The 106,666-nt window shown below is 35.2% G+C and overlaps 7 protein-coding genes and 2 pseudogenes across 8 annotated transcripts; 5 read left to right on the forward strand and 4 right to left on the reverse strand.

Annotated features, from left to right (window-relative positions):
* Positions 1-6,918: 6,918 nt before the first annotated feature.
* Positions 6,919-8,306, forward strand: LOC129950526 (uncharacterized). Its single transcript, XM_056062459.1, has 4 exons — positions 6,919-7,101; positions 7,155-7,517; positions 7,624-7,786; positions 7,897-8,306. Exons 1-4 carry the CDS (start codon positions 7,036-7,038, stop codon positions 8,304-8,306), a joined length of 1,002 nt encoding a protein of 333 aa, XP_055918434.1. The 5' UTR covers positions 6,919-7,035.
* Positions 8,307-8,537: 231 nt separating this feature from the next.
* On the forward strand, positions 8,538-14,924 carry LOC129952854 (uncharacterized). The gene is made up of 3 exons (XM_056065730.1): positions 8,538-8,898; positions 8,983-9,145; positions 13,231-14,924. The coding sequence occupies exons 1-3, from the start codon at positions 8,725-8,727 to the stop codon at positions 13,299-13,301; spliced, it is 408 nt and encodes a 135-aa protein (XP_055921705.1). The 5' UTR covers positions 8,538-8,724; the 3' UTR covers positions 13,302-14,924.
* A 35,138-nt stretch (positions 14,925-50,062) lies between these two features.
* Positions 50,063-51,864, forward strand: LOC129949284 (uncharacterized). The gene has a single exon (XM_056060647.1). The coding sequence runs from the start codon at positions 50,155-50,157 to the stop codon at positions 50,797-50,799; it is 645 nt and encodes a 214-aa protein (XP_055916622.1). The 5' UTR covers positions 50,063-50,154; the 3' UTR covers positions 50,800-51,864.
* An 8,367-nt stretch (positions 51,865-60,231) lies between these two features.
* On the forward strand, positions 60,232-61,177 carry LOC129950527 (uncharacterized). The gene is made up of 3 exons (XM_056062460.1): positions 60,232-60,316; positions 60,378-60,513; positions 60,572-61,177. Exons 1-3 carry the CDS (start codon positions 60,306-60,308, stop codon positions 61,175-61,177), a joined length of 753 nt encoding a protein of 250 aa, XP_055918435.1. The 5' UTR covers positions 60,232-60,305.
* An 874-nt stretch (positions 61,178-62,051) lies between these two features.
* On the reverse strand, positions 62,052-63,436 carry LOC129949282 (uncharacterized; annotated as a pseudogene).
* A 19,681-nt stretch (positions 63,437-83,117) lies between these two features.
* On the forward strand, positions 83,118-84,246 carry LOC129950528 (uncharacterized; annotated as a pseudogene).
* LOC129949283 (DNA repair protein complementing XP-A cells homolog) lies at positions 84,244-97,242 on the reverse strand. 2 transcript variants are annotated; one of them, XM_056060646.1, is made up of 4 exons: positions 96,917-97,242; positions 96,433-96,856; positions 96,129-96,369; positions 84,244-84,358 (listed from the first exon to the last, which is right to left on the reverse strand). In XM_056060646.1, coding segments are annotated over exons 1-4 (813 nt in total). In that variant the 5' UTR covers positions 97,063-97,242; the 3' UTR covers positions 84,244-84,356. The 2 variants fall into 2 exon arrangements, with proteins under 2 accessions (XP_055916621.1, XP_055916620.1); XM_056060645.1 differs by lacking the exon at positions 84,244-84,358 and having other exon boundaries at positions 95,682-96,369.
* Positions 97,243-99,018: 1,776 nt separating this feature from the next.
* On the reverse strand, positions 99,019-99,822 carry LOC129950529 (uncharacterized protein K02A2.6-like). Its single transcript, XM_056062461.1, has one exon. The coding sequence runs from the start codon at positions 99,820-99,822 to the stop codon at positions 99,019-99,021; it is 804 nt and encodes a 267-aa protein (XP_055918436.1).
* Positions 99,823-101,875: 2,053 nt separating this feature from the next.
* LOC129950530 (uncharacterized) lies at positions 101,876-102,547 on the reverse strand. Its single transcript, XM_056062462.1, has one exon. It carries the CDS (start codon positions 102,545-102,547, stop codon positions 101,876-101,878), a length of 672 nt encoding a protein of 223 aa, XP_055918437.1.
* Positions 102,548-106,666: the final 4,119 nt, after the last annotated feature.

Consider the following 106,666-nt stretch of genomic DNA (forward strand, 5'->3'; position numbering starts at 1 on the left):
ATTCTCCATAAATGGAGGAAAATATGAGTTTACTAGACTCCCTTTTGGGCTGAAAAATGCCCCATCGATATTTCAACGTGCAGTTGACGATATATTACACAAATATATCGGCAAAATATGTTATGTCTACATCGACGACATAATTATATTTAGCGAAAATGAACAAGACCACGCGTTGCATGTAGACAAAATCCTACAAACCCTTTGTGAAGCAAACATGAAGATACAAATTGATAAATGCCACTTCTTTAAAAAAGAAGTAGAGTTTTTAGGCTTTATTGTATCACACAACGGTTTAACAACAAATCCAAATAAAGTTCAAGCTATAGTAGACTTTCCCATTCCCAAAACACTTAAAGAGCTAAGGTCATTTTTAGGACTGTCTGGATACTACAGACGGTTTGTAAGAGACTATGCGAAATTGGCGAAGCCATTAACAACAATGCTTCGTGGTGAAGAAGGTCGTATTTCTAAGAATAAGTCAAACAAGACCCCAATTTCCTTATCAACTGAAGCAATAGAAGCTTTCAACAAGCTCAAGAAATCCCTTATATCCAAAGACTTACTCCTCGCTTATCCCGATTTCAAAAAAAGTTTTGAACTCACGACCGATGCATCGGAATATGCAATCGGTGCAGTGCTTTCTCAAAACGAGAGACCCGTCATGTTCATCTCACGAGCCTTAAGCAAGTCAGAAGAACACTTCGCGGTAAACGAAAAAGAGATGCTCGCCATAATCTGGGCACTCAACAGCTTTAGGAATTATTTATATGGGACAGCCCACGTTAAAATATTTACAGATCACCAGCCCCTCACATATGCAATGAGCAACAAAAATAATAACGCGAAGATGAAGCGTTGGAAATCCATTCTCGAGGAGTACGATTACGAAATTAAATACAAGCCAGGTAAAAGCAACGTCGTTGCTGACGCACTTTCCCGCGTTCCACAAGCTTCTCAAATTAACTCTCTAACGCCTCCCAACACAGTGATCAAAGCTCAGCTCACAATCTTATTACAAGCGTGGAAAGTCCTATCAACGTTTTCAAAAACCAAATCCTACTTCTTATCGGCGAAAATACAAAATATGAATTCAAGATTCCGTTTCCAACCTACCATCGGCATATTTTCACTCAACCAAGTTACTCGACGGACCAATTAATCTCAATATTTAAAAAGGTCCTAAACCCAAGTGTTATCAACGGACTTTATACCCAAGAATCTATTATGGGAAAAGTTCAAGAATTTTACCCACTCCATTATCAGTCTTTCAGAATACGGTTCACCCAAACCAAGGTCACCGATCTCACAAACCTTACCGATCAATGTGAAGAAATTCTGAAAGAACACAACAGGGCTCACAGGAGCTGCAAAGAAAATAAAATCCAGCTTTTATATAAATTTTACTTCCCAAAAATGAACGCTCGTATTTTTGAAATAATTAAACAATGTAGGATTTGCAAGGAACAGAAATACGAACGCCATCCGAATAAACCCAAAATTCAAGAAACCCCAATCCCACAGTTTCCCGGTCAAATAGTCCATTTCGACATCTACTCAACAGACTCAAAACTAATCCTTACCGGAATAGACAAATTTTCAAAATATGCGCAAACACAAATCATAAAGTCTAGAGCAATTCATGATGTAATGGAACCATTGAGGAAGCTCATATTTTCCTTCGGCGTTCCAAAACAAGTAATCTTTGATAACGAAAAATCGTTTCACTCAGCAACAATTTGCTTCATGTTGAAAGATCAATTGGGAATCGAAATTTTTACAACCCCCCCATATAGCAGTTCAGTTAACGGTCAAGTGGAAAGATTCCACTCGACACTATCAGAAATTATGAGATGCTTAAAGGCTACACGCCACCGCATGACATTCGACCAACTTCTAGACTGCGCAGTATATGAATACAATTACTCTATTCACTCAGTAACAAATAAAAGGCCAATAGAAACCTTCTTCGGCAGAATCGTCAGCACAAATCCAGATCAATATGAAGCAGCTAGACAGGAAAATATTGAGAAATTAAGAATTAAACAGCATAAAGACGTGGAAAATCATAACAAATCCAGACAAGAAGTAAAGGAATATTCACCTGGTGAAACTATTTACGTCAAAATCAATAGAAGGTTAGGAACTAAACTTTCCCCTAGGTTTAAGAAAGAAACTGTCGAAGAAAATAGATCAACTACAATTCTTACAAAATCAGGAAAAATAATACATACAAATAACATAAGAAATTAACCTCTTACAGATTTCCCATCCTACAAGGATTCGGAGAAGTTCAAATATTGGACTACTCCAATGCAAAAATCATTACAACCCACATGGGCACGGCAAAAATCCAAATTGGTACATTTAAGATTATACATGTTATAGATTTAAACATGTATCAGGAATTATTAAACAACATCCAAACCGACATCAAACGTCACATTGACGAAACCGATACAAATCTCCCATATATATCCCATCAGATATCCCAAATTTCCAAAATCCTCGTTACCCTCAAGCCAAAAACCAGAAATCCCAGATCCCTTAACTTTATCGGAACCGCATGGAAATGGCTCGCCGGAAGCCCAGACCACGACGACTTCCAAATCCTTAAAGCCCATACCCACAAAATTCTAAAGAACAATGAGAAACAAATTATAATAAACAATGCCTTGGCCAAAAGAGTAAATGAAATAAGCAACATAACAAATAATTTAATAGAAATTGCTAAAATAAACCAAATTCCAAAAAATGAACTTATCTTAGATGTAAAATATAAATTAGATATCATAAAAGAAGAATTACTTAATATAGAATACGCCCTACTTTGGGCCAAAAACAAAATTGTAAACTCTTTCATCCTTTCTAACACAGAAATAAAAATTGTAAAAGAACGATTCGAAAATAATAAAATTCCATTCATAAATTTAGAAAAGGCATTAGAATTCTCAGACATAAGAATCGCCTCGAATAAGTCAATTTTACTTTATATTATAACAATTCCTACAACAGGAACTGATATTTGCAAAAAGATATTAATAAAACCAATTAAGTATATGAAAAAAGCAATTAAACTTCCATTCGAAAATGTACTTTATTGTAATGATCAAATATTTGGAATAAAAAACTATTGTAATACATATAATGAATTAACTATTTGTAAGAAAAGTGAAATTATAAACTTAAACTCAGATAATTGTATACAGAATCTTATTAAAAGTAACCCATCAAGTTGTGAAGAAGTCAACAATCAACATATCCCATCCATAGAGGAAATCAACCCTGGAACTATTCTTCTAAATCAGTTCAACGGAACCATACTGGTAGAAAACAACAACATAAATTTAACTGGCTCATTCATTCTCCAATACCACAATACTTCGATCTTCATAGACGGTCAAGAATACTACTCTAAGGAAATTCCCATAGCAAAACCCTTACCAGCGATTCTATACTCAAGTTCATCAGTCAAAACCTACAAGGAACTCTTAACGATGGAAATGCTTAAGGAACTTCATATAAACAATACAGAACAAATAACAGAAATTGAGGAACAAGTAAAGGTGCATAAAATAGCAAACTACAGCCTCTCATCCATGCTAATACTCATAATAATAGCGATCATAGTAAAAGTAATGATTCCCACAAGAAAAGAAATAGTCATAAAAAGCAAAACTCTAGATGAATTATCACCAAAACTTCCGGACTTAAATCAAGATGAACCAACAACATCATCACCAATTCCGATATTTTACCTGTCGAGTGAGGACACTCGAATTTGAGGAGGGAAGTGTTAACACAACGAATATTGAAATATTCAATAACACCACATGCCCAGGCCAACAAACGAAATCAAGGCCAAACAATAAATGTTCCCATAAGCTGCACTTGCTTAATGCTGACTTGCACTCCCACGGTCGTCGTTCTGTTCAGCATTATATTTCCAGAAATATGAAAATACAATTTCCACCAGCATTATATTTCCAGGAATATGGAAATACAAGTTCCACACTGACAACTTGAATGGGTATGCTTAGGAAGACTTTATATCATTATAAATATCAGTGTAAGATAATTTTAAGTTGAGTCTTCTTTGATCAATAAACGCGACACGTCGCACTAGAAATTGAAATTGTGTTTTTTTTTATTTCTAAAGCGAGAAATAACATAACTTGTATAAGCTTGTTCAAGATATTATTTCTCTAGAAGTTGAAGGAATTGAGCTGACTCTTAATGGACAAAAAACAACAGTTTGTTTAATATTGGGCATAATGCTAGGAGATAATTTGGGACTGAACCAGATTCTCGAATTTAGTAAATCTTTCTCTTCTAACTACTTTTGCAGATTCTGCACAGCACCAAATGCATTGACAAAAGTAATGTGCAAGGAAGATTCAACATTGATTAGAACTGAAGAAAATTATAATGAGAATTTATGTTGCAATGAAGACTCTCTATCTCAAGGAGTTTATGAAAACTCAATTTTAAATAAAATTCCTTCTTTTCATGTTGTAACAAACTTTCCTGTTGATCTTATGCATGATATTTTTGAGGGTGTAGCGCATTATAATCTTTCACATATAATACAACATTACATAAAAAGCAAAGTATTTACATTAGCTGAACTTAATCAATACAAATTAACATTTTCCTATGGAGATACTGAGAAAGGAAATGTCTTTAAAGACATTACTGTTCAACATTTGAAAAGAAAAAGACTAAATGCTTCAGCAAGAGAAATGTGGACTTTTATTCACTATTTTCCTTTGATGATTGGTCACTTGATCCCAGTAAACGATAAAGTTTGGGAGTTCGTTGTTGTTTTTATAAAACTTATTGATATATTGCTTTTACCACAGTGTACTGACTGTATATTACATGCACTTGAACATCTTATTGAAAAACACAATGAGTTATATCAAAATTTATTTGGCGATACTTTAAAACCTAAACATCACAATCTTATCCATTATCCACGAATTATACGGTTTTCAGGACTTCCAAGATTTTATTGGTCGTTTTTATTTGAATCAAAACATCAAGAACTAAAATCATACAGTAGAGTTACGACCAGCCGCAAAAATATTTCACTTTCATTTGCAACGAAATTCCAATTCAAGTTTGCTTACCAAATAATTAGTGCAAGGAATGATTTTCTTCAAGTCTCACAGTATGATGAAATGTCTTCTGATATTAAAAATATAAACCACTTGAATTCCGACATATTAAATCTGAGTTCTAAACATTTCGAAAAAATTGAATACTTTGGAACAGTCTATAAAAAGGGCTCTTACTTATCAATAACCAATGACTTAAATGTGACGTTCTACGAATTAAATCGAACCGAGGCCAGAGAATAAACTGACCAAGCAACTTTCAGTGGAATCGTGGGTTGACACCTTAAGTAGCTCATCGCCAACAAGCATTTCGTCGGAGTCTGATGTAAGTGCTTGTATATATAATCAACGATAATAAATAACTACATTTAATAACCTTTAGATTTAAGTTTAAGTATTCAATAAATAGGCTATTCAAATTATGGTACTAAACTTTTTTCAAATCTTAAGTTTAAAAGAGCCGTTAGTTAACAAAAATATATTTTTGGGGTTTGAAGGATTTTATTAATAGACTGAGAGCCGACAGCAAATTTTAAGAGTGAACATATAGTCATAGGCAGAAAAATAGGAACGAATTACTTTGTTTGGGATAACATCAGATCAGATCAGATTGGAATTAGTTTAAGTTCTGCCAAGAAAAAACAATGTTTTCATGCTATATTCAATGCGCCTGACAATTCTTAGTCACTTAAACTTAATGCTCATTGCATTGAAATTCTGAATATTTTTGTTTTCATTTAATTTTTGTTCTGCTAACTTTATTTGCAATTTTGGCCACTTTTTTCCAATTTTATTTTTTTGTCCATATTTTAAAATTCGATTTTTCTTGTCCAAAAAAATTTAACAAAGTTTCCGAAATGGACTTTAAAATAAAAAAACTTCCTATGAATTTAGCAGAACATAAATTTAATAAAATAAGAAAAAAAAATCGAGTAGGTAATGTTTAAAAACGCAACGAATAACAAAACCCGGGACACTTGTTCGTCCCGGGTTTCTTAAAAAAAAATAACCGGGATGGGTTATTGAAATATGAAACAGTCCCGGAAAATACGGGATGGATGGTAAGCGTACCTATAGTACGTAGGTACATATATAGTGTCGTAAGTAAAAAAAACTGTATATTGGCTATGTTACTTGTTACATGGATTGCTGCCTCCATCATCGCATTAGTTCAAAGGCAAGTTCAAGAAATTTACAATCGAGGACTCCAGGCAATCATTCACCACTGAAGTTGAAAATGCAAGCCACATTGATCAGGTCCTTAAACAAAAACAAGAAGAATGTGCAAAATCCGGCACGAAACTTCAACCCGTTATATTTGTTATTGGTGAGAAATTTAAATACAAACAATTTGTCGTTTCCTTGGACAACATTAAATTTAAATTGGATACGTACTTGCATTGTATTATTTTTTATTTAAAGCTTGCATACGTTTTAAATATTGAATACTCTACTCAATGCCTTTTAGTTTTTTTAATATTCACGATGGCAAAAAAATTCCTTCTGTTTCAACATTAATTACCGATATCAATGCATTAATTACTTAAAGTATATGAATTTTATTAATTTGTATTCAAAGCTTGCATACGTTTGATATTTGAATACGTATGCAAGCTAAGTAGAATGTAGTAACGTTTTTACACATTTAAAATCCAAGACCCTTGCATTTGGCTGGCTATCCTGCAAAGGCAAAGAATAAATATTTTCTCATACGATAAGAGTCTTAAGGTACTTATCACAATGAGTGAAAAATCGTTTATTTAATTTTAGGTAACTGTACTAGACATTTTGAATAAAACAGAGCAAGGGAGATCAATTTTAGAATCCTATCGCCTCAAAAATTGTTTGACTCCAGAAAATCGAACAACTTTAGTCCACAAGATTGTACAATATTATCTAGAAAATAAAAAAAAAAATGACGGTACAAAAATGCGAACTCTTGGCAGGGGAAATTGTAAAAAATTTTCCTAGGGAAAACATGGTTGGTTTATGGAATTTAAATACAAGCTTTAAAAAACATTGTTTACATTACAGAGCTCATACTTTGTTAGAGGTTGTAACAAAATGCCCCCTAAGGGTAAGCTGTACGATCGATATAGAGGACAGCGCAGGTCGCTCAAGAAGCTCTATAACAGTCCCACAACATCGAAGAAGGCAAAAGTCGTAGAAGTGGAAGATCATTCCAATGAAGATCGTATTGTGGAACCACTAAATTCTAACGAGATGCAAAAAATTTGCGATGAGCTAAAACAAAACCGCGACTGGGACACCGTTATTAAGCAATGGAAGCAAACAATGTCAATGAGGAGGGATATGATAAGCCAGAGTAATGACAACGACATTCAGACAGTCCTCCAGGAATGGCCGCTTTACAAATTTTCACGAGCGCCAGAACTGGTAACAATATTCGTTTTTTTTAACTTATTTATTCACCTTTCTTAAAACAAATAATACATTAAATTTTAACCTAACATTCAATGTGTTTTCTTCTTTTTATAAACAGATTGCCATGGATTTTGATTTTTTAAGGCCAAACAACGGGTTTGACTTTTCGAAGTGGGAGCAATTTTCAAAAATTGCCATCAAATTCTTCAGTGAGAGGGTGAAGTGTAGCGGGCTTAAATCATACCTCAATGCGGTCAAAGGAATGGCTGACCTTGACATAGGTAAAATGACTCTATTTTAACACTTTGTTTAATTAAATACTTTTCTTTCAATTGTGTTTTTAATACTATGTTTATTCTATTTTTCTTATGAGGCTTTAATTTATTTTCAGATAATGTTAACATTGCTTATGCAACTTTGTTACATGGATTGCTGCCGCCATCATCGCAGCAGTTCAAAGGCAAGTTCAAGAAATTTACAATCGAGGACTCCAGGCAATCATTCACCACTGAAGTTGAAAATGCAAGCCACATTGATCAGGTCCTTAAACAAAAACAAGAAGAATGTGCAAAATCCGGCACGAAACTTCAACCCGTTATATTTGTTATTGGTGAGAAATTTAAATACAAACAATTTGTCGTTTCCTTGGACAACATTAAATTTAAATTGGATACGTACTTGCATTGTATTATTTTTTATTTAAAGCTTGCATACGTTTTAAATATTGAATACTCTACTCAATGCCTTTTAGTTTTTTTAATATTCACGATGGCAAAAAAATTCCTTCTGTTTCAACATTAATTACCGATATCAATGCATTAATTACTTAAAGTATATGAATTTTATTATTTTGTATTCAAAGCTTGCATACGTTTGATATTTGAATACGTATGCAAGCTAAGTAGAATGTAGTAACGTTTTTACACATTTAAAATCCAAGACCCTTGCATTTGGCTGGCTATCCTGCAAAGGCAAAGAATAAATATTTTCTCATACGATAAGAGTCTTAAGGTACTTATCACAATGAGTGAAAAATCGTTCATTTAATTTTAGGTAACTGTACTAGACATTTTGAATAAAACAGAGCAAGGGAGATCAATTTTAGAATCCTATCGCCTCAAAAATTGTTTGACTCAGAACAGAACAGAAGGCAAAAGTCGTAGAAGTGGAAGATCATTCCAATGAAGATCGTATTGTGGAACCACTAAATTCTAACGAGATGCAAAAAATTTGCGATGAGCTAAAACAAAACCGCGACTGGGACACCGTTATTAAGCAATGGAAGCAAACAATGTCAATGAGGAGGGATATGATAAGCCAGAGTAATGACAACGACATTCAGACAGTCCTCCAGGAATGGCCGCTTTACAAATTTTCACGAGCGCCAGAACTGGTAACAATATTCGTTTTTCTTAAAACAAATAATACATTAAATTTTAACCTAACATTCAATGTGTTTTCTTCTTTTTATAAACAGATTGCCATGGATTTTGATTTTTTAAGGCCAAACAACGGGTTTGACTTTTCGAAGTGGGAGCAATTTTCAAAAATTGCCATCAAATTCTTCAGTGAGAGGGTGAAGTGTAGCGGGCTTAAATCATACCTCAATGAGGTCAAAGGAATGGCTGACCTTGACATAGGTAAAATGACTCTAAAATCCCCACCTATTAGAAAAATGTCATTTACACTAATTAATTTTCTTAAGTCATTGTTTAAGTCGTAAAATGACTCTAAAATCCCCACCTATTAGAAAAATGTCATTTACACTAATTAATTTTCTTAAGTCATTGTTTAAGTCGTATCTATTTTGAGGCGTTGTAGCAGTACTACCCGGAAAGTATGCAGCAAATATTTTTAATGTTGAACCATTAGAAAATGGAATTTCAATACCTATATTTTGAATTAATTTAGTATTTATAATTGGAATTATTTTATGCCGAATACTTTTTTTTACTACAATGGCAACACCACCACCCCTTCTCTCATCTCTATCTAATCTATAACAAAAATAATCAGGATTTGATAATCTAACATTAGAATTAAGCCAAGTTTCGGATATTAATCCTATATCTACTTTGTGCTTGCTTAGAAAAGCAAAAAATTCGATTGATTTACATCGAATGCTTTTAGCATTCCAACAAATTATTTTCATAGATGTGCTACTCATTATTTGGATTTATATAAATACTTAATAGCTAATTGCGCAATGATATTAAACTGATCAGCTTTATTATTACATTTACCAAGAAGAGTAATCATCTCAGCGGTCAATGCATTAATCTCTTCCATGGAGAAGAGTTCGTTCGTTGGTCCAGCGTTGCTGTTGAAGTTGATGTCGTTGTTAATGTTGTTAGTTTTCCAAGCATTGCAATCAATAACATTTGCATTTGTTATCGGCATGTCATGGTTAGGGTTCTGACGACGAGGAGGCAAGGGAGGGAAGTCACTCATTACCGGTGCAAAAGAATGATGTGATGCTTTCATTGGGATGATCGTTGATTGTTTATTTTTTTTTGAGGATAGTTTTTCTCTCATTTCAAAAAAGTTTTTTCGACTAGGGCAATCTAGATCAGTTGAGATATGTGTCTCATTGCAGTTGTCACACTTTATATTTTTCGAGGTACACTTGTTGGTTTCATGGTTCTCAGAGCAAATAGCACAGTGTGTTTTTATATTGCAATTTTTTTCTCCATGACCAAACATTTGACAATTCTCACATTGAGTAACTTTTTTTGTTTGCCGCCGTGCAAAGTCCCATTTAATTTGGGTCTTAAACAATGATTTGATATTTTTTTTTAAGATCGGCAAGTCTCACTGTACCACTTTCAAGAAAAACAATATAAAACATATCAGTAAAATGTTTATACTGCTTTTTGATCATTTTCAGATTTTAGTTTTTCATTTGGAATCTTGTCGAGTCCAAAGAGCACAACTTTAAAAGACCTGGTCGACGGAAGGTCATGGGTAAAGAATTGCCACATTTTTGATTTTAAAATAGAGCACAGTTTTGAGTGATCTTCACAAGTTTCACAGTTGATTTTAATGCCAATTGACATTTTTTTAATAGAGTAATCTTTTATAAATGCTTCATTGAGCAAAGAATGAACATTTTCACATGATTTTTGCAAAACACAGATAGATGGTATTGTAGCAAAAAGAAAAAATGTATTTATCCAAGAGCTGCCGGTAGGAGAAATGTATTCTATTCAATGTATTTAATTCAATGTATTAGTATTATTTATTCTATTCTATGTATTACTATGTATTAGTAAATTCAAATAAAGCCGTTGCTGTTTATCGTTGAGTTGACCGAGTCAGTCAATGGTTAGCCTCAGTCGAAGTAAGACATATTAAATAAACTGTGCTCCGCATAATCCGAAAAAGTATAATAATTGGTGTTTTCTTTTTAAACGTTTGACAAAAAACAGAGATTTGTTTGCTGAATTATAATCGGTTACAGTATCTTAATTTTTTTTTTGGGAGGAGGGAGTATAACCTCTTCAACTTCGCAATCATTGGTATTGACAGAATCAGAAAGACACTGTAAGAGGGTAAACCGCCCATATCTTTGATCATCCGAATTCATTTTTCGGTTTTTAACGCTCAGAGAAAGAGACAATTGAATGCCTCCAACAGGGGAGGGAGATCGATTTCTTTTGTTAATTTTGCTTTGTATATGTACCGCACAGAGAAAAGTATCCGATCAGATCAGACTGCGGATTAGTACGTTTGGATATCCGACATTGCGAGAAAACCACCTTTTCTTTAAACTTACTCATTATTAATATCTTCGATTAATAATATCACTATATGAATTGTGATCGTGAAATCAATTGTTTAAATCTGATCGTATCAAATTTAAATAAGCTTGTTGAGGCAAAACTTTCAAGTCGAGATCAGACCGACAAAATCTTTATTATTTTAATAATTATATTGATCATTTTGACACCATGGCGAGGAATAACAGACGCTATAGAAAAAATGCTCCATCGTCAAAGAAGGCACTACGTAAACGTAGAGCAAGAGCTACAACAAGTAGAAGTACACCAATCGACTTTATAGTTCGAGGTGCTCGTACTCTTATTGGTTTACTGCCCGGCCAAGCAATATTAAAACCAATATCTGATTTCATTTTTGGAGAAACAAGAGTTTCCCAACTGTCACACTTTGATCTAATTCATGGTACAATAGTTCAAGACTCAAAAGCCGTTATTGGATTACAAGTTAGCATGGACCTTAGTCCAACTGCAGCGATTGCTTACAAGAAGTATATTCCAAATATTTCTCTAACAGCAAGACTTTCAAACTTATCCGTTGCATTCACATACTAACAGATATAACAGACAACGATGAACAAGACAAAACTATTACTGATTACCACAATAATAATAACCATAGAGGAATCAATGAAACACTCCTACACTTAAAAAGACAATATTTTTTTCCATATATGAAGACAAAAATTACAACAATAATTAATAATTGTGAAACCTGTCAACTAATGAAATATGACCGGAACCCCCCAAAAATAAAACATGAAATCCCGCCAATTCCAAAGAAACCAATCGATATAATCCACATTGACGTCTATAGTATAAATAACAGAAAAATCCTAACAATAATCGACAAATTTTCAAAATTTGCAGCTGCATATACACTTGCTGTGCAGAATAGCCTAAATATAATAAAATCCTTCAAGCATTTTATTAGCCTTCACGGCACACCCAATCATTTAGTATCCGATCAAGGATCGGAATTCACGGCCATAATCTTTAAAGATTTCTGTACACAATATAGCATTAACTTGCATATTACATCTTTTCAACAGTCCAGTAGCAATAGCGCCGTTGAGCGATTACACTCAACACTCACTGAAATTTATAGAATAATCTACAATAAAAGGAAAGAAAGAGACCATAGCTCTATTTTAAGTGAAACTATAATTACTTATAACAATTCCATTCACACATCTACAAATTACACACCATATGAATTATTTTACGGCAGGACTTATAAGTTTAACAAAGAAGTAAATTTTAATAATGAACATGAATATCTTCAAAAACTTAATGAATTAAACAAAAATATAAAAAGGAGTGCAAGGAAGAGAAAAGGCTCTTAACGGATTGAGAGAACAACTATAACAATTCTGCTGATTTGAAAGAAGGTTTAATTTTATTTAAATGTTTAATTTATTATTTTTAATATAACATATTATTATTTTTTGTATTGCTAATTTTCGTGAATATTAAAAAAAGGTTTTAAATAACATTCTATCTATATAATAAAATGTCTAAAGTGGAGACTGATCAAATCTTAACACATGTAGAAAACGCCACACGAAGAACTGATCAGATTTCAAATATAGTAGGACATTTTTTTTTCAAACTAAATGAGTTTTGAAAACCATCTTACTTTAAAGATTGATCCTCTTAAGTATATCTCCAAAACTACCTGACTCTAATGGAGACTTTAAGGATCTTCAAAATTTTGTAGATCTAATCGATAAGATGGATCATCCAAATAAAATGAAAAAGTGATAACAGTGATTTTATATACCCCCTTTAAGTGTTAGAATATAATAATTTATAGTTGCAAAAGTGTTCTTTTAATAAATAAAAAACTGAATTATTCACAAAATTTCACAAATATACAGTTTGTCAAGTTTTTATCTTTAACTTTTTAAAAAACTTGTGTTAAAGTCAATATTTTCTTCTATTTTTAGGTAGTGCACTTCAATCAAGGAGGAAGAAAGATGGAAAAAAATGGTTACCTCTTCCACTTGGAGAGGAATAGAGGAGAAAAAAGCTTGTGGTGCTGTGCTGAAAGAGAGTCTTTGCGATACACTGCAAGACTTCACACAGTAGATGTTGGTGACGTGGTGGTGGTTTCCAAAAAGCTGAACGACCATACCCACGCTCCTATGGCTTTCCAAAAGGAAGTCCATAAAGCCAACCACCAAATTAAGCTTAAAGCCAAAGAGGCACTGCCCCCTAGCGTTATAATCAAGGATACAATTACAATGGTCGAGCCCGCTTGTCGACCAAGCCTCCCTCAAAGGCAGCTCAAAAGATGAGAATTCATCGAGTCCGAGAAAGCCATATTAAAGAGTCATTTACGCTGGAGGAGATTTTCATTCCGGAACACATTAAATATACCGACGGAGAGCTCTTTGTACTTTTCGAGGATTCATACCCGGGCGGCAAGAACATTTTGTTACTCACAAGGCAAATCATTCAGCTTTTGTCGGAGGCAAAATTCTGGCTGGTGGATGTTACATTTGCAGACGTGCCAACAATAATGGGACAATTGTTTTCCGTCCATGGCCATATTGATGGAATTGTTGTCCCCCTTGTCTATTGCCTAATGAGCCAGAAGTCTAAGAAGGCGTATGAAGAGTTTTGGCTTCAACTTCTCAAATGAGCCTGCGAATTTAATATCTCGCTTAATCCAGAAAGGATAACTTCGCCCAAACATTTTTTCCAAACACCCAGACCAACGGGTGTCTATTTGTTAAAGTTTACGTAAAAGTAAAAAAATATCGTTTGTTTGTTTCGCATGATTTTTTTTTTTTTAATCCTTCACCCTTCAAGTGGTCACCAACCGAAATTAAAGGCCTCATTATGTTTCTGTGGATTATAAAATAAATTTGTATTGATAAGCGGATTTCTATTCATTTCTATTCATTTCTATTCTATTCTGTTTATTAATTCCATTCTGGATATTCTAGATCAATTATTTTATTTCGCCAGTCTATTCCATTTCATATCCGGAATATATATATAAATAAAAACACTCATTATGTTTGGCCCTTCAACACAAAAATAAATCCGAGATATAAAAAGGTTTCACCCTGTGCAACATTGTGTTTAAATTTCGTCGTCTCGTTCTGTGTTTCGATTTCGGTTTCCTCCATCTAATTGGAGCACTAAAAAACTTAATAGTATTATTAGACATCCTTATGCGAAACCAGACAAATCCTGCTGGGAAGCTAGGCCTTGTGTGTCGACAAAAATATCACTGAAGCTGATGCCGATGCCGATGCAGACGATGATTCAGAGGAACCATTCAACCAACCGACAACCAAACGCAATACAATCCAATTTTCAAGATCGCCACAGGCCGATTTTAATGTGCTCCTGGATCAGAATTTGTTGGAAGTACAAGGAGGGAACAGTGATATTCTATTTAATGACCTTGAACTAGAAATAAACCCACAAGTTTCAAATTATGATATTTCTTCTGCTGTCACCCCAACACCTGATGGCTAAAGTAAAGTTCTTGCAAATCAAGCTAAAATAATCAACGAATTAGAGGTGATCAAGGAAATTGTTACGACAGGAATAGGAAAACTTCTGACACAGGTCGACCAACGAGTCATAGATGAAATCGTATGGAGACGGCGTTCAAATGCGAAATGGTAATAAAACAATATTTTAATTCAAATAAAATAATATATTAAAAGAAATAAATAATTATATTCAATAGGTCCGTAAAACATCGTTTTTCATTGGCATAATGGTGGCCAAGGGTGGACATGTTGCTATGAACTAGTGGATGCAATTGTCTGTTCGGCTTCTCGTTACTAAAAGTAAAATTTTCAAATATAAGTTTACTAAATGATGCGTCACTGTTTTGGTTTTTTAAAACGGGATAAATTATTTTCGATTCTTCATAGTGTTCAGTTTTTGACAGTTCGCTTATTCGTTTTGCGGCTTGAGCAAGAAGATTAGAACCAGTGTGAAGTAAATGTTTTAAAGATGATAAAATATTTTCGAAAGGGTAGGAACTCAATATTTCAAAAACACCAAATTTTTTAACTTCATCAACAAGATGACAAAGATTATGTATATTGCTTGTAATCGATCGCCTATGGTAAAGTTCTTGATATTTTTGTATAAAAAAACTAACAATTCATTTTCTAAATATCCGGCGCAGCCATTTTGCTTTTGCATAGACAAATAAAATGTGCAATAACCTCACTTGAGAAGAAACGTTTAACGAGACGGAGCAAATTTCCGCAATTATATACCTACTTGATATTCCTATTGTAATTATTAGTTTAAAGAAGATTGTAAGAAAAAACTAAATGTTAGTTCAAAACTAAATAAGTATATTAAGAAAACAAACTATACAATGTTATATATCTACAGGAAATAAAAGTCACTTGAATTGAAGTAAAAATCTATTTGGTCTAAGTGGCTTAGTTTCCAATTTTAAAACAACCTTTAGCGAACAAAAACAAAAATATAAAAAGGAGTGCAAGAAAGAGAAAAGGCGCTGAACGGACTGAGAAAACAACTATAACAATTCTGCTGATTTTGTGTATTTTATTAAAATTTGTCCTTTATTATTTTTAGTATTACATTTTATTATTTTTTTTATATAGAAAACGCCAGACAAGGAAATGAGTTTCGCAAACCCTCTTACTTTAAAGATTGATCCTCTTAAGTATATCTCCAAACTACCTGGCTCTAATGGAGGCTTCAAGGATCCTCAAAATTTTGTAGATCTAATCGATAAGATCTTATAAAATACGATGGGCTAGCCCAGTATTTTTTCATACTACTTAAAGTCCAAACTCAAAGGTAAAGCAAGAGAGGCGATAGAGATAAATGCACATATTACTTCATGGCCAGAAATAAAAGCCAGACTTGTTAGCAACTTCGGAGATAGACTGACTCTTGAAGAGTTGTTCGACGAATTATGGTCATATAAACTTAAAACAAATAGTGTAGACTTCTACAACTTCTATTTTTGAGAACTCAGAAAATGCAGAACATATAAAATTTTATGTTGCAGGAACGATCAAGTAATTCAAATACATCATGGCAATCTAGACAATCTAATAAAAATAATAATAATCCAAATAATATCAACACCCAGAACTACAACAGTGGAGTTAACACGACCAGGCATAAAAACCTTGAAAAAGGCAACTCAAGGGTGGACGATTTCTACGCGACAGTAAACCACCAATTTCTCGCTTAAAATAAATAAGATAGGATGTGAAGCATATTCATGTGAAACCGCTGATGCCCTCGTGGGAACGTACCATAATAGGGCATTAGACGTTTTCATAAGGGGACTGAGTGGAGATCTTTCACGACGTCTGATTATGCAGAAGCCTGAAAATCTTCCAGAAGCTTATTCGGCAGGTCTTGAGATGCAAAATTTAAATTTCAGAAATAGTTCAGTTCACGTAAAAGCAACAAACATGATTTCCGCCCCTGTACATTATAATTGTAACTCGTGATAATGTACCCTCTCCCACAGGAAGCAACTTAAACAAATACTCTAATAACAAGAGTAGGTACCGCGAACAACGTTATGTAAATGCTTAATGTACGTGCGTCTAATGTAAATGCTCACTTATTGTGAACTAGCATATCTGTAATGTAAATGCTTATTTAATTTCAACTACAAAACTAATGCAAATGCTCACTAATTGTGAACTAGAATATCTATCCATCAACTTGCGTGTATGTAGGTATGAAAAGAAAACGTCAAACCAGTTGAGCTTCAACCTCGTTACCAATAACAGCACTATCTTAAGTAGAAGATTGATAGCTAATTTTAATAAAAACATTGCAACGAAAATAATATTGTGAAGTGTTTTTATTTCATAGACAATGTTTTAACGTGTGGATGACACACGTTACAAACAACAACTAACTAAGTATCCTAACAACAGAAGTGCGTATGGCCAGCAGCTAAATCTGTCGTGGATTCCAAGCTTTAGGAGCAGACTGTCCCATTCACCACCCAGACCAAATTGACCTAAACCTCCAGTTAAAATGAAGCTGGGCTCCGTGCAAACAGGAAATGTGAATTTTATTAACAGGCCAAATGACCCGTTCAAACGCAAGGCTTCAGATGCTAATAACTATCGTTGGAAGCAACAAAGACTGATGCCCCAGCAAATTTCGATGAACCAGACACATCCGGTTCGATTGGTGCTGAGCAAGAGGAAAATTTTATGTCAGGTGCCTTATTTCAAAGGACACGGGATCAAACAAGAATTTTAATAAACAAATCTAGCACCCGTAAATCAGTCTGTAAAAAAAACAGTTTTATGTAAATAGCCCCGCCGGTAAAATCTGTGTTGATAAAATTCTTTTTTTTCCTTGGGTGCAATTTGGATGCTACCTTCTTTGTCTTACCCAACTTGGATTCGTTCGATGGAATAATCGGCGTTGACACACTTAAACAGTTGAAAGCAATAATTGATAGAGACAAAAATGAATTAACCCTGCCCAGGTATAAAGATTCCTTTATTGAACATACGCTCTAGTTTAGTAAGTTCTTTAGTTGTACTTAATGAAAATATAAGCGAACCCTCAAAAAATAAAACTTAAATCTATAGTCAATAGATTGCATCACTTTTTTCGTCCGGTTACAAATGAAGAAGTGAAAACTAATATAAGAGCTGAAATACGGACCCTAACTGATGAGCCGATTTAAACCAAGAGTTATGCATACGCCGCTTGCATGCGAGAAGAGGTTGAGAGGCAGGTCAATGAGCTTCTTGTCGAAAACATAATCCGTCCGTCAAAAAGCCCATACAACTCACCCTTGTGGGTTTTTCCCAAAAAACCTAAGCCCAACGGGGAAACGTTGAACTCCGTAACCATTTCCGACACTTATTATATCCCAGTTATAAATAGCACCCTCGCGAGCCTTGGTTATTCTTCATTCTTTATAACACTTGATCTCACTTCAGTCGTAGCTATCATCTTTCTACCCTGGAGAACAATCTATGGGAAAGCCAACATCCCAGAGCTTCGCTTGTCGTTCCGTGGAAAACCAATACCAGGACTTCAACCTACCCGAGGGACCAATCACATCAAGGAAGGAAAAGGTTGTTGCCCTCAATGTTCAACGAGTGATTTGCTGGACGCAGATATTTGAAGGGCGGTATTTAACATATGTTGGATATAAAATAAAATAAAACATTTTATAATTATTTAAAGTTAGTGTTTAATGACAAAGTAATTTATATTTGATATGACTACTAAAAGACGAGGTAATTTAGGTAAAAGAACCCGAACCGCTACAAAACGAGCTAATTCCCTATCTAATCGTACTGCACAAGAACATGAAGGCCAAATTGAACATTCAACTAATGATCGCTCAAGTTTGAATCGAGCTGCTTTCAGTTACGATGTGTCGTGTAATAAGAAAGTATACACTATGCATCCCTGCTGTAATAAGAAAGTATACATCCCTGCACAAGCAGATTTATAATTGTATTAGCAAATAAGTTTTAGTCAGATACTAGATGCCAAAGAATTAAGACAACACAAAACACAACAGTTAATCTCTTTATTTTCTAGAACATAATACTCGTACATGGTGTCAGATGTGGCAAAAGTTTAAATTAATAATTTTACTATTTAACATACATACATAAATAATATTCAGTGTGAATTTATTTTAATTATAAAACGCAGTTTGCTTGTAACTTAAAACAAAAATAAAGTACAAATTGTTCATTATATAAAAGTGACGCAATATAAAATAACATTGTTAGATCATGGATTTGCGGTTGCCAAAAGCATTGGATTGTTCGGATTTACCAAAAGAATGACCCCGATGGAAACAAACATTCGTGATTTACCTCATTGCAAATAATAAAATGAAGAAATCTGAAACGACAAAAATTGCAACATCGCAGTGGCATTGAAATATAAAACACATTATTTTAAAATGATGGAAGTGTCAATGCAATGTTTAGTACAACAAAAAAAAAGCCAATGGAAAAAGTTCAATATACGTGAGGGATGAAAAAGACGAAAAGAAGAAAGGAGGCGAAAAGGAACAAGAAGGCCAAAAGAAAAAGATGACGAAGAAAAAGATGCTGATTCCGTTGTTGATCGTTCAGAAGGAAAAACAACCATTCACAGAATTTGAAACAGTACTGTGATTTCGAATGTTCTGGTTGCAACAAATCGTATGTTCTTAGACCGCATTGTCATTGGTGTGGCCGACAAAAAATTACAGTTAAAATTGTTGAATGGAAAACAAAAACAATCACGCATGTTATCATGCAAGGTATTTATTGGAATCAGCGTCGGCAAATAAACTATTGTTGGATAAGGCGCATGTTTCGCCACGTGAAATGAATGCAATTGAACAACAACCGGTACAATGTGTTCCGTCTAGTAATGTTAAATCAGAGGTGGATGCAATCAAAACCAAGTGTTTCAACTGTGGACGTATAACGTAAACGTATTCTGGTCGTCATCGTCAATTTTGCCCAGCGAAGAACATCAAATGTAACTCTTGTGGACGTATTCAGCATTTTGCTCGGCTGTGTAAATTGAATAGCAACAACAACAGCGGCAATATTAACAACAAAAACAAGTCAACGCAGTTGAACACTGGAGTTCCAATGGTAATTGTTTACATATAGACATTATTCATTCATAGTCGACAAGACGACATAGTATCATTTTCTCAGTAACTGTTCTTTTAAACACGCCAAAACTTGCAGTTTTTTTCATCATTTGTTTTTGCCTAGCGATGTAAAAGAAAATGAATTAAACATGGATGAAGTCCACAACATCCCCTTCAATCTGCAACAGATGATTATCAATTATTCGATGTGCCAGGACCTTCAACATTTACAGGCCTTGTGGACTCAGTTCAAATTCAAAAATCTTCAACGCCAACTAAAGAATTAGAATCGGTTACCATCGCAGCTACTTCACCATTATTCGGACCGACAAAATCATGTGACGTTCCAGCTCCATCGTCATCAACATTTCATCTCAACATTTCAAGTCCTACAACATTGTCATCTGATCCGTTCGTTGAACAGATGCTAAAGTCTATTTCGCCATTGCCAAAAAGTATGTCATCTTAAGCAGATCTCCCCTATTCCGATTGATTTTATTAAAAAAAATTACAAAAGCAAACAACTTTTCAAATGTTAACTGTGATGTTATATATATATATAGTTTTAATAAAATTAAAATTCATGGCCAAATAAAGTTAAATTGTTTTTATGTTGACAGGCAAACTAGTCATTTTGCTAAATTTTTGATTGTTGACAATTGTTTTCAACCAATCTTGGCTCTTGAGTCTAGCATGAAGTTCGGATTGATAAAGCGAATTGATGCAATTCAATTGTCTTGTCCAAGTGTAGTATCGGAACTCGTAGAAACTTATGGGGAAGTATTTGATGGGCTTGGGAAAATTCCAGGTAAATGTTCAATAACGCTGAAGGAAAACTCTATCCCGTCATTAGACTACAAGAAACGTATACCCTTAAGTTTACATGATTAATTAAGAAATAAACTTGATGTTCTATTGCAAGAAGGAATCATAAGTTTTGTTGACCAGCCAACTGATTGGGTTAGCAATTTACAAATCGTAGAAAAACAAGATGGTGAAATTCGATGTTGCCTAGATCCAAAGCCATTAAAAATGTGTATTAAGCGTGAACATTTTCTAATACCCACATTTGATGATATTATTAGTCGTTTGTCAAACAAACGTGTATTTATTGTTTTAGATTTATGTAATGGATTTTGGCATATGGAATTAGATGAAACGGGTTCATATTTGACGACATTTATGACGCCGTTTGGTCGCTATCGTTGGCATCGGATCCCTTCTGGACTAAAGAATGCACCAAAGATGTTTCAATCACGTATGGAAAAAATATTTGGTGACATTCCAGGTGTCGAAATTTGTTTTGATGACATTTTCATTGCTGAAAAAAATGCTAATGAACATGATAAAACGTTAGCAGTAACTTATTTAAGCCTCTTGGACAGTATTCAAAAAAGAGCTTTTAAAATGATTGGTGACATTAACATCATCAACTCGTTTACATCACTCGAACATCGACGCAAGGTTTCTTGCCTCACCCTTTTTTACCGTTATTTTAACGGACTATGCTCTAGTGAAATAGCCAGTTGCATTCCTCCCCTTAAACGATTTAACCGTAATACCCGCGCTTCTAAGAATGCCCATCAGTTTACCCTTGAGCCCAACTTCGGACGTACTATGAAGTACAGAGATTCTTTTTTTAGCCGTACTACGCGAATGTGGAACGCCTTGCCACGCTCTATCTTTCCCTGTCATTGCAATGTTCAGAAATTTAAAACCAATGTACACCGACACCTCCTATCCAACCCTTCCCTCTTTTCCTAATGCTCACACTGTGTCTTTGGCATATTAAAGGTATAAAAAACCCTTTTAGTGTTTGCTAATTATAAAAAAAAAGCCATCTTACTAGAGCGAGCGAAAGTAAATAACATTAAATTTAACAGTAAAAAAATTAGTATCATAAACAAACAGGGTGAAGCTCATTGGTCATATAATTGTTGACGGAACCGTAATGCCAGATAATAAAGATATTCAGCCTATCATAGGTATGCCTAAACCAGCTAACAAATCTGAAGTTTTGCGATTGTTGGGTCTATTAAAATATTTAGCACGTTTCATCCCAAGTTTATCTCAGAAAACAGCTAGTTTGCGTAAACTTACCAAGAATAACATAAAGTTTGAATGGGCAAATGCTCATGATGCTGAATTTAATGAGTTCTTGAGTATTATAACTAATAAACCAGTGTTGGCAATTTATGATCCAAAAAAATCTTTGACTAAAGTTATATTTTTATTACAAAAATAAATATACCACACAATTATAATTTATTATCTCAGATAACATAGACGCAGATCCATGACATAGATGTAAGTTAACGCAAACAAAGTTCATTCCCTAAAAGAACTAACGTTTCCAACACTTATTCCAAGAAAGATGATGTAGGTGCATTGCAATGATGGAAAAGAGAGCATCCAACCAATCAAACGATTCATTATACTGACCTGGCGGCTGGAAGAAGAACCGACAACGAAACAACGCAAAAAAAATTGTTTGAATACAGTCAAAACGAAGCGGTTTAAGTAAGATTTACAAATCTTGAAGATACGAAGCTTAAGAAAATTTGTTTTGTGTTGGAATTACGTCCCTATCTCTACTATAAAATTAAACAATTGGAAGATTCGAGAAACAAAAGAACCAATTAGTGATTAAGTAGACTAAAAGTCAGTCAATGCAAATAAACAGAAAAAAGTGATTTTAATAAACAAGAAAACAGTTCATAAAGAAAAAACAATGGCTCCAAATTTAAAACAACTACAACAGTGTATAATTATGCTGACACAATTAATTGTACAGAATTCAAGATCGTCAACCAGATTCCAAAAGATTGGAATGCATTCCAATTTTCAAAGGAGAACCAGGAATTACCGTTATTCATTGACATCATCAACAAAAAAATACAAGAATTGAATGGCGAAGAAGAGAAGAGAAAACTTTTGGAATAATATACCACTATAAAAAATCTGGAGCAGCAAATAACCTTCTAAGAATCAAGCCACAAGAAACCTGGAAATAATGCGAGACTTAGTGCATCCACCATCCTAAAATAATAGAGATTTAAAATGAACGGATAAAGAAATGTGTAAAGGAAATTAATTAAAATTAGGAAAAAAAACTAGTTATAAAAACTTGTGGGGATCCAGTTACAATAAATAAAGAAATTATTATACCAAAAGATCAATTTATTTTTTCAGTCATCGAAGACTGTGAATTCAAAATTCACACATTCAGTTCCGAATATAACGGAATATTAGGGAATAATATTTTAATCCCAAATAATTGTGCTATCAATTACAAAAAGAAAATGTTAGAGTTGAACGGCAATAGCATACCGTTCTTCCTCAGCCAAAATGAAGAAGAAGAATATGAAAGTACAATCAATTACTTTAATAAAATTTCACTAATTGACATAATTATTGATGATTGTTTCACAAATGAACTAAGGACTGAGCATTTGAACGCAGAAGAAAAAAATAAATTAATAACATTATTAAAAACACACAAAAATTCGTTTTATCATAAAGGTGACGATTTGAGTTTCACCAACCGAGTTAACCACAACATACCAACGGAAAATACTTCCGCTATATACACAAGGTTACACAGATATCCTGAGGTCCACAAAAAAGAAGTGGATAGGCAAATAAAAGAGATGTTTGAATCATGAATAATTCAACATTCTACTTCGCCTTATAACGCCCCAATTTGGGTCGTTCCTAAAAAAGAAGACCACGCTGGTAATAAAGAGTTTGATTATAGATTATAGAAAGTTAAACAATGTTACTAAAGAAGATAAATATCCTATTCCAAATATGGATTCGATATTAGATAAGCTAGGACAAGCAATATATTTTACAACGTTAGATCTTACAAAAGGATTTTATCAAATAGAAGTTGAAGCTAAAGATAGGGAAAAAACAGCATTTAGTACATTAACAGGACATTATGAGTTCGTAAGAATGCCATTCGGTTTAAAGAATGCACCTGCAACTTTCCAAAGACTCATGAATGAAGTCTTGAAAGATCACATAGGAAAAATATGTTACGTTTATTTAGATGACATCATAATATTCTCTTCTAGCCTACAAGAACATATGGATTCACTCCATAAAATCTTATTGACACTCAAGAATGCAAATCTTTAAGTATCACTAAATAAATCTGAGTTTCTACGAAAAGAGACAAAATTTTTAGGTAACCCCAAATGGTGGAAAACCAAATCCAAAGAAAATTGAAGCTATAAAGAATTTTCCTATCCCAAAAACAGTAAGAGAAATACAAAGCTTTCTAGGATTATCAGGATACTGTAGAAAATTTATAGATGACTATGCAAAAATAATTAAACCTTTAACTTTATGCCTAAAGAAAAACAGCAAAATAAATATAAATGACCACGATTACAAAGAATCTTTTCATAAATTGAAAACGTTAATGACTAACGATTTAATAAATAGACACCCTGACTTCTCAAAAGAATTTACACTAACAACTGACGCCAGCAATTTTGCTATTGGAGCCGTGTTAAGTCAAACACATGGACCTCTCAGTGTTGCCTCGAGAACACTTAATAAACATGAGTGCAATTACAGTACAATTGAAAAGGAATTATTAGCAATAGTTTGGGCAACGAAACAATTTAGACATTACCTATACGGTAGACAATTCATTACTAAAACAGATCATAGACCTTTAGTATGGTTACACAATTTAAAAGAGCCAAATACCAGACTCCAACGATGGAAAATAAAATTAGAAGAATACGATTGAATATATCCAAGGCAAAGAGAACAAAGTAGCAGATGCACTTTCCAGAATCAAAATAGAAGACAATAAAGTCATATTACATAACCAAGATGAGTTAGCAGCACAGCATAGTGCTGAATCATATAGTTCACATCTTATTCCTATTAGTGAAAAACCGGTTAATTTATTTAATCGACAAATAATTCTTGAAATCAATGAAAATGATCATCAAGAAATTTTGTACCCACATGTTGGAAAAAGAAGAATAATATTCAGTAGAAAAGAATATAAAGAAGAAGACTTTATAAATATAATTAAGGAAGTAGATACAACGATATTAAATTGTATGTATGTGGGATTCGCATGAACATAAGGACTAGAACGTACGACTAACAAAAGACACACACACATACTTTCGTACACAGACCCTATGAACAACCACACAAAAGAGATTGCGCACCCCTTCTTATGTTCTTTTAGAAATTAAGTCAGTCATTAAACTAACTTTGAGTTGGCCGGTCGGTTCGCTCGTGATAGATATCTTATTAAATAAATATTCAATACATATATCAAATATAAGCAAAAGTGTTTTATTAAAGGATGCAAATCCTACATTTGGGGACTCTCCGGGATTGAACGTAAAAGAAATCTTTTGTCCATAAATTTGAAGAGAATAGTGAACAAAAACAAATTAAAAAAAAAATAATAGTGTTGTGCGCATTGTACAAATAAAACAAACGGGCATCATCGCAGAAAAATCGTCGTATGCGCAGCGTATTGCATAAATAAAACGAACGGGCATCATAAATAAACCAGTTTTTTAGAAAAAAAAAAGAAGAAGCGACGCCAACATTTCGGCAGTTGCCCCGTTGAATTTGAATTGTACATAACTCGAACGATAGCTGTACTTATGTGCATTGTGTTCTGCAGCAACAAATTAACAAAAATTGTTTGTGTCTGGGTGCAAAAACAATTAAAAAAAAGGGCTTCAACCTTAAGCGGTGCCAGTGTGTATAGTCAACTGTGTCTGGTGCGAAGAGAAACACAAAAACAATTGTGCGAATACACACGAAGACCACCGTGGTTGCTTGCTCCAACGAGAACCACACAAGCAGAGTGTGTTGAGTTTAAGTATATAAAGAGAAGAGCCGCGTCAAGGCAAAAGGAGAAGAGCCGCGTCAAGGCAAAAGGAGAAGAGCCGTGTCAAGGCGAAGAAGAAGAAGCGATAAAGAAGAAGAGCTGAGTGCAGTCAAAGGGAAAAGGGGTAAGCGACGACCGTGCCGTGCCATTCATTTATGTATATTTTGTTTTGTAACTTTGTTCTTTTAAAAAACTTTTTATTGTGAGGGGTAAAATTCATAAGTAAATAAAAACATGGAGAGAGGCGCAATCTTAGGTATGAGAGTGGAACTGTTAAGAGAAAAGTTAGGATAATTAAATTTACCGACGACAGGACTTAAAACAATTTTACAGGACAGACTTCTAGAATATTATGAGCTATCACGAACAGACGCACCTAATGAAGACAACGCTAGTGAACATTTTGTTGATGCAGAGGCAGGCGTTAGACATTCGGTTGTAGGATCATTTACTCTTCGGGATATAGAGGGATCACTCTTAGTCTTCGATGGTTCAGGTTACCCTGACATCAATCACTGGATCCTGGACTTCGAAGAGAATGCAATCATTGTCAGGTGGAACGAGGTGCAAAAATTTATTTATGCCAAGCAATTGATTAAGGGCGTAGCTAGTCAGTTTGTTAGGAGTCTGTCTGGGGTAAACAATTGGATATCGTTGAAAAATGCTTTGCGAAACGAGTTCAAGTGTTTTAAATGCGGACAACAAGGCCATAGAGCAGCCGAATGTAGGTCGGGATCGCAACCGAACCTTAAGACAGAGAAAAATAATATTCAGATTGCGACTGTCAAAGAAAACACCGTTTCCGTTTCAAGGGCAAGAATTTGCTTCACAACTGGTTCCTATCGGGTATTCAAACCAATAAAGTTAGGAAGTCTTACCGTATCAGCACTTTTAGATACAGATAGCGACCTATGTCTTCTTAGATACGATTCATTGCTGATGATGGACTAAATAGAACTTGATTCGGCGAAAATGAAACTTTTTGGCATAGGACAAACTCAGGTGGACACAAAAGGAAGTTTTACCATGATGGTAGATGTAGATGACTGTAAGTTAGAGATGACTTTTCATGTCATTGGCGAGGCCGATATGCCATATGCCGCAGTCATTGGAAATGATGTTTTGCATAAAGTTAACTTAGTTATTCAAGATGAGAGTGTCACGTTTAAGGAAAAGCAGAGTTCTGAGGAACTGAGGGGTAAAGAAACCCTGGCAGGTATTAGTAATGTAGATATCAATAAAGACATATTTGAGATAAGCAAAACAAACGTAGATGTCAACCAAGACAGATCTGAGCAAGAAAAAGCGAACATAGGTTCCGATGAAGATAAATTTGAGCTGAGTAATGTGCTCCATGCTATTTGTACGTCTTCATGCGAGGGTGTATTTCAGGGTGATCTGATGATCAACAGGGACATTTTGGTGTCAGTAAGACAAAAGACCTAGTAGAAAAGACATTCTATATTCCGCAATTGTCAAGAAAAGTAGCTGGTGTTGTCAGAAGTTGCGTAAAGTGCATTATCACTGAAGCAAAACACGGCCGCAAGGAAGGACTACTTTCACCAATTGATAAAGGAGACACGCCTTTGGAAACGTTCCATGTCGACCATGTGGGTCCAATGGAAAGTACCAGGAAGCAATACAATTATTTGCTAGTCGTCGTTGATGCTTTTTCAAAATTCGTGTGGCTCCATCCCACGAAGAGCACCGGAACTGAAGAAGTAATTGAAAAACTGAAAAAACAGGCTACGATATTCGGTAATCCAAGACGAATTGTCTCGGATAGAGGAGCTGCATTCACTTCTAATGCTTTTAAGGAATACTGCAGTGATGAGGTCATTCAACACTTACTGATTGCTACTGGGGTCCCTCGTGGAAATGAACAAGTGGAAAGAGTCCATAAAACAGTAACATCGATGTTGGCGAAGTCTTGTTTGGATGACCCACAGAAATGGTACAAACACGTCGACAAAGTCCAGCAGATTTTGAATAGCACTCCACCAAGGAGCACTAAAGTAAGCCCATTTAGGATACTTACTGGATTAGAGATGCGGGTTCCAGATTACCCTGATCTGAAAGCGATGTTGAACGAAGAAGTAGTGGAGGAGTTGGAAGTAGAGCGCACAGTGGTTCGGGAGGAGGCTCGTAGGAACATTGAGGTAATCCAGCAAGAGAACCGAAGGTCCTTCGACAGAACACGAGTCGTCGCACAGACGTACAAAGTGGGAGAGTTGGTCGCCATTAAGCGTACCCAATTCGGCACCAGTATGAAGTTGCGATCTAAGTTTCTAGGTCCATATCAAATAACAAAAGTACTAAATCATGTCAGATATGAGGTTAAGAAGGTAGGGCACCATGAAGGACCCAACCATTCAAATACAGTCACAGAGTTCTTTTCGTTTGACCCTGATGGATGAGTGCATAGCTGACCAGTTACATCTCACTGGTACTCCACAACCCATCTGTTTGAAGTGGACTGGTGACACAGAGCGGTCAGAAAGAGATTCTAAAAGAATAACAATGCAAATATCTGGAATTTCAAACCAGAGTCGCCAATATACAATCTCAAATGTTCACACAGTGCGCGATCTAAATTTACCTGTTCAAAGTGTAAATGTTGACAATCTGGCCAGAAGATTACATCATCTCAGAGGCATCCCGGTAAAATCTTACGACAAAGCAGTTCCAAGGATTCTTATTGGACTCAATAATTGGCACTTAGCCCTTCTAATAAGATCCAGAGAAGGACAGATAGATGAGCCGATAGCTTCAAGAACAAGGCTTGGTTGGACTGTCTATGGATCAAAATCTACATAAACCAGTCAAGAGCTACTTTGTGGTCGAAAATATGGGAATTGAAAAGCCAGAGATAATGAGTATTTCCAAAGATGAGCAACATGCATTGGACATTTTGCAAACAACAACAAGGCGAAAGGGATGTAGAAATGAAACTGGATTATTATGGAAGTACGCATCAATTGATCTCCCTGATAGCAGTGAGATGGCCAACAGACGGCTTCTATGTTTGGAAAAAAAGTTAGCTAGGAATCCAGATTTAAGAAATGTTATTCAAAAGCGCGTCACAGACCACATCGAGAAAGGATACATAAGAAGATTAAATGAGGAAGAGCTGAGGTACCACACCCTAGAATATGGTACCTACCCATCTTTCCTGTGTCCAATCCCAACAAACCAGGGAAAATCCGCATCGTGTGGGATGCAGCCGCGATGGTGAATGGCATATCCCTGAATACATGCTGCTGAAAGAACCTGACCAGTTGCCATCTTTGACATCGATTCTTCTGCGATTTCGGCAAAGACTTATAGCTATCTGTGGAGATATCCGAGAGATGTTCCATTAGGTGATCATCAGAGAAGAAGATCAACACTCTAAAAGTTTTTTATGGCGAAAAAATGAGACCGATGAGAAACCTGATACTTACTCCATGCAGGTCATGACGTTTGGAGCCACATGCTCCCCCAGTAGTGCACAGTTCATCAAGAATTTAAATGCAATGAATTTTAAGAGCCACTTTCCAAGAGCAGCTGAGGCGATTGTTAAGAACCACTACATACCCGATCTGCTCGACAGTGTGGACACAGAAGCAGAAGCAATTCAACTTGCTAATGAAGTGCGATACATCCACAAACAGGGTGGATTCGAAATACACCATTGGCTTTCCAATTCAACAACATTTATGGAAAAATTTTAACATTCCTGAAACCGACAAGAAGGATTTGAACATCGCATCTGAAACAGGAACTGAAAAGGTGTTGGGCATGTGGTGGTCAACGAAAACTGACACTTTCACTTTCACCATTGCATTCGAGGGAAAAAATAAAGATATACTTTCTGGTCAGAGAACACCAACCAAACGTGAAGTGCTTCGTGTTCTTATGTCTATTTATGTTCCGCTTGGCTTACTAGCTCATCCCGATATACGCCAAAATCATCCTGCAGGACATTTGGAGGTCAAACATCAATTGGGACGATTTTATTCAACTCAACAACTTGTGAAGTGGAAGCATTGGTTGAAATTACTATCGCAGGAGTTATGTTACCATCCGGTCTCATAACTGAACCCATACATATAACTCCAATTCTAAGATAAATTCCGAACTATCGCATTTCGCGATTCATCAAAATATAGCTTGTCTGGAGTTTGCTCCCACACAAACTATATTTTGCTGATGATACGAAATGACTATTCATTTTCAATATTAATAAAGAGAGACATTTTTCAGTCTTAATCTACCAACCGAACAACACAGTGTTTTTATTTAATTTATCTGAAAGATACAAAGTATCTAAGTCGCATAGAAATAAAAAAAACAATTTAAAAATGGACACAAAAACAACAACAGATAAAAACAAAATTTTATTTAGGATTACAAAAACTATGTTGGAATGCCTAAGGTAAGTCTTTACTTTTTCATATTCTGACCAGGGCACTAGACTGGAGTTTTACTCCGTTCATTTTCCTGGTCAGCCTTGTAACTATTTTTTTTATACAATTAATGTCAACTAATGTTATTCAATTTTCCTTGCAGGAATGGTGACTCCACCTAGGACAAATCTGGCCCATCGGTTGCCACAACAAAGTACACTCATAGTTGCAAAATAGTGTTTTTGTTTTTTTTTTTGTTTTGGTTGGTTTTGAATACTCGTGGGTTATTCGAAAAGATATTTGCCGATTAAAATAGTGTTTTGTTTGCAAAAAAAAACAAGAAACGGAATACATATATGTGTTCCTTAAATTGGTACAAGTGAAGTTTATGTGAATGTAAACCTTGAGAGCATTATAGAACTCTCAAATAAGTAAAATAATATACTTCCGGGTGGAATATATATGAATACCTATTTGAAGGAAATTATACTTTAAAAAAAATGAAAAACTGGAAAAAATACGTATTCGACCCCCTGCTAATCCTCAGACTATCCTGTTTTTGTTTTGCTGCAAGCTAATAATCCGGCAAAAGTAGCCAGCGCACGGCTAATCAAATCCGGAAGCAAAAGCGCGAACGTCATCGTTGTGCTGTGCGACAGGAATGATGTGGTACGGCTACTTAAAGCAAAAACAAAGTTGCATGGAACAGGCATTTCAATGCATAAAGATTACCCTTTAAGGGATCGTAGGAGACGAATTCTTGCACTACGGGAAGAGATTACAGTTAAAAACAATCAAATAAAAATACAAATAAGAGGTGAAACAATGCTCATTAATGGAAAAACATTTTATTTTGATAAAAACAACAAATTAATTTGCAATGGTGAAGATGGTTTTGCTTTTTTGAATCAGCTGGTTGGAGATTTGACAACATCAACATCGATGACAGCAACAATGACAACTAATATGATAGCTGCTGCTAAGGGTAGCACCACAATGAATTTGAACAGTTCTGTCGCTCCAACTTCAAGTAGAGTAGTAATAAATCAGAGATTTTAGTACTAATGCCGTCGTCCGAAGTAAAAATAAAAATTATAAAACTAAAAACACAATTGAACACAAAAGTATATATATTTTAGCATATAATGTAGCAGGATTATATAATAAGATTCTATTTATTGATTTTTATAACTATGTTAACCAATTTGATTTTGTATTCTTATTCGAAACTTATGTAACCGAAAATAACTTTGTGAATTGTCAAAATAAATTCAAGAACTTTAATTTCTTGTGGATACCAGCAATAAGATATAACGTCAGGGGAAGAGCCAGCGGTGGATGCTTTTTTGCGTACAAAAAAAATATTAAAAATACTATCTGCGAATTTAAAACAGTGAATGAAACAACATATTTGAACCTTAAGTACAACGGCAAGCGCGGATTTCATTCTACCAACATACCTGAACTGCAATCACTGGGAACAAGATTTTGACAAATTGGAGGAGTTTATGCTGAACCAGGCTAACAACAATGTTCTTTTGATTGGATATTTGAATGCTGGAATTGGAAAAGAATATGGTTCCGTTAATATAGCTGAAGTAAAAGAACGCCAATCTAAGGATTGTACTAGTAATTGCAGAGGATTGAAGTTACTAGATTTGTGTAACACAGTTGGACTATGAATTCTTAATGGCACTAATTCATCAGACAAGGCTGGAGAGTACACGTTCGTTGGCAGGCAAGGAAATTCAGTGATTGATTACAGTCTAGCTGGTGGTGAATGGAATGTTCACGTCAAGGATTTCAAAATTGACCTTGTTTTATATACAACTGGAACAACCTTTTGATGATGGGGTTAGGAATATGGAGTTGCTGCCAAAGCTTAAATGGAGAGACGCGAATGCAGATAGGTATCGAAGACGATTGGACTTAGCACTCTCAGAGCAGCAGGTATCTGATCTAGCAGGGATAGAAGACGCTATAAAAATTTCGTATCCAAGTAAAACATGCAAAAGCAATAAAATTGCTAAATCTGAATGGTTTGATAAGGAATGCGAAGTACAAGTTGCTATGTAAAAAGAAAAGAGAAACATTATGAAGCAGAAGCCAGACGATTAGGAAATTGCAGGAATGGAGCAGATTTTTGGACTTTAGTGAGGAAACTTAATGGGAAGTCTTACGTAATCAATCAAGAGCTAAAACCAAATGTACTGCTAACACATTTTAAAAAGTTACTGGACGCTTCGGGAAATACTAGTTCAAATCTTTACGCTGCACCAAACATTGATAATGAGATCCTTGATGCAATGTTCACATTAGATGAGGTAAATGACGCGTTGAAAAGGTTAAAAGACAAAAAAGCAGCAGGATCGGATGGAATTCCCGCGGAATTTTACAAATATGGAACAATGGAAGATGGGTGTATCCCTCCACAATTTACAGAATCCTTGATCTTTCCTATCTACAAAAAAGGTAGTTAAACAGATCCGTCAAATTATAGGGGCATATCCTTTTTGAACGCTTCATATAAGATTTTTACAACTGTCCTGCAGCATCGTCTCAATGTATGGATCAGGAACAATAATCTAATTGGGGAGTGTCAAGCTGGTTTCAGATCAGGCTATTCTACAATTGAGCACATTTTCGTCTTGAGAAGTATTGCAGGATCATTTATGAATAAAGGAGCAAAATTATATGCATTATTTTTTGACTTTAAGTCAACATTTGATACTGTTAATAGAAATGCTTTGATATATAAGTTGTATGGCATGGGAATGTCCTGGAGGTTTGCAAGGATAATCCAAAATCTTTATATCAGCACAAAATCAGCTGTCTGGAATGTCAGATTGGTTTCACACTTGCACAGGAGTTAGACAAGGATGTACTCTAAGCCCATCGTTGTTTGCTCTCTTTATTGAAGACCTCGTAGAATGCCTACCTTGTGGTATTGAGTACGCCGGAAAAGCTATCAAAGCACTGATGTTCGCCGACGATATTGTCATTGTCGCATACTCGCCAGAATCTCTCCAATTAATGATAAACCGCTTATGTGACTATTGCAAAATATGGAACTTGACTGTGAATTTAGAAAAGTCAAAAGTGATGATATTCAGGAAAGGGGGCGGGCGTAACCGTGACAGTGAGAAATGGTGCTATAATGGAGAGACAATCGAAGTTGTCAACGAGTACAGGTACCTATAGGGACACTAATGAATAAGAACCTGGACATGGAGAACCACTTTAAGGATAAGCTTGCAAAGACTAAGACCGCATTCGCTGCCACGTGGAACAGGTGTTTTTCGAACAAAAATATTAGACATAGTGCCAAATTTCGAGTTTTTGAAGCAGTTTCAGAAGCCATCATGTTATATTCGGTTCAGGTGTGGGGCTACAAGCAGTATGAAACGCTGGAAAAATTGCTGAGATATTATATTAAAAGAATCTTTTATATTCCGTCCAACGCCCCGAATTATCTGGTTATACTGGAAACTGGACTTCCACCTCTGTTTATACGGACCCTTAAGCTTCATATAGATTATATTCTTAAGGCTATCAATATGTCTAATGAAAGACTTCCAAAGATAGTAGCGCTTCATATAATAAGGAGAAATACAGGCTGGATGGAAGAATGGCAGGAACTAAGTCAATGGTGCGGGATGCAACTTAACATCAATTGTGATAACTTAAGCGAATGGAAACCAAGGTTTTACGAACTAATAGCAAATGTGGATCGTAAGTGTAGAGAAGGATATGTGATGGAAGCAACAGGCTCAGTTCATAGAACCCTATACAGCAGTTTGAACCATAATCTTAATGAAAGGAATTATTTTCGAGATGAATATAGTGTTGACGAAATATCCATGATGGGAAGATTAAGAGGTGAACTTCTTTGCCTCAACTACATGTCACATTGAGACGATCTACCGATAATTTGTGATCTATGTAACATGCAAGAGAGAGAGGATACCTTACATTTCATAGGCCGGTGTCTGGTCTTAGCTGAAACCAGGAGATATTACCTAGGTGCCAATATCTTATCGGTTATCCAGATAAAAGATCTCCTCAATGGAATGAACATCCCAAAACTATTTATGTACTGCAAAGCTGCGTTAAGATATCGACAAAGAATAATAGATCAAAACTTTTAATCTTTGCGTAAAGGTAGTCAGGTTAATTACAAGTTATTCAGTTCTTCTTTTTTTTTAATTAATTATTCTAATACATGTTAATTCTATTTCTGTCAATCGGCTGACGGCAATCTATCTATCTATCATGGCAAAATGGCCGGGGTATAATTATTTGGGGCCGGGCAATGATTTGAGTGAGCACGCGAGAATGGTCAACAGTACTGATTTTATAGCCTATATTCACGATTTGGAGTATGCTTTAGCAGAAAAACCTGAAGATATAAGGGCAGCAGATCGTGAAGTAATAAGTAGTTTTTTTGACTGACTTCAAAGCGACTGAAGTTGTTGCTGATTTAGTGGGAATACTCGGTCTCGGTATAACATATGGCATTGAGAGTGTCTTCAAAGTGCAATATCCTCGTAATATTGGTGATGGTGAAGTAATGGGTAAAGATTCTCCTTGTTGAAAAGATTATTTGGAAGAACAAAAAATTAAATCATTTAGAAAGTGAATGGAAAAGATTGCAACAAAAATATCCGTGAATAAACGATTATAATATAATATCGAATATCGACAATTTGGTGCTACCTAAAATAGCAATGATATCATCAGCCGAAGGAAAACGTGTCCAAGAACAAATGGCCAACGAAGAAGCAATTCGTACCTTCACAACGAATATAAATTCGTCATTCATAAAAATAACTTTATATTCCAATCCTCCAAGTACTTTGGAAAGAGCATATGCAATAGCACTCACAATACAACATGACAACATGGCAGAAATAAATACAGGCCAGTCATCACCTAGGCCACACCCCGTTTCACATCATCAAGTAAATCTCGAACGAAGACAACCACAACCACATAACAATTTCCAACATATACCAGAAAAAACCGATATAAACCAAATATAAGTAAAACATTGGAAAGCAAACAGTTAAAAAATATAGAATATCACAATAAAAAACGTGTTAATAAAGAATATAAAAGGAACGATCAAGTCTTCGTAAAAAGTAATAGACGTACTAAAGATACGCCAAAATATAAAAAATATATTGTTAATAAAGACAGTGGGGACTCTTTCCAAACAACACAGAGTAAGATCATTCATAAAGATGACATCAAGAAAAAATATTTACCTTATAATAATATTCTTTAGGTAACAAAGCTAAACTTTGTGAAATCCTCAAACATAGTAAATTTAAAAAATAAACAAACTTTTTATACCATGTTATAGACTTAGATAAAATGTTAAAACCTTTTCATAACATAGTAAGTGCAGCATATCAACCATTATTAGAAGATGAAGAACTAATCAGAGACATTAGCACCCTTGAAGAACAAATTATAACACATACGAGGTCTAAACGATCAATAAACTTTTTAGGTTCCATAATTAAATTTATGTACGGAAATCCCGATCATGACGATTTAGTAGAAATCCAAGAATCTTTAAATAACCTTTCGGAAAATAATAATAAACAACTTCAAATAAATGCTCATTTTGAAACCTTATTTAAAACTTTAGATCAACAAACGATTAAAGAAACATTTATGCTTAGGGAAATAAAGAAGGAATTATCAAATACAATGGAAACTATCAACCTAGCAAAAAATAATAATTTTAATTCAAAAGCAATCAAACTAAATGAAATGAAAGAAATTATTAATTATTAATTAAATATTTTGGATTCCCAGTCTGCGATCTGCAATCAAAAAATAAAGAGGTCGGTGTCCATTTTGCAGGATAAAATCTGCTTGCCCTTTGCAGCCATTGAAGGGGCAGTTGCCCGAGGACCGACTCACTCCCTTCTTAAGGCCATTTAGTTTTACAGGACTGGACTATTTTGGCCCAGTGAATGTGACAATGGGACGTCGTAAGGAAAAACGTTGGGTTGCCCTGTTTACGTGCCTGACTGTGAGAGCTGTTCACCTTGAACTAGCAACTGACTTATCAACAGACGCCTGCATTCTGTGCATCCGTAAATTTATAACATTACTTTAACATCAAGTACCTGAAAATTAAGCTGTCTTTCTCGTCTAGTTTAATAATTTATTTTGTTTTGCTTGTTTTATTTTATATTGCATTTGTTATTTATTTTAAATTTGTGTCAGTGCTGTCATGAGGATGCAATACGGAGTTTTTAACAATTATAATGTGATTTAATACAAATATTGAATAAAGAACAAAAAATCCCCTGAAGAAGTAAGGAATTCTTACGAAACATTGGGTAAAAGAATGGCATAATGTTTTTATTTATTCGCATTCCAAAAAACAAAAAGATCAAAAGAGCCTAATAAAACATAATAAATAAATATTAAAAAAGAATTGGCCAAACACATACAACAATAATTAAAATAATTACCAAGCTGTAACCAAGCAATTTTATAATGTTTATATAATAATAACATTTCTTAAAATTATACTTCAGTTTATAATTTGTACTTAACTCCTAAGATTATACCTAGTTTCCTACTTAAAGTTTAGCTCCTTATGTTATGCATAAGCATGATAATAAATTCGATATTTTATTAGTCTGCACATTCTTCGTTTTGAATGTTTATTTTTCATCCTAGAGTTCTTTGTTCAAATCATTATTTATTGTAACATAATACAAGTTTGTTTATATTTCAAGTGGTGACCGAAACGTCTCATCATTAAATTCATAGTAATCAAAGACAGAATGTTTATGCATACCACATCACTTTTCTTTATCTCGTTTAAGCATCCAATATGAATCTCATATTTGATGCATTTGTTTATCCATATGTATGTATGTAAGTATAAGAGCAAATCTGTGGTTGATATTCCCACATTCAATTTTTGTAAGTTAGTCTTAAGTAAAACTCAGAACAATAAAGATACCTCTTTATATTTTATTAAAATCAAACACGACTAAACTTTTATTTCCACGGCATAACAAAAATTGGTGGCAGCGGTAAGATCTTAAATTTAATATTTAAAAAACCATAACATAGCTCATACGCGAAACTCCACTTTAAATTTCTCTGAGTGAGTTAACAAATCGTGAATAGAACTAACAAAACAATATGTCAGTCGAAATACAACCCTAAAATCTTTGGGTGTATTAATAAATCGATTTATAGAAATAAAAGTTTATAATTGTGCTCGAAAGTCTTATAAAGCCATAAAGTCCCATTGAAAAGGAAAAAATAACATTGTGTTTGAACTCCCACTATCATAATTAATAATCAGTGAAAAACGAAACGAAATTAATAAAAAAAAAAGAAGAATAACTCTCAAAATAAAACGAAAACTACAAAAACGAAATCATCATACAAGTGAAAGTGCCAATTAAGATCATCATTTCGAAAGAACTCTAAAGGAAAACAAGGAAAAACCAGCCATAAAACAGGGAAGCAGGACACCAAGGAAAACAACAATGAAAATGTTAATGTAAGTTATTTAAGTATACAAAATGATAAAATAAATATTATTAAAGTGAACAAAAATAATGTCACAAAAAGAAAAAAGAGATTTAACTAAGGAAGAAATAGAGCAGGAAAATAAAAATAAAATGGCAGTATTTGGTCAATAAGGCCATCAAAATTAAACAAGTCATATTAGAGGCACAAAACGAGGCACACAACGCCTTGTTCAATAAACATAAAGAATAAAATTCAAAAATATATATAAAAAAAGAGGAAACCTTCAAATAAATTTAAAAAAAAACGATAATTAATACAATTTATAAAAATGGCAAGGTCAGAATCTGAATTTGAATTTAGCGAGGAATTACTAGGCAGGGAATTTACATGTATAACCAAAGAAAGTGGAACTATAGTATCCTTCACTTTAACACAGATTTTAGAAAATAATAAAATAAGTCAAAATGAAATCGAAGAAGAATACATGGTATTCTACAAAAATAACACTTATATATAAAATAATGTTAAAAGAACACATAAAAATACCGATAATTAATGTACTGGAATATTCCAAAATATATCTAGCAAAAATAAATGAAACCTTGATAACAATATATAAATATCCCATTTTAGAAAAACAATGTAAACATTTCATTTTAAATTCTTTAGAATTTAGACATGGTAAACTACAATTAGATGAAACTATTTCGGAATGTGAAAATAAATATATAAAAAACCAAGATTGTCAAAGATATGTAGATTTAATAATTTGTAAAGAAATTCAAGAAGATAACTGTACTATCCCAATCTTAAATAATAAAATAGCAAAATGTAATAATAAACAAGAAGAAAATGAACCTATTAAAAGAATTGATGAAGGAAATGTAATTCTATCAGGAAAATTTACAATAAATAATAAAACAATAAGTGGTATTAATTTGATTCAATTTAATGAAACAATCCAAATTAACAATGAAACTTATAAGAATTATAAAAATGAACTTAGAAAATTCCTTATTTCTAATGAAATAGAAGAAATTAAAATTTTAAAAATTTTAGAATCAAGCTCTGATTACAAATTTGAAAATTTAAAAAATTTAAGAAAATTTACGATTCCCATTGAGGAACATCCAATTTTAACAGCATTTTATACAATTATAACTATCAGTATAATAATTTTTATATGTTACGTTTTAAACAAAATTAACACAATATATGTGGGATTGGCCAATCCTCAACACATCACCCTACTCCAACAGACGAACGATACAGAACAGACCACTTAACTAACGGACAGACATGACAAAGGAGAACGAGCGTCCCCTTCCATTTTTCTTATCCATACTCACATTAAATAGTATTCATTCTTACATTGTCTTTGCGCACGGATAGTTCAGTTGGCCAGGCGTTACGCACTAATCCCATTTTTTTATTAAATATAATTATAAATTAAATACTTACTCGTATGAATAAACTTTAAGTAAAAGTAACTTTGGTGTCGCCTATTTATCGGATCGGAAAATTACCCTAGACAAACCTTTCTACATATATGTAAACCATAAAAAACTAAAAGAGAAGAGAATATAACAGACTTTACAAACTGGCACTTTCAGCCAAAGGATTGTTAAATAAGGACATTTAAAATTAAAAGGGGGGAGAGTTAACATACAGCTATACCCTTCTTCAAAGATAATGTGTTTCCTCACAGCAGCGATAAGAAATGGACTACGACGCCAACAAACATCACGCAGTCATTTCTTAATTTAGAATTAAGCGATAAGGAAAGTGCTCTTTGTATTCTTCCTATCTATTATTTACAATTAGAAGATAAGCTATCTGTATCTATTAAGAAAATGTAAATATGCAAGAATTGTATAAATACGATGAACACAGTTTCATCGGGGTTCTTTGAAATACAACCGTAAATAAAGTAACACTTGATCGTGTATTTTATACTCAAATCGCAGTTCTTATTATTTGAATTGCAGATAGAAGACAGTATTAGCATACCAAGCTAATACTAAGTTGTATAACTAGATCCATAACGAACCATCGTTATTAACTCACGCAAATCGTGGGGAAGTTAGTTTTATATATTTTGCAAGATCAGCAGAATTAGTTTTAAAGCAGTCGTAATTCTCCTCTTAAAACTAGAGTTGCAGCCTCTCTAAACACAGCGGTTCCTCTTGACAAATAATAATTAACAAAATATATTAGGTAAAACAAAGATATGAAATAAATAAAAAAAAGTAACAGTTAATTTTTGTTTAAACGAATCGCGAGGTTCACGACTAAACTGGCGCAGTCGGTCGTTCGATTAAGAACAAAAGAACAAAATGTAACATTTCGGTCGTTAGAATAAGAGCACAAGAAACTAATGTTCGTGCACGAACAAAACAAAAATTAGAATTTCGATTAAGAAACACCATAGCGTTAACTTAAGAACATGTGAAAAATGAAAAAAATTCCAGGAACAAATAAAAGTTCGTGAAAGAGAAAAAAAGATATAATCAAAGTTTCGATTAAGAAATTAGTTTATCTTAGAATACAAAAGGAAAAATAAAGTTCTTTCGTGTAAGAACAGTGCGCTCAAATATAATTTTCGATAAAACTACAATACACGTGGTGCAATAAAATTTTATAGAATACTTTATGAGAGAAAAATAATAAAATTAAACAATAATAACAAGTGAATGGACAAAGAAGAAGACGATCTCATAAAACTTTTAAGGGTTAATTACTAAAACGTTTATTAATATTGTATTAAAATCTTTAAAACCTAAATAAAACTTTTTCATGTTGTGTAAAATATAATGAACATAGTGTTTAATATATTTCTATGCGTCTTGCCTTCACCCTGAGACCCCAAACTATAAACGAAGCAGACCAGTGTCAAAAACCGGCGACGAGAAGGATGACATGCGATGTCTGGCACAAGCTGCAAGACATCCAAAGCATTGCAGATTTAAGTGTTCTAGATATTAAGCTAGTCTTAAGATAATCAGCCTTTTACAAGCCTCAATAAAGGAATAACAATAAAAGTGAATTCTAACGAATTTCATTACTGGCGCCCAACTTGGAAGAACTTTTTGGAAATCTAAACAATATCAACCGGAACCAACCAACTGGAAAAAAAATCATCATCATCATTCATCAGTTACGAGCATTAAGAATTATTTTCTTTTATGTGAAAATGTAAGTGTTAATGCCATTGCATTTTATAATTTCAATAAATGCTGAATTCAATTTATGCTGAATTTACTCTCATTAAAACTTAACGAATAAAAGGTACTTAATTGAATTGAACAAGAGAAATCTTTAATGGAATATCGTTGAACGCATAAAGCAATACAGAAGTAGTTACCAACAAGTCGAAATAAAAATTATATATCCTGTTTAAAAAAAGTTGAATTCTCTCTTTTATTTAAATTGAATTTAAAGTGCGAAAACTACCACATTAAACAGTAAGAATTTGTCTATACTTTGAATATTTGTATATGTAAAATTTGCAAATGTTATTTTTTTGTGAGTGCTCCTATTAACTTTTTTTTAAAATATTGAAATTAATTAAAATGATGGTGTCATTTCCAATTTATTCAATGTTTGGTTGACCCAAGATCGTGGTGTCTGTATTCAGAAAAAGTGTCCACTTACCACTTTGCGTGAAGTGACATTTATTTAACAATAAATTATCTACTTCTGCTAAAACAGATATTTAAAACTATATCGGATAGTTTATGTAAACATCCGCATCTCCTGTCGTTTCACGACATACATGGGTCGACAATACCAATGATCGTATTACTAAGAATGTTATCTCAAAAACATATATCGATACCGATCTTACGGTTTTCATCAACGATAACCTAAACAACATTAAAACGAACACAATTTGTATACAAAACATATTATGCTTGCTATGCAGATTGTGTTAAAGAAGGAATCTTGTAGGGGAGTTGTTTGGTGCAGATAATCTCAATTAAGATTCAGTCTCCAACTCAATAGCGAGTTAAAAGGTTGTTCATTTCTTAGTGCATAACAAACTGCATATAAATGTTATATATTTCTTACACCCTACTCCCAATTTCCGTTTGGCCACACATAATGATGAGACCACACATAACGATGCCCAGCATCCAAATTTTGTGTTTATTTTAATACACATTCCCTATATCAATATCAGCCTATTGATATTAAAATCATCCTCCCACACAATTGCTGATTGTGCATTGCACACATTACCCTTTGTTCGCATTTCGCGACTCATCGTTTTTATTCCTTTAAATTATTTTAAGCTTTAAGAATTTTAAGTTACACAGATTAATGTGGGCAGTCGATCTTTAGCTCCCAACCAGAAACGTTAATTTTGTAAGCCTAGGCTCCAGGCAAAGTGAGGCCAAACAATAAAACAACCTCTTTCCTTTTTTTTTTAAATATACAAACTTGATCTTTTTATTTAATCCAATTACGAGTATTTAACAAATCACAAAAATAGTGATTAACATCAATATCATTTACGGTTTTAGGGTTAATAAGTGAACCTGAGAATATTGAAACACTATTAGAAAAATGTAATTACTTACAAATTAATAAGCAGGGCAAAAATCCATATTGTTTGAGAATGGGCTCAACAATAATTTATTATTCATCAAAACATTTATCACAATTTATAATCTAATGTTTATTGATTTCATAATAACGTAAATTTCTATATTGTTTATCTTTTTTTCATATTTGTGAAAAACTTTGCATCATTTACCCTATAAATTTCTCTATTCTCCTATATTTGTTAATCGATCAATAGTTAATATTTTCTTGTATTTCTTTTTCATTTACCTATGTATATAATATCAAGTTCAAGGGCAAAGCCGTAAATTTACATCATTTGTATGTTCTATCATCAGCTGTTCATGCTCTCTTGAATTTTGTTCTTATTAAAGCTAATCTTTGAAAATTAATTATTTCTTTGTCATTTGAATTTCGTCCAGACACAGGGTAATATCTTGGTAATAAAATATTATAACGAGGTAACCTTAGCTGTTTCCTTCTTGTTGCTGCATATTTTCGTCTTGGTTATTACCTGGTGTAATTTGTTTGCTTTTTTCTTGTTTTTATACACATATTCAAAAGGCAAAGTTATGAAAATGACAAACAATTGGAACTTAACACTTCAACTTAACACAAGTCCCCAGAAGTCGGGAAAAAATGGATGTTGATCCGACATCATTACGTTTACACCAATTTAATAGCTATTAACTACAAAATAGTACCTATGATCAAGATCACGAACAAAGGAATAAAAGGCCAAGTAGCTTTCAAAGACAGCCGGGACAGCGTCACCAAAGAGTAAATTATTTGCAGGACAATCCTCCACAGCTGAGGTACATTATTCTGATTTTTTAGTGGAAGCTCCCAACTACCGTTTTTTTAATAAACAGTAGGATGGAGGTTAGTAAAGTTTTTAGTTCTTCAGGTCATTACAAGTGTAACGTCCCTGTTGAACCATTGAACACTGTCATCTAAAATTTTGTAGCTGAACACACCCTGTAGGTAATTCAATGAACCACCAGATGTATACAAAATGATTATTGTGAATTAACCAACAAAATTAATAGCCCAAAATGACACTTCTTGTCAAACAATTTTTCTATGTTTTTTATAATTGGTAAAATCATCTTTTTACCTTGGTAATATGAGAAAACATCATTCATACGTTCTCGAACTTTCAAGGTACACATATAATTTAATAAAGTATACATTTTATAACGATTAATTATTCTTAGTTAAGTTAGAGTTACTTCAACTTAAGCTCTCGAACAATAAACAATTATAAGATTAAAACGAAATCAGACTTTTATTTCGGATAGTAAGGCGGACAGTTGGACTGGTCCCTCAGGGGCCAGCGTCCGCGTTTTTTTAGGATCCTCCTTTTGAGAATCCTTAATTGGCCACCTTTAGCCGTTATCACAGCTTATAGTCACCGCGGCATTGATTCAAGAAAAATTGAAAGATTATAGACAAGTACATGTGCATGTGAATCAGAAAATAATTTTGTATCTTTTATATTTTTTTAGTTTAAATAAATAAAGTTTTTTTAAAAAACGAAAAGTTAACGTAATAACTTAATTGGGGGCTCAACCGGGATCCTCACGCGAGTTACAAAGGTACCCACACATCCAATACCCATCAATACTCCACAGTTGGTATCGATCCAAATACCTAAGTCAGCAGTTTAGAGGAGCAATGAGAAGAATCCCAGTATAAACAAAAAGCTCTGACATAAACATCCGATGGAATGCAACTTGTAAACATCCGAAAGAAGCCACTACCATGCCACCAAATAATAACGATATACATATCTATAAATTCGACACCCTAGCGTAGGTTAAGTTATTAATTGGAAAGTATCTATAAGTTCAGTTCTTAATCATCACTCAATAAAGCAAGTTCCGTTGCCTAAAACTAAAAACTGTTGTCGACTTTAATTCTCGTTCCTCCTTGTTGTTTGAGAGAAGAATATTTTTTATATTTTTTTCAAATCCCTGAGGATTTTCTACATAACTCGCGCAAAAATAGACAGTTCAAAATAAAAAGTAAACTCAGTGTCGTGAGATCCGGCCAACAAAATAGAAAGACAAATATCTTGCAAGACAAGAGAAAGTGTTAAAAAAAAAGTATCCGGATCATTCGATCATAAAATCGGAGAAAAAAATAAAGACTGTATTCAAGTATCCTGCACCAGGACAACATAAGTCTTCAAGTATCCCGCACCAGAAGAACGAGATAAATATTAAGTAAAAATAAGTGTTAACTTACATATGTATATATACCATATAAATATCATAACCCTTTCACAGAAGATCATCTGAAAATTATAAATTCAGACAGTACGACAAAATACGTACATACATGAGTCGACGACGTCGTCGGCTCAATCGAAAAAAATCGTGTTGACCTTCAAACGAACCCACGAGGCAGCTTTGGAAGTACTCAACTTTGCAAAATATCACCCCAATTTAAGGAGCTGCTGTAGCTAAGGGGCTAAGACCATTTCCGCTATTCCAACGAGGTCCTATACAACGGGGCTCGAATTGACAGAATAGATTGACAGTTCCGCTAATCCACCACGTCAGACGACGAACCGTTGATAGGCGACTCCTGTACAATCGGGACGTCATGGCACAAGGCGGAGCAGAGCTTCTTCGGGTCAGTAGGGCTGTGTCCGAACGGTACCGAACTGATAGGGTGAAGCAGGAGAACCAGTTTTGGTGGTTTCAATCGGCACTTGATAGTGGGTAGTCGGGATGGGGTTTAAAGCCCTGCCCGGCTTACATAATTGTTTTATAGTCTTAGGGTTGGAGGAAACCCGTCACGATCAGACAGACCCAGAACTATTCAGGAAGTCTGATGCATCAAAAGTATGCTGACTTCGTCAGTGTAAAAGCCTAAGTCCGTCATACACTTCAAGTGAAAACATACCTTGAACACACTCTGTATTCGCAACAACATCTGCGAAAATAACCCGACCTTTAGAATATATATTTAGTAGTTTTAAGTCAGTAAATGTCATTGGAGAAAACTGAATTTTGACAGCTGACTCAGGAGAAAAATATACAGTTTTAATTTCAAACTATTGTTATTTAGTTATGGTTATTTTTATATAGGTAAAGGTTGGTAATATTTTTGTTTCAATCATAAAACATAATAAATAATTGTACTTTTTCTTTCTAGAAAATGGAAGAAGAAACAAACAAAAAGAAAAAGAACAAACCAAGAAAGTTGTGGTCCATTTCCGATGAGGACCTCCTCCTGGAGTTATGGGCGACAAGGAGGGGGGTTGCGTGGTGGAAGAAAAAATCTACACATTTACAAGAAAATGTCGGTAGCATTTGAGGGTCGGCTAGTGGAGTACACTCCCGACGAAGTGAAGATGAAGCTGCACAACCTCACAACGAAATATAAGTAAGTGCATACCTAAGTCTATATTTTACTTTCACTCGAAATAATTTTGAAATTCATTGAAATTGGTTGGATTTCAGTTTTACTTCGAATGAAAGTGAAACGTGTTGATAGTGGACGTTAAAATAATAACATTCACTAATAAATTTTTCTCTTTAATAGCCGTGAAAAAAAAAGATTGGGCCGTCGGGTGGATCACCATCAGAATGGCACTTGTATTCGAAGACACATTCCATTCTCGGAGAGCATCGAATCCATAATCTGCATTTATATATGGAGGTCCCTCAGTTAATACCTAAATTAAATTTAAAAGGTAAGTTAACGCATCATACTTTTTATTTAAAACGTCACAATTCATTTACACTCGAAAATCATTAAACACGAAAAATATTAAACCCGAAGAACACTTATCCCAAATCTATTAAAATCAATAGTGTCAACAAACGACACAAACAAGTCACGTCTGCATCATCATATCATCATGTCCAGCGACAAGATTAAAACAATGGCATTCTTTGTCACCCCCATCACACACTTCACAACAAGCATAGAGGCTACACCGAAGTTATCCTCCTTCAGTTCCAGTATAACCTGCGATCATGCTGATCGTTTTAATTTTGTATTAAAGATAATATTGTATTGAAATTGTATTATTTTAAATAAAGTTTTTTTTTTAATCAAGCAAACGAGCTTATATTTAATTGGGGGCTCAACCGGGATCCCTTTAGCAAACAATTTAAGATTTGAAAACATAAAGTAAAATCACTGCTAAGTGTGTGGTTCCAGCCAAAGCAAAAACAAGCCAACTATTCTACGAAGATAGAAGAAAGTGCGACATACCGAGTAGAAGCAGCAGCATCAGACACTAGTCCGAACCAGCAAAACTTCGAAAAGAGAAATTTCTTAAATATATATTTATTTTATACTTTATATTTATATTTATTATTGAATATTTGTTTAAAATAAATTCATATTATTATAAAGTGTGTGTAACGTGATCTGGTGACAGATAATATTGTGATTCCTTTTTTTTCCTACATAATAAAAAAAAAACAAAATGAATGAAGACGCTGTGAATGGTCTCATTTCTCAAGCTATAAGCTCGAACAATGCTAAATTTGAACAAGCTATACAAGACCAACACAACATGTATACTTCTGAAATTGGAAGATTGCAGAAATTAATATACGACAAGGGCCTAGCCTCGAACGTTGTAGAATACGAAACACAGACCATTAATTCAAGCATTGCTTGTGATGAGACCCTCAACATTATTAAGTCATTACGTGATTTCGACGGCACTCAAACCTCCTACGAAAGTTGGAGAGAAGATGCCGTCAATTCCATCAGACTGTATAAAATAGGAAGCAAAAGGTACTTTGCTGCCTTGACAATTTTTAGGAACAAGATAACAAATTCAGCCATTGATGTGCTCACAAATCATGGTACTGTCCTTAATTTCGAGGCAATATTGGCCAGACTAAATTTCGCATATGCTGACAAGCGGCCTATGCACATAATCGAACAAGAACTAAGCGTTCTAAGACAGAGTTCTACTAGTATAATAGAATTTTACAACGCAATCAACTGCAAGTTGACCCTGCTGACCAATAAGACTATTATGACCCATGGGTCAAATTCGCCTATAACGAATAAACTCAATGCTATGAACAGACGCAATGCTTTGAGAATTTTCATAACCGGCCTGAACGGCCTAATACCTCAAATATTGTTCTCCCCCAATCCATCAGACTTGCTCAACGTGTTATGCATAAACATATCATAAAATCTATAATTCATACATTCAATCTTTTAATTATACAATTGATAACTGCCAGCTAAATATTTATATACATTTTTTCGTATACACAAAGATTTTTATTACTACTCAGCATCAGCATAAAGATTCTTGGTATCGTAATTAGATACTCCAAGCATTGATGCTTACGATTTGTTTTTCTTTTAAAGTGGCTACCAAATTACCTCACATTAAATTCCTCTGAATAAAATAGCCTGTGTGGGTTTTGTTTATACATGGCATCTCGATGGCAGATAATAATTCTGTATCCAAGACAAAGATCTGTCTTTTTAAAAAAAGTAATTTTTAGTCTTAAGTAAAACTCCATTCAATAAAGTTCTAAAAAATGAAAACACAAAATCGTTTTTATTTTAGCATCATAACAAATTGGTGGCAGCGCCAGCGGTAAAATAAATTATCCGAGATGTGTTCTAAATTTCTTTGAAAGCATCAATTAAATTCGGGCATATATAATTACATTACCCAAAACAAAACAAAAAAAAACAGTTCAATATTGCATAAAGTTTTTTTTTTATATATACAAAATACATAGTGGAAAATAACATGCAGAACTAGCCGAAATTCATAACACAGTGATACGACTACGAGTATGTAAAAAAAACGACGAGAGTTTTATTTAAATATATTTAAAATATTGACATAGAAGATCCGTTCCTTAATGCCAAAAAAAAAGAAAAAAAACTTCTTTTTTTATAAACCCCTAACAACAAAATACACAACAGCAGAACCTACAATACAATAGAACTAAAGCCAAATCTGAAGCAACATACCGACTACACTGAACAGAACAGACAGAAGACGGCAGCACTGGTACGAGACAAAACAGACAGGACAAAAGAAAGACAGAAAAGAACGAAATCACGAGTAGTATAGAGTTAACCCTTGAACTGAGTGCGCGAGTTATGAATCTTCATAAATATATATATATACAATATCAATGTAATCATAACCTTTACTTAATGTTCATTATAAATAATATTATATTTCATTTAAATTTGATTGTCAGCACATAGTTGCTTTATTTTGAATTTGTAAACTAAAACCATTTAAATTCAGGTGTGAGAAGCCTTCTGCATTTCCGTTCTCACACCAAATAATAAATATGTATCTATAGTTTGTTCTCATTGTGAAGGTTATGAATTAAAAATCTTGTGCATTTGATTTTTGGACGTCGACAAATAAAGTTGTTTATTTTTTTTAAAAAAAACTTTCGTTGTTAACTTAATTGGCGCAGTCGGTAGGATTTCTTTTTTTCACAAAAAAAACACAACGGTTTATTGTGTAAAACAATACAGTTAATCGTGTTGAATAAAATAGAAAAACACAACGGTTTATTGTGTAAAATCAAAAACACTACTGTTAATAATGAATAATAAAATACGAAAATCACAACGGTTTATTGTGTAAAATCAAAAAAAAAAAAAAAAAAAAAAAATAAAAAAAAAAAACAGTACTGTTAATAGTGAATAATAAAATAAGAAAATCACAACGGTTTATTGTGGATACTAAAAACAAAAAAGACACCGGTTAACTGTGAATACTGTGAAAAAGACACAAAGAACTTACGCAACAACAGAAGTACAACACCTTCATCAAACCAGGAACCTGCTACAGCAAAGAAGAACTTTACCAGACCGAAATTCAGGATAGGAAACAATGTTCTACTGGATTGTTTTAATGTGAGTTCTGTATTGATGAATATTGTTCATTTCCTTAATCAAATTGCCTTTCTAATTAGATATAAATAATAAAATAAATTAATTTAAGCCTAGAAAAAAAAATATATTATAAAGTTGGTTCTAAATAATTCTAAAAAATAATTAAGAAAAAAAAAGTAGTAATATTAATAATAATATATATATTTTTTTAACATATGCCTAAAGATAAACAAAGTCGTGTATCTAATACAGCTCCCTACGAATCCAAAATAATTTTGGAAGAAAATCATATTAGCACAGAAACTGAAAACCTTCCAAATCCAACAATCCCAACGGCTCCAGACGTAAACGCTATATTTCAAAGTCTCCGTATTCCGGACGCTATAAAAGACCTACCACTCTATGATGGTAACCCGAGGTCATTGTATGACTTCATTAAAAACGTAGAGGAAATGGCGCAGAACAAATAAATAAAGACATACAAAATTTAAAACTCAACGAACATGACATGAATAAAGAATTAAACAGACAAGTACAAATCAATGACAAAATGATCCAAAGATTTGCAAACATAACCAATCACATTAATGCACAGCAAAAAGATTTAGAAGAGTATTTGAGCAAGTATCAATTAGTAATCTCTCAAAAAATTCGAACCGATGAAGACAAATTTCAATACATGCAATATATATATCAGATTAATTATAATATTGAAATTCTTACAAGCCATTTGCAAGAAATAATTGAATCAATTAATTTGGCTAAAGTTAATATAATATCCAAACAAATTTTGAATCCTGGTGAGCTTGATCTGATACATGAACATATGAATTTACAAAATATTAAAATTTCTTCTGACGAACAACTTTATGAGTTTTTATCTCTACAAGCTTATTATAATAATACAAACATAATCTTCAGTATAAAACTACCTATCCTTCTCCCACAACCTTTCAACCTATACCATTTGATAAAACTCCCTATAAACGAAACTCTCAATATAAATTTAAATCAATCCTATGTAATTATGAATGAACATTTCATCCAATACATGAGCAAACCTTGTACATCCATTGAACATACGTTTTACTGCCCAAAAGAAGAGCTAAAGAACTTGACCTCTGAAAAATGCATACCAAAAATCATTCAAAACAAGGAAGCAACCTGTGACGTCATCGAAACCACCATCAACAGTAGTATCACCCAACCAGAAGAAGGATTCATACTATTAATTAATTCCCCGACCACGAAGATGACTTCAACATGTGGAATCGATGACAAATTTATCTCCGGAACCCTGCTTTTACATTATGAAGAATGTGAAATAAAAATTAACAATATTATCTACAAAAACAAATTAACTATGTTTTGGGATCAAATTAAAATTATTCCATCAATTTTTATAAAAATTAATAACTCTCTTCATTTAGACAAATTTAATAGCAGTACATTGGAAGCAACCAAAATAACCAACACCGAAGTTATCACTTTGACCAAAGATATGCCAGACCACCGACCAGAGTTTTTGATTTACATCATCATCATCTTTATCTTAACTGCAACCATACTATACCTTAAACGTCATAGAAACAATAATCCTGAAGAGGAAGCAATGGACCAAGAAGCTCCGAACGATAATGTTACATTATCATGGCCGTCACTTCATACTTAGGCGGGAGGAGTTATGAATCTTCATAAATATATATATATACAATATCAATGTAATCATAACCTTTACTTAATGTTCATTATAAATAATATTATATTTCATTTAAATTTGATTGTCAGCACATAGTTGCTTTATTTTGAATTTGTAAACTAAAACCATTTAAATTCAGGTGTGAGAAGCCTTCTGCATTTCCGTTCTCACACCAAATAATAAATATGTATCTATAGTTTGTTCTCATTGTGAAGGTTATGAATTAAAAATCTTGTGCATTTGATTTTTGGACGTCGACAAATAAAGTTGTTTATTTTTTTAAAAAAAAACTTTCGTTGTTAACTTAATTCGCGCTCCATTATTTGTTCCCTCAAAGTTTTATCTTACATTTTGATTAAATACATTAAAATTCATTGTAAATCATTTAAATTAAATTCAGCCAGATTAAATTGATTTTGATGAAAAAAAAAAAACTAACCAAGTGCGTCTTTTCATTTTTCTGAACAAAACTGTGGGAAGAGAATCCCACATAAATATAAAAAATGGAAGAAGAAAAAAGAGATCTTACTAAAGAAGAATTAGAAATCGAAAAAAATAATAAAAATAGTGTAACAAAAGTGTCAGTAACTTACAACCAACATCATTTAGTCAATAATGCTAGGAAATTAAAATTAATACTTAAAAAATCACAAAATGAAATGTATAATGCTTTGTTCAATAAAAAAAGAATAGGTATCTGGAACAAAAAAATTGTATTGTAACTATTAATTAAACGAAAGAAAAATTATTTGTATTTAAAAAAAAGAAATATATATAAATATAAAAATGGCAAGGTTGGGTTCTGAATTTGAATTTGAAGGGGAACTTTTAAATAAGGAGTTTACTTTTATAACGAAAGAAAGTGGGACTATAGTTAATTTAACGTTGGCCCAAATTTCAGAAAACTATAAAATCAGTTATTCAGTTATTGAAGAAGAATATGTAGTTTTTCATGAAAACAGGTCATTCAAAAGAAGTTTATTTTTACAAGTATTAGAAGAAGAGGGTAAAGATAAGGAACGGGTATCGAAGACAATGGATGAAGCTATAAAGAAATTAAGGGATGCTCAAATTAGTACAGGGCAGTACCCAAACAATAAAAATATACTGTTGACGAAAATTTCAAAAGCCTGAATCCAGGAAACAGTTTTAAAACTGATGAAACTTTCAGAAGTTCGGTTCCGGAGAATTATTTGAAAAATAATACATTTGCAAACCAACATATAAAGTATAATTTCCCAACAAACCGTACTAATCCAATACATGGTCAAATAAGTTTGGAGTTATTAAGTAAACTGATTACACCATTTAATAGCAATCCTATCAAGATCCATCACTTCCTCAATATTGTCGATAGTGCAATGTCACTAGCTAGTGTTGAACAGCAACACTATTTATTCCCTTTAATTAAAAGCAAAATAACTGAAAATGCGGAAACCCTTCTAATGAATAAAAAATTAGATTTTAACGGAAATCCTGAATGGAGAATGGTGATAGATTTTAGATTAGATTTTAGGAAGTTGAATGATATTACAATTTCTGATTCTTACCCGATTCCGAATATTACCGATATTCTAGATCAACTTGGAAGTGCGAAATATTTCACAACTTTAGATCTAAAATCGGGATTTCACCAAATACCGTTAAGCAAAGAAAGTATTGAAAAAACTGCTTTTTCAACACCTTATGTCCACTACGAATATATCCAAATGCCATTAGGTCTTAAAAATGCGCCCTCATGTTTCCAAAGAATGATGAATAACGTTTTGTCAGATCTGTTAGGAAAAGAATGCTTTGTTTATATAGACGATATCGTTGTTTATGGCAGTAGTCTAGAGGAACATAACGAAAGACTTAAAAACGTATTTCAGAAATTGAAAGTAGCAAATCTAAAAATTCAAATAGACAAGTCTGAGTTTCTAAAGGAAGAAGTTCAATACTTAGGATACCTTATTACAAACAAGGACTTACTCCCTAATATAGAAAAAGTTAAAGCAATTGATAATTTACAGAAACCCAAAAATCCTAAAGAAATTAAATTTATTGGAATGATATAATATTCTCGGAAGTATATACAAAATTTCAGGATTGAAGCTTCACCTCTGTATAAATTATTGAAGAAAAACGCCGAATTTATTTGGAAAGAAGAACATAGTAATAGTTTTGATGAACTTAAGAGGTTACTAACTGAATTTACTTTGTTGCAATATCCTAAATTTGAAAAACAGTTTATTATCACAACTGATGCTAGTAATTTGGGACATGGTGCTGTCTTGTCACAAGAGTGTTCGGGAAAAGATTTGCCTATTCATTTCATAAGTAGGACCTTAAAATAGGCTGAGGTAAATTATAGTACAACAGAGAAAGAATGTCTTGCAATTGTGTGGGCAATACAGCAGTTTAGACCTTACCTTTATGGACAAAAGTTCATCATAAAAACAGACCATCGACCTTTAACATGGTTGTTTAATGTCATAGATCCCTGATCAAGACTAATTAGATGGAGATTAAAATTAGAAGAATATGACTATCAAATCACTTTCAAAAAAGGTGTAGATAACGTTGTTGCGGATGAACTAAGTAGGAATATGGTTTTCCCAGTGTTAGAGAATCAAGAACTAGAAACTCCGAATAGTGGTATAAAAACAAAGTTAAGTAAAGAGCAAAAAGGATCAGTATGGGAAGTTTTTGGAGAAGACTTTTTAACAGATGAAGAATTAGAAGAAGAAGAAAATGTGTTAAGACGAACCTATGAAGAAGAATACGGATTAGAAGAGCCAAGAATTAGCAGAGCTGTAAAGGAAAAATTGAATAGGAATATAATACGAGAAAGGAATGTATCCGATAATCCAGTACAAGAAGAAATTAATGTCAAAAATCAAGGCAGTATGCAGGTAGTTGAAGAAATTAGAGATCAAGATAATATAAACGAAGGTTTTTAAGAAAATATTGAAGTCATAAATAATAAAGAAGAACAACAAAAGATAATTAAGGCATATCACGATGGTCTCATTGGAGGTCATGGCGGACAAAAGGCTACAATCTGTAGAATTAAAGAAAGATTTTACTGGGTAAATTTAAACAAAGACGTTGTTACTGTAAATTTAACCGCAACAAAAACCAGACTTTGGCTGTTTTCTTTTTCCCGTTGTGGCTGCAAAATATCGGCAAAGTTGAGGGCAACCATGGTCTCATCAACCACAGGTGTACCTAGCCTTTATTTTGCAAAAACAACAAAAACAGGTGATCGAGATCGAGAACGAGTTGAACGGGTTGAAAATGCCAGCGGATGAGCCGAAGAAGTATGTGGTCAGGCGGAGCCTACTTTAGCAAATCACAATAACAACATATTTTTATTTTAACGATTTAACTAGTAACGTAGATTTAATAACATAACATTTAATCGCTTATGTAAAAAATGGGTTTTTAACGCCGCATTTTTAAAGTCAATTAATTTCATTTTTGGTACTAAATTCACACCTTGAACCTCGCGTGATATTAATGGTAATAGGAAAATGCCTCGTTGAGACTCCTTCTAGTTTTTTGTTTTTCTTTGAACTTTCTCGAAAAATAAGAATAGTTGGGAAGGGGTCTGAACTCGCCATTATGTTTCGGCAAGTTTTGGAAACTCATCCAACAAACTTGTCGAAACCGTGATTGTGTGTGTGAAAGTAAAGTTTCGCTGAGAGTCAACAACGGTGGCTTGCCTGATGAGCGTAAAGCTTCCAGGAAGCCGCGATACCGTGACCGACAATCACGAAAACGAATGTTTGTGTTGGATGAATGTGTGTGTTACTGGAATAGTCGAGGGAGGAAAGGTTTCCCAAAGAAATACATTTTTAAATTCAAAATCAATTGTTCGTTGTGTTTCTTTTTTTAACCACTTCACTAACCACAAAGAGTTTTGGAATTTTCTTTTTCGGTTTTAAAAAAAAATTCTTGGCGCCCATTTTTATTGCAACGTACCCCACTGTAGGTACTTTCAATAACATTTTTCCAAATTATAGCAATTTTATTGATTATTATAAATCGATCAACATTGTTATAATTTATATAAAAATAATTCTTCCAAATGAACCCAGCCCAGCTGAGCAGGAGGGGGTAGATTTCGTATCGTGTTTTTTTTCTATATATTGTTTTTAAACAGAACATTTAATTCGTCCTGTTTTTTTATATAGGTATTTCAATCGAGGTGTTTCGTTCGAGTTGTTTTGGTCCCAGAAGAAAATTATTGGAGGTGTTTTGTTCTGGCGAGAAGAAATTGAATTGTGGTTTTTATTGAAACAAAAGTTCATCAAAGGATTTATCGAGGGAGTGTAACCAAGTTGCAAAAAAATCGCAAGTATTTTTTTTTGTAATTTGTGTAAAGTGTAAACTCGTAATTTTTTTACTGTGCATATAACTTAATGATGCAATAGTGCAATATCATCACCCAGATTCCAGAGAATTCATTACTTCATGGTGCAGGTGCCAGCTGCAACCAAATTCTAAGTAATTATGATTTATGATAGCTCATGCCTTTTGTTCTCTTATTATATTCTTTCAATATTTGATTATAAATACATGTGAAGTTATTTTAGTGCTTTGAGTTGTATTTTACCAATTGACAATAAAGGTTCAGGCAATCTGAATGGAGAAAAAAATATGTTTTTTAAAATAAAACAAAACGTTTTTGTTAACTTATACACAAAGATTTTTATTACTACTCAGCATCAGCATAAAGATTCTTGGTATCGCAATTAGATACTCCAAGCATTGATGCTTACGATTTATTTTTCTTTTAAAGTGGCAACCGAATTGCCTCACATAAAATTCCTCTGAATTAAATACCCTTTACCCTTTCCCTTCAGGAAATCCTTAACTGGCGCCCGAGCAGGGACAGGATAGGTGTTCGTTCTTTTCGTCCTTCGATAGTGGAAGAAGCAGCGCTACATACATTAATTAATACATTCAAAAATGAATGAAAGTGACCGTACCCATGAAAACATGGTTCACTATTTTAATAATGAAAGCGAAAAGTATGTCTGTTACTTACCACTTCCACAATACCCATGGGAACATGGTGGAGATCGAAAAAGGACAAAAGAACTTACGTGTGAAGCGATTTCGTGCCGCGAGTAGGTTGCTTGCGAATATTAAAGCTTGCAACTAAAAGGGATTAACACGAAAAAGAAATATACCTAAAAGGTAATAGTGTAAAAATTAAAAAAAAAATAGAAAGACAAAATTAAAGTGAAAAAAAAAAGGAAATAGAATTTATTTCTTAAAAAGTAATAGAAAAAACTTTGAAAAAAAAAGAAAAAAATTCAAAAAAAAACGGAATATATACCTAAAAGGTAATAGTGTAAAAATAAAAAAATAGAGAGAAAAAATTATTGTGAAAAAAGGAATATACCAAGAAAGGTATTCTGAAAAAATATACAGGTAAGGTGTATCCAAATTTAATTTTGAATAAATAAAATAAAACAAATACATATAAACAGTTTTACAAACCCACCCTATTCTTTTTTACCTTCCGCCTTCTTTAAATTTATAAAAATGACAATTGAATAATTCAATCCCCGAAATGACCGCAGCGATTAACGCTTTTTTGTTGCAGTTAAAGGGCTTTGAAGCGCGGATAAAAAATTTAGAAGACAAACGAGTAATGAGATCGCGGAGGTTATTCCGTTATGCGGACCGCGCAACGAGTCCGAACTAAAAGAAATAAGTAGACTTCCCGATTGTGTAAAGGAGCTTCAAGTCTTTGACGGAAGCCCTACCCAGTATGTTTCCTGGGTACACAATGTGGAAAGCATCTTAAAAGACTTCGATATCGTGAAAAATAAACCTATTTACAGGGCTATTTTGCAACATGTTCGCCAAAAGATCAGGAGCAGTGCCGACGCTGCCCTTGTGAGTTAAAACTTGTTCGACAATGATTGGCTTTCAATAAAAAAAATGTCTTTCGCTGCAATACGCAGATAAAAGGGATATCCGAACGCTGGAGCATCAACTCAATCAACTGACCCAAAGAGGATCAAAGTTGGACGAGTTTTATGCCACGGTAAATCACCAACTATCCCTCATTATTAATAAAGTGAAAACTGAGTCCTACACTGAAGAAACAGTGAACGCGTTAATAGGAACATATCGTAACCGCGCACTAGATGTGTTCATTCGCGGGTTGAATGGTGAGTTATCTCGCATGTTGATCGTTCAAAAACCCAAGAATCTCCCCGAAGCCTACACGGCATGTTTGGAGATGCAAAACCTAAATTTTCGAAGTCACAATATTCACCCGAACAACGTTTCTAACACCATTACGTCACCAACTAACCAGCATTTTAAATATGACACTAGGATTCCTTTTACTCATAAAAAACAGAAGCCATTCACGCATAGGTATGACCAATTTCACTATTCCCCGAAAAACAACCTTCAAACAAGAGCTCAAAGTCCGCCTCCAAGACCCACTGCACCAAAACCACAGTTTTGAAATTTTACGTTTTGCCTGGCCTAGAATATTTCTACGGTATAATCGGTGACGATACTCTAAAGGAAATCGAGGCCGTTATCGATAGAAAGAAAAATATCATATCAATCAAACCGGATGTGGAACTCCCATTGAAGAATAAACTATCAGGACAAGTGAAGATAGCATTCCCATGTCCATCAGAATTAAACTACAAGGTATCATAAAACAATTTGGAGATCTTTTTGGTCCCATAACCGATGACATACCAACAAAATAGATGTAAGGGCCGAAATCAGAACTAGTACCGATGAGCCCATCTATACCAAAATTTATACATACCCCTCGAACATGAGAGAGGTAGTTGAGAAAGAGATAAGCGACCTATTAGCCGGAGGCATAATACGACATTCGAAGAGCCCTTACAGTTCTCCTATTTGGGTAGTATCAAAGAAACCCAAACCTAACGGAGAAAAACAATTTCGTATGGTCATCGATTACAAGCGGCTCAATCATGTAACCATTTCAGACGCTTATCCCATACCCGACATCAATTCAACTCTCGCCAGCCATGGTCAGGCAATTATTTCACTACGATCGATCTTACATCTGGGTTCCATCAAATTAGAATGAAGGACTCAGATGTACAAAAGACTGCATTTTCGACCATGAACGGGAAATATGAGTTTCTAAGATTACCGTTTGGTCTGAAAAATGCTCCCTCCATCTTCCAAAGGATGATCGACGACGTACTAAAGGAATAGGAAAACTATGTTATGTCTACATTGATGACATCATAGTTTTTAGTAAAACACTTGAAGAACATCTGAAAAATGTGGAAATCATTTTCACTAGATTAAAGAGCTCTAATCTCAAAGTGACCCTCGAGAAAACTCAATTTATGAAGAGGGAAGTCGAATTTTTGGGGTATATAATAACTCCAGAAGGAATTCGAGCTGATCCTAAAAAGGTTACTGCCATCCAAAATCTTTTACCACCTGTCAATTTAAAAGAACTTAAGAGCTTCTTGGGTCTGACGTCATACTATCGCAAATTTATCCAAGATTATGCGAAAGTCGCTAAGCCCCTCACAAACCTTACAAGGGGCGAAAATGCAATATATAAAAGTGAATATTGAACTAGATAAAGAAGCTTTGAAGGCATTTAACGATTTGAAACTGCTTCTCACGTCGTCCGAGATTTTGGCATTCCCGGATTTTGAAAAACCTTTTAACCTCACCACCGACGCCTTCAACTACGCTATTGGAGCTCTTTTATCTCAGGGTGAACCGACTAAAGACAAACCTATCGCATACATATCACGATCCCTCAATAAGACCGAGGAGAACTATGCGACCAACGAAAAAGAAATGCTCGCAATCGTATGGGCACTGGATAACTTGCGGTCCTACCTTTATGGAGCGAAAAAGATCAGAGTCTACACAGACCACCAGCCCATAACATTTGCGCTGGGAAACCGGAATTTCAATGCTAAGCTCAAGCGTTGGAAAGCAAGGATAGAATAGTATAGCTGCGAACTGATTTACAAACCTGGTAAATCAAATCTGGTAGCAGACGCTCTATCTAGATTAAAAACGCAAGTCAATCACTTGACCTCCTCAGCATTGGCTGAGCTTCCATCAAGTTCACGACTTGCAACAGACGCTTCAACAACAGCGACAGCCAGTGAATCCGGTTCCTCAACTCAAACAGCGAATGAGGAGAGTCAGTCTACGGACACTGCTAGTGAAACTGTCCACAGTGCAGAAGTAGATAGCACTGATCTTATTCCGCACGTAGAGGCACCCCTCAACGTTTTCCGAAATCAGATATGTATTAAAGACGGAAAAGGCCTTGAAGTATTTGAAGAACCACACCCGGGATATCACCGTCACTACATTGCAGTTGAAACCAAACAAGCAATTCCTTGTAGAAACCTTAAAGTCAAAACTTAATCCCAAAAAAGTTAATGGTATTAAGATACCCGAGTGTTATTAAGGCATGCTTCAAAGTGTTTTTGTTGAACATTTTTCGGCATATAAAATTAGAATCACTCAGAGATTGGTTGAAGACGTGGGCAATGAGAACCGCAAATGTGAGTTAATCATGAGAGAACATAAAAGAGCTCACAGGAATGCTCGCGAGAAGAAGGAGCAGCTACTAGAAAAATGGAAAATGGTTTCCTAAACAAGAAACATTTCGCAAATGGTAAAAAACTTAATTTGGTAAATGTAGTATAAGTTAACACTAACGGAAGTGCTGACTATTCATCTGGGTCAATTCAACAGAAAAACAACTGTGGGAATGCAAGTATGCAAGCTGCATTTAACCATTTCCTTTTTTCTTATTTTTTTTAAAGATAAACATTGATTTTGAATTACTATTTCCTGGAAAGCAGAACTGCCTAATAGAATTATAGAAATAATTTAAGGCTGCCATAATTCCTGTTTTCAATGACAGAATTAAAGATCAAAATAGCCAAGAACTGCTTGGTTTCCTAAACAAGAAACATTTCGCAAATGGTATGTGTGTTTAATTCTCAGTACACTTTTATATTAAGGGTATTCATACAAAATCAAAAAATTTCCGATGTTATAAAAGTGTAAAGTTTATCATACACGTTTCATGAACGCCCTTAAAAACTCAATTTGGTAAATATAGTATATAATGTCATTTTTTTATTTAGAGCCAGAAGGCCTTATAATATTAAATCTTCTGCATTCTATCTTGCCACCTTCCGCCAGACAAGCAACCTTAACATCTAACAGTAATACAAGGAAAAGGAAGTTCTTTAAACCAACAATTAAGGACTCCTAAACATCGATGGTAATTAAAGTCTGTGATGCAAATGAGTTTGGCATACAAAAAACAATACTTTTTCAACACATCCCTAAGCGTATTCAAACATTCAAATACAAAAATTATTCGGTTTGTTTTTGTCTGTTGTTGGTTTGGTTTGGTCTACCGCTGTGCTTTTTCTAATTGGAAAGTAAAAATTGGGAAAAAAGAAACTCTGAGCATCCAAATGGGAAAAAGGTAAACAAAAATTAAATACCAACAAGCGGATTTGATTAAAAATAAATATTTTTAACTGTAGAACCAAGCGCTGGACAAAGGAGGAGACCAAAGTGTTCTTGCATTTTTATGCAGGACGCAAAGAAGAGTTCACTAAGAACAGAAAAAAAAGATTTGCGTATGCGAACATTCTAGAGGACATGATTTCGGCAGGTTTTGTAAGTATTTTGAAATTTCTTGTAAGTAAACAAATAAAAAATATAAAATATATTACAGGACTCGGGTTTTACACCTCGCAACCTTAAAGTAAAGATGCAGACGTTGCTGAGGGCTTACAATGACGCAAAGGACAACTCGTCGAAAACTGGCGCATCTCCGTGCACCGTACCTTTTTGGGGAGAAATGGAGGATTTATTCGGAGATAAGCCTATTCATTCAAAAGCCGAAACTATCAACTTTGGGTCTGAAAATTTTACAAATGCACCAGTTTTAATTCCAACCTCACCGGATATGCCCTCAACGACAAGCAGGTTCCCAGAAACACATGCTGAGGCATCTCCTACATTGGAATATTTTGCGGCCGATACAGATTCTAATACAGCTTCTGCTTCAAATGCTGCTGCCTTAGAAACAGAAACCAATAACGTAATTGGTGGATCAGCAGCTTCTGCTGGAGTTGCTGCAGCTTTTGTTGGATTTTCTGCCACAGCATCTTTTCCTGGAGCTGCCCCAGTAGCTTCTGTTGGAGTTGCTGCACTGCCATCAACAAGACCTGCCAAAATTAAAACTAGGAGAACTGCAATGTCGAGATCTGACTATTATAAGGAAAAGTTGAAGCGAAATGAAAGCAGCCGAAGAACGCTTTCAGCAGCGTCAACGTGACAAAGCGCAGCTTGAATTGCAAAAAGCAGAGTCAAGGAAAACAAAATTCGAATTGATCGAAACATTTTTAAACAAATAAACTATTGTGTTTTGCTTTAATTTCTAGTTGATTTTATTTTGGAAGTGAAGTTTAAGTGTTTTGTTCTGTTCTGATTGCTTTTGATTTGAGCTCCAGCTTCTTGGTACATAATGGTATTAACGGTATTACGATAGTCACTTCTCTAAAACGACAGTAAAACGACTCGGCTAAAGAAGCGAAAATTGGTGTTTCAGGAAAGCGAATTGCTTATGTTCGTAAGAGGAGTGTAGAGCGGAGGGAATGCTTAAGTAATTGTTTTGTTTTGTTTCAACCTAAATTGTGACTTTTACAACTAACTTATTTTAGTTAAATGACTATCGTAATATGGGTGATTTTCTGAATTGTGTGATGAAGATCATGAAGCCGGAGATCAAACAATAAAGAGCTTTGGGCATTTTCATAGACATTTTTATTGAAGCTGTTGCAAGGCTAAACTGGAGTTTACCTGCTAAAGTTTTAATAAGATAAGCTCCAGTTTTGTTTTACCTATCAAAAGCTTAAACAATCTATGAATATACCTTTATTAGTTTAATTTATCAATGCACAAAGCTAATATTACGATGATGGAAAGATTCAATCCGTCCGTCGGTTTGTTTATCTATGCGTTTTTTGTCTATGCGTTCTGATGTACATATATCGAGCTAGATCATAAGCGGTTGGATCGATTTGCTTCAAATTTGTATAGAGTATGTAGCTAGGTACTTTTTGAGATTCCCTAGAGGAGAATTTCGATTTTTTGTTTTAGCTCATCTAGATAAGGTAATTTAATGAAAATGAAAACAAATGCCATAGTTAAAACGCAATTTTAATTAAAGAATATTTTGTTGACACAGATATGAGAATAATGCTTCACGACGGTTTCGAGATGCACTGTTTTCAAGATTCGAGTTTTGTTCTAAATGTCTTTCCTCGGGTGTTGCTTCTTGGTCCAGTACAATGGTATCAGCGTTGATAATACACAAATTATGTAAAATGCAAGCGCTTACAACAATTCTTTTGACTGAATTAAGATTTCGTTGTTCAGTGAACTTATTAATTCTTCTGAACCGTCCTTTTAGCAAACCAAAAGCATTTTCAATCACCATCCTGGTTGATGAGTGAATGAAATTAAACGCTTTTTGCTGGTCACTTAATTGGCCATAGTCCTTAAATGGAGGCACTATCCAGTGTGAAGAAGCATACGCCGAGTCACCCAATAGAAAAGTGTTCGATGGAAATAGCTGAGTATAATTGGTTTGCACTCGATTGTATAATGTTGATCTTTTGAGCACTCTACTATCATGTAACGAACCAGGTTCTCCACAACATACATATGCCGATGAATTTCTTGTCTGCATCAACAACGGCCTGCAACACGATAGTAAAGTTTTGTTTACGGTCGTAATAGCACTTTTTATTGCTTTTGGGAGCAGAAATTACGATGTGGGTGCAATTTATCGCTCCAATTACACCCGGTATTCTTTTCTTGGCCTCAAATTTTCGGCAGTTTTGCTCAACGGTATCACCTTGAGGCCACTTTATAAACTCTCTACCTTTGGAAACTAGCCAGCTGCTAACACGTCCAACTATAGACCACGCTGTAGATGTTGCAACTCCAAACAGGTTTCCCAACTGCCTGAATGTCAAAGTGTTACTGACGTACCATACATACAAATAAATGTCTTCTCTGGCTTCAAATTTCATTTTACCCCCATGATTAGAAGTTGCGAAGAAATCAGTTTGTGAATAGCTTTCTGAAAAGTGGTTAAAAAGACTGTTATAATAGGAAACAGATAAATGTATGGATGCGATTGCCTACCTATTAATTGCTCTGCAGTTGAGCGATCTAATCTAAAGTGAGATTTAAAATCAGTTTCACTGTATTTTTTAATGGTTTCCATAAAATTGGCAACCTTTTCATGCGTATCCTCATCAGAAGAGGAGTCATCGGAGCTTATTCTGTCCTCCAATTCTGATGCAGATGTACTTTCTTCACTTGAAGATGAATCTAATAAGTACTCTAATACAGCCTGTAATTAAATATATGAATTGGAATAAGAATTTTAAGGTTAGTTTTAACTTTTACCTGTCTTATTTCGTTATCCATTTTTAATTTCACAACAAATTTTTTGACTGACAGCTGATTTTGACGTATATGCTGACAAGGATACCAACTTTGAAATTTAAACTGAGAGTGTATATAAAAGTGTTTATAATGTTTTATTCGGACTACTATAACTGCGCTAGCTATAGGTTCCCAATAAAAAAAGCCTAATATTAACTAGTATATTTATAAAAACTGTTATAAAAATAAAAGTGAATTATCTATCAAATAAATGTGGAAAAAAAATAAAAACTTAAAAAGGGCAGAAAGTTTGGAACAAATTCGCTAATATAATTTAGACGGAATCTATTTAAATATGTCTGAAAAAAACGTAACACAAGATTATTTAGAGCAAGCTATCTCAAAAGCTTTGCAAGATCAATATACTCGCGTTGAGGCAAATTTTGCTCAAAGCAATAAAGTAAATGAAGATAAAATTAATCAATTGTCACAACTGCTGTCCAATTTAACGACAGGTACTCAGCTTTCAGAATACAAAACGCAAACAATTACCCAAGGCATACCATGTAATGAAACATTGGATGCCATAAAAAGTCTTCCAGAGTTCAATGGTGAGCAAACAGCTTACGTAAGCTGGAGTGAAGCAGCTCATAACTCAATGGTCTTATACACACCTGGAAGCTCTAAAATATTCTAACAACCATGGCACCCCACGTTGGCAAAAACCCAACTATAATACGTATAATAACAATACGAGGCCACTGTTTAAGAGAGAAAGAGAACATAGTGCGCAGCCCTCAATTCAACCTCCTCCACAGAAAAACGAACGTATAAACAATATCAATGAAGATAAAACTACTTTTTTAGACGAAGAGTGGGATTACCCCACTTGCGACGAGTAATCAATAGTAAAAATATTAAAATACTTATAGATACTGGTCCCAGTAGCAATTACTGTCAACCAAATATTTTAAACAACCCGTTCACCTAACCAATATTTAAACGCGCCTGTACAGTTAATGGGGAAACCATTATAGATACATGCCATGAAGCATTAATCTTAGATACTAAAACAAGATTTTATGTCCTCCCAAAATTGGAGTACCATTTATTAATAGGAGCTAATCTGCTCAGCTCGATAAATGCTGAGATTAATTTAGAGAACAATACTCTAAAGTACGGAAATAGAATAGAAAAAATCTATTTCGATGAAGAAAATGTAGATATGCTTATAAATCATATCGAAGAACAAGATACACTCGTAGAATCAATGATGAAGAAAATTGAAAGTATTCATTCCAACATTGATACTACCTTGCCCTTTAGAACACACGTTGTAGCGGAAATCCGCCAAGTTCATGAGAAACCAGTATGGAGTAAACAATACCCATATAAGAAGTTACAAAAATGTTAAAAGAAGGCATAATAAAACCTTCAAAGTCGCCATATAATAGTCCTGTATGGGTAGTTCCAAAAAAGGTATAAATGAAGATGATAGCCGAAAACACAGAATAGTTATTGACTACAAGAAGTTAAACGAAAGTACAATATCTGACAAGTACCCTATACCGGATACTAATGTTATACTTTCGAATTTACGAAAAGCAAAATGCTTTTCAACTCTTGATTTAGAGTCAGGCTTCCACCAGATTAAAATGTTACCCTCTGATATAGAAAAAACAAGTTTTTCTGTAAACAATGGTAAATACGAATACGTACGCTTGCCATTTCGATTGAAGAATGCACCTTCAATATTCCAGAGAGCAATGGATGATATTCTCAAACCACATATCGGGAAAATATGTCATGTTTACATCGATGATATCATCATCTACTCTAATTTGGTTGAAGAACATACTTCACATCTAGAAACCATTATAAAGAACCATTTAATTAACGAAACAGAGCTCAGACAGCCTGATTATACAAAAAAGTTTGTACTCACCACTGACGCCTCGGATGACGCAGTAGGAGCAATATTTTCTCAAGACAAGAAGCCCATAACACACCAAGTCCTACTAACGTAGTAGCTGATGCACTTTCTAGGCAAAACCTTAACAATATATCCGATACACAATCAGAGCTCACCCAACATTCAGCATCAAGTAGTGATGAGGATAATATCGACATAATACAAAAACCGGTGAACCAGTTCTCACAACAAATCATCATTAATAAAGTAAGTGATAGAACAGACACCTTATAGAGTATAAAGAAGCTAATGATGTAATACCTTTAATCAAGGAATACATAAAACCGGGCACAGTTGCAATCTTCGCAACATCCGAAGTTATATACGATATAAAGCAAGTTCTAAAAAGCAATTTCAATAACAAATTCATTCAAGCTAAGTTCTTTCCGAACGATATAACTAACAAGGAAGATCAAGTAGATATTATGGAAAAAACTCATAGATCTCATAGGAACGCTAGAGAAAACGTTAAGCAAATTATTGAACAATATTATTGGCCCAACATGCTCCAAGAATTTGAACAATTCTCGAAAACGTGCGAAATCTGCAATACAAGCAAATACGATAGACACCCTAATATATGTCCAATTGGAGAGGCTCCAATTCCTTTAAGCGAGGGCGAGTGTATGCACATTGACATCATGTATGCCGAAAAATTGAAATTTCTAACATGCATAGATGCCTACTCTAAATACCTTATAATTAAACCAATCGAAAATCTTCAAGATATGCCAACTAAGGTATTAATTTATTATTATTATTATTATTATTATTATTATTATTATTATTATTATTATTATTATTATTATTATTATTATTATTATTATTATTATTTATTAACACGTAATTTAAATTACAAGCTAATACAAAAGGTAAGAGCCTAGCTGCGGAGACTATTGGCTCTAATCTAAGGTATTAAAATTAATTCAGTTCTTCCCAAATTGTAAGAACATTATTTGCGATAATGACACCAGTTTTACTTCAGCCGTGTTCACATCATTAATGCAAAGATCTAATATAACCATATTTCATACGCCACCTAATCATAGCACATCAAATGGACAAATAGAGAGAGTCCACATAATCCAAGTAGGAAGACGAACAACCCTAGTCCAAATAATAAGAGAAGGATTACTGATTCTACTCTTTCACCAGATCCTGCCACATTCTCGGGACAATCCATGAGGCAGAGGGGGAGATTGTAACACCCATCTTACATCAACATCCTTACATTTATTTTTTTTAAACAGCATTCATAATTTTGTAACATGCATAATCATTTTTTTTTGCATACCAATGTTACATACATTGGTAGTAGTATTTTTTTTTACACCACTGTAAATAAAATGGTAACAATTGTAACAGTAAAAGACCCCAGCAAAGAGTATAAAAGGCGAAGCAAAAATTATAACACCAAGCATTCGTTGGAATAAAGTTGTTTAGAAAACATACAACGTTAGTTGGAGTTGCTTTTCTTTTCTTTCAAAGTTTGCTTTCTTCCTAAATTTTTTCTATTAGTCAGTAGACAAGCTGAACTCCTTTGGTCGATTGGCTCTGATACAGCTTTTTGTTTTTTCTTCGAACCAGTAGACAGGCTTAACTCCTTTGGTCGCCTGGCTCTGGAACACTTCCGTGCTCAAACTATCCGCTGTGCACTTACACACCCATACACACTGTTGCGTACAACAACAACGCTTCAAGCCTAAATTTCATTTCATGGTTCATTATCCTCATGTTTCAAAAATGCTCGGTCCCTTTAAACACTTTTGGTCTTTCAGGTTTGAATAAAAACACAAAGTTCTAAAAAGCTATTGTAATAATATCAAATCCCGTATAAACCTACCGCTGTCCTTAGGAATTAAAAGTTCTTTAAGAATTATTTCTAATGTGTTTCCCCCGACCTTTCAAACTCACCTATTGATAAGTTTTTGCTGAAAAATCACTATTGTTTTCCTAAGATACAAAAACTTCCTTCACTTCATACGACTAATTTAAATGAGCTTTTTTGCTATAATACATTAACATTCTGCAAGATTGACTACAAAAATAATAATTATATTAGTAGATATTCAGTTTTTTATCGAATTGAATGATTCTAGGTATTCGTATGATTCTAGGTCAACTTATCCTCATACCTAATTTTCTAGACACACAAAATTGGAGTAAAAACAATTTTGAGCTTTATTAATAAAATTATACTTAACCAAGTAACCAAATTAAGAGAATTCTGACAGTTTCCAGCCATTACATAACCTATGTATTTTTCGACTTTGAAATCCTTTATTGATGCAATTCCTTTTATCGGCAAAATTTTTGTTTTTGTAGTATAGTTTGAAGAGACCAGGTGCGAGAACACCACTGCACTTGGTCTCCACTTCAACGATTGCAACTACGCCTTACTTTATAAAACTGTAGCCAACTTCATTGTAAAAGTAAAATAACCGCAGCCAACTTCAGGCAAAAAAACGAAGATGAATTTGTTATGCATGTTATGCATATTATTATTATTCCCAGACGCAAAGTCATCATAAAAATATTTATGTATTTGTCAGCACAATCTAGCTTTATATAGAGGTGTAAAACAAACAAAGGTGGCTTATTAGAACTCAGAACGTTAAAGTATTATTGTCGTCGATCATTCAAGTTAATAAATAAATATATTCAAAATAAAGAAACAAATTTTTCACTTTCAATTAAATTTGTCGTTCAAGTAAAGAAAAGGGAAGTTTCTTGTTTCTAGTGTGATAGTGTTAACTACACACATCATTTAAAATATTCATCAAAGAAGATAAAAAGAAAACGTCGGACGAAAACACCAGGGGGAGTACCCAACCTAATAGAAACCTGGCCTGAAGATACATTCCTTTGAATTTGTCTGAACCTCTAAGTCAGGCATAACAAATTCATACGAATTCTAGAAGCCAACCGCCATATTTTTTGTAAGATATTTTCCTAAGAAAAAGAAAACTAAATTATAAAAAACCAGTTTAATAAAAGTGTGAAGCAACTAAACTTCTTTTGTTTTTATATATTATATTTTCTTATAAATGAATATAATATTATACTAAGTATAATTGGTGTTTAAATCCTCAAAACTTTATTTATCAGAAATTATTAATCCTTAAAACTTACTTACTTACTTACTTTTAAAACTAAACCAATTGGCAATTCCGACAAAGTTTACTTTTTTACTTTTACTTAGAATGTTGGTTTCTGTTAAACAAAGTTATTAAGCTATGCAGTCAGTGAAAATAAGTTAACCTACCGTTGCTTTTCAAATAAAATATTGAATAGTACTTAAATTTTCTTTTATATTTAACAGATATATTCACTTTGGAGATTAGGAATGCACACGTCGTTGACAGAGCAATAATCGACCAGTAGTTGCATTTTCAGTCCATGAAAAATAATACTGTCTCTGTTGCTCAGCAGAAAAAACATCGTTGAATTGTCTGCGTGGCATAATATTGTGTTAGTGTGTATATTTACATAAAATAGAAGTTAACACAACGCTAACGTTAACCCGAAACCTGTGCCAATGACCTGTACATCGAATAATTTCCCACAGGTGACCAAATCTGCTTCGTTGCATTTGAACCAGATGCATTTCACGCGCGCATTGAACAACACGCGCAACTCCAATAATGCTGACGCATCTGGGAACCAGGGTAAAGGTAGTTTTATGAATTAGGTTTAGATATGGCTTTGATTCAGTTAGTGCAGTTAGTATTAATTTGGACTTGACAGAGAATAGTCAATTAAAATATAGATCATTAAAACTTAAAAGCTTGTTTCATTTAAATAGTAAGTCGGACGGTTGGGCTGGCTCCTCAGGGGTCGGCGTTCGCTTTTTTCTAGGATTCCCCTTCAGGGAATCCTTAACTTAGATATATGGTGGTAAACACATTGTGGTTAATGTGAAAGAGATAACTATAGTGCGACATGAAAATGGCGGCTGAATTAGGTTTTTGGTATACGAAAAAGCATTTGGTTATCTTTATCTGAAATGAAAGAAGAGTGTGGAAGAAACAGTGTTTGCGTAAGTGCGTTTTCGGTCCACAGAAAAGCATAAAACATACTGTGGTTGATGTGAAAGAGATAATTATAGTGCGGCATGAAAATGGCGGCTGAAGTGCGTTTTTGGTATACGAAAAAGCATATGGTTATCTTTATCTGAAATGAAAGAAGAGAGTAAAAGAAACATTTTGTTGAATGTTTCTTGGTATGAACTTTCGTAAACCGAAGATTACGAAAAAACATGTTGCTAACGCTATATGAGCTGAGTAAAATGGTTGTAAAAATAATTATATTAATTCATTATATTAAAGTTACTCAGGACAGAATCTGTTTAAAAGTAAAAGTTTCAAGTATGCTCTGAATTTTCACGCTTTTAGTCAGGTATCTGGTAGATATGCTTTTTGGATAAATTAAATTAACATTTTTTTAAGGCAACAGTTGCTGTGACAATTGAATGCATGGACCAGGAAGACACTGCTGGGATTCATGCCAGAAAGTCTCAACATCATGGACCCAGTTAGCCACAGGACTCAAATCGAATTTTCCACATCCCTACAGTGAAGTAGAAGTACATCAGCAGCTTATGAAGAGGATACGAAAGCCGTCGGAAACAACCGATAACTTCTCTTTTGAGATAAATCTTATAGGAAAAATGATTGACCTTTCAGACAAGACCATCATATAATACATTCTTACTGGCTTAAACGACACTCAAATGAAATATTTCTGAATTCATTGAAAAGATCAAATGGTTCCAAGGCATTCTAATAAATTCACGTCAAGCAAACAACTTAAAGGCACCAAGATTCGTTACATCTCCTAGGCCGTCAACCAGTGAGTCTACCAAATGGCAACCTAATCGTCATCCAGTCCTGAAGAACCCCATCTCTTGCTACAACTGTAATCAGCCAGGAAATTATTCAAAAAATTGCATTCAGTCGAGGAAAAAAGGGACCATAATAAGGACCAAAATCAGGCAACGAAGACAGAAAAGAATTATCGCGTTAATGTGATTGTTAACAACGACAATGGAGATTGGAGATAGCCCAATATCTGCTTCCGAAGTTCAGTTAGGCGAAGAAGTAGAAACACCTGTTCTTGTTAAACTACATAATGAACACCGTTAATGCATTGCAATGAACCAACAAGAATTTGGTCGAACCAAACCGAAATGGAAATCGAGCTAGTGAAACAAGATCCAATAGTGCATCAACCGTACAAAGTACCGTATCCAAAGCGACAGATACTAACTACAATGATCTGTGATCTGATGAAAAGTGGACTTGTCATTGAATCACAATCTGCTTCACCGGTGGTCCTAGTCAAAAAGAAGAATGGCGAGGACAGAATGTGTGTTGATTACCGGAAACTATATTCCATCATGAAGAAAATCCGTTATCCAATGCCATTAATTGAAGAACAACTAAACGACCTAGCAGGTTATAAATACTTCTGTGTCCTGGATTTAGCCTCCTTTCATCACTCATGACGGTTTGTACGAATTTACATCAATGCCTTTTGGTCTTGTTAATCCTTCTTCCATATTTCAAAAATTAATGAACACCATCGTCTGAAAGATGAAACCGGCCAAAATTGTTTGCTATATGGATAATGTAGTAATTCCGTCTGAAACATTTGAAGAATGGGTAGAAAAATTGGAAATATTTTTGAAGATATTGAAAGATGCCAACTTAACCTTCAATCTTAGAAAATGTGTTTTCTTCAAGAAAGAAATAGAGTTCCTTGGACATTTAGTGAAAGACGGAACAATCCAACCTGGGAAAACAAAAACAATGGCAGTGGAAAAATTTGAGACACCAGAAAATGAACATGAAGTCCGACAGTTCATCGGACTGTCCATGTATTTTCTGAAATTTATCGAAAACTATTCACTAATTGCACTGACCCTGACCAATCGAACGAAAAAGAATTGTATGTTCCAATGGGGTCAACAAGAGGACAATGCGTTTAACACTTTTAAAAATTGTCTTACCAAGAGGCCACTGCTCGCTCTTTATAATCCGAACAGTGACCATGAACTCCATACTGATGCCAGTTCTCATGGGCTAGCAGGAGTTTTAATTCGCTCCACCCATTGGCTTATTACAGCAGAAAAACTTCAAAGGACGAGAGTTTCTTCCATAGCTATGAGCTTGAATGTTGGTACGGATTATAGCTTCGCCATTTTTATAAGACCCGAGGCAACTTACTTCTAGAACACTTAACAATTTAATTTTTTTTTGCCGGCCACTCAGTGGCTATTTACTATAAAAAAGACTGAGTAAGTAAGACCATTTTATTGAACTCACATGTATTAATACTTATTTTCTTTCAAATAAAGGATTTGTAACCTACCGTAAGAGTACTAAATTCGTATTTTTTATTGCGTTCACAAATAAGTCTTCGCTGTGACCAAATTTTCACAACACTGGAGAAAGATTTATGGAAAAGCAAACATTCCAGAACTTCGTCCATCATTTCGCCGAAGACCAGTTCCTATCACCAGACCTACCACAAAAGTCAACGACATCAGCGGAAGTCCAGGGGTGGAATCATGTAGGGTGATTTGTCAAAATGTAATCAAAAGAATTTATTCGTCTGTGTAATGTGATCACCAAAATAATTCTTAAACTTGGCATCACTTTCGAAGAACTTTGACATTTGATTTTTTTAATCTGCCGGCAAATCGGTTTGTATTTTGTTCGTCTAGACGTTGTGTGTTCCTAAAGTGGAGTTCATTTCAACAAAAATGTAAGTAAACATTAATGTATATTGTATTACTGTTTACTAGACTGTAATTGTTAAAAAATATAGTTACAATATCAAAAATGAGTAGCACTTCCTTTCCCACCAAATTCCTAAAATCTCATCAAGAAAAATAAATTAATAAAATAAACTAAGCAAAATATCAGGTTGCAATGTGGGAAACTAAAAGAATTTCAATTCCCACATCGTGACACCTTTTTGCTCAATAATCACTTTTAATTTTTGTAATTTTTGAAACCAGCAAATAAAGTTCAGTTTTAACATTACTCTCAACAAAAACGGTTGTTTTATATTGCACATATTTAGACCGTTAGAAAATACAACGCAAAAAAAAATGAATTGCAAATAAAAAATCAATCACACAAACGAAAGGAACACCTTCCACAGACAAAGCGTTGGACAGTGTCGACGAGGTAATAGTCCAAGCATGTGGTATCAAAGCAGGAGTGGAGGAAACATGTGGAGTATCCAGCTTCGGATGTTATGAACGTGGTGAGTTTTCAGAAATTTTAGTTTCAGTGATAATTTACGATTTTTTTATTTGCAGAGTTAGATAATGTTTTAACAGAACTCCTTTCCGAGCCAGTGGATGTGGCATTGGAGCCAACGCCTATCCCAGCGTCTACTTCCAAACGCAACAAGCCACCAAAAAAAGTCGAGGAGAATACGCTTCTAGGCGACAAGCAACTGGAACTGGTCACTGCAAACAGACGAAATGTGATCTGCGGGACGAAGATATTTCAAACGGCAGCAGTTAAATCCTTCAGGCATTCATCTGAAATATAAAAAGCTTAGGTGGCACACACGCCACCAAAATCCAGAGTACATTCCCACCGCGAAATATGATGCGAACATTGGTGTGGAAAAATGTCGTAAACAACATATTTGAGTTTATTGAATAGGTTTCTTGCTATATTATAATTTTAAATTTGAGGAGAACTAACTTTGCTTGCATAGAGGTAAAACCTCTGGAATAAAGAAATGTCATAGTTAAAGAACGGTGTTTTATTTAGATCGATGGAACCAGTGTTGGTAACTTTGACCAACTAAAGTATTACTATTTTAACTTCTTTCGCACTTATTCGCTTCTTAAAAACGTCTGAGTGTAATAACACACCAACGTAAAACCCACAAAATCAACAGTTATTGCAAACTTAACTGTTCTTTTTCAACTATTTTTGTGAAAATTATAAACAACCAGCTTCAGCATAACGTTCGCTTTGATTTTTGAGTTTTGGAAAATCTCAGAACGGAAGGAGAAGTGGTGGAAATAAACGAAAATGCAAAAAATGAAAATCGAAAGCCTTCAAACAAGCAACAGTACACCAGAGAATATGAAGATATGGCCAAATATAAAAACTGGGTCCAACCAAGCGAAAAAGGTAGATTTTGTAATTGCTATTTAGATTTCAATCATTAAAATTTTATTTCAACTAATACTCTCTAGGTAAAAGTTTTGCATACTGCAAAATTTGTGCAGTAGATTTAAAGACAGCTATGGGTCTGAAAAGTCTTGAGCGACATGCAAACACCGACAAACATAAGAAAGCGTCGAAATCAATCAAATGGATAATTTTAAAGTTTCTTTAAAGAGAAAGGTAGCTGTGGCAGAGATAAGGTTAGGTGTTTTTATCGCAGAACATAATTTAGCTTTTAATGTTATGGAACACCTGCCTAGTCCTTTAAAAATTGTTTGTTCCGTTTCTGAAATCACAAAGCAAGTACAATGTAGTCGTACTAAAGCAACAGCTATAATTAAATATGTAACAAGAGCATAAAACTTAGAAGACCAGTTACGTGACGTCCCAGACGTCACCGTTACCCATGACACCTCCCACAATCCCTGGCAAAGTAAGCAAATAATATCATAGAGAATAAGCTTCATGTTATATTGTAAAATTATTATAAGTTAGTCTAAAATCAATAATCTAACTGGAAAGTGCAGCCTCGCTTTGGACAGCGGCTTTCCTTTTAGAATTTAAAATAATAAAGAAATAAAATAATAAAAGAAAAGAAAAACAATTATGTTTTTTTTAATTTAGATTCAAACCCAAAACTATAATTGGCGCAGTCGGTTTCCGAATAAGGAAAAAGTAACCTACCGTCCGAAAAAGGAAAAATAACCCACCTTCCGAATAAGGAAAAGGGAAAAAGTGAAAACAAAGTGAAATAGTAACCTAACGTCCGAAAAAGGAAAAATAACACACCTTCCGTAAAAGGAAAAAAAGTGAAAAAAGGTGAAAAAGTAACCTACAGTCCGAAAAAAGGAAAAACAACCCACCTTTCGAATAAAGAAAAAAGTGGAAAAAAAAGAAAAAATAACCTAATTCCGAACAAGGAAAAGTGAAATAAAAAAAAAAAGTGAACTTTGATAAAAGAACCTTGTTAGAGATTAGATCAACAAGGCACAACACAGTCGGCACCATAGTAGAACGACAAGGCACAACACCGACGGCACCATAGCAAAAATAAACAACATTCCAACCACCAGCTGCATTTGCGCGCGAGTTACATATGATATAGCAGCAACTACAATTCAACCGATAAGTGCAGCGTCGCCAATGAAGGGTCAACAGCACGATCAACCAAAAAGTGCAGCATCGGCTAATAACGGTCAACAGCACTTCCAACCAATAAGTGCGGCATCAGCAATAAAGGGTCAACAGCTCAATCACCCACTAAATGCAATTTCAGCATTAAAAGACTATAAAAGCAAAGACATAACCGATCAGAGGAGCCCAATAATACGTACCTATGTAACCCCAATGATCGCAGCGACGCTTGGACGGCGGATCATTCTGGTTTCTTATTAGTTTGTTGCATTTAGTATAAATTAATAAAGCGTAAGAGGCCTGTGGCCCAATAAAAAAAAAAAAAAAAAGTTTTTTTTTTTTTCTTTCTGCGGCCACATAAAACGTAAATCGCGAGCATTAACTAGACCTATTTCTCGGTCCACAAACTTCCAACAACAATAAGCATGAGCAGAGCAACGGCGCCGACAAGACAGTATTCTTCGTCCGGTAGATTTTTGGGCATGAGCGCAACAACAACCACATTAAGCTGCGCATCCTCATCATCGACGACGTTGATGATCGAATCGAAACCAGACCATCAACATACAAGTCTGCAGGCCACACCCTTTTGCATAGTGTCGTGATAAGCGGTACTTGCTACCGATAACCACTTCATCGTGCGATGTGGCGAAATATGATCCTGTTTATATTTTATATTATTCAATATTCAGTTTTAAGTTTTTGATTCTATTGTGAGAGCTTGAGCGGTGCGGACGAGCCTAAGTAATAAATTTGTGCAAGAAAAATAAAATTTGTGTTTTTTTTATTCCTCACCGAACATTCTGGTCCTATCGAGCCGAATAATTTTACCAGTGCCTATGGAAAATTAAAACTCGTGATTATTAAAACAAAAAATTCTGTGCAGTGCTATTATAATTAAATACAGTCCACAACTTTCTTGTGTGCTTAATTATATTGCAGAGCGCAAATAACTTGAACTTATTTTTTTTTAACTGTGCATTGATTCCGTTCAAAATTGTTGCGATTTTCGAAGGGTCGACCTGGATTGTAACGGTTTTGTGCGGTCTTACGGTAATGTGCAAACCTAACTGTGCAGTGCAGTTAAACGAGAACTATGGGTGACGTGTCACGCAGGGACGTCTTCCGTTCATCTCTGTCGAGAATTTCGACATTTGTCGACTCCACAGATTTTTCTGAGGCGAGTGTATTCAGCCTTCTTCGACACCGAGCAGAGTGCATGAGGAAGAGAGAAGCCAGACGGCAATGTGCAGAGGATCGTGCAGAAGAGCAACGCTGGACCGAGCATGCCCAGAGCAACAACGTCACCAAGGTGCCCACTGTGCAAGGAGCCACATCCTCTCTATCGCTGTGGGGATTTTCTGGCACTGTCGGTCCCAGTCAGAAACGAGAAGGTGCGGAACTGGAAGTTATGTGCGAACTGCCTACGTCTAGGATATTTTGCGCAATCCTGCTCCGCTGGAGCTTGCAGGAAGTGTAACAAGAAGCACAACAGTGTCCTTTGTTCAGAACAGCGTGCGCCAGCAGCTGGACTTGCGGCTGTGGCGGGTTCGACCATGAACCCAGAGAGCAAAGATATGCCAACTATATCACCACAATAGCAATCAACTGAGGTGATGACTGCAGAGCAGCAGGTAGTTGGGAATGTCCCAGCATCGGCGGACATTCCTTGCTCGACATTGAGCAAGAGCAAATTCAGAGCGATGCCGTGCAATGTGCACTGCTAGCTACAGCATGCGTCAAGGTGCAAATCAGAGCAGGACAATCCGTTGAGGCAAGGGCGCTTCCTAGACAGCGGAAGTCAAGTCAACTTGGTCACAGAGCGGTGCGTGCAGAAATTGGGCATTAGCAAGCGACATTGCGTTTTTTTTGTGCAGGGCATTGGATCGAGCATTGCCTTGCGGCCGACCGGAATGGTGAATGTTAGCATCCGGTCTACAATCGATCCGATCTTCAATCTGGAATGCGAAATGTTTGTCGTGAAGAAAATCACTTCTTGCCTACCTGCAAGATGCTTATCGCAAGCACAAGCGAACGAAATGCGTGAGCTTAATTAAATTTGGTTGATCCCAAATTCAGTGAGCCAGCTAGAATAGAGATGTTGTTGGGAGCGCAGGTATGGGCGGAAATCATCGGAGAGTGCATCAAGAGATTCAGTTCCGGATTGACGGCGCAGGATTCGTCCCTTGGTTGGATCGTTTTTGGCCAGCTTCAACCAAGGCATGAACGTGCAGGCAAGACAATGTGCATCACGTCGGAACCTTCAGATGTAGAGCTTAACCAATTGCTGAGGAAATTCTGGGAAATCGAAGAGCCGAGCTGGAAATGTTTGCCGTCTGCGGATGATGAATGGGTTGAAGACAATTTTAAGAGCACCCATTACCGAACTGCAGCTGGCCGTTACGTGGTAACTATACCAATAAATCCAAGAGCAGCAGAATTGGGGTCCACAAGAGCTGTGGCCATGAAGAGGTTCCTACAAACCGAAAAGCGATTATGTGCAGTGCCAGAGCTGAGACAAAAATACGTCGACTTCATGCGCGAATATGAAGAGCTCGGGCACATGAAGCAAGTGATTGGACCAAGTACGAGCGAGCGAGCATACCACATTTCACACCACTGTGTCACTAAGAAGTTTCGGGTCGTCTTCGACGCATCTTGCAAGAGCTTTAGTGGAGTGTCATTAAATGATGTGCAATTTTCTGGTGCTAAGCTTCAGGACGATCTATCGGCAATCATAACACGTTTTCGGTGCTTCAAGATTGCAGTTTCGGCGGACGTCGAAAAAATGTTCCGCAAAGTGAAGGTGAATCCAGAGCAGTGGGATCTCCAGAGGATTTTCTGGAGGGAGAGCCCAAATGAGCCAATGAGGGAATACCGCCTGACAGTAGTTACGTACGGTATGGCGTCCAGTGGATTTAATGCAGTGCGAGCAATGCATCAGTGTGCGAGCGATCATCAGGAGTCCTATCCATTGGCCTACAAGGCTATTTTGAGCAATTTCTACATGGACGACATGTTCACCGGCGCAGACACAGAGAAGCAGGCAACAAGTAAGTGCAGGCAAATAATTTCCTCATTGAGAGCAGGCGGATTCAAGTTGAGCAAGTTCATGTCATCAAGTCAAAGGGTGCTATCGAAGCTAACTAGCACCTGGTCGAGTGAAAGAGAGCTAACTTTTCCGGAAGACAACAACGCTTCTATGTTGGGCCTTGTGTGGAACTGCGCAAAAGATGAGATCTCATTCATAGTCAGAGCGAGAGATGAACGCGTTTCCAACACTAAGAGAGCAGTTGTTAGTGCAATCGCAAGGTTGTACGACCCGAATGGCTACCTTGCGCCCGTGATAATTAGTGCAAAAATCCTCATACAAGACCTATGGCGATCCGGAATTGCATGGGACGAGCAAATACCCATGTCCATTCTGCCGACATGGCAGAAGTACAACGAGCAGCTGCCGCACTTGGAAGCAATAAAAATTTCGAGATGGCTAGGCAGCACTGAGCACCATAAATTGGAGCTTCACGGTTTCGCAGACGCATCCACCAGAGCTTACGCTGCAGTAGTGCACATGCGGGCAACTTCACTTGCTGGCAAGACTACTTGCGTAGTTATCGCGTCGAAAACCAGGGTAGCTCCAATCAAGACGATTTCTGTTCCTAGGCTGGAACTATGTACAGCTGATCTTCTGTGCAAACTGATGAAGCAGGTGAGCAGTGCATGTGCATTTCAAAATTTGACGAAAATTTACTGGTCCGATTCCACAATTGCCTTATGTTGGATCAGTAAAATGCCATGCGAGCTGAAGACTTTTGTGGCAAATAGAGTGAGTTCTATCCAAGAGCTGAGTGGAGGACATCGCTGGAGGCACGTGCGGTCCGATGACAACCCTGCCGACTTAGCGTCCAGAGGTGTCACAGCAGAGCAGCTGGTTCGCAATAAACTCTGGTGGCATGTGCCGTCATGGCTTCTCCGAAACGAAGACGATTGGCCAGGTGCAGATGCAGCGTCAATTCGGCAACATCCAGAAGAAGCTTTGAAGGAGCTTAAGGCGCCAGTCGTTGCCAGTGCCAGAATAACAAAACCAGCGGTACTGAGCGTCGGCGATACTAGTCTTATTGAGAGCAAGTCAACACTCCAGAGCATCCTGAGAATAACTGCCTTCATATTGCGGTTTGTCCGGAATTGTAAGAAGCGCAACAATCACCAGAAGACATTACCGGTGACGTCAGTTCCATTGGTGTCATTAGAAGAGCGTGACGGAGCTTTAGCATACTGGGCTAGAACCGAGCAACATCGTGCGTATCACAAAGAGATGCAACAACTCTCGCAGGAGTCTTCATTGGAAGGGTCGAGCAGCATAATTTCACTCAATCCATTCTTGGACAACGAAAGGAACGATGAGAGTAGGGGGACGGCTTCAGAATTCGGCATTGTCGTACGAAATTGTGCACCCCATCATAGTGCCAGCCAGGAGCACCCTAAGCAAGCTGCTGATCAGAGAAGCGCACCTGAAGACTCTACATGGAGGTGTGCAGTTGTGCATGCAGTACATCAGGCACAAATTTTGGATTCCAACCTTAACGCGTGCAGTGAAAACGTACATATCACGGTGCATAACGTGTTTCCGTCAGACCAAGGCAACATCAGAGCAGCTAATGGGCAGCCTTCATAGGGATCGAGTCCAACCAACAAGAGCATTCAAGCATAGCGGATTAGACTACGCTGGACCGGTGCAAATCAAGGCCAGATCAGGGCGATCGAAGGTCGTCGAGAAGGGCCGTATTTGTGAACCAGTGAGCAATATGACGAGCAGCGCATTTTTGGCAGCTTTTCAACGTTTCACTGGTCGTCGCGGTGCATGTTCAGTGCTGTGGAGCGACAACGCGACGAACTTCGTCGGAGCAGATGCTGAGCTGAAGAGAAATGGCGAGCAATGGAAAGACAGGCTACCAATTGAGCAAGTCAACTCTTTGGGCACGGAATGGAAGTTCATCATTCCAGGCACCCCGCACATGGGAGGCATCTGGGAAACCTGGGTGAAATCCACAAAGTACCACCTTCGGAGGCTTATGGGCAAGCAGATCATTCGAGACACTCGCTACAACTTTGGTGCTCATAGAGGCATGCCTAAATTGTAGGCCTCTATACGCGCTCTCAGATGATGCAGACGATCTACATGCACTCACACCTGGACACTTTCTCATCGGAGAACAGATGGTGCTACCTCTAAGTGCCGACGTGAGTGAAGTGCCTCAAGGACGGCTGAAACTGTGGGGTATAGTGAACCAGATGCAGCAGCAGTTCTGCAAAAGGTGGAGTCGCGAGAGTTACGAACCCCATTCCCATGCAACATCAGCAACAACAGGGAATAATGCTTACACAACAAGTCACTGACCGACGATACTAATTATTATTATTATTAGGTCAACACAATTGTTAAAGTTAACAGGAATTCGAAAGCATAACGCTTAATCAGCGTCTAGTTCATTTCCTTTCGAATTCCTGGAATCAGAACAAGCAATAGAATAAGTTTCGTGTAAAGTTATTGAAAATAAAAGATCATTGTCATTTTGAATTTCAACCCAATAAGTTGTTTTTTTTACCCAAGCGCACGCCGCGACTTATAACTGGCGCAGTCGGCATAGGCCTGGTTAAAGTTTAGAAAAGTTATTTAAATACGGAGGTTTACCGTTAGTGAAAAGAAAACTTTAGAAACCAAGGAGTTTCAACTCCTAAAACCAGTGCACCTACATCGCGAAAAAAAAAAAAAATATAAAAACACAAAAGATTAGTTCAGTGTCATAATAAATTAAACATTTTGTTCGTCTAAGTCAACGGTATATTGACTATAAAGAAATAAAATAACACAAAGACTAGTTCAGTGTCATAATAAAGTAAACATTTTGTTCGTTTAGTCGACGGTATATTGACTATAAAGAAATAAAATAACACAAAGACTAATTGAGTGTCATAATAAAATTAAATATTTTGTTCGTTTAATAGACGGAATATCGAGTAAAAAAAAAAAAAAAAAAAAAAAAAAAAGGGAAACAAATATTTAAATAATCAAGAGCATATTGATTACAACAACAACAACTACAACAACAACGAAATGATAATCCTTCTAATATCTGGGTTAATATTCGCATTGACAAATGCACAAATAATAGAAATCCAAAATCTTAACAAAAACCAAGGTTTATTGACTTTACAATTAGGAATGGCTAAAATTATAGCTGATTACAGTAAACTTATACATATAGTGGACCTAGACCTCTACAGCGAAAACATTCAAAGCATTACATACTCACTAGACATATTCGAGAAAGACCATAAATTAACAGAAATGACGAAGATTTTAAGACTCAAACTAAGAGACCTTTCCGAAAAGATCAAATCTCGCACGCCAAAACAAAGAAACAAAAGAGGAATTATTAATGGACTAGGAACTACAATAAAATTCATAACCGGAAATATGGACGCAAACGACGCACTTAAGCTAAATGAAGAAATAGAATCAATAAAGAAAACAGCATCAGAACAGGACCAAACACAATCCAAACTAAATACCAAAATTTTCGAAAGACTCCAATATTTAACTAAACATATTAACGACCAACAAGACAAAATTCAAGACTTTCTTAGAACAAACTTTCAACAGACATATAACAGCGTTAGAAGAAGCGAAAATTTCATCCAACAGTCCCAATATCTAAATCAAGTCAACTATAACATAGATCTGCTGTCAAACCACATTAACAATATAGCCGAAACAATCATACTTGCTAAAATTAACATAATCCCAAAATTTATTTTAAACTCAGATGAACTCGAACATATAAATAAACTTTTCGAAGAACAGTCATTCAATATTTTATCAAATGAGCATATCTATGAACTTCTAGAGTTACAGGCATATTATAATGACAACAAAATTATATTCAATATCAAAATTCCAATATTTTCCCAAGACACCTTCTCCTTTTTGCACCTAATTCCTCTTCCCGTAAATATTAGTAAAGAAATTGTGACAAAACCTTATATTGCAATAAATAACAATTATATATATTATTATAACAATAAATGTACAAAAATAGAAAATGTATTTATATGTAAGCAACCAAGTCTTATAGAAGATTTCGACAACTCACCTTGCATTGGACAACTGCTCAAAAATCAAAACGCAGAATGTACACTCAACGATCTGGGAAGAATCGAAAAAATCTTTTCACCAGAGCCGAATCATATAGTTTTTCTTAATATTCCTTCAACAAACATCAAATCTACATGCAGCAACACTACCTATACGATAGAAGGCACAGCGCTCCTTAAGTACAAAAACTGTTCAGTCAATATAAATGATGTCACCTACAGCAATAACCCCATAGCTTACCAAGACGAAATCTACATCATTCCCGCTTCATATGCCAAAATTATATCAAATTTGACCATCGAGAAGATCAGCCTCGAGAAAATAAAAGAATACCATTTTTCGAATGAAACCAACATCAAACGAGCCCACCATAGAATTTTCTTCACTGATGCCGTAGTTCTTATACTATCTCTTCTCATCATCGGCATAATCATCAGATACTTCAGAAACAATTCCAGTCACAGTATTCAACCTGTCGCTCCAACCCTATCGCTCCAGTCTAAGGGGGGAAGAGTTACGAACCCCATTCCCATGCAACATCAGCAACATCAGCAACAACAGGGAATAATGCTTACACAACAAGTCACTGACCGACGATACTAATTATTATTATTATTAGGTCAACACAATTGTTAAAGTTAACAGGAATTCGAAAGCATAACGCTTAATCAGCGTCTAGTTCATTTCCTTTCGAATTCCTGGAATCAGAACAAGCAATAGAATAAGTTTCGTGTAAAGTTATTGAAAATAAAAGATCATTGTCATTTTGAATTTCAACCCAATAAGTTGTTTTTTTTACCCAAGCGCACGCCGCGACTTATAACTCGCGCGAGCATTAACTAGACCTATTTCTCGGTCCACAAAATTCCAACAACAATAAGCATGAGCAGAGCAACGGCGCCGACAAGACAGTATTCTTCGTCCGGTAGATTTTTGGGCATGAGCGCAACAACAACCACATTAAGCTGCGCATCCTCATCATCGACGACGTTGATGATCCAATCGAAACCAGACCATCAACATACAAGTCTGCAGGCCACACCCTTTTGCATAGTGTCGTGATAAGCGGTACTTGCGACCGATAACCACTTCATCGTGCGATGTGGCGAAATATGATCCTGTATATATTTTATATTATTCAATATTCAGTTTTAAGTTTTTGATTCTATTGTGAGAGCTTGAGCGGTGCGGACGAGCCTAAGTAATACATTTTTGCAAGAAAAATAAAATTTGTGTTTTTTTATTCATCACCGAACAAACCTCAATAAAAATCAAGTGAAATTGGCTATAAATAAACTACTCCAAAATTAACAAAAAAAGAAATACCCAATTTGATCTTCAAAGAAGAGACAGAATGGCGCAAAATACTCTTGAACAATGCGTGACAATGCTCACACAATTATTGGTGACCAACAATCAACCAGTCACCATCAGAGCGAAAATTGAAAAAGAAATAAGATACCTTACACCCTACGAAGGAAAACCAGGAACTCTACCATCATTCTCAGCATCAGTAAACAAAATATTAGAAAGCTATACACGTGCAGAAGAGCAACAACAACTTTACGAGGTCATCTTTAATACTAAAATCACCGGAACAGCGAAAAATTACCTTCTGATCGACGTACCATCAACCTGGATCGAGTCTAAAGATTTGAGTTCACATAAAAACTTATGTGCTGTTGTGCGATTATGTAAGGATTTTATACAATATCTGATTTTTTTAATAATCTTTTCACTTTAGAAAAGGCGGATGCTAAAACTATATACGATATCCTCGTAAAAAGTTTTACGGACACAATATAGATTATAAAAAAAATCTTATAGGTTTTGGTGCCGATGGCGCAGCGGTTGCGATGGGTAATAACTTATCAGTTCGCACTTTTTTGCAAAAAGATGGACCAAACTTATTTGTCATGAAATGTATTTGCCATTCTTTTCACCTCTGTGCTTCTTACGCATGTTCTCAACAAAATTCTTCATTTTTCTCAAAGTTGTTGGCTATCTAGATTAGATGTTGTTAACTGCATTCTTATGCAGTTTGATGATCTGAAAGCATACTTTACTGAAGCCGTTAAAACTGACCATTTACAGTCAAGTCAAACTATTTTGAATATGTTGAATGATCCTATTCATTATATGTTCTCAAGTTTTCTAAGTTTTGTGCTTCCATTTTTTAATAAATTAAATAAATGTATGCAATCAGAAAAACCAAAGATTCAAACTATGTATAACGAAGTTTCCACCGCGCTAAAATCATTATTAAGTTGTTATATAAAAAAAAGCTGCCTGGATAGCACAAATATAAAAAAAGTTGATTTAGCTAGTCAGAGAAATCAACTTTTATATGAAATATGTATTATGGAGTTAAAGTGCCTTCATTTTTGGAAACATATTTTATTGGCAAAAACATTTTACAAAACTTTCAATGTCATTGTTTATCATTTTTGATCGAAGGTTCCAAACAAATATATAACGGATTTAATTTTAATAACTACGTTTTTAGAGACATGGAGATTTTGGATCCATTAAACGCCTTAAATAAAAATCGTTCATCAATTTTTCAACTCGTCAAACAATTTCCAAATTTGGTTCCTGAAAATAGTTTACAGGATATAGACAATGGAGAATGTTTGATAACTCAAATATTATTATAAAAGATAACGAAACTTTAAATGATGTTGAAGAATTTTGGCGATATGTTAGTGAAATTAAACACGTTGATGAAACTGCCACGTATCCGCTTTTAACCAAGTTTGTTTTTGAGATCCCTTCATTGCCACACTCATCAGCTAACATTGAACGATTTTTTTCAAAAATAACACTTCTTAAAACTAAAATAAGAAATAGACTTGAAACTGAGTCACTAATTGGTCTTTTACACACGAATAAACTTGGAAAAAATCACAATTGCTTTGATTTTAAAATAGAAAAACCTCTACTTGATAAATACTTTAATAAAGTAAAGTATATAACATAAGTATGTATAATCAAACTTTTATACAATAGGCATATTATCTATAATGTTCAGTACCAAGTACATTTGCGTAAACATAAAAACTGAAAGTCCTACAAACTAAAAAAAAAATATTTATAACATTTGATAATAAATGTTACATATGATGTAAATATGTAAAAGAAAATGTTGTTGTTTTATTTTTCCTAAATTTGGCCAAATCATGATTTTTTTCTCAAATCATGATTTATTTTTTTTCATTCGGCAACACTGTCACCGACTACTTCTCGAAGTGATCACATCGTTCTCCATCTGTTGTGTGTTTTTCTCTTTCTGTCGCTTCGCGCAAACATGTATCTCTCCTTTTTACCGCTTTCTCAGTATCAATAATATTTTATTTCCCTTTTCATTCGATTAATCCCTCTTTTCCTTGCTCTAAGTAAAATAAATTTAACATTAAATGGCCCAGGGCCTGACCAAATCCCTCTTGACAATAACAACTTCCCTCCTCTATCAAAAGTGTCCAATAAAAATAACCCAACATTTGTTGTGATGACCTTTACAACGCTAAGTAAACCACTCTCTTCCTTAAGTCCCTTTCTCTTAAAAAAAGCAATAGATAATGTCACAACAGAAAATGAAAAAATATCTCTACTTCGTGATAATAGCCTACTTATCATGGCCAAATCTCAAACAAGTGCGGATAAATTCCTTAAACCGAAAAACCTAGCAAAAGTGTGTAGTGGAAGTTAAATTACATGAAAACCTAAATAACTCAAAAGGCATTGCTTTTGCGCCATGCCTTATATCAATGTTTCCTAGTCAGAAATCATTGAGATGAAATTATAAGGGGTTATTGAAATTTATAAATTCATGAAAACTAATATTAATGGTAAGTCCACACCATCGGGATTAATACTGTTCACATTTAACTTATTTAACCCTCCTAAATCTATTGGGTCCCGAATCCCATACGGTGCAAAAATTGGCAACTGTTAGGCCACACACCAAAACGTTGCAATGGCATAACCAAATGTGACGCATGTAGCCTCCCACCACACAACCCCGAACAAAGTGTGCAAATTGCTCTTTATAACGTTAATTATACTTCAATGAAACATAAAAAGTCTTTTAAATAACTTTACCTCTTTGAAAATCCCCCATCTACTTACACTAATAAAGAAGCAACATTAATCCAAAAAGCAATTAAAACTGCAGCAAACGTTTCGATACCCCAAACAACACCAACATTTAACCCGAATTTTAAACGAACTGTCCCATGGTGGAATCAAACTCTCTTTACATTATGCAAAGACAAATTGAAAGCATTGAAAGACTTCAACCTAATTTTATTTTATATAAAAAGGCGAATGCTGAATTCAGACGTGAACTTAAACAAAATAAATCAAAAAAGTTCACAGAATTTACATCCAGCATAAATCGCAATTCTACCACCACAAACATTTGGCATAACATCCGACGACTAACTGGTAATCTCAGCTTACTTTCAATATCGTCCATCCATTCAAATAATACAGTTATAACAGACCTAGCACAAATATTTAACTTATTCTCCAAATCCTGGTGTGATTATTCAAAAGATACAAATTATTCTTCTCTTTTTAAAACCAAAAACGATGAACTTACCATAAGGCTATGCGCGCAAGTTATGTCGATGTCAGCATACCCAGGGAAACACATAACGGATGTTCCCACAGGTGTTGGAAATACGATGACACCAAATAATAATAAAATGCATTTGCCAATCGTCTGTACTCGTTGGAGTTTCAAGAAATGATGAAATTGCTGATATTGGCAAATATCATATAAGTAGGCAAATAGAATAAGTTAGTTGAATCTGGTACACCAATAAAACAAGTTGCTTTACCTTTTTTAAAAAGTGTTTTCATTAATAAAAGAACATAAGTCGCATATGCAACTTTTAGTTTCGATTTTTCGAAAGTGTTTGGTTTCTTAACTGAGGACTATAGACTTATACCAGAGTACGCGCACATGCAGAAACCATTTGAGCAACCACAAAGTAAACGATCACCTCAAACCAATTCCTTAGTTTGTGTCACAAGGAATTATAGATAACTGCGTGGACATTCAGCTGAATCGTTGAATAATTGTCTTCAAGTGCAAGAGAGAACAAAATTTATTTAATGTTTTCCTTTTACAACAAATTCTGATAGAAAAGAATCACCTTACATCTCAATTTCACTAGTTTTCTCTTTCATACATTGATTGCGAAAATGTATTAGTTGCTTAATATTATTCTTAACAAAACCAAATTAGAGAAAAAATTAATGTCAAATTATTCAAAAATACAATGTTTTATTTTATATTTTTAACTAAAGAACTTCAAAATAAATGGAAAAATTTGAAGACATGTTTTCGTCGACAGCTCAATAAACAAAATAATGTAAAATCAGTCCAAGCAGCTACTAAGCGGTGCAAATATGTTTATTTCGAGCAAGTATCGTTCCTTTTGTCCTCGATGGAAGACCACACAACTGTCAGCAATTGTGAAATTGAAGAATTCGATGAAAATTTGGAGGTGTTTCTTACAAAACCCCATAGTACACCCGAAGTAACCACACAGATCCAAGCGACTGGATCCAAAAAAAGAAATCGATATATGAGCAGGATTTGTTGGAGATTTTAAGGGAAAGAAAAGTATTTTTACAATAACAACAAAATCTACAGATGTAATTAGCACTGGATATGAATATATTATTCAGTTGCAGATGGTAATCTGCTCATCCTAGTGAAGCCTCTTAAAATAGCTGAAATTTTATAATCACAAAAGACTCTATCAAACCTCTGTCCTATCAAGGTTACCCTCCATACAAACTTAAATGCCTCTAAAGGTACAGTCTATGCACCTTATCTTATTAGTGTACCCGACGAAGAAAATATAAAAGAAATGAGTTCACAGGGTGTAACTGAGGTGTATAAATTCACTAAAAAAGTTGATGGCATATTAACTCCTACAAATGTCATTCTTGTTACGTTTGATCACTGCCGTCTACCTAGCACAGTTAATATTGGCTGGTATAATTGCATCGTAACTGAATATTTTCCTAACCGCATGCGGTGTCAAAATTGCCAACACTTAGGTCACACAGACAAGAGAAAAAAAAAAACAAATCTTGTGTAGACCCCCATTCATGTACACGCACTTATTCTGCGAACTGCTATGAAGAACACCCCGCATCTTCAAAAACATGCAAAAGTTTCATAAAAGCAAAAGAAATATTAAAAATTAAGACAATTAGAAAATGCACAGTGTAAGAAGCCAAACAAGCATACAAGGTTGTAAATCCTGAACTCCAATTTACGAAGACTTTTTCTGATATTGCTCATTAAGCCATATCCACCTCTTTAACCAATAACACAATTTCAAACGAAATCAATCCTCTAGACAACCAATCCCCTTCAAATTCTAATGATCATCAATTGACTTCAACTTCTTTCTTAATCCAACAAGAAAAAAAAGACAATAAACAACTTTTACATATTTAATTGACTTATGTAAATTAACATATGTATATCTATACTATTAATAATATACTAGTCTGTAAGTAGGTGTTACCAACGCCCGTGTAAATTACAGTGTAAACTTGCTCTTGGTCTCTGTGAATGCTGCTCGTTTTTAATTAGCATTGAATGTGTTCATTATTCCAGAAAACTTGAAATAAGAAAAACACCGCCAAAACGAAGGCATTATTTCATTTTGAGCCATTGGCATTTTTTTTTATAGAAACCCCAAGCAGTTTTCACGGCAGGCCAAGAGTAAGGAAAAACTATGTTTTCTGTAAATAATTTAATACTAATATATTTGAATAAAGTTTCTGTTCACGCAAATAAACAATTACTCATTAAGCTTGGAAAGCCAAATTTCGATCGATGCAGAAAATCGTCGATAGTAGGTATAAGCATTTAATAAAGTAAGTTTAGTTTAAGCTCAACTCTCGTGTCATGCGTTTCTCTTTATCCGTTTTACATACATATCAGTGGCGACGAGGAAAAAGAGTCAAAAAGTGCGTGCTTTTATAAGAAAAATTGATAATTGTAGGCTAATAATTTTTTATTGAACTTTTGTGGTTTGAAATAAATTAATATTGATATTTATGACCAGTGGAAAGGAATCGGATTCCGAAATTAAAATGGAAAAGTCGACTTTGTTCATGGGGTCAATCGAATCGTATACCCTTGGTGAAGACTTTAATTTATACCCACGACGGCTAAATCATTTACTTTCTTTAAATAAAGTGACAAAAGAGGAAGAAAAAGTGTCGTTTCTACATACATATCACACCCCATCCAGCATCTCACAAAATAAATCACCACCCACAAATACTTCTTTTGACTTCTCTTCTGCCTCAGCTACACAAACAACTTTTAACAAACTTCTCAATCATCCACTTCCTTCTCCTTCAATTAAAAAAACACCAAAAAATACAAATTCAGAACAAGTTTCCCTAAGATTACCAATAATCTAATAAACAGCGAATTATTTTATATGAACACCTCTGATCCAGATGGCAATGCATAAAACAAGGTCGCAGGCATTATTGGCTGAAGTAGAAGTGGGACTAAATAACTCCAGGGAGTTTGCGACCAAATCCACCTAATTTATATGAAAACAATTTAATTGCTATGCAATGGAATATTAAAGGATTTATTAACAACTACAACGAATCAAATATCTTCATTAAGCAATAAAATCTAGATATTTTTTCAATTCAAGAAACTCATTGTGCGTCCCTACATACCCAAGGCGTATAAGTTATCACAGTATATAAGTTTTCGTCACTAACAACACGCGGGACACAACTTAGTTCATATAATATGTTGTCGACCCCAGACAACACGAGAGGGTCGGATTGAAGCGAAGTGACCAGACTGCAGCGAGGGTTCCCACAGGTGGAATTCCCCGAAAACAACATCAGCAATATCATCAGCGAAAATACAAATAGATTAGGTTTCTTTTAAACAAACAAATAATGTAAAGTTGAGTTTCAATCTGGTAAATAAAGAGCTCACATCGTTGAGCATTTGTCGAGAATTGAACGCAGCAATTTTTTCTCCGATGACTGTATGCTATCATTTTTATTGTCAACTTAAACATCTAGTTAACTTTAAGTAAAGTTATATTTGTCCCTTTCTAATTATACATACTTAAGATTCGCGCCCTTTGTAAAATCGTTCTAATTTGGCGGTTCATTAGCCATTTTACTTTGAGATCTAGCAGCAACAAAATTTGTAAGATTTTATTTTTAATTTATATATTGCTTATTCAAATATTGTTATAACTTTTTAGGGAATAAACGTTTCGTTAAAACTAAAGCTGTGTCGGATTATAAGTTGTTTTGCTAGCCGCAACAAAAATCTAGATATTTTTTCAATTCAAGAAACTCATTGTGCGTCCCTACATGCCCAAGGCGTATAAGTTATCACAGTATATAAGTTTTCGTCACTAACAACACGCGGGACACAACTTAGTTCATATAATATGTTGTCGACCCCAGACAACACGAGCGGGTCGAATTGCAGCGAAGTGACCAGACTGCAGCGAGGGTTCCCACAGGTGGAATTTCCCGAAAACAACATCAGCAATATCATCAGCGAAAATACAAATAGATTAGGTTTCTTTCAAACAAACAAATAATGTAAAGTTGAGTTTCAATCTGGTAAATAAAAACCTCACATCGTTGAGCATTGAAAATTAAAAATCGTTTGTTTTAGTTATTCAAACTAAAAGATTCTTAACTGATACTTGGAAGCATACAAACATTTTAATTAGGGGTCAAATTTAAATAAGATAAACGATAAGATACTCTTGTACACACATGCTATTGCCAAAAAGAAACAAACGTATCGTCTTACCGTCGCCGTTAAATTCAAAATAATCTCTGTTATCGCCAAAACAGAAACAAACGTTGCCTCACCAACCCGACGCCAAATTTACTTCTTCAAATCTTCTTCTTCTCTATTACCGCCAACACAGAGAGAGTAAGAGACGAACGTGAGTCTCATTTCCCCACCCAGCCGCCAATTCGTAATTTGCTGTTCGCGCCAACATAGACAAATTTGCGTTCTCTCAAAAGAGAATAGAATAGTCACGAGAAAAAGCCAAAAGTTTTACCGTTTTGAAATGAGGATGGTAGCTTTTCCTTATAGATTAAAGCTACATTCTTTTCTCATTCGCGTCTCTGAACACTTTAAATTCAATTTACTTAAATTTATTAAAATAAAATGCCGAATAAAGATCAGGAAACACCGCCAGTGGATGTCACTGTAATGACAGGATTAGTATCCAGCATAAATGCTTTAAAAGCCACTGTGGAAGAACTTAGGAAAGATACTGCCGAGAGCCAAGCCACCACCAAAGATCTCAGCATCCAAGTAGAAGCACTGCCCATTCAAAATAGAGACTCCTTGGACACGTCTGCTGACCATTTCTCAACGCCACCGGTAGGTAATAATCTTCTTATTTCAGCAGGTGATTTGACGAGCACACGAATTTACGATCTGCCAACCTTCTCTGGAAATGCCGAGGAATGGCCATTATTTTTTGCGAGTTTTGAGGATAACACTAAGGCTTTCAAATACAGCAACAGGCAAAATTTAATGCGCCTTCAAAAATGCTTAGTTGGTGTAGCAAGGGAAGCGGTAGCATCAATGCTTATTTATTCAAGTGAAATGCCGAAAATCATCGATGAGCTACAGTTCACGTTTGGAAGACCAGAACACATGGTTAGGTATCAGCTTAGTAAGATCAAAGCCATTCCAATTATATCAGAAAATAAAATCGATCAAATTCTGGTATATTTAACCAAAGTTCGAAATGTGGTATCGTTCCTTAAAGCGTCAAAATGTGAACGACAGATTTCAGATCCAAACCTTTTGGACGAACTTGTTGTAAAGTTGCCGACAAGTAAACAAAATGAATGGATCAAACACAGTCTGGATCGATCGAACACTTTTCAGCTTGGCTGAGCACACTAGCCAGAAAAATGGGGAAAATGCCACTACACTCCAAACTACTTCCATATTCACCGCAGCAAGAGAATTGAAATGCTGCCACTGGATTAAATCATAAACTACCAATTGTGAACAATTTAAGACGGATCTAAACGTTGAGCATCGTTGGACCAAAGTTAAAGCCAATCAACTGTGTTTCTCGTGCTTGAACAAAGGCCACAGCTAATTGGTTTGTCGTATGAAAAAGATCTGTGTCATATCAGAATGGAAGAGATACCATCATCATATTTCATGAAGAAATTCTCCAATCAAGATTAAACGTACAGCCAATCTTGAATTGTGACACACCAGATGACAACGGTCAGCTGTTTAAGGTTTTGCCGGTTACATTGTATGGTCCTACAGGCAAAATAGATACCTACGTAATGTTCGATGAAGGCTCAGCTATATCCCTTATGGAAGAAGATACAGCCGTGAGGCTTGAACTGAAAGGTCAACATGAGCCTTTAAATTCAAATGGTATTGACAAAAGGTAACTACAGAAGAATCTCGAAAAGTTAGTCTGGAAAGCAAAGGTCTAGAAGAAAACCAGCGTTTCAACATCAAAAATGTACGTACTATTAAAAACCTCAACCTACCTTTCATTCATTTATTGTTGAAAAGATCATGAATTCCCGACCGTTCACTGAAATTCCGCTGTCCAGTGACCAAGACGAGCCGCTAACACCGAACCACTTTTTGTTAGGGTGTGTTAACTCGACCCAGACACCACATCTCGCCGACATCAAAATACGCTTACAAAAGCAATGGCGAATCGCACAAAACTTGAAGGATCGTTTATGAAAAAGATGGGTTGTAGAATACCTACAACAACTTTTACGCCGTTCCAAGTGGCATGAAAAATCACTAGCGCTTAAAGTCAACGATCTGGTTATCATTTGCGTTCATAATCAAACTCGTGCTCAATGGCAAAAGGGAGGAGTTACAAAGGTTGTCCCAGCTAAGGACGGCCACATCAGAATAGCCGAAGTGAAAACTGCAAATGCCCTTCTGAGTCGTCCTGCCAATAAACTATCCGTTTTGACGATTGATGGTGAATCCTAGAGGATCCACGAGGAGTGGAATGCAAGAATAAAATACAGAAATAAAAGTCAGTCATCAAATCGAAGCCGATAAAATCGGACGCCGCGAATATTCACAATAATTAAACTATCATAGTACAAGAGTAAAACCTAAATAAACAATAAAAAAAGAGAAATGAATGTAACTTTATAATATACAAATGTCTTTATTGAATAAACAAGTTTTGTTAAAATTAGCATTGAGTTTTGTCGACGTATCTTACACTGGCTTTGGCAACTACGTAGTCAATATGGCTAATAAACGTACATTTTTGTTCAAAGATATTGTAAGGATAGATGTATACAGTCAGATATAGTCCGAATACATAAAAATAGTTTAAGATCGTCGGCATACACCTGACAAAAACAATTTTTTAAAAGTGATGGGATATCATTAATAAAGATTAAGAATAGGATTGGCCACAAATGACTTCCTTGTGGAACGCCGGAAGTAACTTCCAATGATCCGAACATATTGAACTCTATCTACTAAATACGATTCAAACCATCTTAGTAAATTAGAGTGAAAACCTACATTTTTGAGTTTGGAAACTAAAAGCGAATGATTGACGTTATCAAAAGCTTTGGAGAAGTAGATATACACCACGTCACATTGAAAACCCTTTTCAAGAATGCCTAAGACATAATTGCTGAAGATAGTTAAGTTTGTTGAAGTAGATCTTCTACTTATGAAACCATGTTGCAGAGGAGATATTACTTCTTTAAGAAGGAAAACTAGCTTGTTATTAATAATTTGTTCGAAAATTTTGGGAATGACAGATATTTTGCAAATGGGACGGTAGTTGGTTACCTCATTTCTCGAACCAGAATTGAAAATAGGTGATATAAAAGAAAATTTCCAGTCACTCAAGAATTCACCTACTCGAAGAGAGCTATTGAAAATAATTTCAAGAGGGATTGCCAATACAGATGCACATTTTGTTAAAACGACGGGAGCAATACCGTCAAACCCAGGTTGCTTAACTTCCTTTAATTTTTTCAATACTTCCTCAACTTCACTTGTGCGTACCTGTGGCTCACCAATGTTTATTATTTTATATTTATGTGAAATGTTGACATCAGGTGCATTTCCACTGAATACTGAACGAAAAAAATTGGCAACGAGATTACAAATTCTTGAGGTATCACTTGACGTTTCACCTAATTAATGAAATGAATTTGGAATGCCGGTAGAACGTTTTTTATTATTGATAAATAAATTCAAAGTTCCCAGTCCCATTTGCCGCCAATGACCCCCATAATATAACATTTCCTCCCCTATGCTTAACAGTGGCAAGCAAATTCTCTGTCTTGAGCTAAGTATTGGGCTTTCTCTAAACAATTTGCTTTCCGTCAGACCCAAATAATTTTTAATTTTGGTCTCGTCCGAGAACAAAACATCGTTCCAAAAACTTTTGCATTTGTTGTTTCGCTTAAAAATAAGAATTTTTTCCGAGCAACTCTGCCGTTAAAATAATTCTTGAGAAGGACACGACGTACAGTTTCGGTTAAAACAGGTCTTCAATAAATGTCGCCATTTCGGCAACCAAGTTGGGTACACCCGTTTCAGGGTTCACTTTGAATTTTCTTAAAATTACTCGTTCGTCTTGCTGAGAAAAGATTTGTTTTCATCCTCTTCCCGGTTTGTTTAATTGCACGTGAAGATTTGTTGAATAAATTTAGTTTTAAAATTTATTTTCTTGTAGCAGTTTTCTTTTCTCTGCCATTTTCACACAAAATGAGGAAGTAAATATTGAAGCGAAAGTTATTTCGGCGACGAACATTGGATTCAAATTTAATTTAAAAAACAAATAAATATAGCAGTACATTTTTGAGTACATATGAAAAGTAACAAATAACTAACTCTTAATTGAGTGTACGCTCAATTTTGGGAGCAACTGTATATATAATTATCAGATTAATTAATCAAATCTAAGAACAATCAGTAATATTAACCCGAGATCAAAGCTATAGTCTTGTAAATAAATAAGTTTTTGTAAGTTATTTTTGATAAATAAATAAAATATAGTGAAATAAATGAAAATACAGTAAACTTTTACGAAACACAAAAAATACTTACTAATCACAAGATGTACATATCCTAAATTAATACATTATTTAAATATGTCCTTACTATATTAAGAAACCCACTTTTTATCAGTGGTTTAAAAGAACACAATATTATTTAAGAGACTGGAATTCCTAATCTTGTAATTTCAATTCATTTGACATAAAATTTTATAATTTTCACCAGTTTTTGAATACATTCTTTTCTAACTATTTAAAAACTCAGTTCCATTCAATTTTATGCTCGAAACGCCATTTCTACTCTCGAGACGTTGAAAATGATGCCGAACTTCGGTGAGCAAGCTCTATCGAAAGCAAGACTTAATGACTGGTACAAATTGTTTAACCGTCAAATTGTATTATCGTACGGATGAATGTAAACCATGTTGAGAGAACATTTGGGTCTCCGAGAAGTTAAATCTCGATTGTTGCAAATAAAAATTAAAAACAAAAAAAGGTGGGATATTAAGGTAGATGAATGAAATTAAATTAGAAATTTGTTCATAGTTAAAATCTAATCAATCAACGTTGCAAAATTATTACCAAATCAATATAATACGCGTTTCCGCTATTAAGTTAGTTATTCCCTACTTCAATTTTCTCGTCGAAAAACAAGTAATTTTGATTTGAGTTCATTATGACAATCATATTTTAGGCCCTTGAACAATAACGAACAGCCTACCAAACCGTATAGTGTTTGGGTCAGACTGAGCTAGTTGGCCAGCTAATAACAGAATAGATCCAAGTGAAATTTTGTTTTAATTGAGATAATGACCAAAACTCGTTTAAATTAATAATTTTATTTAATGTACATATTTGATTGATTACAATTATTTTGTTTGTTTCATATTTCACATTAATTGACATTCCGAACAGACAAAAATTAAACAAATAAGATTTTCTTATGGAAAGTGTTGGTAGTGCACAAACTAAATCGATGACAGAGACATTCAAAAATTGAGTGAACTCAAATTTTCTAAGATAATTCATTTGGATCGACTCTGCTCTTAACTAGCCCTTTGGATATAGGTATCCTCTGTTAGTAATCATATTATCAATCTTAATCTTATGAATATGTTTGTGTATATAATCTTAACAATTATTGTTTAGTTTTAGAATTTAGCACATACAAATATTTTGAATTCTAAAAAATTGTATTTATAAAGGGCAGTGTATCGATAGTTGTATTAATTTATTCACATTTTCTCATATGTCTCCGAGTACTCACAACTAACACAGGAATGCGAATATGTATCCTCTTCTTCGTTGTAAACTTCAGGACCAAATTCATGTTGATGCATTGGTTTTAACTTTTTCGTATAAAGACTACTCCTCACATCCATTCGCAATTGCTTCATTTGTTTGTTGTATCGCTTGACTTTAGTTACCACTCGTTTTTCATCGCGTTCTTCTTGTTGTTTTATGACTTCTTCCTCGCTTCCCCATACTTCTAGGGCTCTTTTTTGAACCTATTTAATTCAATCAAAAATTAACTTTAAGATTATTAAAAACGAAAAAGGCCAATTCATTACCTGCAGCAGAAGATAGAGCTTCATTTCACCCCATTTGGTATAGCGTGCATTCTTTTTACTGATAAACTTCAGCACCGGCTCCCTTCGATCAAAGTCGCAATCTTTAAGTAGATACTCAGCTTTTGCCTCAGTTTTAGTTATGAGTGCGTGTTTTTCTTCCGGATCACGGCATTTATCACACACAGCGTGGTCAAAATTATCGAGTAGGTAGGAACCACTGAATTTGTCAGCACATTCCAAGCATTCGGTGTATGTGATAGGAAAAGTAACAGGAGGCTCTTCATACAACTTACTTGTTGCTTGTTTATCGCTCGGACCAGCTTGACTTGCTGTTAATGGGGCTTCTATGAGAAAACCACCACCGCTGTCTACGAATCTAGTGCTTTGAACTTTAAAAACTGAACTCCCTGGAACGTCCAAGTCACTAAAACAAAAATCGTATTTTAAATATTCATATAATTTAACTTATTTCAAAATATTATACGTTTTATTGAGGGAATATGGATTGCTTACTAGCTTGCCTTTCCGCAAGTTTTGGGCTTTAACCCGATTTCTTTCTATTCGGGATATTTGGGCAGCTGTAAGTTTAGTTTCTTTCTTCTCAGATTGTTCTGTCGTTGTCGTATCCATGATAGTTGCTTACAAAATGGTTAATCAGCAATTTAGTTCAATTAAATTATTTCACAACAACAGCAAAACAAAAGCGTTTCTTTGGAATTTGTATTTATGTGTAAGAAAGGATGAGCTCAAATTACATTATATACAAATTCAAAACAGAATTTGTCGGTGTTGTCCCCGGCTGTTACCCAAATCGACAACGGATCACAAACGTCAAACATTTTTGTTTCAGTTTGATGGAATGATTATGAAAAGGAATGATTTTTGGGTGCGTTCGGAGAGTAAATTTTAGCACCAAGGTAACATTAAGTTGCCCACCGAATAACTCTTGACACTGCAAGTTTTTTTTTTACATTTGTTAAGATACAAATAAATATTTATCGTTTTAATTTCTGAAGAAAAATGACACCCAAAGTTAAACATTAGTTGAAGAAATTGTTTTCGTTTAATGGCATTTTTCTATAAAGAAAAAAAAACCATATATTTAGTGTTTGTGAGATAAAGAGAAAAAACCAAAATGCAGAAGGTATTCAATTCTAAATTAAAGGAAATTCCTATAATGCAGAAGTCAAGATTATGGTGAAGACAAATTTGTTCATCTTTATTATAGCATATTGGTCTTCAGTGTTGCCACAATGTTACAAGTCTGACAAAAGCTTTACATTTCTTCTTTTTTTTGTTGCTTTCTTACATTTGTTTACGTTTTGCTACACTTTGTTTAAAATTTAATTTAATATACCTTTTAATTGCGAGGTTTATGAAAATAATTGCAATATTTTTTTATATCTGTGAGATACCCTACTCCGAATGTCAATGCTTTTTTATTATATAAATTATTATAAGTACTATCACTTTGAAACTAGTGAGAAACACTGTACTTAATTAAAGCCACCGCTTTTCTTTTTTACGAAGGTATTTTCCGTTTTGTTACATTTTTTTAGCTTTTGTTGAAGGCATGCGGAAATATTATATTGGCAAAAAGTTGTAGTATTTTATATGGAGTATAAAAGAGTTAACACCTTTGTATTCTCTTTCGCTTGATGCAGTTGTAGAATCATGTAAATTCAATTTAGTTCTAAACAGAAAGTTTAGCGGCAAGTAAGGAGATATACCCGAGATCGGTATTCAAATTACAATTTCACATTAAACTTCCTACTACGAAATAAATTAGTATAATTGTGCATATTTAAGGATGCTTATAAGAGACTTTATTCTATTTTAATTTCTATTACATTTTTGGGTACAAAAACTATATTACTGTCATCGTGCAAGTTTTGTGCGTTTGTCGTTAGACCCTTATTATACAAGGGCTATTTAACAAAACCTTAAAAAATCTTAGTAAAATTCAGACCACAACTAATTTTAACTTAGTAAAATGCAAAATTTTAAAGAAGATATTTTAAGAAAATATAAGGAATATAATTTATATTTGATTTTTATCATTTTTCTATTTTGTGAACTTTGCTCAGTGAAATAAGAGCTGAAGGAAAGGTGTTTGTTTGTACGTTGTGGTCTAACTCTTTGTAGGTGTTCGCGTGCAAGAGATGGGCCATATTTCTCAAAATCTTCTTATATAAAATGTACAGTATTATCATGGATCTAATTTTTGTACTTTCGCTTATGTCAGTATTTTGTGTAAAAAAGCTTATAGGCTATTCACACCAAGTCTGAAGTGTTCTGGTACCTTTTAAAATTAAAGACATATCTTAATTCAATAATTCATTTAATTAATAGTTAAGTTAAAATATAAAAGTATGAGTCTTTCTTTAATGGCGGCTTACGATTGAATGACTGCAAGACATTACATGTCAATGTGAGCTGTCAAAGTGGACTTGATAGAATGGCTGTGTTCAAACATCACACTCCTTCCCTCTTAGATTGAACTTCCAAATTACGAAGCCTCTTGGAACGTCTAGGCTCAGGTAAGGCTCGCTCTGTTTGTGATGCAGCTTCTGGTGGTTTTGATTGTTATAGTTGTTTCGGATCCGGTTCTTTATGAGTCTCTGGACTCCTAAGTCGAATTTGGTCTGAATGTCTGCGAACCGTCTTTCCATCGTCAGTTCTTACTAAATATGATACTGGACCCGTTTGTTTGCTTATTTCGACCGAAATCCAAATAGGCCCTTTTGAATAGTTTCTTATCCAAACAGATTCATCGGTTTGTAATTGTAGATCATTACCTGTAACGTGATCTTTTTTGGATGAACGAAGCGGTTGACTATCAGGGTGGATTTTATCAAAGTATGTCATCGGTCGACACTTGAACAAGATTTCTGCCGGAGATTTTCCAGTAACTGTTGATGGTGTAGTATGACTAAGTAGCAGGAACCTTGCCAGGCGAAGCTTAACACATCCGTTGTTATTCCGTTTGATATAATCCTTAGTAGTACGAACCATCCTTTCTGCCTGTCCATTGGTCGATGGGTGAAAAGGAGCAGAAAGGATGTGTGAAATAAGATTATTCCTACAAAACTGACTGAAAACCTCAGAGGTGAAGGCTGTTCCATTGTCAGATACAATTGAATCTGGTAATCCATGTGTCGCGAATATAGAACAAAGACTGTCGATTGCACAGCTTGTGCTTGTAGTAGAATAAGAATCTACTAGAATAAAAACAATTTTACCTTGAAAGGGACCTGCGAAGTCTACATGTAGGCGTGACCATGGCTTTGACGTTTCTTCCCAAGGATGTATAGCTGACTTAGACTTCTCTGGTCGAGATTCTTGACAGGTGATGCACCTTTTTACCATCGCCTCAATGTCACCATCCATTTTCGGCCACCATATGTAGCTTCGGGCAAGACTTTTCATTCTAACCACTCCTGGATGGCCAGTATGTAAGATTTTCAGCAAATCGTTCCGAGCGGCTTCTGGAACAATAATTCGGTCACCAATCTTTATTTACCGATATTTCATGGCGACGTTGATAAAAAGGTCGGAACTCCTCCTCCAAAAGTACGGCAGGCCACCCTTTCAACGTCCAAGAAAACACCCTCTGTAGAGTTGTGTCTTTTGAGGTCATCTTCGCTATGTCACTTGATTGGAGAATGTTTGCATCACACTCCTCCAACATATTAATTTGAAACTCGTCTGCAAATGGTGAAGGGGTGGGCAGTCGGCTGAGTGCATCTGCGTTGCAATTCTGATCACCTGGTCTGTGCACGATCTTGAAATTAAACCCATTTAAGAACACGCTCCATCGAAGCATCCTCCGCGACAGTATAATTGGAGTTGGTTTCTCTGGATTAAATAAACCAAGCAACGGCTTATGATCAGTCACTATTTGAAATTCCTTTCCGTAAAGAAAATTGTGAAATTTCTTAACACCTGCGATAATCGCCAAGGCCTCCTTGCCGATTTGCGCATAGTTTCTCTCCGTAAGTGTTAAAATGCGAGAATAAAACGAAATTGGACGCTCCTGGTGGTTAGGTAAAATGTGTGACAGCACAACACCAAGTCCATAAGGGGACGCATCACAAACTAACGCCACTGGTAATTTCTCGTCGTAATGAATCAGTATACTTTCATTAGTGGGCAAACTCTTCAGCTCTTGAAAGGCAGTTTGGTGCTTTGAATTCCATTGCCACTTGTTGTTTTTATCGAGGAGTCTGTGAAGAGGGTCGGCAATTGTCGCTTTGCCTTTTAGAAACGCATGATAAAAGTTTATAAGGCCTAGGAACGCCTGCAGTTGTTTTTGTCGGTTGGAGCTGGAGTATCCCTTATTGCGATGACTTTTTCATCAGATGGACGAATTCCTCTGCAGTCGACAATATACCCCAGGAAGTTGACAGATGGTAAATCAAAGTGACATTTGTCTTTGCGCAACCGTAGACCAGCCTCCTTAAAACGTTGAAAAACTTCTGCAAGAGTCTCAACGAGATGTGATGAATCCTTGCAAGCAACGATGATGTCATCATAGTAAACAATAACACCACTTATTCCTCGTAGAATGTTCTCTATTTGTTGTTGAAATATTCCGGGTCCCGCATAAATACCATATGGAACCCTCTTTACTTTGAAAGCATTCTTATGTGTAGTAATTGTAAGTACTTTGGATGTTTCCTCATCAACAAACAACTGTTGATAGGCTTGAGCCAAATCTATTTTTGCGAATGTATTCCCTTTTGGTATTGAAGCTAGAATATCGCTTATTGCTGGTGTCTTGAAATAGTGCGGTGACAGTGCTTTGTTAACAGTGCACCTGTAATCGCCGCAAATACAAACTGACCCGTCGGACTTGGTGACAGGTACTATAGGAGTAAGCCACTCGCTGTATTCGGTTGGTTCTAAAACTCCTTGTCGAACCAATTTATCTAACTCAGCTTCAATTGCTTCTCGCTGAGCGTAAGGAACCTTCCTTGCTTGAAGTTTGATGGGTCGTACAGCCTGATCGAGATTTAATGTAATTTGTTCACCCGTATATGCACCTAATTCCTCAGAAAATAGCACTGCGTACTTTTCCAACAGATCATCTATTGGGAAACGCACACTATGAACTCCTTGAACCACTATTCCCATCTTGTCAAACCATAGTTGCAACCCAGCACATTTGTACGATTTCCACTTGCAATGTACAAAGGAAGATTTTGGATGTACTTCTTGTTGTAAGCAATGTCTACGTAGGTAAGACCTGTAATGGGACCTGTAATACAGTTGCTGTTTTCTTGAAGTTGCCGAACCGTTTCATTGCATTAACTTGATGTTTCCCTCTGTTGCTGTTGTTAGAATAATTGTTCTGCTTAGTTCGACATACTCTTTTAATGTGACCTATACGTCCACATTTGTCACATTTACCAGTACGAAATGGACATGCTGAACGAGCATGTTAATTCCCACAACTAAAACAGGTTTGTTGCTTTTGATTCTTCTCTCTGCTAACTGTTTTATCATCATCAGCAGTTCGTGGATTATGGTGCTGGTGCTTTTGTGGTCTGGATTTTATAGCATGAACATGATCTTGCTGCGGAACTGCTTGTTGAATAACGAGCTGACTTTTGGCTGCATTCTCTGCAGCAATTGCACGGTGTTGGACTGATTTAAGAGTGAGTTTCGTTTCGGCTAAAAGACTCTTCTGCAAATGTGTATTTCGCAATCCACACACCAGTCGGTCGCGTAAAATTCGATCTACCATGGTTCCATCAAAATTGCAATCAATTATAAGAAGTTCTGCAATGTACTCTGCAACAGACTCATTACTCTGTTGATCGCGCTTAAAAAATCTATAGAACGAGGCAATTTCAGATGGAGCTGGTGTAAAGTGTTGAGTAAGTTCTTCGATGATGGATTTGTAAGTGTGTTGCTCCAATGTCTTAGGTGAAATGAGGGATTCCACCAAGTTAAAACAATGAGATCCACAAATTGTCAGGAACGTTGCTTTCTGGATCTCCGCCGTTGTGATGCCGTTGGCTAGTAGAAACCTTTCAAACCGTTTTCTATATGATCCCCATGCTGCAGGGTTCGCTACATCAAATGCTTCTATTGATCCAATCGATGCCATTTTGCTTTTTCCCGGTTTTTGCCATGTGGTTGCTCACTAGGAACAACCAAAAATAATTATTATTCGATGAACAAATAAAAAAGGCTTAAACACTTGTAATGAAGTTGATTGCTCTGGAAAGCAATTCCCAAATCCTCGTCGCCAGTGAAGTGTTCTGGTATCTTTTAAAATTAAAAGTTGTACTAAACAAACAAGCCTTTCGAAACATTCAGCGCTCAAATTAATGGAAACAAAACAGCTGATGGCTGCTGTCAAAATAAATATTTCATTTTGAAATAAATTTGGTTGTGGTAAGTAATATTAATTATACAGTTTCCTTACAAAAAATAGTTATTGCTTTTTTTTATTTACGGAATACGGAAGAGAAAAAAAGTAAACTTTGGGGGGGGGGGGCTGCGTGGCAACAAAAAACCTCGAGAATAAAAGCCCAGTGACTATTTGCGGCACTGGCGGTTCTTTTATAATCCTCTAGAGTTTCAAACGCTCTTTGTTATGCGAGGAACCGGAATTCGCTATGGCTATTGGCGTGACGACTTCAAGGACGAGGAAGACTTGCTCATAGTTCGTAATAACGTTTCCAAGGGATGCGTCTTCGAACTTGTCGCCACAAATATGTTCAACGCTTTCGATTACTACCTGGAGAAAGACTTTCTGGTAACTCCGTTCAATTACAAGGGTTAGGGAGATATAAAAAGGCGATAATTTCATTTGTGGAGGAGAATAAGTATGAAAGAAAATCTCTGGTGGAGGCTAAGTCGCAGCGGGTTTTGCGCCAAAACATTTGTTGTTCCAGTGGGCTTTTGTCCCTTGATGGACAGCGATGCTAACATCAAGAAGATCCCCAGTGCTTTGTACAAGCCAAGCGAGCTCTCAAAGTAAGAAACTTAAGAGATAGTCATGGAGAAATGCAGCCCATCATAACAGCTTCAATGATCGCTCTGGTTTGGTAAGAATCTAGAACTAGGAATTGACCATTTCTGCTTGAGCCATTAGGACCTACACTAAATCGTTCAGAATCTTTCCAACCCCGCCTATAAGTTTCTAGGACGGCCACAATATATGGTGATTCTGAAGGTACATTGGGCCAACAGAACCAATAGTCACACAATTTCGTTGTGTTGCTGTGACCATAAGGTTTTGACAACCAGTAGTTTGATTCCTTCAGCCTAATAAGGCTGCAGGAAACTATGTACTTAAAAAAAGGTCGAGTGGCAGAAGATCCAAAATAACGTTTAAGACGTCCGTTGGGCAAGTACGCAGGGACCTGTGGTGCCCTCGCAAGCTGTTCTCTGAACCTTTTTTAGCTTATCAATATTATAGGCTTTGCTAAGAGCAGGCCACCACACAATCGACCCATATGTTAAGATTGGACGTACTACGGCTGTGTACGTCCATAAAATCATCTTCGACTGAAATCCCCACTTTTTGCCGAAAGTTTTGCTGCAGGCGTAGACGGCAACACGCCTTCTTAACCCGTACTTCAATATTTTGTTTACAGTTTAGTTTAGGGTCGAGTATAACTCCCAAATATTTTGCACTGGGAGACAATGATAGGATTTGACCGTTGAGTCGAGGTAGCGTGAAGGGCGGTACTTTAGTTTTGGTGGTAAAGAGCAACAGTTCAGTTTTACTTTGGTTAACTTCTAGTCCACAACTCGTGGCCCAGCTGCTAACTTTCTTCAAAGCTGACTCAGTGATTTCCCTAATCCACATCTCTCTAATTTTACGAGAATTGTATCCATGACCAGAAGCCATAGAAGAGGCGAAAGGACACCACCCTGGGGTGTTCCCCTACTCACGTGTTTTGTTGCGATTGTATTTTTTTTACCTGTCTCCACGACATGGGCACATGTTTGAGAAGGAGGCATCCTTTGAAAATTTGTTCCAGCCATGGAGCTGCTACATCATGCAACTTTTGAAGCATAACTGGCAGTATGCCATCCATGCCTGGGCATTTATTTCTAGAAAAAGTATTGATGGCACACAAAATATTTTCTCTGGTTATAACGGAATTGACTTGCTCCACATGAGCTACGGTGAGCTCTGTGGATTCAAGCGGTTCGGGGTTATCACTCTCGCAATCCGGAAAGAGCGTCTTCATCAGTAGCTCAAGAGATTCGGCTGGAGAAGCTTTCCAGGTTCAATCAGGCTTTTTTAGAAATGAAGGATTACAATGTTTCTTCGATAAAACTTTGCTGATCCTTGCGGAGTCCTTTATGTCTTCGATTGATTGACAGTATTCTCTCCAGCCTTGTCTTTTGGCTGATGACAGGGCTTGCTTGTAAATTTTAAGAGGGTCTTTATACGATTGGTAAAACTTATGTTTGTGGCAGATATTGAAAATTGTCCTCGTCATTTTCCTAAGACTGGACAGTTCTTCATACCACCATGAAGGAAGGGTTTTACGGCTATATTTAACTGGGCAAGAAACTCTGAAAGCTTTACTTATAGAAGTCTCAAAGGTTTTCACATTTTATTCAAGGTCTCCTATCGATTCAGTGAGATTTGGTAAGTTGCTTAGTTTGGAATTAGCAATTTGACTGAATTTCGTCCAGTCGGTTCTTTTGGGATTTCTGTAAGTCGGAGTTTTTTTCGACTCGAAATTAATTTGAAAAAGAATCCACTTGTGATCCGAAAACGAATTCAAAGGTGAAACTCTCCAATTCTTCATTAATAAATTACGGTTGTTTACTGAAGTAACATCAAGCTCATCCTCCCATCCATCATAATTTTCCGAGCTCGGAAAGACGAAAGTGGGAGTATTGCCTCTGTTACAAATGGTCATATTATTTTCAATAATAAAACCAAAAAGTGACTCACCTCGTTCATTGATCATACCCCAAAGGGTATGCCGAGAATTTGCGTCGATTCCGATCAGAAAGTTTGCCTTTTTGATTTTAGCTTCGGTTATGATTTTGCACACCTCCTCCGGAGGTGATAGTGCATTATGGGCAGAGTAAAAAGAGGCCAACAGCAAACCCTGTGTATTCTTATCTTCAAATTTGACAACTGTCAGATCGGGAGTGCTAAAATTTGCACATAAGAACCTTTTAAATGTTTCTTAGGTAAAATACAAGTTCTGGGATTACCTTGGTCTTGATCTGCGGTTTTATAAAAGCGGTCGTATTGGTTGTATTGGAGGCCTCGCACCTTGAGGCCATTTATCCACGGTTAGATAGATAACGCCAATGTCGTTTCCTCCCTAAGGAAAATTCTCAGATTATCTGGATGACCTTCAGCGCATTTTTAATTATTTTTAGCTGCAGAGCTGGAGTCCGACAATTCGCTGGGGATCTTGACTCCGCTTATAACATCGTCAACCTCATCAGCTTTGTCAGTGTCTGTTCCCTGACTCTTGACTCTGCAGAATTTTAATTTTGGCATTCCTTATGCTTAAGTTTGTACTCGGCCCGTTCGAGAGCCCATAGACTCTCATCGCTAATCCTCAGAACCTCAGAAGGTAAGAGGTGCTGGTCCTCTGCGGTTCTTCTGCCTTAACTACAGCCCAATCGTGCATGGGGACCAGCGGATTTTGCCTCTGAAGACCGCGGATCAGGTCCTGTCCGCTTGGCTTTATGCTCATGAGCGGCAACCAATGCGAGCCTTCGGTTGTCTAGGGATGTCCTTAGCTGGGATAAGCTTGAGCTTCAAGCCCTCCCAGTCATTGCTAACCTTAGGAATGCTTTCACTAAGGGAATCCCTAGAAAACCTGTCCAGACACTTAATTACCCTATACCCCCTGAGCATCTCGCCAGATTCAAAACTAGGGTAGTTGCCCTCACACCATCTCAGAGAGCTTGCCCTCGATAGAGTTCCACACGTTCAGCAGATCTTTGCTGTTTGTGGAGAGCTCATCCACAACTACTACATGGAGGTCATCCCTGACAACCTCACTAAGAGTGCTCAGTTGCGCTCCTCCAGAAGTTTGTACTTTCACTGGCTTTGTCCGGTCATCATGCTTGCTCTTTTTCTGAGACGTGCAGATCTCTACCTGAGATCTGTTTTGCTTAACGGCCTTTTCTCGGCTGTCCAAAAGGTTCTTTATTTTATCTTGGGTGTCTCTCTCATGAATCACTCCAGTCTCTTCTTTTTTGGTAATCTTGGCAAGAATGTGAGAGG

The sequence above is a fragment of the Eupeodes corollae genome, chromosome 3 (genome assembly GCF_945859685.1).
Source record: "Eupeodes corollae chromosome 3, idEupCoro1.1, whole genome shotgun sequence".
Classification (NCBI taxonomy): Eukaryota; Metazoa; Arthropoda; class Insecta; order Diptera; family Syrphidae; genus Eupeodes; species Eupeodes corollae.

Coding starts and splice junctions, on each gene's coding strand:
- LOC129950526 (XM_056062459.1), top strand. CDS start 7,036: ATGACGGTACAAAAATGCGAACTCTTGGCAGGGGAAATTGTAAAAAAT. Junction 7,518..7,623: donor TTTCACGAGCGCCAGAACTG/GTAACAATATTC, acceptor TTTTATAAACAG/ATTGCCATGGATTTTGATTT. Junction 7,787..7,896: donor AATGGCTGACCTTGACATAG/GTAAAATGACTC, acceptor ATTTATTTTCAG/ATAATGTTAACATTGCTTAT.
- LOC129952854 (XM_056065730.1), top strand. CDS start 8,725: ATGCAAAAAATTTGCGATGAGCTAAAACAAAACCGCGACTGGGACACC. Junction 8,899..8,982: donor TTTCACGAGCGCCAGAACTG/GTAACAATATTC, acceptor TTTTATAAACAG/ATTGCCATGGATTTTGATTT. Junction 9,146..13,230: donor AATGGCTGACCTTGACATAG/GTAAAATGACTC, acceptor TTCTATTTTTAG/GTAGTGCACTTCAATCAAGG.
- LOC129949284 (XM_056060647.1), top strand. CDS start 50,155: ATGAATGAACATTTCATCCAATACATGAGCAAACCTTGTACATCCATT.
- LOC129950527 (XM_056062460.1), top strand. Junction 60,514..60,571: donor ACATGATTTCGGCAGGTTTT/GTAAGTATTTTG, acceptor AATATATTACAG/GACTCGGGTTTTACACCTCG.
- LOC129949283 (XM_056060645.1), bottom strand. CDS start 97,062: ATGGATACGACAACGACAGAACAATCTGAGAAGAAAGAAACTAAACTT. Junction 96,857..96,916: donor CCATATTCCCTCAATAAAAC/GTATAATATTTT, acceptor TTTTTGTTTTAG/TGACTTGGACGTTCCAGGGA. Junction 96,370..96,432: donor AGCTCTATCTTCTGCTGCAG/GTAATGAATTGG, acceptor TGAATTAAATAG/GTTCAAAAAAGAGCCCTAGA.
- LOC129950529 (XM_056062461.1), bottom strand. CDS start 99,822: ATGGATGGTGACATTGAGGCGATGGTAAAAAGGTGCATCACCTGTCAA.
- LOC129950530 (XM_056062462.1), bottom strand. CDS start 102,547: ATGGCATCGATTGGATCAATAGAAGCATTTGATGTAGCGAACCCTGCA.